The sequence below is a fragment of the Podarcis erhardii genome (genome assembly GCF_964252035.2).
Source record: "Podarcis erhardii genome assembly, chromosome: 4".
Taxonomy (NCBI): domain Eukaryota; kingdom Metazoa; phylum Chordata; class Lepidosauria; order Squamata; family Lacertidae; genus Podarcis; species Podarcis erhardii.
The window spans coordinates 59,059,142-59,195,917 of NC_138508.1; the positions used below are offsets into that span (position 1 = coordinate 59,059,142).

Consider the following 136,776-nt stretch of genomic DNA (forward strand, 5'->3'; position numbering starts at 1 on the left):
CAAACCAGACCTCAACAGTTCCCATGGTGACTTTCAGGGATGCAGCATTTAAAAGGAAATATCTCCACCACCACAAAAATGGTTCTGGGCACAGAGTTTTCTCTGGTGACCTCTCTCCATTGTGGTTACAGCAGGCTGCTCCTTTCCTTAAATCATCAGCAGTTCCACTCTTCATTGCAGGGACTCTGCCTTCTCCTTTCTTAAAAAGCACTTAGTTCAGTGTGAGTGAACCCACAAACTAAATAATAAATGGGGAATAAAGCAGATGCAAGGTGATGAGCAAAGATAAAATAAGTTTTCTTTTAAAATTTAACAGAAAGTGCAGCAGACTCAGAATAGAGCATGATTCACAAAGCATTACAAAATACATTATTAAAACAGAGGGGGAAATCACTCCAAACATGCTGGGAAAATAACTTATTAACCAAACACAATCAGAACTATTTCAGACCTGTAGCTTTTTAGACCACCCTGAATACACCATCTCCCTATCTGCTTTGATATTGTGCAGAACTAAATGTCTTGTTCTTTATTTGCACAGGAACCCTGAAGGTAGGTAATTTAGACTCCATTTTATCTTAACAATCCAACCTTTATTGAGTTTTGGATTTCTCCACAATTAACCCTAATGAGTCACAAGACCCAAAGAACTTGGGTTGAGAAATGTAATAGCAGTTCCTCCACAGTTAAACAGTGCTGAAAATGTATGTTCGTGTGTCAGCAATGGTACTTCATAGAATTATAAAAACAGAGAATGGTAGAGTTGGAAGTGACATACATCACAGATAGCCATACAACCTCTGCTTAGAAACATCCAAGGAATGAGAGTCCACCACCTTCAGAGAGAAGAAGAAGAAGAAGAAGAGTTTGGATTTGATATCCCAAAAGAGTCTCAAAGGGGCTCACATTCTCCTTTCCCTTCCTCCCCCACAACAAACACTCTGTGAGGTGAGTGGGGCTGAGAGACTTCAGAGAAGTGTGACTGGCCAAGGTCACTCAGCAGCTGCATGTGGAGGAGCGGAGACGCGAACCCAGTTCACCAGATTACGAGTCTACCGCTCTTAACCACTACACCACACTGGCTCTCAGCTCTTAGCTGTCAAACAGCTCTTAGCATCAGAAATTTCTTCCCGTTGTTTAGTCAGAATCTCCTTTCTTGTAATTTGAAGCCATTGGTTCAGGTCCTACCCTCTGGAACTGGAGAAAACAAGCTCGTTCCATCTTCCATGTGGCAGTTACCTTTGTACACTGCTACCTCTGTGCACCTCTGCAGGGAGTCACCTGCCGCCACCACGTTTCTTCCTTCTCTGGGAAGCGGCAGGATATGTTCTGTACACTGTACCTTCCATAGCCACCTTAGTGTGTTCTGAGATCTGCAACTGCCGTTCTCGCTCCACTGGCCGAGAATCAATGTCCAAAGTGAGGGCATGGAATCGAGACACAGCACGACTCCTGACAACCCCTGCTTTTTTGTGTCACATTCCTCCACAGGTTTGTCTCCCACACTGGGCGATCTTCCTTCTCCCTAGGGACACCCTGCCTGCATCTCTGTTCCACTCTGGTCTAGGCAGAATTTCTTCATCTTAGTCTGGTAGCTCCAAGTGTGGACAAATGAGCCCTAAGTTGCTGTACCTTCTCTTCCAGCAAGGCAACCAGCTTGCATTTGCTGCAGGTGTAGTTTTGCACTTTCTCAGGCAGGAAGACAAACATGGCACAGGTGTTGCAGGTCACTGCAGCAGCTCCTTATCTTACTTTAAGCTCTCCACTGGAGCCCAACCTGTAGAAAGTGAGGCCACTTCTCTGCAAGTCTTACCATTGCTAAGCTGGTAAAGCTTGTTTTCCTGGCAGTAGTTCACACCAATTAATTTATAGCCACCGGGCAATCTGCTCTGGCAGAGTGGGACAGAGTGTGGGTCTTGTTCCCAGAAAATCCCTTCAGTATCCCTTCAGTTAGGTAGCAAATTCCTGGGGAATGCAGTCTGGCACCTTAGATGTTACATTAATTTTTTTCATATTCATTCTTTCCTTGGTGAGCTGAAGAAAGGGCTCTCTTTCACAAGACCTCTCAAGACAAAAAGCCTTTTAAAACATTGCTTTCTCCATTGTTTTTCATCTAAATGCATTATTTTATTTAGATATATTCAGAGCCAGTGTGATGGTGTCAGTGAACAGGGATGGCCTAGTACTGCAAAGACCCAGATTTAATCCCATGCTCGGCCATAAAGCAACCTTAGTGACCTTGGGCCAGGGACTCTCTTGGTATAACCAGCACTGCCCAGAGTTCATTGCAAGAAGAGTGGCATACAGTTGCAAGAAGTAAATAAATATCAAGCCAAATTTAAAATAATGTTTAAAAAATCATTGAAGACGAGAGAAACAACAATAGATTCAATAAGGAGAGCTATGGGAACACAGGAAGATTTTTTGTGTTAAGTCCAACAGCTGATCCATTTAGGACAATACTGGGTATGCTGGATTGAAGTGGCTCTTTAGGGGTCTCACTCAGGCCTACCTGGAAATATGGGGGGGCTGAAACTGGGATTTTCTGTTCACAAAGCAAATGTTCTACTGCTGAATTGTGGCCTTTCTGCTATCTAGAGGGCTATTTAAATAACACAAAATCTTTAAACATGTAGGCAGGAAAACAATGTTGTTATAAGTATGCCCAAACAAATAAAGAAGAATTTAAGAAGAGAGAATCAATATTCGTAAAAAATCGCAAGCTATAAACAGTAATGTGTGTTTGAGGCAGGAAAAGTAAGCATAATTTGTAGACGAATAAAAAGAAAATAATTCAAATACTCTAATGCCAAAAGTTTACACAGCCACACTCTATCATGAATATCTAATTATCACACAACCTTTGTGGATTTATATTATTATAGAGCTCTTGTTGTTGGTCTCTGTTTGTCTTGAGAGACAATGGAGTGCGCCTCTGGGGGTGAAGTCAAACCGCTGCGTTGGCAACACCAAAGTGACCTTCCCAGGGCACAGGTCTGGGCAGTGTGTATGAAGGTCCTGGGCTGACCAGACAACAAGACCCCCCTCTCGGTCTCACTTATGTAGTCCAAAGGAAGGCAGAGCAATACATTTGACATCAGCTTGGCTACAGTTGCCAGAAAGAGATGTACAAGGTACTATCCAAGTGTTTTAGGGATTCCATTCCAGATTTGTGTAGGGTTTGCTCCTTAGCCTTTTCTCCTAAGATATCCTTAAGGGCAGTGGAGGTTTGGTATCAGACTTTTCCTTTTATATGGGCTACCTTCCCAGGTCACTGAGCCCCATCTGCCCCTCACTTCCCTCTACAGCATGTGCAAAAACCGCCTTCTTGACCTTTGGACCCACTATTGGTCTCATCCACTCAATCCACCAGAGCCTGTCTTCACGTGCAGGGGCGTCTCTAACTCACCAAGGTTTGAGCCCCATCAGCTACCTTCACCTGGTTTAGCTGGCCAGTCGAAGCCATTCCTAGGATGTGGCTGCTGTCACACACAGACTGTTTCTAGGAGCCACAGGGTGAGAGCTGAGAGCAGGGTTATGACCAAAGGTGGACAAACTACCCCGGAAGGAGCACAACGTGTTTCCCACCAGAGGTACTACCTCTCCCTGACACCCCATATACCCAGTGGCGAAGGAGCCCTCTCCAGCACCCGGGGGAGGGCAGCCCATACAGAGTGAACATGTGCAGCATCCCGTACAGACTGTGCATGTGCAGCATCCCATACGGAGTGCGCACGTGTGGTACCCTCTATGGATGCCCATATGGACGGCGTGTGCAAGAGGCAGCCCATACGGACAGCGCGCGAGAGTGGCAGCCTGTACGGATGCCACGTGAGCGGTGCCCATATGGACTGTACACGCCCTCGGCCGCTCTACAGCTGGGGGGAGGCGGGGCCATCTTTTCACCCCAAGTGGCACCCGGAGCGGCCCACCCCCCACTTCGTACACCCCTGCATACACCCCTCACTGGTGCTCTAGAAGCGCACATTTTGGACACATTAATTGGGGAGTGCCAACTAGATTCAAGGTTACCTGTGGATTGTTGCAGGTCTGTCATCTGCTCAGAACCCATGAAGGGTGCAGGAAATCTGCTTGGACAATCTATTTTTCCTTTGCACAGGCTCTTGTAATGACCCTCTGGATCAGTATGAACTGTGTTGCAGGTGGTTGCAGTGGGAGAGAGGAACCTCTCCAAATCAGGCAGCGGTAGAAGTGTTCCTCCAGCAGATTTTGAGTAATTTCCCTATACCACCACTACTGTTGTTCCAATGGTGATATAGTCATAGCTCAAACTGCTCAGGAGTCCACATCCTATCCTTCAGAGAGGCTTTCCAGTGGCAGAAGGATGGGTGTGTGACTGACCTTCAGCTCATGCAACCATTTAATAACTTTTAATGCTAATGTTAAAAGTTAGCTTGAAAAGCATGAGAGCTTTTCAAAATGAGATAAATGGCCTTGCAGAGAGAATTTGACATGTGTTTGCCTTTTGGTTCCAAAAGTTTGCATTTTCAACTAGTTTAAGAACCTTTCCTTTCCTTGTTCACTTGGCACGCATCCTGTTACTTTTCTGTTGCTCCCTTACCAAGGGTCATTGTGTGTTGACGATGGTTTCACCTGCAGCTGACCTAAATTCATCTCATTTGCTTATAATAAATAATGAATTCACCTTGCGCTTTGTGTAGCTGAAGTCAGAACCCGTGCGCTAAAGTGGCTCAAAGTGCACAGCCACAAGCTACTGCAGACTTCCATTATGCATTCCCCATGGCGGAAGTAGTTGAGTACCAAACACTGGTTTGCCTGGTATGGTATTGTGGCTATTTGTTGTTCAGCTGTAGAACAGAACAAGATACATTGGTTTTAATAAGGTTGTGGGGCATGTATGGTGGGAACGTATGGAAGCTCATGGGAGAAATGGACTTGAGTTTATCACAACCACCTTGGGCAAAGGACTGTAGAGGGTTGAGGACTGGGGTGTCTGAAGGCTGAGTGGTCTGATCCTGCTGTTGGCCCAGCTCCCTTTTATGCTCTTTAAAGGGCTGTTGCCCAATTCTGCCGTCCTTGGCTCCTAGTGTGTGGGGAAATAGGAAGGCACTGGGAATGTGTCAAGCCAGTTTCTCTCTTTTGCTCCCACACTCCTGCCACTGCTTAAACATCTAGCCTGATAAACAATTCTGAATATCAGGAAAGCTTGTTTGCTATTTTTTGTGACATTTTGGTTGGTCCAATGAAGGTATGAGCCTATCCTGGCATTTGGAAGCAATACTAAAAAGGGACAGTGTTTCTGTTCTTTATTGTACAATCTCTTGGCTCTTTTGTAGGGGAGTGACTCATGATTTACTAATGTTTGGATTGGCACAGAAAATGTTTTGGGAGCATTTGTATAGCATAGAACATGGTTCCAAGCAGAAGTAACTGCATCAATTTTCCCATGGGAATTGCTTTCTTAAGGTTTTATGTTGCATCTCACTGAAATGCCATCAGAGGAATATCCTATGTGAAAGGCAATGTATTGAACAACTTGCCACCGTTTCCCCTTTGCCCCAAAATTATATTACGTCGCACTGTGGGAAATTAAAAGGATCCAGCCACTCGATGCTTCTTGCAGTCATGGCTAGAAAAAAACATTTATGGTAGGCCAAAGATAGGCTTTGAGAGCTGGTTCAAGGCTTTCAGGTGCTGGTGCTGCCCCAACAATACCTAAGCTCAGCATTACTATTTCCCTTAGGAATTAAAACGGAGGACAGGCATGTTTAGATTTTTGGGGTGGTGAGGGCTATGGGGCAAGACCTTTGGTGAAAGTGGACTTGGGCTATGTGGCACTGTAATAAACAACATAACATGTTTACAACCATTGTTTCAAGTGATGTTAATTATCATCAAGCATCAGGCAGGAATATTATAAAATGAAGAACTTCATACAACCATGACTGTTTAATTATTTCTAAGTCAAAGTTAGCCACACTCGCATCCTTCCGACTGTAATTTTGAAGATCTCTGTTAATGAACTTCTCAAATGCTGTTCTCTCACTTTTGGTTGCTTCTTGTGCTTTTGATAGTTCTGGCCCTTTAGTTGATTTACTTATGCGTTCATTCACATGATCAACAAGAAGGCAATTCAATTCAGGGATGAGAAAGAATGCTGAATTGTAGTTGTAATCAGAAGAAGCCTGAGATTAATAATTCCTACTTCACTCCCAAGAAACACCAAAACCAGGCAGAAATCAACTCCTCCAAACAACCAGAAAACAACAACACTGCATCTGAAAAGTTGATTCTTGGTGTATGCGTTCAGAGAATCCAGTGTATGTGCATGTACAGGGAATTTCCTACCCAGCAGCTGTGAAGTAATATACTGTAATGGGCTCTAGTGATCATGTGCTCCTTGCCAAAAGCCCAATTCAATTCTGTTCCACCTTGCCTCCTACACCTTGCCTTGGCGAGACTCATCTAGTGCCTACTCTGGTGTCTTTTTATTGTCCAATCCTTTTAAACTCTATTTCATTGTCTGGTTTCATTACTTATTTATATACCGCCTTTTTCTTCCAAGGACCTCAAAATGGTATACCTAGTTCTCCTCCACCCCATTTCAGCCTCACAACAGTCCTGTGAGGAAGGTTAGACCAGTGCTTTTTCTGGGGGGGGGGGGATGCAGGAGTACGCATACCCCTAAACATTTTGTGATTCTAAGTTTGGCCTCATTGAAGGGCAGTATTTCAATATGAGTAGGAAACCGAGTACACCTAAACATTATTATTTTTTTAGAAAAAGAAGCACTGGGTTAGAAGGGATGGTTAGATTTAGAAGACTTGATCTTGCTGCTTCTAATTAGCTTTCACTTGTATTTTGCGGTTTCACGCAGTAAAGCAGTCTGTGGCAACACCGCGTTCTACAAACGTTTGGGATTCAGGAAGATCTGCGCTGCTCTGCGGCGCTTTGCGCGCTCCAGAAACAGGGGGCGGTTGCGCAGCGCTTCGCTTTCACGGCGCCCAAGGAACCCGGATGGTCCTCTTCCTCGGCACACTCTATCCTTTCGCTTGAGGGAGAAGTGAACTCAAAACCACAACTCCCATAATCCCGCGCGAGTAGCTTCTGCGGCGACGCGACTCCATGACAGCCGGGGGCCCCGAGGGGAGTCTTACAAAAACGCTTTTACTGGTTTTCTCCTCAGGTCGCGCATGCGCTGCTGCCACAGCCCTCGATTTTTTTTTTCCTGAGGGGGGGCGGGGGTAGAATGTTGTAGAGCGGCGAGTGGGCGGAGCAGTTGCGGCTGCCTCTCTCTCTCTCTCTCTCTCTCTCTCTCTCTCTCTCTCTCTCTCTCTCTCTCCCCGCCAGTTGCTAATATGGCGTCTCGGAGAGCTCGCTCCGCCTCAGGTCAGTTGAGAGCCCGGCTTCCTCCAGGGCCGCCTGGCGCAGTTTCCATGGCGCTCGAGCCTCCCAGAGCGGAGATGGCCTGCCTTGCGCAGAGAGACGGAGCCGGTTGATGGAGGAGTTGGTCAGTCGTCTCGACTTGGGAGCCTAACTCGCCCGCCTCTTCCCGGGCTTCTCTCTCTCAATCCTGCCCTGCCCTTTCGCCCACCCCCAATCCGTGGGGCTGGGGCGGCCTGGCTGGATGCGCGCGGCTCCAGAGTAGGCGGGGCTTGCGCAGACCCCTAGCCCAAGGGGGCGGAGGGTGGGGGGGGGTCACAAATGTAGAGGGCAGGCTGCCTAGTTAGAGGCGGAGAGGGTCAGGGCGCTCTTAGGGGCCTCCTCCAGCCAGGACAGTTTCTCGCAGTGCCAGCCTGATCAGGCTTACTCGGAAGTAAGACTCTCTGTGCTCAGTGGTTCTCACTTATTTAGCTGAGGATTGGCCATAATAAGAGGCCTACTGGGTCAGATTAAAAAATTGCACCTAGTTTAGGATCAGTGGCTACCCAGCTGCCCATAGGGAGCTCACGGTGGGTTGGACTGGATGACCCTTGGGGTCCCTTCCAGCTCAACAATTCTATGATTCTAACAAGCAGAGCCATCTCCTGCTGGTAGCTTCCCAGCTGCTAGCATTCAGACGCATGCTGCTGACCATGGAGCTCTGTGGCTTAGAGTAAAGAGTATTAGCTTTCGGTAGGTTCATCCAACACTAATTTACTAAAGTCAAAGCCTCATAACGCATTAAAAACACTAACTGGTGTATTTATTACAGCATAAACTTTCATGGTCTCAAGCCCACTTTGTTAGATGCATCCATGTGGGCTTGAGTCCGCAAAAACTTACGGTATAATAAATACATTAGTTAGTTTTCACGGTGTTGCGAGACTCTGATTGTTTTGACTCAGATTTTGACTCTGATTGAGATTTAACACAAAAAATTAACAATGGAAGGCTACCTTGTGATCCAAGATAGTGCAACAATGCAGTGTATTTGCTGGAGAAATTAAGAGGGAGAGGGTTTGGTTTCTCTGAGGAAGCAAAAATACAGTTGCTCTTTTGTCACCCTATCCACTCCGTCCCCTAGTCTAGTTTTCAGGTTACTGCGTTTAGGTGTACGACTATTCTTTCCCCTTATAAGTCCCCTAAAAATTTAAAGCGTGGCTGTGATAGACAGGCACCAAAAAGCATATATATCATGCAGGTGTGCCTGTCTGAGAGAAGAGATTGGCTGGCAAACGGGTTTGTTGCTCTACCATGAGTGAAATGACTCTTAGGGTAAGGCTGTGCAATGGCTAAGGTGTCACATACAGAGAGAAGATGGCTACATGTGGAACAGTTATCACTTGGCATATTTTATATAGGTACTAATTTGAAGTCAGAATAGTAAAGAATTTAAAAGGATAGATTCCTCTGCTCGCTCCATTTTTTCTTGTGGGTGAGGTGTGTGTTTTCTAATCTGTGTTAATGAATGGTTGTAGTTATTCCAGATTAAGTAATGTTGCATGCAAGCTGTTCTGGGTATGTGTTTAATGGCTGTCTTTTATTTTACGTTTCATCTCTTCCATCCTTGATGTAGCTGCCTGTGCTTCCAGCTCCATACAACATTTACCTGAATTTAGTCTTTTCCCTTTATGGCAGGGGAAGCCAGCTTGATGCCCTCCAGACATGGTTGGACTCTAGCTCCCTCCAGCCCCAGCCAGCATGATGAGAGGAACGATGAGAGCTGTAGTCCTAACAACACCTTGAAGGCACCATGTTGGCTACCCAGGCTGCATGAGTATTCCCATACTGATGGCAAGAAAGTTGATGCATTGTCTTTGCTGGTCTTGCCCACATGGGCAGGCAGGGAATCCACACCTGGTGTTTGTGTGTTAGTAGAGCAAATGTCCTCCATGGCTCAAAATGAGAAATGAGCTCTCAGCCACTTGCCATGTGTGATGCCACTCCACTCCCCTTTATTCAGAGGTTGAAAGTTGCTCCCTTTGGCTGCCTTGCAGCTCTTTGGCTTGTCATTGCTTTAATTTTGCATAACTGAGGTTAGTGTTATTTACATTTCAAATGCCTTAGGGAGAATTATTTTATTTATAATTTTAAATATTTTAGGTAGGTGTTGAGGAAATGTCAGCTGTGAATGACACTGGAAAGCATAGATAATTTAGGGCTCACACTAAACCCATGACATTAACAGTTATGGGGATTTTGAGCTCAGACATAATGGCATTGGTGTCCTTCACCTAATGACCCTAAAAACTTACATCCTTAGAGATCACGTTTGACAGATTTACTGCACATGAAATGAAGGCTAGTGTTCATTTTCATCCTAGCTCTTTTGATTTTCTTTGCTGTGAAATCTCTTTTGAGTATTCTCCCATTATGTTGAAGTAGAAAATACAGACTTAATGCTCCACCAATCCATGACATGATTGCCTGATCTTAAAAATTGTGAGTGTCTTGGCTTTCCTTTTTCAGTTTTTTAAAGGAACAACTACTGAAAGAACGTGAAAATCTGGCTGCAGTAGTGTGTGTGTGTGTGCGCGCGCACACACACACATATATATCTCATTCATATATTCTCTCATATATATATATATATATATATATATATATATATATATGCAGGTTTTGGTGTCCTCGGGTGTCTTCCCGTGTAAAAGTTGGGGTGTCTAGGCGACGTTTCGACAAGGTCTCACTCGTCATCTTCAGGCTGGTGCTTTCGGCTTCTTGTTACTGGAACAGAGCAGGATCTCAGTGTTTGAGTTCCTATAAATACTGTAGAGGGGGTGTGGTGTATAGCCTCCAATGTTCTGGGCAGAGAGGAAGTTCCCAGGCTAGTGTGCCTTTTCTTCTTTTGTTCCTTAATTACTTGAGAGATATCTTGAGTGATTTCTTGAGTGATATCCTGAGTACCACTTAGGTGGGTCATTAGGTGTGGATTAGTTGTTAAAGTCTTTGTGTCTTGACCTCTTGAACTTTGTGAAGAGTTTTCCTGAGAAGATGGCTGTACTGTACTTAGTTGTGCTCTGGCTTGGCTTCGTGTATAGGGGCGAGCTGTGGTTTTGTGGCTTGTGTCAGCCAGATCTGTGTAGGGATTGCAGGGGGGTGCAGCATCCGGAGGTGCCACCATGGATTGGCTACTGGATGGTGTCTGTAATTCATCTGTGGAGAGGGTCTGGGTTTGGGCCACCCTCCACAGCAACCCATGAAACAAACAGCACATAACATATCAGACAGGATCCTCACCACAACTGAAACCAAAGTACTCTCCAAAGGTTTCAACTTTGCAGTCGCCCCGAGACGCATCCCCACGGAAAACATCATATGCGGAGTCGAAGCTAGCCTAACCAAAATCAACCCAGATGAAGCCAATAAAATCAGACTTGAAGTCACCAACATCCTCTGCTCCAGCAAACCACCCAGAAGCAATTTACACAAAGAAGAACAGAAAGCACTCACCAACCTGAGGAAAGACAACAACATAATCATTCTCCCAGCAGACAAAGGTAATGCCACAGTGGTGATGAACACATCGGACTACCAAGCAAAACTATCAAATCTACTCCAAGATCCTGCCTACAAACCTATAAAAACAGATCCCACCACCTACCTGGAAAAAACCACCAAATCCAAAATAAAAGCCTCTCCTATCAGTGAAGAAATCCAGCTAAGAATCATCCCCAGAGAAAAATCATCCAGATGCCCCAAACTCTACGGCCTCCCCAAGATACACAAAGAAGGAACACCACTCAGACCAATAGTCAGCTCCATAGGCTCACCTCTACAAAATCTCGCTAAATTTCTCGCCAAGCAACTTCAGCCCTATGCAGAATCCATCTCTTCACACGTACCAAACTCCTTCCAGTTCATAGAAACAATAAAGAAGCAAAACCTACATCCTAATGACCTACTTGTGAGCTTCGATGTTGTATCTCTCTTCACACAAGTGCCCATTAATGAAGCCTTGACAGCTATTCAAAACAAATACAATCCCCCCGAATACATCTTGGACCTGACCAACCACTGCCTAACCAACACGTACTTCATCCACAATGGACAAAGATACAAACAGATAGAAGGAGCACCTATGGGATCACCCCTCTCACCGGTCATCGCAAACCTGTACATGGAACACTTTGAAACCAATGCTTTAGACAAGTCAGAACACAAACCCAAACTTTGGCTCAGATATGTTGACGACACCTTTGTAATTTGGCCACACGGGAAAGAAAAACTGGATAGCTTCCTCACACATCTCAACAACTTACACCCCAAAATACAATTCACTATGGAAATAGAAGCCAACAACCAACTTCCCTTCCTTGACGTCCTAATCTACAAAAAACCTGATGGCTCCCTAGGACACACTATCTACCGGAAAAAAACACACACCAACCGCTACTTACATGCACAATCACACCACCACCCTGCACAAATAAACTCCGTAGCCAAGACTCTCATCTCCAGAACCAAACGCCTGGCTGACAAAGACCACTTGACAACTGAGTTACAGAATCTCTCAAACGTGTTAATTGCCAATGGATACCAGCAAAACAGGATTACGAAGCTAATCCAAAAGGAAACACCCCCCAAAAACCAAGACACAGAAGAAAACAATGGCATGGCCCTCCTTCCTTATATCAAGGGCACTACAGATAAAATTAGCAAAATCCTCCATAAACACAATATCAAAACAGCCTTTTGCACCAACCAAAAAATAGCCAATATCCTCAGAAACCCCAAGGATAAAATCCAGTTGGAAAACCAAGGGATCTATGAAATACCCTGCAAAGTCTGCCCAGCCACGTACATTGGACAAACAAACAGACGAATAAATGCACGTATCGCAGAACACAAGAATGCCGTCAAAAAAGAAGAAAAAACTTCCTCTCTTTTCCAACACATGAAAGAAACAGGACACGAAATTAATTTTGCAGATTCCAAATTGCTCTTTAACACGGAACATCACCACAAGAGAATAATCATGGAAGCCATCGAGATAGAGAAACACCCTCACAACATGAACAAGCGTGACGACACATCCCGCTTGCCAGACATCTGGAAATTAGCCCTCCCCACAAAAACTGACACCAGATCCAGAGGCACACAGAACGCCAACACCAATCAACCACACCAGACCCAAACCCAGACCCTCTCCACAGATGAATTACAGACACCATCCAGTAGCCAATCCATGGTGGCACCTCCGGATGCTGCACCCCCCTGCAATCCCTACACAGATCTGGCTGACACAAGCCACAAAACCACAGCTCGCCCCTATACACGAAGCCAAGCCAGAGCACAACTAAGTACAGTACAGCCATCTTCTCAGGAAAACTCTTCACAAAGTTCAAGAGGTCAAGACACAAAGACTTTAACAACTAATCCACACCTAATGACCCACCTAAGTGGTACTCAGGATATCACTCAAGAAATCACTCAAGATATCTCTCAAGTAATTAAGGAACAAAAGAAGAAAAGGCACACTAGCCTGGGAACTTCCTCTCTGCCCAGAACATTGGAGGCTATACACCACACCCCCTCTACAGTATTTATAGGAACTCAAACACTGAGATCCTGCTCTGTTCCAGTAACAAGAAGCCGAAAGCACCAGCCTGAAGATGACGAGTGAGACCTCGTCGAAACGTCGCCTAGACACCCCAACTTTTACACGGGAAGACACCCGAGGACACCAAAACCTGCATTCCTGTACCCGTGAAAATCTACGAAAGCAAATATATATATATATATATATATATAATGCTTATGTGTCTGTGTGCCTTTGGTTTCCCTTTCTTTCTTGCACGGAACTTCTTCTGAGTATTTTGGTTGTTGTTGCCATCTCTGCATTTTGGTAACACTGCAGGGATGTGCCTATTTTTGTATGCATGTGTGTTTAATGTGTAAAGAGGAGAACTGGAGGTAAACCTGCAGGTCGGAATGGCCATGGAGACTAATGGTAGGATATGTTCAATGATTGTCACTGAAACACATATATCACACTGCAGAAAATGAAGGGTGCTATCTGAAATATTTACAGTATTGTGGCCTTAGTTGACTTGCTAGTATTCTGCTTTGTGGATTCCTGAGAGAGTGTTCTCAGATTAGTGCCACATAAGCAAACATTTTATATCCACAACATATATATGCATATGCCATATATTTCTTAAACTGAATGGGACCCATTATCTAATAAGCTTAGAAATCTAGAAGTTTTGTTGCCTTTCCATAGTACTCTCAAATTGTACATTAGAATGTATAGCCTTTTTATCTTTATCAATATTCATATAATTAGGAAAATGCAGTAGGTGAGATCCTGCATAGTGTGAGGAGGCATCTACTTGTGCCACAGGGCTTTTCCTTCCTCTCCTGCCCCCTGCAGCCCCATAGGCACCCCCTAAAACCTGCTGCAGAGGGTGGGGGACCCTCTAGAACAGATTTGGAGAGCTTGCAAGGGGCTGGAGGAGGAAGAAGGAAAAGAGAAACCAGAAGTCCTGTGGTGCAAGCGAGTGGACATCATTGGAACAGGGCTTTATTATGACTGCTCCTGTTCTGTGGGACAGCATGCAGCCACACTCTCCACTTTCCAGAAACAATTGAAAACATTTTTGTTTTTTCAAGCTTTCCCACCTATATGAATGGGTCCCTGCCATAGGTGTCCAATTCGTATTGTTTTTAAACTCACCTTCTCATATTTTTCGTTTTAAAAAGCTGCTGTTCTTATAATTTTTACACTGCCACGGGATTTATGTGGAAGGAGATTAATATAAATAATTAGAGTAATATCTCCCAGTTGTTTTTATATAGCTTGCTCTTCCTGAACAGCTGGATTATTAGTGTGTTCAGTTAAATCACTTTCATCAGGCATATGTTTGTGAATTAGCATTGCTGAGAGCTGCAACGCATTTACTCTTTTTTTAAAAGTGTAGAGGGAAACTAACCATCAATTTCTCTTTTAAAGAGCATGACAGTGATGAGGATTCATACGAAGTACTGGATTTAACAGAATATGCAAGGCGCCATCATTGGTGGAACCGAGTGTTTGGCAGGAATTCTGGACCTATTGTAGAAAAGTATTCCGTAGCTACTCAGATTGTAATGGGTGGCGTATCAGGCTGGTGAGAACCAATTGCTTTTAAATACTGTAGTGTGTTTTTAATAGATAGAACAATTTTCTTCTAAAAGTATTTTTAAAGTGATATAAGTTTTGCATTTCTGAGATCACACTTAACTAGCAAAAGAGGTTTCAAACATTCTTATAAACAGTTTTCAAAATATATTGGAGAAGAAATTGCTATCTTTTTTTTAAGATAGGGCAGGGATGGCACAATTGATTATGAGACTGGATTTGAATAGTTGGCGTTTTTAACTGTGACTAAAGATAATGGGTGATATTCAATGTCAGTTGAATTGGACTGGCACCAGTGAAATCAATGGACTGAAGTTACTTTAATCCAGGCTTCCTCAACCTCGGCCCTCCAGATGTTTTTGGCCTACAACTCCCATCATCCCTAGCTAGCAGGACCAGTCATCAGGGATGATGGGAATTGTAGTCTCAAAAACATCTGGAGGGCCGAGGTTGAGGAAGCCTGGTTTAGACCATTGATTTCAATGGACCTACTCTGAGTGTGACTTCATACTTTTACATTTACACCTTGCAACCTACAAATGCTTACAAATGAGGTATTATAGTTCAGTATTTATTTCATTAACTTAGGTTTCATTCAAAGATTTGGAAATAAAAGTGGGTTGGTAAAGTGAAACCACCCTCCTGTGGCACCATAATGTTGCTGTTCAGAATGCAAAATAAAATAGAGCTAGAAATTAAGGATTGTTCAAAGACTAGGTAGAAAAAATAATCTTCACAAGTTCCACAGCATTAAGGGACCTAACCTAAAAAAAAAGTATTCAGAATAGTGGTGTAAATTATATTATGACAATGCAGTTTATATCCATCAGCATCTTTATTACAGATTAGTTTGATCAACAGGATCCACCTATAGAAGTTAACAATCAAGTACAGTGGTACCTCACGTTAAGAATTTAATTCGTTCTGGAGGGCCGTTCTTAACCTGAAACTGTTCTTAACCTGAGACACCACTTTAGCTAATGGGGCCTCCCACTGCCGCCGTGCTGCCGCTACACGATTTCTGTTCTCATCCTGAAGCAAAGTTCTTAACCTGAGGTACTATTTCTGGGTTAGTGGAGTCTGTAACCTGAAGCGTCTGTAACCTGAAGCGTCTGTAACCCGAGGTACCACTGTAACTGATTGCATGCAGTAATGTCATGTAGGCTTATTTATTCAGGAAAGTAGATTCTAGCCTCATATTTTGCAAAGACCACTAAATCATATCTCTTGTGCTGTTAGTCTCATGTTGCTTTGTCTAGGTTGCCAATGAGAATAATGAGAGTTCCTGCATATTTCTTATCCCATGAGATTCTACACTTGCCAACAGTATTCAGTTAGGGAGTTTCAAAATGCACAATCTTGAGCACGAGAATGAGAATTCTGGAACACAGTAACCATTTATCAGATTATCCTCATTGCCTATTCTCCTGTGCACATTTACTTGAAAGTAAATATGTTGTGAGCCCAGTAAGTATGCACAGTTTGACAACTCAAGACTGTAATCCAATAACACTTTCCTAGGAATAAACCCTATTGAACTTGGAGGTTCTTAGTTCTGAGTAGACGTGTATAAGATTGCAGTCTTAATTTGTATTTTCCTTTTTTTCTCTCGTTCCTCCAAGGTGTGCAGGATTTTTATTCCAGAAGGTTGGAAAACTTGCAGCGACTGCAGTAGGCGGCGGCTTTCTCTTGCTACAAGTATGCAGACTTTAATTATTTAGAAAGTGCTATGATTTGAATATAGGCAAGTTAACTGCTCAGTAAACAGAAAGGGAAGTGGAGGCTGTAACAACAGCTGAATGGTTTTGCATAAAGTGATCCCTGGAAGGTATTCCCCAGATCTCCTCTTGCTGGTGCAGCTCTGCTAAAATCCATGTGAGAAGAACCACAAAGTGCCCATAATAAAACGTTAGAGTTTGGGTTGATGAAGTGTCGTTCGGTCTATCTTATCTCATTTACACACGCACACTTTAAAAATTAAAGTCTCTGTGAAAATCTAATTATGCTCATTTTGTAAATATGACTACACAACGTGAACATAGTTACCTTGTAATACCTAGCATTAAGAGTTTTCATGTCTCTTATTTAAGTATGAGACATTGAGGGGGTGTTTTGTAAAATATAACATATCAATCATAAGTGGATAGTGCTATTTGCTCTGGCCAAGGTGGAACATGAAAGGCATCTTTTTTGGTTGGGGGGGGGTGTTCCCCTCACTTATAGTTTTAAGCCCTACCCCCAGTGTTGGGCATGAGTTTCAGGCTGGCTCAGTTAAGGAAACTGACAAGGAAGAGAGAAGACTTTGGATTCAGCATTCCAGGGCAATATGATATGCCCCAGAATGCTGCTGACTGAGTCCCACTGCTGGTGGTACTTCTGTGCCAGTTGAGCTCTGTGTGGATGTACCAAGGGCCTCCAGTGTGGATGGACCATCCAACTAGTACAGCTTTTCCTTGCAAGTGGAACCACACTTCCACCCCATCCTAAATGCCCCCCCCCCACTGCAAGCTGGCCTTCAACAAAGATTAGGATTCCCGTATGTAAATGTACCATTAAAGACATTATGACTGTAAGCCAAAAATAAATTCTGTAAACAAACTGATAGGTTTTAAGTGGCATGCCCATAAATACTATTCTAGCCTTTAAATATTTATTGCAGTCTCTCTGCTGATTTATCTTAAAATTAAAAGTTTAAAGATATATACAGTCTAGGGGGATTATGTTGTTACAAAATGTGGAAGGTGACCTATTTTTAGCAGATAATAGTTTCCTAAATGAGTACATTTCCTTAAATGCATTGAGAATTTTTTTTTGCTCTAGCTGCTCAGATGTCTGTCTTTCACTTTTCCTAGATTGCTAGTCATAGTGGCTATGTACAGGTTGACTGGAAAAGGGTTGAAAAAGATGTAAATAAAGCGAAGAAGCAACTCAAAAAACGAGCAAACAAGGCAGCTCCTGAAATCAACACATTGATTGAGGAGGTAAAGCATGTCTTACTTGCCTTTGAATATTGATTTTGCTGCGGCCTTGATGTGATGTTGGGTTTCCAGGTGTTCCGTATCTTAACAACCTATGATATGTTAGATGACCCTTGTCTCTAGGAAAAGGGGTACTGAGTAAAGCTTTGGGCTGCACACTTCAAGTGCTGTGCCCCAGATGGCCTTTGTTTTACCCTGGACTTCAGCAAGAAGGGAGGGAATGCAGTCCCCATCCCCCATGGGAAGAGTCCTTCACTTGGGTATATTGCCTGACTTGAATGTTTGACTGTTTGGTGCCTGGAGGCCTTTTGACTGGTTCTATAGCATATTTTATTTATTCAATCTTCCATTGGCCCTTAAAGAGTCAGATGTCTGTATCTATGAAACAATTATATTTCCTTAGAAATAGGTTTTTATTTGAGAACAAATGACACCTTAAAAAACTAAAAAAATGTACTTTGGCATAAACTATCAGCTCGGACGAACGGAGCATCAAATGCACAAAACTGTATGCCACAATACATTTGTTAGCCATTTAAAGGTGCCTAAGGACTGCAGATTTTCTTTCAACAGACTACTCCTCTGGATTTTTTATTTAGGGGTTCATTATTTAAAGTATTTATGGTAAAACATTGTAAAGCATTTGAAATGTCACAGGGTGGTTGCAGATGCCTTCTACACAAGCATTATGGACTTATAATTCAAGACTAAGGTAGATAGTTCCTTTTTAAAACAATGAACAATCTTTCCACAACTCTAAGCTCTGCCTAGAGTTACAGTACTTTGTAACTCTGGTGGTTATCTGAGTGCAAAAAGTATTTGTTTATTTTATTTTATTTTTGCTGTAATGCCATTTCCACAGTCTATAGTGAACTCTCTTTCCTTTTCAGACAACAGAATTCCTTAAACAGAACATAGTTGTATCTGGCGGGTTTGTCGGCGGCTTCTTGTTGGGCCTTGCATCTTAAGGACATTTCTCTTCCTGCTGGCTTAACCATGATAATGAAGAAGGGTAGCAACGCACAGTTCTTAAGTGAGGCAGTCTGAGTCGCTCTCTAATCACTCCAGAGCAAGATGGATGGATTTGCCAGACAAATCTTGAGTATTTTGCATTTTAGGCTTTTGCCTCCTTAAGCTTGCTGAAACAGGTTTGCTGAAAAATCTACAGTGTGTTGCATAGCATTCCTGAAGGAACAAGAACTGGCTAACTTTTGTCATGATTTTTATTATTGTATCTCCATGCAGAATTCAGCATATTTAATAAGCTATCTTTTGGCTCTACATCATTTTTTCCCAATTTTAGGGATATATTTTTTATTATTGTTTAAGACAATCCCATGCTGTGTTTAATCATGCCTATGACTAAATGTGTATATTGTGCTTCAAGCGCAGAACTAGCCATCTTCTGTAGAAACCACTGCAATAAAAATAATGTATACATCAGTAATACCTTTTTGCAAAGATGAAGTAACAGGCAATTGTGAACCTATTAAAGAGTGAAGATCAATCAATGTCTGATCTTTGCTTTCGTGTGCTTTCATATGTTGTATCAGCTTGATGTGGTTCCATCATCAATCACACAAGCAGATTGTGGGCGATAGCAAATGTAAAAATCAGAGAAACAGAGGATCGTTTATAAGCAAATTGCAGGAATGACCCATTTCCAGGAAACATTTTAGTGGTAGCAGCTTTTAGGATTGCTCCAGGAACAGCTTCAAGATGCAAACAAGTGTCCAGTGGAGAAATATATATGAAAAGATCCCTATGTGCAACCAGGCTGTACAGTTTACTTTCTCGGGTGCAGTACAATGAGGGAGCATTCTTAGAAAGGTGGCTTGGTCAGGACAAGTGGTGTTGGAAACTGGGAAGACAAGGAGCAAGTGTTCAGAATACAAAAGGACATATGCATGTGTATAATGGATTTGCAAGCAAAGATGCAGTAAATGGACCAGTGACCAAGGATGCAGCTAAAACGGTTATTTGTGTATGTAAGAGTTGGCTTCTCCCCTGCATCTCTGTGGGCATTTAGCTTCAGCAGGGGGACCCAAGAGCTCCAAATCACACACTCCTTTTTAACTCTCAGGAGCTAAATAAGGATTAGCTGTTAACTCTGGGAAGCTGTAGTTCCAGTATCCAAGAGGACGTGAAATGGTTGAGAGTGCAAGCTTGCAACAAACCAAGAATCTTCTGCCAAAGGACTTGTAAAGAGCAAGCTACAGGCCAAATTATTATTTTTAAGTCTACTCTCCAGCTCACAGTGATATTAAAGGCTACTGCCCCATTCTCTATTCTAGTGCTGCCACCGAGTTACACAGTTCTTGTGAAGACGAAAAGAAAAAAGAAAAACAATTTGATGCCTTTGCTTAAAAGTTTTCATATGCCACTTTTGCTGGGCACTCTTCACTTATGGGTTCTTTGGAGTTTACTGGTCCTCTCTTGCATTCGCTTCTGTCTTGCAATACATTAGCAAATACTTTAGAATAATATAACGTTGTTTTCCCAGTTCTTGTCTCTCTTGCTGTCCCTCAGGACTCAGTTCTTGGCCACCTTTTCTCTCTCTGGTTTCTCTAGTCTACAGACTTGATTAATTTATTTTGGCCTGCAGTCTCATTGTGATGCTGATGAGAATTCAGCTCTTTTTCTCCTCTTCCTCTGCTCATTCCAACTGTCTTACAGTTATTTCTATTTGGATATTGAGTAATGATTTTTAAATACTCAAAGGAGAAAATTTGTGCCATCATCCTTCCCCCCCCCACCAAACCAATGGTTGGAACTCATGATAGGAACCTGGATAGCTCAATTGGTTAGAGCACGGTGCTGATAAGGCCAAGGTTGCAGGTTTCATCCCCATATGGGACAGCTGCATGTTCCTGCATTGCACGGGGTTGGACCAGTTCAGGCAACCCCAACCTTTGGCCCTCCAGATGTTTTGGACTACAATTCCCATCATCCCTGACCACTGATCCTGTTAGCTAGGGCTTATGGGAGTTGTAGGCAAAAACATCTGGAGGGCCGCATCTTTGGAATGCCTGGACTAGTTGGTCCTCAAGGTCCCTTGCAACTCTATGATTCTATATCCCTCCATCACAATTCTATGATTCTATATCCCTCCAGTTGCTGGACTCTTATTTACTATCAGCTGCAACCAACATTAGCAATGGATGATAGGTGTTGTAGTCCAAAAACATCTGAAAGGCAACAGACGTTCCCTTGCTCTAAACACTTAATTTGTTATCCTCCTTCTTCATAAGATAACATCCCTCTTCCTTTCTCAGCAAGTTAAGACTTTAGGGGTGGTAGCCCTTTCATTCTTGCATCACATTACTCCTCTGGTTAATATTGGCTTGCAGGTATCCCATAGGCATCTGGTTTGCCACTGTGAGGACAGAGTGCTAGAATAGATCAACCTTTGGCTTGATCCAGCAGGGCTCTTATTTCTTAAGAACTTGGAATGTTAGTTCAGCTCCCAAATTTTAAAAATTACAAAACATGTAAAGGTAATATTTTATGATGGACCTACACCACAAAAAGATAGTTGATTAATAAATGCTTGTTTTTGTTGGCTATTTGCAGTATGGTAGCGCTGCAGAGAGCTTGCTGGGGAGACCATGCATTAAAAAGAAAGGGACTCAAAAATAACTTAAACAAGGTTTTAATTACAAAAAAACAAAAACTCCTTATACACTAAATACATTAACAACAAACCAGACCCAACCACCAACCCAACCCCCAGGGTAATGGGAGAGCTAGGTGCTGCTCCTTATATACTACATGCAAATGCTGACACACCTTAATCAATGCAACTCAGCAGCACTTGCTATGTTTCACAGCTGTAAAGCTGGGTCTTGTTATCTTGCTCTGGCCCTTGCTCTGGCCCCTTAAAGACATACACGTTAGGTGGAACAATGATGAACCTTTACATTTAAAGAAACCATTCAACAGGGTTTTTTTTGGTTACTGAAAACCTATGGAAGTGTACACCATCACCCCTGGAATAAATACTTCTAAACTATCAATTGCATTCAAATGAAATATTTCAAAATACAAGTTATGAAATCCCAGGAGCCTGGCGTTGCAGGAACAGGAGACAGAACTTGAAGGATTTTGCTTCATAACTGCAATATCCCAAAAATTGGGATATGGTTTCTTGGAGAGGAAGTTGAATTTGGAAATCCTTATAAAGAGCAAATAGGCAGTTAGTACTACTGCTAGTTAATGAAGCACCAGGACTAGGTTGATCAGTATTCTCCAATGAGCTTCAAATGGAGAGAATTCTGTAATCTTTTAATTAACATTCATTTATTGCCCTGAGGAGCTCAGTTCAGCAGTGATGAGTCCATGGCTGCAGACCACCTGCTGAGCATTATTGTGCAGGGATTTGAACTTGTTTGAACCCAATACTTAGCTGCTCCACCATCCAGGCCGACTGATGGTGAAACACACGCACACATGCACACACACATCTGAATTCCACATTCTTTCATCTTCTGCATGTTGTAGCTGCCTTGACTTGTATGCATCAAAGCAGAGAAATGGATTCCTGATGGGCTACTCCACCTTCGCCATCTGTCCATACTGATGTTCCAACTGAAGGTATGAAAGGCTGCTGTACAATCCTGCATTTTAGCTGTAAATCTTTCAGTAGATGGCTGTTCTCTTGGTGGTTGTGACAACATCTGTTAAAGTGGAAGGATACATCTGTTGTGTCATGTTCCAAGATTTTTAGGGTTGGAAGGGAAAGAACTTCCATCTTCCTGTGATATTTTGCATCTTTTGGAAATCGGTCTTCATCTCTTAGAAATTACATGTTAACTGTGCCATTTTAAAAAGTTTCGATTTAGCAAGTAAGACATTTTCATTGCCTGACAAACTTGCCTGTATTTTTTCAGTGAGGAAAGGTGCTGACATTCTAAGGCGTTTCTTACATTGAGCAATGATTTTGAGAAAGAAGCATTCAAAGAAATAAGACAAAACCATCATGTTTCCGAATCGGTGAAGCAAATCTGGTTACCAGATATTGGCCTCTGAGCACAGCTGCTTTTTGTTTTTTCTAATTTTGAGTCATTCAGATTACCACATTTACCACTTGATTCACATGTGAAGGAAGTACTTGGATTTAAGTTGATTTAGCCCAGTTGAAGCCGATGGGATTAAACTGACAGAGTGCCAAGTACTAGTTTAATTGGGCTGTGGACTGTGTAGAAATCACTCATTCTGACTGCAGATAGAAAATCTATTGTATTAATAGGCACAGTTTACTTGAAGAACCCTTACAAGATGGGTATGCCCTTGCAAGTTCAACCAAGGATTCTTATTACGTCAAAATGTGTAGACCCTGAGTTCATTGGGTATGATTCATAGCTTATAAGTGACACTGATAAATGAAGTGCAAAATTAATGTCTGACACATGCGTTATTGGGAAACACAGTGTTGTTCTTCCAGAGTGAGATGAGGCTGGTAATGAAATAAATCTTTTACAGGACCAATTGTTGAGCTTCACTGTTTCCATTCATTTTGCGAGACTCGCTTATAACTCCTGCTGAAACTTCAGTGCAATTAATGGTGGCTTTACAGCGACAGTGCTCTCTGTACCCCCAACTTGTGCCTTTGCATAAAATAGCGAAATCAAGAACAGTGTAAAAAATGTCAGAGGTACAAAATTGCACTCTTCCTGGATAACATTAATGATTCCACCAGCATGATATTTACTAAAGGTATTTACAATTGAAATAATTTTCTCCCCAGATGCATAAGAAGAAAGGGCAACTCCTCCTGAATAAGACCAGGGGTACATCTAGGCCTGCATCTTAGTAGTCAATTAAATGAATCCAGCAAGTTCCCCAAACAGGGCTCAAATGTAACAGTCCTCCCCTGAGATAGGGCCACTTCCTCCAACTGTTGCTCCAACTATCTGAGAATTATATGGACTATCAAAGCCCGTGGGTCCTTGCCAGTGTCCAGTTTACACATTTTTGACAAGTGATGGGAAGGATTGCTAACTGCACATTGGGTGCAGATGTGTTGTGGAATGTGCGGTATATGGGCCCATTTGTATGGATTCCATGACTTGCTTCTATTTCACGACCGCAATGCTCTGATTAACTCTGATGTTAGTTAACGTTGCCCTCCATGTTGCTTTCATGCATAATCCAGCTTTCTAATTTCAGTGCCTGCCTAAACCCCCCCCCCCCAGTTCTTTTATTGAAGCAGGAGAGAAACAAATCTTTAATTAAAATTGCGATTGAAAGAGCTGCCGAGCTTGGCAGAGGCAAAAGCCCCTCAATTTCAGGTTGATGGTATCACATTAAAACAAAGCAGGTCATGCGTGCCACAGCTGAAGCCACAGCTAGTCTTCGGCACAAACTGCTGTGAGTCATGTTTGTACTGACAGTGAGCAGTGTAATGTATTAATTGAATCTCTCACCAATTTAATTTTCAATTGACAAGCTAGTCTGCTTGAATAAAATTATGTAATAGGAAGGGGAGGGCAAAAAACAGCTGACATTAACACTTCACTGATAATCTACCACATACACACACACACACACACACACACACACACACACACACTCTTCTTCTTTGGCGATCACTCGTAGCCAAATAAGATTGTCTTCCATAAACACGGTTTTAGCAATGGGTCCATAAGGGGACATTGGTTTCCAGGCGGGAGTTGATCACAATGTGGATTTGCCAAGTGTGCACATTTCTCCCTTGCGTCCTGAGTTCGAGTGTCTTCAAAGCCCATGACACCTTTGGTAAAGGCTGTTCTCCAATTGGAACGCTTGCAGGCCAGTGTTCCCCAGTTGTCAGTGTTTATACTACATTTTTTTAGATTTGCCTTGAGACAGTCTTTAAACCTCTTTTGTTGACTACCAGCATTACGCTTTCCATTTTTAAGTTCAGAGTAGAGTAGTTGCTTTGGAAGACGATTATCAGGCACCCACACAACATGAACAGTCCAACAAAGTTGATGTTGAAGAATCATTGCTTCAATACTGGGGATATTTGCTTCTTCCAGTACACTGATATTAGCTCGCTTGTCTTCCCAAGTGATGTGTAAAATTTTTCGGAGACACCGTTGATGGAATCTTTCGAGCAGTTGGAGATGGTGTTTAAAAGTGGTCCATGTTTCACAAGCATATAGTAAGGTTGGTAGTACAATAGCTTTGTAAACAAGCATTTTGTTTTCCCTGTGAATGTCCCGGTCCTCAAACACTCTGCACTTCAATCAGGAGAAAGCTGCACTCGCAGAGCTCAGGCGATGCTGGATTTCGGCAACAACGTTGGCCCTTGTGGAAAGATAACTTCCTAGGTAGGAGAAGAGATCAACATTTTCCAACGTTACACCATTGAGTTGGATTTGTGGCGCTGCAGAGGGGTTATTTTGTACTTGTTGGTGCAGCACTTTGGGTTTTTGGATGTTGAGTGATAGGCCAAGCTTTTCGTAAGCTTCTGCAAAGATATTGAGGATGGTTTGGAGGTCATCCTTGAGCATGCACACACTACAATGTCATCAGCATACTGAAGCTCTATGACGGAAGTTACGGTAACCTTACTCTTTGCTTTCAGCCTGCTCAGATTGAAGAGCTTTCCATCTGTTCGATATATGATTTCTACTCCGGTGGGGAGTTTCCCTTCGACAATGTGTAGGATCATGGCAATGAAAATAATGAATAGAGTTGGGGCAATAACACAACCCTGTTTAACTCGTGATCCCACTGTGACTGGTTCACTTTGAGAGCCATTGATATCTGCGATTGTTGCTGTCATATGGAGGAGCCGAATGATGTTTACAATTTTATCTGGGCAGCCAATTTTCAGAAGGACAGTCCACGGGGCATTACAATTTACAGTGTTGAAAGCCTTAGGAAGTCAATAAACGCCATATACAGGGGTTGGTTTTGCTCTCTGCATTTTTCTTGAAGCTGTCGAGCAGTGAAAATCATGTCCACTTTCCCCCTAGAAGGACAAAAACCATTTTGGGAATCAGGAAGGGTCACCTCAGATATTGTTATGAGACAGTTTGCTAAGATCATTGCAAGAATTTTGCTGGCTGCAGCTAATAGAGAGATGCCTCGTTAATTTCCACAATCAGTTCTGTCATCTTTTTTAAAGAGATTGATAATTTCAGCATCCCTAAAGTCTGCTGGGATTTCTTCTCTTTCCCAGATTTTTTTGATGAGCTTGTGAAGTTGTTGTGTAAGTTCAAGTCTGCCCACTTTGAAGATTTCGGCAGGTATCGCATCAGGTCCACTGGCTTTGTTGTTTTTCATTTGGTGTATTTCAAACATATCATATATTCTATGTTCCAAAGTTCTTTTACGACTGCTAGGTGGTGACCCCACTGGGCGCGGTAATCCAGTCAGGGGAAAAGGGAGGCAGACTATGTTTAGGGCACCTTTTCTAGCCCCTCCCCCTTTTCGGGCTGAGCAGAGTGGATCCTGCTCAGTCATAGATACAGCTGCCGAGCTGCTCAACTGCCTCGTTCCTTGAGTCACAACAACTGAATTTGTATCCACTGCCCATGTGCCGGTTCATGACTAGGGGCTTCCAGATTTCATGTTCCTGCCCCCTTTACCATTTGCCGATCGCAATGGGACTTTTTTTGGGGGGGGGGTTGGAAGACGCCTGTGCGTGAATTTGTTTTATGTGTGTTGATCAGTGCACACTGACCAATGCACAGTCTTTGCAGTAGGGCTCTGTTCCAATGGCATGAAGTAGTCATGACAATCCGGTAGATTCCTATCTGCTGCAGCCTTCATCCGCATTCACAGCCGTTGTAACATACCACTTGTTATCATCCACCTGTTCTGCCGTTGAGGACTTCTTGGATCATTCTTTGTCTAGCTCCTTCCCTTTTACCTTACCGCCTTGGGTGACCCTGCTGGGAGTACGAGATTCCCGACGGCTTCGCTCACAAGGGTCATAGGAACATGCAAGCCCACTCACCACGACAAGGTGATGACCCAGCGAGTGGGACACACACGCTACACATATGAGAAAAAATCTTGCCCATTTTGGCAAATAATTAACCTGCATCATGGCTGCTGACGGGAGTGAGATCCTGTCAGCTCAGAGATCTGCAGTGGCTGCTGATTTGTTATCAGGCCAAGTTCAAGATGTTACTGTTAGGATAGAAACATATCGGGCTGCAGTAATTTACACATGTGCCAGTGGACCACTGGGACGGTCGCCCCCTGCTTTTAATCCAGCCTTGTGTGCAACTGTCAGATGTCAGAAAATTGAAATTTGCAGAGAATGTGAGGTGGTATTGAATGCATAATTATATCAACAATCTGGAAATCTTAACAGAATTTCAACTCTGACACTAATACCAGTTGCATTCTTTTTAATTTTCCTTAAATTCTTACATCTTTAACACAGGAGCTGCAACTTGAGATGGGGTGGTGGTGGCACATTATATATTACACAATAAAATTATTCTATCCAAGTTGCAGCAAAGCAGCTGCATTCTAAATTAATTTAGGTTTGAGGATGTCACTGATCCTCGTTTTCTTAGTCACATAAAAATTATCCGGCTGTAAAAGACCCTTCAGCTTTTGACATTTACAGCATCTATCTGTATGTCCAGTATATGTCTTATAAATTTCCTTAGGTCATAATGACTTGCAGCCCAATTCTATGCTTGTCTGCTCAAAAGTAGCTCCTGTAATGTTCAGTAGTGTTTACTCCTGGGTATACGTGTATGTTGAGTGAATCCTTAGAACCCTTTAATGGCATCCAAGTGCAATCCATGGTTATCCCATAATTTTATATAGCACATGTTAAAGCTATTAATTCTCCCAGCGCAAATACCATGCCATTTAGCTCAAAGCGATGAGCCAAATATTTGTGCAACCATTTGTAAGTAATATATGCACAACACGTAACATATTGACTCTCTTTTATTTAACAAGGACAGTTTTAAAAGGAACAATGTCAATCCCGCTAAGATTTTAATGTACATTAACTTGTTTCATTTAACTGGAATTAGCCCTAAGGATTCTTTGCAGTTTATACGTATCAGAAGAGCTAGACCAAGTAACATAATTTGTTGGGTTTTTTTTTTTTGTCAACCTCCAGTCTTGTGACTGTGTACAGGAAATAGTCGAGTGTTTTCACACCCACAAGAAGTGTGACTTGGCTCTGCTGTAAAACGGAACTGTGAGAAGGAGTGAGGTGTGGCTTGTTGTGCTGAGAACTCCACCCCAGAAACCTCTGGGCAACATTTCAGTGACCTGAACAAGGGAGCCCAAATTAACAGCGGTATTATATCACCGGGACAAATTGCCATTGCCAAAACATACCCCGAAGGGCACAAGGAAGTCACGTCAAGGATGATAACTTTAAACTTAACCCTTTTGGCACAACACAAAGCAAGTTATACATGTACTGCCTTCTAGCTAGTGTCAAGCAAATCTGCAGAGTAAGCAGGTGTGTCTGTGGAAGAAAAGGTTGCTAGAGCTGATGGCCGGTCTCACCAGAGGTTCTGTGGCAGTTAAAGCAGTCCTTGGGTATTTCAGACAAAGAAAGGAAGAATGCAACACAAGTCTTCAAATATGGAGAGGGGGGAGTTGAACTTACCCATTAAGACATTGACGTGGCTTGATGTACCAGGTTCTTGCCCCTAGTCTTTAGTCTTCCTGTTCTCTTACATTGCTGTCCTATACTAAGTCTCATTGAGTTCATTTGGGCTTTCTCCCAGGTAGGTGGATATAGGATCATAACTTTATCCCCTCCATTTCTTGTATGTCTGCGACTGTCAGCAGGTTCTTTGCAACTCGCTGCGTTTCTCGTTTTCTTTATTCATTTAAACATTGGGAACAAATAATAAAGTCATTAATAAAGGTCTGGTTTAAGAAGATACCCCCAGCCACCTCCATGACGATGTTTAACTGGGACCAAAAGATCAATGCTAAACCCATACACATCCCTAAGCAACATGACAGAACGTCTGGCAGTGGTAAAATGTGCAACTCCAAAGCAGATTTAAATCAAGCAGTCTGAGTTGAAAGTTGAAACAGGAAAGCACAAAGCCCACTTTAGTAGTCCCCAGTCCCCCCGCCTCGCAATCAGCAAGGCCTGGAAAGGCCTTTGGAGTTTGTCTATTTGCCCATTTTTTAAAGTGCATGGCTACTTTTTACATTTCAGCCACCAGGTGGAGATGCTTTTCATTCATTCTCTGTGCCACCTGGCAGGCCCTTCAGATCAATAATGCACAGGAAGTTGTATTATTAAAAGCAGTTAAAGGCTGTGTTTTCATTTTAGCATTGCATTTTTTAATATTTTGCTTTTAAGTTGTATGCTGAGAGTTTTGTGCATGTATATTGTGATAAATGTCAGGACATTTACTTTTGAGTGAGATGTGGGATGGTATGAAAGTTCACTATCAGCCCTGCTGCAATGGTCTGAATGGAATAGTCTTGGGGATAAGGAAAGTAGCCAGTGGGGGAAACAGTTGGAGGCTGCAAGCATGGAAGTTGTATTGTTTTACTGGGTGCTCTCTCTGTGCCCATTTTTAAAAGTTCCACATCATGAGCTTCCTACGTGGAATGATTGAGGCTTCTTTTACTATGCAGCTCCAAATTGCCATAAGGAGAGATATATGGAGGAATTGTGAGAATCACTGAACCTGCACAGTGTAAGCTCTGTTAGCAATACAGTGGTACCTCGGGTTACGAACTTAATTGTTCCAGATGTCTGTTCTTAACTTGAAACTGTTCTTAACCTGAGGTACCACTTTAGCTAATGGGGCCTCCCGTTGCTGCTGTGCTGTCGCCGCACGATTTCTGTTCTCATCCTGAGGTAAAGTTCTCAACCTGAGGTACTATTTCTGGGTTAGCAGAGTCTGTAACCCGAAGTGTTTGTAACCCGAGGTACCACTGTAATGCTCACTACAGCCATCTAAAGTTGTCTTTTTAATATAATGTGGCAGCTATAATGTGTAAACCCAAACAAAGACTCTCCAAAGATGCCTAAATGGTTGCCTCAGAAGCTACATGAAGCATCTTGGAGCACCTGCATACCCTCCAACATTTCTCCAATGAAAATAGGGATGGATGTCCTATTCCTTAACAACAACGACAACAACAACAATTTTATTATTTATGCCCCACCAAGCTTGCTCCAGCCACTCTGGGTAGCTTCCAACGCATATGAAAACATAATAAAACATTAAAAAACTTCCCTATACAGGGCTGCCTTCAGATGTCTTCTAAAAGTTGTATAGTTACTTTTTTGGCTTGGGGATCACATAGCTCCATACCCTCCAACATTTCTCTGATGAAAATATGGATGTCCTAAGGAAAATTGGGATGTTCCAGGATCAAACCAGAAACTGGGACTGGTTCTGTAAATCTGGGACTGTCCCTGGAAAATAGGGACTCTTGGAGGGTCTGCCACTGATGGTCAGTAATCCCTTTAGCCCCTTGTATCTGAGGTAACCAAAAAATGGACACAGGAGACGCCGAACAATGTCACACCCACCCCAACCTCAGAACGGTGAGGGACTCCAGGGGTTTCAAATGCTTATACCGGGTTTTGGTTTCCTCAGAATGAAAATCAGTGGAGACCGCGATGTCTTTGGGATATATGGTTTTATTTACACATATATACAACCTGAGCATAGGACTGAGGAGCTCACACCATTAATACCCCAACAGACTTCCCCATTGCTTTCCAGGGATGCCCCAAGCCACAGCTTTCCAGTAGATAGCAAGACATGGCTCTCAGTCTCCAGCTCCCTGCCTTCAGCATCCAGCTCTCAGTCCACATGCACACACAACATTGGCTGTTGTTTGCCTACAGAGCAACCAGCTGAAGGGGTGGGGAAAGGCACAGCCATTTGCTCCACCTCTCGTGGGCCACAGATTCTTCACCCCTGCTTCCCTATGGCATGTAGGCAAATGTACTTTGCCCTTCAAATGAAGGTGTATTCACCTAATTGCTTGTTGTTATTATTAGAAAATGTGCTAAAAAAACCAAGTAAACATTCAGAAGGGAGGGGAAGAAACAAAAGAGAAATAAAATAATGAAGAATTAAGGATCAAAGCTTTTGTTTTTTATCTAGCCCCATTGAGTTCAGTGATAAAAGAGCCTTTTGACTCTTTCTCTCTCTCTCCTATCTCACTCCTACTTCAAAACACAATGTATATCCACTGTATGAATATCTTACATTGCATTAGTGCATTATGCTGAAAGTAGACTATCATATTCCAGGCATAAAAGACGATTTTTTAGAGCAGCTTTGATCAACAGATCCTCAAAGAGGCCTGCAAGGGCAGCTGAAATGTTTTTTATTAAGAAAAATAAGGCTGTTTCTCTCCTATTTTTCTTAATTGAAATAGATGCTGAATGTGGGACAGAACAGTATAGTGGCCCAATTAGAGAATACTAGCACATCTTTGAAGAACCCTTGATCAATATTAGATTTTAAGACAAATTAGCAAAAGAAGACTTAATTTTAAAATTTGACGGGATACTTCCCTTCTTCTCAGAAAGATTAGAAGAGGAGGAGAAAGGGAACAGATTTTTTTAGTCATTTCCAGGGAAAATTGGGGGTAATGCCTGAGGGATTTTCAAAGCAGAAAGGCAGGTTAAGAGCTCTTTTAAAGTGGAATCAGCAACTGAGCTTTCAGTACTATACAAATAAGTATTATGTGTCTGTCAAAGTAAGCAGAATATAATTCAGGACCAGATTCTAGGCAAGTTGATTGTCTGAGCAACATCTATTTTTTGTTATAACAAATGCTCCACACACATGATTGATGAGTGGTCACTTATGCATGGTCAAAAAAGGGGAAACGCAGCACCAAAAAAGAGAGGGGAGGAGGACACATATTTGCACATGCTAATCTATATGTAATAATAATTATTATTATTTATACCCCACCCATCTACAAGGCAGTAAATGCTATTATTTAAATATGAGAAATACAATAAATCTCATTGCACTGGGGAAGACTTTGACCAGTGTGCTGTCCTGGTGCTAATTCTCAAGGTCTCTGGTCCCCTAGCAGTTCAACTTCTTTATCTTTAAACTGAACTTGGAAGGGACAGCCCTTGAAAGAGAGGAGCTCAATAAAATAAAGTACAGCTCTTCAAATACAGAACCTTTGGCCCTCCAGATGTTGCTGAACTAAACTCCCATCATTGCTGGCTACTAGCTATGCTTCCTAAGGTGAAAGAGAGTTATAGTTCAGTAATATCTGTGGGCCAGAGGTTTCCCATACCTAAAGCATGATAATCCTCTGTAAGACAGTAGGACACAGGAGTACCCCACACACATCTGAACAGAAAATAAAGTCACTAAGTATCTGTCACTGCTTCGTAGTCAGGGATGTCAACTTGAACAAAATATTGGGGGGCCCACCATTTGAATGGCAATGCCCATCAACTGTGAGGGGGGACTCATATAATTTGTGGGAGCTGGATCCTATGACACCAGGGTTGATTCGGCTGATAAAGGAAGATTTTGTTCCTTATTTTACCAGCTGCCATTTGATGTGATGTTTTACCTTACTTGTTGAGCTTTACCAATACAAAATTAAATCAACTCTTGTGTAGGATACATTCTTTAGTATCTTTGCTAAGCCTGTACTGTTTACAAAGCAATCCATTTAATTTAACAATTGGGGGGGGGGGATATTCACATCTTTTTCAATAATAACATTTGTGAACTGGAATTTGCTTTCATTCTGTTATCACCTGTCTATAAAGACTCAGATCCAAGCCCCCAAGGAAACAGATCTACAGGCGGTGGTGTGAAAAGAGACTTATTTGAGTTGGATTGCGTCTGAAAGGAAATGATTACTGAACTCTGGTTTGGAAATGACGCTGATATCCGAGGGCGGTTTTTTCACCTAGACATTGTGCGAAGATGCTGAACAAGGAATAATGGCTTCACTGGCTGCAAAGGCTGGACATGAAATAAGTCTATTTGTGCTGAAAAGGTAATGAGTGAGGAGGGATTGTGAAATAATAAAGCTAGTAGCTCAATATGGACTAAAGATGTCACTGAACAGGAATCCGTATCCTTCTAGCTGCTTTTCACGAGGCTCAACTAGTTAAACAGTGTCTTTTTTCTGACGATGTAATACAGTCAGATTCTTAGACATTAATCTGCAATTGGTTTAGTCTGGTGAAATACCAGTGCAAGTAAGGGGGTCGTTACTGCAAAAAAACAACAAAAAACTAAATATTAAAAATCACTTCACACATGCACATGTGATTTCAAATCACAATTATTTCAAAATCAAGTCATGAAACAGGCTTCCCAGGATAGAGACACAAAGGGTCCATTTTTTGAATGTGTTGAGGGGGTGAATCTGATAATGCTTGATGTGCATTAGGCATGTATGCCAATCATCCGCTAGTCTTTTCAGTCTTTGCGTTCATTGTATAAAACTGTGGCCTGGATTTTGTCTATTAGTTCCTTTTCACTAGGGTGAGCAACAAATATATTTCTAATATTGAAGAACTGATAAAGAAAAAATGATTGTTCTGATATAGTTTATGATTCATGCTGACTAGAGCTGGGGACATCTTCTTCTTTGGCGATCACTAGTAGTCAAGTAAGATTGTCTTCCATGAACACGGTCATAACCGTGAGTCCATAAGTGACTGTGGAGGCCAATTCTGGATCCACATGTCCTTCCACAGTGGGGATGTAAGTTTCTGGGCGGGAGTTAATCAGGTGAGGGTTTGCGAAATGTGCCTTCCTTTTAGCACATTTCTTTCTTTCTTCCTGAGTTCGAGTGTCTTCAAAGTGCATGGCACCTTTGGTAAAGGCTGTTCTCCAATTAGAATGCTCGCAGGCCAGTGTTTCCCAATTGTTGGTGTTGGGGACATAAAAAAGTAGCAGAAGGCATGCCTTCCATTCCGGGCCATTTTATTGGCTTTTTTGCTATGAAGTTTTTTTTTTTTTTAATTCAACAAAAATGGCAGCCAATAAAAATGAGCACAAACTATGGTTAGCACTTGGCCAACTGGTTGTAAAGTTAGATCCTGTACAGCTGATCCATCCTAGGAACAAAACTACTGAGCAGTCCTGAATTACCGAATAGGCAGATTAAGCACGTTTACTAAAGAGAATTCTTTTTCTTTTTAAAAAAGATTTTCAACAAAAAGCACTGAAGGAGTCATAACAGCGAAAATCAGAATTTTGATACACTTCCTTACACTCCGCTCCAGCTCTTCTGCCATTATTCTTTTCTCTTTTTATTATTTCTCCCCACCTGAAGCAGAGGGCACCCTACTAATGTAGAATGAAATAATGTGAGAAAATCAGAGTCACGTCATTTGTTGCACACGACATACATGAACCTACATTTCAGCATACATGTAAGTCTTGTGTCATTTTGAAAAATAAAATTTTATTTTACAATTTAGCATTGTTTTTATTTTGAATCACATATATTTTCGGTGCTTAGGGCCTCAAAAGGTCTTGATCCAGCCCTGCTGCTGACTCATAATTCACATCGCAATGTCTTAGCATTATGTTCTGTCATGACCTACTTTTCTGGTAAAAAGCAAGCCTGAAGAGGCAGGGGGTTGGGAGTTGAGGAGGGAGAGAAGTCCTTTGCATAGCCTGAGATCCTTTGGGATTCTGCATTCTCTTTCTGTATATCAATACAGAGAGAAAAGAACCATATGGGCCCAAGCAAATAACATGTTTTTGCAGAATGTTAATTGTTGCAATGATGGCTTCTACAATCTCACTTGCAATTTACTTAATAAGATGCTGACAAAAGTATATGTTATTTCTGTTTCCTGACAGATGAAAGCACACATTTTTCAAGTTGTTAGGAGGAAACTGATTTTTTTAAAAGCAAAAGGGTTGTTGTTGTTTTTTAGCAATTTGACAATTTGCAATTATTAAATGATGGATGTTATTGCAAAAAAGAGAAGTGTGTATGCAAACTTCATCTATAGTCTAGGTTGCTTCAGAACTGTGGATATTTGAGAAAGTACTTTTTAAAAAATGTTCAAATTCTGACAGAATTACTGTTTAAACATTAAATTCACTCCTTTAGGCATGTTATAGTCTCTACAACACCAGCTTTGTAGTACAAACACGAAAGAGGCTTGTGGCATCTTCCAGGGTTCAGAAACCCGCGGCCTTCCAGATGTTGCTGGACTGCAACTTCCATCACCATTGTCTATGGTGGCTGAGGCTGATGTGAGTTCTAGCCCAACATCTGGAGGGCTTACAGGTACCTCACCCTTGTTATTCCCAAATAAATTTCATTAGGGTATAAGGTTTTGTGGATTAGAGTCCATTTCCTTCAGATGAGGTGCTGGTTGGGTTAAAGCTTACATGATGTAACGTTTACATGGTAAAAGCAGCACAGCCACCATTTACAGCAGCAGCATTAATAGCTGACAATGCAGATATGTTGGGATTCCTAAATTAAATAACACCTGTAGCGAGGTGTGTGTGCACGCATTTTGTTGTAGTTGTTTTAAGAAAACCCCAACCGCTGTTACCATGATTCACTTCAGAGGTGACAGAACTTGTGGCACAGGAGACAAATGTGTCTTGATCACAGTAATCAGCGAGTGAAGGCGAAACTTTGTGGGTTCTAAGGCCATGTGAAAACAGCTCAGGACATATCGCAGCTTGGATGATGACAGGAGACCAAGTGATGCATAAGAAGATAAGAGCCTGCTGGATCAGGCCTAAAGTCCATCTAGAGCAGCATCCTGTTCTTACAGTGGCCAACCAGATGCCTCTGGGGTAAGGTTACCAGACGTCCCTGTTTCCCGGGGACAGACCCCGGATTTACAAAACAGTCCCTGACAAAATCCATCTATTTAATTGGAAGTTGAAAAGTGTCCCCCGGATTCATTGAAAAAAATCTGGTAACCTTACTCTAGGAAGCCTGAAGGCAGGACAAGAGCACAGCAGCCCTCTCCTCCCTTGTGCTCCCCAGCCACTGGTATTCAGGGCTCTAACAATGGAGGAAAAGCATCGACATGGAGAGCCTTTTATTCTGCAAGTATGTCCAATTCTCTTCTGAAAACATCCAGTTGGGTGGCCATTACTGCATTTTCTGGAAGCAAGTCCCATAGTTTAATGACACATTCTGTGTCTTTATCCTGGCTTTCGACAATTGAGGTGTATTGGTGTGTGTGTTTTTTTTTTTAATATTTTGATGATTTTAAGTTGCTTTACCAGGAAGAGGGCCTTCTCAGTAGTGGTGCCTGCCCTGTGGAACGCCCTCCCATCAGATGTCAAGGAAATAAACAACTATCCGACTTTTAGAAGACATCTGAAGGCAGCCCTGTTTAGGGAAGTTTTTAATGTTTGATGTTTTATCCTGTTTTTAATATTCTGTAGGGAGTCGCCCAAAGTGGCTGGGGAAACCCAGTCAGATGGGTGGGGCAGAAATAAATTATTATTATTATTATTATTATTATTTGTTGTTGTTGTTGTTGTTGTTGTTGTTGTTGTTGTTGTTGTTGTTGTTGTTATACTGTGTTTCAATACTATAACCCACCCTGGGACCTTAAGAGTGAATAAATACATGACGAATAGCAACAATAACAACCTCATTTGTACAAAGGAAACCCTGGCCACTTGGCCTGAACTGTATTATGCTCTGAGACTGCCTGAGTCTCTGAGGTAGCTTTGGCAATACGTATTTAACGCGCGGTGAAAGGAAGGGAGAGACTTGTTTCGAAGTCGCGGGTGGGACCTAAGCTTCCAGACTGGAAGCGGCTGCTGCGAGGGGAGCAAAGCAGCTGCGAAGTGAGGGGAGCAAAGGCTTGCCGTGTTGACGAGCTTGCAGCAAGCGGCGTGCGACTGCAGGGGGCGGCAGAGAGCAAGGGCGGAGCGAGCGGCGGCCCCCTTCCCGGCAGCCCTCTGTGACGTCAAAGGGGGGTCGCCAGGCAACCGGACTCCAAACAGCGCGCCGGCGCTTGCTCCGGCCTTGGGCAGCGCGGAGGGCGACCGGCCGGGTTCGGGCAGCAACACCAGCCCGAGGCGGCGGGCGGGACCGGGGCAGCCATGGCGCTACCGCTCCTGCCCGGGAACTCCTTCAACAAGAATGTAAGTGGGGGGTCGGCTTGGTTCCCGCCGCCTCCTCCTCCTCCCCCGCCCGGGGGCTCCCCAAGTCCATGTCTCCGGCGCCGCCCCCCGAAACGCGCATTGCCTTCCTCCTCGCGGGAGCCGCGCCTCCACGTGCTCGCGCGGATCTCCTCCCGAAATCCGGCTCAGGAAGACCCGCCACGGATGAAACCCGAGACGTGATAACAACACCCCCCCCCCTCCCGCTGCACTGGGCTCCCACTGCCTGGCAGAACCACTTTCCTTGTATTCCCTTTATGAAGCTGGACAGGGAATGCCCCCCCCCCCAGCTCAGGTTTGGGGACTTGTCATTCAGCAGATAGGGTGGGGTGGGGCAGCACCAGAAGGTGAAAAGTGTTAAGAAGTGGGGTGGGGAGGAAGAGATATGATTCACTTATCCCTTTCTCCTTTCACCCTCCCTGTGTGATTTGTAACATCACTTTGACATAGACCTCTTCTTTTCTACGAGGAAATGCCTTATGTTGAGATAGATCTCCGTAGTTCATCTCCTGCTATCTCTATGTGCTGGCTGCCTGTGGCTGTGCAGAGGCAGAGAGGTCTTTCCTTAACCCTCTTACACTTTATAACAACTTCGGCTGCACATGCAACATGCATTTTCAGCACGTGGTTCACATCAAAGGAATGGTCACTTAAGGGCGCTGGAAATTGTGGCTTGGTGAGGGATGAACTGCAGCTCCTGATATTCTTTGGTGTGGAGACATCTGCTTTAAATGCATGGCGTGTATGGGGCCTTTTGCAAGCTCAGTCTTGAATATACCCCAAGCGTTACTGGCCACTCACACCTCCATATTCAACACAAAGGTACATGCATCAAACGAATACTTCAGCAGGGGAGGCAGGTCCATTAGGGTGAATGAGGCACTGCCCTACAAACCTCAGCCTGCCCCCCCCCCCCCGTCTTCCTTTTTACTTAAACACTCCAGGCTCTCATTTCCTCTTCCTTAGTATTGTTTCCTCTGTAAAACGAACCAGGGAAAATATTGGAGGCAAAGCTATAATTTGTTGGCTCTGTCTGTTATTGGCTCTGGCTCCACCCACTATTTGTCTCCCTGCCTTCTGCCCTGTCAGTCCCAATGGGTACCAGTTACTATTGGATTAATGTAAGGATTTTTGTGTCTTGAAAGCAGCATGATTTGCATGGGCATAGAATCACAGAATTGTAGAGTTGGAAGGGATCCAGAGGGTCACCTAGTCCAACCTCCTGCAATGCTGGAATCTCAACTAAAACATCAATGACATATGGCCATCCAACCTCTGCTTAAAAATCTCCAAGGAAGGAGAGTCCCATCACATTCCAAGGGCATCTGTTCCACTGTTAAACAGCTCTTACTATCAGAAAGTTCTTTCTGATGTTTAGTCAGAATCTCCTTTCTTGTAACTTTAAGCCATTGGTTTGGGTCTTACCGCCTGAAGCAGGAGAAAACAAGCTTGCTCCATCTTCCAAATGACAGCCCCTTAGATATTTGAAGATGGCTATCATATCTACCACATTCTACCAGCTTCTCCACAATCATGGGGGACTGTGTCAAAAGGTTTACTGAAATCAAGTTACAGTACATCTGCAGCATTCCCCTGATCCACCAAGCTTGTAACTATCAAAAAAGAAAAAGAAAAGAAAAAAAGAAATGAGATTCATCTGGCATGACTTGTTTTTTTGAAGCCCAAGCTGGGTCTAAAAATGACAACATCCTGTTGATTTCAGTGAGCGCTGAAGTCAAAGTCATAGATATATCTGTGTGTGTTCCAAGAAAATATTTATGAATGGATTTGTACTATTATTGGAAGAAGCATAAATCTGCAGCGACAATTTATCTGCAGGGATTATTTGTTAAATGACAGGTTCAGGAGTTATTTCTAGGGTTATCCAATACAGTAAGGGCTGGATTTAAACCAGGCTTCTGCTTTGTTCTTTATTGAGCTTTGTTCCTGAAGTTCTTTGGAAGAAGTTTTAAAGGAAATGTTGCTTTTCCAGACTTTTTGTGAATACTGTAGTTTGTCTTGGTTATTAAAAATAGTTGGTTTACTCAGCAAAATGCAGAATGCATTGTAAGGAACTGTTAAGTGTTTACTTGTGTTTCCACAGGCACCTTGGTGATGGATTGTTAGCTAGGCAGCCACTTAACATTATTCCCTGCTGAATAGAAACTTCTTATGTCTTCTGTTTAGGCCAGGTTTGGGGCACTTTCAGATCCTGTCCCTTTGTACAGTAGCAACAAACACCTCTGACTTATCGTATGCCAAAGCCAGGCAAAACAGGACTATTATCTTTGTGTTTTGTTTGTGAGTGCCCAGACTCAGAGACATCTGGCTAACTTCTTTCTGTTGGAAGCAAAAGAGGAGGCTAAGCCTTAAAATGACCCTGAAAAATGATTCTTTATCAAATAATAATGTTTCTTCCCCCTGAGGAAGGTTACCATTTACCAAAATGTGTCAGAGCATTTTATTGTTTCCCAAGGGGTATTATTATTTGATAGAGATTTATTTTGCAGGACCATTTTGAAGCTTTGCCTCTTCTTTTGTTGCCTCATGTCACTGCTCCTTTAGTATCTGTTAGAAACAGAATGGTCTTGGGTCAGATCCCACAAAGCAATTCTTACATTTTTATAATAAACCAAAATTACTAGCAGTCTGTTAGACCAAAAGCTGATTTTGGCCAGTTTCATTGAGCATGAGAGTTCTTATTCTTTTACAGTTCATTTTACAGCAGCCATTGACCTTGGTGGCAGCTTAGTGGCTGTTGGCCAGGCTGGCTGAGACTGAGGGGAGATGGAGTCCAACAATGTATGGAAGAAAGACATATCTCTCCCCAATGAGCAATAATGCTGTATGACAACTCCATAGGTTTCTAATGAGAAGAGCACTAGCTTCGTTTTCATAAGATACAACTCTACACCACTTCAGCAACAAAGTGGTGGTAGATCTCATTTTAAGATTGCTACTTTCCTCAGCGAGTGTATTGCTTTTGTGAGTACTGGGCACGCTGGTGTGATAGCATGATCAACTTGTGTCTCTGGATGTGCCGGTCTTTGTGCTGATTGTTGCTAATCCAAATGTAACAGCCAGGATCAGCACTATTTAAAAATTCTGCCCCATGACCTTGCAAGCATGATCTACACATTAAATCATTTTGTTATTGGATGCTGCAGCTTGGCGTATGATGGTCATGTGTAAATGAAACAGCTTGTGCACACCCACTATCTGGATGGGGGTGATATGATGGGGGTGAGATTCTCATCCTCCTCACCTGCTGTTACCAGTCACTACTACCCATCTGTTACTACTTTCAAAAACTGAAGGCATAAGCTGCCCTTTACTTCCTGATATCATCAGAGCCTTGCTTAGTTCTAGCCATTGGGGTAAGGTCAAGTGCCTGCTTAAGTCCCATTGTTTAAATGTGGCCCAGAGCTTTGTCAGGCTGGGCTGCCTGTATGCAGTACTAGCCTTCTTATGAAAAAGCATTGTGATGGATGTGATAGCTTTCAGAAATCATGAAGCATTATGCTGTCACAAACTTGAATCAAAAATTGGTAACTGAATCTGAGGAAAATTCCAGAAGGAGGTGCTTTGGCGTTGTGCCATCAAAACAAACATGCTGTATATTTTGAGTGTTGTCTGTGCTGGCACTACAAGCAAGACCAAGCCGAAAATAAAGCATGTTGGTTTTGATGGCACAATACACAAGCATCTCCTTATGGAGCATGGACACATGGCTCCTGCTCTTCTGCAATGCTCTTCTTTTCCTTTGTTTGTTATTCTGTCAGTATGTCTCCAAAAAGATAAGCACACAGCTCTTTTTGATTTAACCCAGGCATGGGCAAACTCGGCCCTCCAGATGTTTTGGGACTACAACTCCCATCAACCCTAGCTAACAGGACCAGTGGTCAGGGATGATGGGAGGTAAAGGTAAAGGTAAAGGTACCCCTGTAGTCCCAAAACAGCTGGAGGGCTGAATTTGCCTATACCTGATTTAACCCTTCTCTACCCTGAGCTGCCCAACAAGCCTAACCTGCATGTTCTGAAAAACATAGCATTGATCATACTTCTCTGTAGTATTTAAGGTAATGTGTAGTTTGACTTGTGATTTAGTTTTTGATGCCATGCAGTTGTGCCCTACCCATACACCCGATAATATGTAAGACTTTAAACTAATAATAGAGCTGAGTGCTTGTGTTTTGCCATCTTTGCTTTACTCAGAGCCATAGATTCCACGGCATTCCTGTTATTTCAGACCTACAAGCACAACAACACTCAGTGGTTCCATTTCCACAGTTTTTTCCTAAAGAGGGCAATCCCATTCATTTCATGGCTTTCCATCTCAGTGCCGCAGAAATCAGTGGAATTGTTCGGCAGATATGCCCAGAAAAACTACTTCCAAGATGGACTGATTCTGTGTATCACATCTGAGTCAAGAAAATGACCAAAAATTTGACATGGGCATTTAGATTGAAATTAAAATAGATTTAAAGCCCTTTAATTATTATTTTATCATGATTAACATTGCTTCATGGATTCTGAATTGTGTGATTCAGAATCCATAGGTTTCATTCTTGTAACTGCAACCAAAAATGCCCTTTTGTGTTTTCTGAAAACATTATTTATTTCCTCTTGGTTGCAGCTAGGGAAAGAAAAGTTCCATAAATCTCAACACTGGAGTTACTGCAATAAGGTTTCTATGTTGGTGGGAGAAGACAAACCTGGAATAGGAGGCGAACCTTTGCCTGGACAAAAGCTGAAACCAAAGTACAGTGTGTTTCCTAGAGGGGTTGGATGTGATGCGCCTTCGTGGGTAGCATTTGATAAACAGGTACAGTGAGACAGATTTGTTGGTTCACATTATTTGTATGTTTCCAGTGGCTTGTGTGTTCATCCCAGCATCCTTAGGTGAAACCTGAAATATGCGTAGCAGTTAGAAGGGTGTAAAGGGTGAGCAACACACAACTGGGTGATGTTCTATTCTATTGACATCTGACAGTTTCATGCTCTTGGACTGGATGCACAAGGGACATTTTAGGGAATAGGGGACCTTTATTTCAAATTATTTATTTGATAAGATTTATGTACTGCTTAATTGACTAAAACTTCTAAGCAATTTACACTCTTGAGCCAGTGATTCCAAAGAATCATAGAATCATAGAACTGTAGAGTTGGAAGAGACCCTGAGAGTCATCTGGTCCAACCTCCTGCAGTGCAGGAGTCATATGCCCTACGTGGGGCTTGAACCCACAACCCTGAGATTAAGAGTCTCATGCTCTACTGACTGAGCTATCCCAGCAAAGAGATGGGCTGCAGGTAAAGGGATCTGGATTGCAATTTAACTGCCAGATCTTGTGCTGCAGGCTTCTAGCATCTTTGGATCACCAGAATGTCATTCCTGAAATTCATTTTGTCTCTGATACTGTGGCTTATTTTCAGAATTCAGAGGTTGCTTTTCATCTCATAATTGTCACCTTCAGAGAGAAGCATCTGTCTACATAGGAAAACAATTCCAGAGAGTATTTGCCATGTTATTGGCTGCTGTTTTATGTCATTCCCTGGGCACTTGCCTAATTCCAAAGAGCCCTACACACCTCATCCTGCCTTGCAATATTTTACACAGTGATTTATTCCAAGGAAAACAGAAAAATGAATGAATTCCAATTTCCCCAAAAGTTCTTTTTGTCCCATTTAATTCACTTCAGCCCCGGATTTACCCTTCCAGTTTGTAAAGAAATCAGAGGTTGAAGAGAATTAAGCATTTGCTATTTCAGATAAACTGATTATGTAAACATCGTGGCATAAATTTGCTGTAACACTGACTCTGTGCTTTGTGAATGTGAAGTGCAGCAGCTGCTGGGCCACCCCATCCTGTGTACTAATATTAAGACACCTCTAGTCTTGGAAACAGAGCGTAAATGAATAACTGCACTGGGGTAGTGGAACAGTCAAGAGCCTCAACTATGAACTTCACTTAGTGTGAATGAATTTAGTGGATTTAGGCAAGCCACAGTCTCAGCCTCAGCCCATCATCTCCAGGATGAGGGCAATAATTGTGATAGCCATTCCTATAGCATTTTTGTGGGGATTACTTAACGGCAATTACTGCATCGAGGCATCATATTCATGGTTTGAAGGAGGATTGGGAATGAGCTCTGTGCTCATCTGCTCCCTGTGGTTTGTGCAAGAGCTCTACTCCAGGATTGCTAACCAGGATCCAACTGTAGTTTGCAATCCTGGCCTTGACGGCTCACTTAGTTAGACAACCATGATTTGCTGCTACATCCAAGCCAGGAAGGCTTCTGTTAAGCTATGCATACAAGGGGAGAAGGGAATGGGGAAAGGGAGATCACATGTGGAAAGTGCAAGACCTTGGGTGGAGTGCATGAATACTTATTTCTTATCCTCCAAATAATAGAGATGAGAGGCTTTGAACACTGGAAAAAGTGTAATATGAGTGATGAATGTATTATTATTATTAATTTATTGAATTTATATTCAAAACAAAACAAATTCCTTCCAGTAGCACCTTAAAGACCAACTAAGTCAGTTCTTGGTATGAGCTTTCGTGTGCATGCACACTTCTTCAGATACCAAAGGTAGGTATCTGAAGAAGTGTGCATGCACACGAAAGCTCATACCAAGAACTGACTTAGTTGGTCTTTAAGGTGCTACTGGAAGGAATTTGTTTTGTTTTGACTATGGCAGACCAACATGGCTACCTATCTGTAACTGAATTTATATTGTTACACTTATTAAAAAGTGTTATTAATAACATGTTTTTTAAAAAAATGTTAAGTACTATAAGCATTGTTCTGTTATTCTTATGCCATCTAAAGGTACTTTCACTTCTGGGCTTGGTATTTCAGCATTGTAAATTTGTGGTTTATGAAGTAGTTATGCATTAAAAGAATTGTATCTCTTTGTCCCTCTTTTGTAGACTTCCTGAAAATTTAAAATGAAGCTGAAGGAGAAGCGCGTGCTCATGTTTCATTTTAATAATACATAAAATGGTGTGTTTAGTTTTTCCATTGTGTAATGCTTGCTACAAGGCTATAATGCTTGCAGCGTGATCTACAAGCCAGTTCAGCCAACGTGCTTTGGATTTAAATCATATCCTATCCTGTGAAACCAGTGAGGCACAATCAGCATAAATCCAAATACAATTACTTAACTAGGCTTGGGATTAGGATGTTAAATAGTTAAGTTGCATATGGGACAATTCATGCTTGAAAATGTTCCTCGTAAAATTTGTTCATCAAATTATACTGTCCAAGCAAGCCAAACATAATGCATTTTCCAGAGTGCCCCACAGGACTTGGCTAATTTCCATTCTCTCTCCCCGCCACCCATCATCTCTACTTGATATACAACTTCTGTTAATTTTATTTAAAGAGAGAGAATAAACATTAACACAGAGACACTCCAAACACCAGGCAGCTGGTGATATTTTGTCACAAAAGTTATATGCGTACATGAAATAGGAATATTGCAGAAGTTCAGAGATCGGAATCGGAAGGTATAATCTGCAACATTCAGTTCTTTGCTAATTTGAAAATTCTTCTTGCCGAGGCTTATGGTTGTTCCCTTTTGATATTTGTAATGTTAGCCATATAATCAGTGTTTAATTATCTATGCACAGCCTATCTAATTAGGAGATTAAATCTGCTCATTAAGTGCAAATTCAGACGAGACTTTACTCTGCATTAATAGCTTCTCTCACCCCCACAGCTGCTGTCACTCTATCTTGCTAGCAAGGCATACTTTGGCATTTTTTTCCCCAGTAAGCCACACTACAGGATTTCATCTTTCCTGCAACATGGATATGTTTACTCAGAAGTAAATACCTCTGTGTTTAAAGGGATTTACTCCCCAATAGGTGTCCATGCTTGGGGTCCCCTGTCTTAGGACTATATTAATAGATTTTCCAATGCACATTTTCAAATCTGGAAAATAATCAGAGCTACACATCTCTGCAGCATCGGAGGAATCAGGCCTCACTGTGAAATTAACATCCCATAAACCTCCTGGGGAATTGCCAGAGTTCATGCAGCACTATATTTATGTATCTCTGGCTTTTAGAAAGTTACTTTCCTACATTTATTTTTCAAAGCACAAATAGGAAGATGTAATGTTGATCACCATCCTTAGAGAGAATCGTCCACTCTTCTGTATCCTGATGCTGTCCTTTCTGGTCTGGATTCAGGAGTATATAGTAGATGCCAGTGGGGACTTTGAGGAGGGCTGTTTCTTGTGTGATATGCATGGTCTTTCTTGACAAATAAAAAAAGAAAATTGCTGGAGGTTCTCTGCGTACAGCCCCCCTCACAACTCATAACAGTATTATTGCTTGAAATATTGGGGACGGACTAATAATTCAGTAAACTCAATCAGAAAACAAACATCACTGGCTCACTCTAGGTTACTGCTTTTCTTTTTGCTCACACCACTCCATTCTGGCTTTGTCCTTCTAACTGCCTTCTAACTAGCTGCAATTTGTGGGAGGGGCCTCATCCATTTGCTGTTTCACACAGAGCCCCTTTCCATTGTTCACCCTAATGGCCCATCACCCAGGTGATCACCTCATCAGGAAGCTAGTCTGGATTACTTTGTAACACTTGTTGGCTCCAGAAAAGATCTGATTTAGGAAGGACCATTAATCATTTAACTATAATAATAAATGCATTTTTCTTATAGCCTGCCCTTCCTCTCAAGAGAGCCCAGGGTGGCTTACAATAATAATAAAATGGCACACTAAAACAGTCTTAAAATCACAATTAAAACCACAGATCAGCAATATGTACAGTGGCAGATTGTATAGGAAACATTTCTTAAGTTACAAAGGCTTGCAAGAACAACTAAGAGTTTAGCTGATGCCCGAACAGAACTAATGTGTGTTTTTGTGTGTGTACGGAGTACGTGTGTCAAAATAACATTTTGTAATTTCTATTTTGTAGCATTTCTGCACAACTTTCACATACTTGCCAATCTTTTTCACAATATGTGTTAGCTTGCAGACTGTTGTAATCCCACACATGTCTACTCAGAAGTAAGCTCCATTGAGTTCACTGGGACTTATGCCAGGTAATGTAAGAACGTGGCATTGAGGCTAGGGATAGGAGAATCTGTGGCTCACCAGATGCTGTTGGATTCCCTGCTGCCTCAGCCAGCCTCTGAACAGTTGCAGGTTCCCCATCCCTCGTTTCGACTGTTTTCTCAAGTGATATTCTCATGTTGTTTGTGCCATGTGGGAATGTTGTCAACGAGAGAAGCTGGGAAACAGTACTCGATTGTACACTGTTACAGGGATGTTGCAGAAATCATCCACATTTGCATCCAAACACAAATATGGGGCTTCTGCCCTGCAACTACCCACCTCCCCAATCTCATATGCTCAATCATGGTGAATTAATGAGTGGTTTTTGGCTCCATGAAACATACACACACACAACATAATTGGTGTATGTTATGTTGATATTGTTGCTTCCAAACAACATCACTGTCTATGGCAACAAATTACCCATACTCAGCCAACTCTTTAATTATGCACAGTTAACAAAAGAACCCTATTCTTTTTGAGTGGTAAATATAAGGCCTGATTAAATGTGATTTCTTATGTAATGAAAGCGTGATGAAGATGAGTAAATGTAAGTATGATGAGCAGTACATGAACACAGCCTAATTCATTGCGGGGGGAGGGGATAAGTACCAGCAAAGCCCTGCTTTCACATGCAACGTGGGAAAATAGAAGGGAAAAAATGAGTCCATACATTGGCTGATGAGGTAGGGATTAGCACATCACTACACTCTAATCAATGCAAGTTTTACAAGAGTATTGGACTTCTCTAAGTAGAAAACAGTTCAAATCACATGTGCAACAGGATGACTCACACTGCAGTCCTACACGCAGAATTTAATTGGACTCACTTCTGAGTAGACATATATAGGATTGCACTATCAGAGAAAGCTCAATTGTTGAAATCCAAATCTCTGTGCTTACATTTGCTCAATGCACTGCTGTGTTTAATTTACAGCTTCACATTACTTGTTTACAACCAGTGCTTGTTGATTTTAATTTGTGTTTTTTGTATAGGTATTGTCTTTTGATGCTTATTTTGATGAAGAAGTTCCTGACAAAAATCAAGAGCTGTACAGAATAAGACATTGTAAAATATATTTTTATCTGGAAGATGACACAATTCAGGTGGTTGAGCCCCAAGTGAAGAACAGTGGAATTCCACAAGGTATTTTTTAGTTACAAATGCTCTCCTTGAAGCTTCCCTCTTCATAAACTGTAATCTTTGCCTGTCTGATACAGTTTGTTCTTTACATAGTATTATTATTGCTTACAAGCGGGAAACAGTTAAATGTTAAGAAGTTCAAGTTTAGGTTCAGTTACAACACAAGTTCCAGTGACTCAGGCTAAGGCCAGCTGTGAATCAGTAACCAGTTTGGTGTCTCCTAAACTTATTTGAATGAGATAGCATGGGCCACACATTTCATTCGCTTTTTTGGGGAATCTTACCCAATCAGAACTGAGACTCTTTTCTGAAACTTTGCCAAAACCAGTGAGAGAGATTTATCTTTGCGTGCCTTTCCCAGTGGAGATATAAGGCTGCAATGTAGTGCTTTGGTTCTGTCAGTGTAAGGATTTTCTATGAGTGATGGAACCTTCTCTTCCCTCCATGTACCCTCTACATTTGTTCCTGGGGTTTCCCCAACCCACCGCAAAAGATTTTGGGCATGATGCAGTGGGAGGAGGGGTGAATTTTTGTCACACTAATGGGAATCCTTGTTCTGGCTTCCACTAGTGTAGGGATTGAGATGAATATGGCCCCTTGTGGTATGATTTGGCATCAACTCTAGGTGAGAGAGATGTCACCTTCAGCCTCTCTCTGTTTTCGTAGGAAACATTTAGGCAAAAAATAAAACAAGCAAATGAAGTAAACTAGTTCAAACTGTAAAGTCAATGTGGGACAGAAATGTGTGTAACCTTGATCAGGACTAAACCACCGGGCAGAATGAAAGCTTCAAATACTAGTTCAAAACACCTGACGATGCAAGATTTTGGACTGAAGGTGAGAATGATCACCTTGAAAGATAAATTCAAATCTCTATTACCTTCCCAAAGACAGAATGCATAACATAGCGGTAATAAGAAAGCATCTGTGTTCAGGGATTTGACTGAATGGAGAAATTTTTGCATACATATACTGTTTATTCTTGTTAACTGAACACTGGCTGGCTAATGTTTTCTGATATGGAAGGGTTATATCTATCCCTTAGGGTTAACGTTAGTTTCTGGTGTAGTCCAGAGCCCACAATCCAGAGCAGAGCTCAGAAGGGGCTGGCCAAGTTCTCCAAGGTCAGCCAGTGGAACAGGAGAAAGACGCTGCCTGCTGGCGGGCTTCCCCAAGGCCAGCTGGACAGGAAAGGAAAGTGCAGTCAGGCACATAAGGCCTCGGTCCCATCCTCCAGCTTCAATGAATCACTGATTGTCTCAAGGCATCGGATGTTCCCAAATACTTTAGAAACTTGGCACTGTGTATACTCATGGTCTGGTTATCCTAGCTGGAAGAGGGCGATAGGGCATACAGGCTGTTGGGTGAACAGGAAACATGTTCTCAAAGAAATTGTTGTTCCACTCTTTAGGAACTACTCAGTGAATTTAGGTAGGGAATATAGCCTCCACTGACCTTGAGCTAGATGTTCTCTGCAGAATGTTCTGCAGTTTATTGTCAGGATGTATCTAAAACCACAGATTGAAAACTGTGTTTGTGGTGTAGTGGGTTAAGAGTTTAGTGTTGTAACTTTTTGCCTAATTTGGCACTGAGAGCACTGAAAATTGCTGGAGGAGATACAGATGTAATGAAATAATTACTGGAAGAATTGTGAAAAGATGCAGACTTGATGTGTATAACAAGCATTAAAAGTAAGGTTGTCCCTAATGCTCAGATTTTGCTTATGGATGAAATTGTTTATGGAGCCCAGAGTTTTGTTCATCTGCTGCATATTATACACCAGCATTTTCCCTGTTTGACCTGCTGTCAGTACTGTATAGTAATCAGTCACGTCTCTATTAACATCATGTTTCTGGGTCAAAACATTGCCCCTCTCCATCTTTGTCTATTAGCACCAGTATATTTCCTTGCAGATTCAAGTGTATGCAGTTTAACAGAGAAGAAATGCATGAGTATTTTTTTTTTTAATTATGTTTTAAGGGTTTATCCTTGTAAGAGCCACCATTAAGAATTGGTTCCATTAAGGCTGTGGTTTTATATTTTCCTATTTCATATTTTGTACCTTGTTTGTTGGACAGCCTACCATAATAAGTACTTCGTTTTGATTTACTAACTGGTTCATCCATCCGTGTATATATAGTGGCAGCTGTAGGTTGCTCTAGAACTGCAGTCCTTTATTCATTCAGTTATTGTGGAGAGTCCAGGCAGTGCCATTGCTATTACTTTCTGAATTCTTTTCTCATTCTTTTCTGATTTTTGTTGATTTTTCTGATGATGAGCATGATTGCTGCTTTAGCCCATCCTGTGCAAGAGCACTGTTGAGGTACCTTGTGGGAGGAGTGGCTTGTTGATTGCATGCTTGGTAATGCTCCAGCATTTCTCTTTGCAATACTGCTACCTGTTCTGTAACGGTCTTCCCGTTACCTTTTAATAAAGAGTTTTGCCACTTAATGTATTCCTGTGATCCTGTGCAGCCATGGTCTCTTTGGGCACTGCTGAATACAGTAGGACTTACTTGCGCATAGACATGCATAGGAATGGGCTGTAAAAACGGCTTGAAGGAGCATGAGTCAAACATACCAGGCAAGGAGAAATCCATCCAGTGCCAAGGGAGACATCCCCACATGTGTACTATTGCTTATTTGAGAACGGAGGTACAGTGGGATGGTAAGAAGACAGTATTGCTTACTAGACAGTTATTATATAATCCATGGGACTTAGTTCCAAGTAAACATAGGGAAAACTAGCCAGAACACCAGTGATTTTAATTGGTGTTTAGCTAAATTTGGAGGAAGAACATCTGCTTCAGAAATTTATAGGTTACACAAAGCACCACACTGCACTGTGTACCTTCTTAAAAATTTGTTCATCCAAAGGGAAAGTATTGATTTGCAGTCTTGCTGCAAGGACATCACAAAACAATTGGGTCTGAGTTGTGTTGAGTTCCCTGCTCTTCTCTCGAGCCAGAAGAGCCAGAATGATACCCTTTGCTTATCCTGGCTCCTTTGTTGCAAAGCAGTTCTTGGAAAAATGTGATGCAGAGTGTAGAAGTGTAGAACAGCATTCTGCTACTAAATGTTAAAAATAGTTTAAAAGAATACTCAGAAAGCGCTTCCTTCATCCATTCCTTTTTAGCAGAAGGCATTTTCTCCTTTCTTTGCTATGTGGCTGGCCACTTCAGGTTTTAATATCACTCGAATTCCCCTTCTAGATGATTGCAGACTTGCAACACCCCAGCAGTGTTAAATGGAGTAGTAGAGATGGAACCATAGTGTACCCAGTCATAAGACAAGAATTATGATATCATGAAATTGATAGTTGAAAGACCTCACAGTCTGCAATCAGATGTATGCATTTCTCTGAGAAACAGCAGACTGATTTTAATCATGTTGATTGAGACACAGTAGAAAGACAGCATTTTGTACTAGATTAAGTTTTCTTGTTTTTATATTTTACGATCTCACAATACTAAGTCTGTCAGTTGTAAAGATCTTGGGATACCTTTGAATTTCAGATGTGAATTCAGGTGTGAATTCTATTGATATGGTGATATTCAGAACATAATTCATAGTTTCATAGTTTCTGATTTACACAAGGTAAGATGTAAAATGTTAATTGGTTTTCCCCTGGTTCAGAGGGGGGAGTAAAGTTTGCAATAAATCTCACCGTCTCAGATGCAGAGCTCAGATACAGTCTGCAAGCTGTGAGTGGGAGAGGAGAGGTTTTTTTTTGCTGAAGTTTCTCCTGTTTTAATTGTGTATATAATGTGTACTGTTTAAATATATTTTGCTTATGTTCTCTCAAAATAGAGGACAAAACTTCAGGAGTTCATAACTGAAAAGTGGTGTCTGATATCGCTGAGTCGAGTTTGGCAGGGCTATCTATCTGTTTTTCTGCTTTGAAATGCAGAGTTGCCTCGAATAACTAGCTCAGGCTGAGTTTTATTTTGGTGTGCGATAGGCAGAAGCAGAAGAGGGGGGTTGATTTCCCCTCAGGCTCACAAGCTGGAAGTTTGCTTGTTTTAGTCTGTGTCTGCATCTAGGGAGGAGATGTGTAAGGCCTTCGACAGGGCATCAATCTCACTCTAATGAGGACTGGCTGGAATTGGGCCAGATTCAGCTACCAGACGTTTCGGGACTGGCTAGTTCCAGGTAACAGCTCAAATGGTTTCAGTTTCAGACCATGGTAAAGAGCTGGTGTCGTCATCCACACTCTACTCAGCAAGGAGCAGGTGCCACTCCAACTCCCAGAGGGGAGAGGTATTGCCCTGAGGGGTACTGCAGTTTGATTAGATGGTGATGTTGTCGGTGGTTGACAATGTTTGTTTAAAGGCTGTGCCAAGTACCCAACAGGTGGGGTAAGCTTGTACAAGCTGTGTTTTCTGGGCTTAAGCTGGATGCTTAGTGTTTCCCATTTCCTGAAGTGAATTCAGGAAGAACCGACTTGTGCTTTGCATAACTAGTTGGTCAGTGGTTTTGCCTACGTGGTGGTGTTTATAGTCTAGTGGCAGTGAGTTTCACAGATGCTGTGTAGATGGTAGCTGGTTTGCTCCAACAGCAGTCTAGTAATGCTGGTTAGCCTGAAGTCAGTTTCCTGCAGAGTTGAAAGCAGGAGTGTTTTGTATCCCTCTGGAGCAGTATGGGATGCAAGTGTGCAAGCTGTGCAGTCGAGTTTGAGTATAGTGCCCATAGCTGTTAAATCTCCAGGAACATAGGGAGTGATGTCTGTTATTTACAGAGGGGGTTCTTGCTCTGTGCCAGAGTGGACTCGGTATTCTGGGAGGAGAATTCCCAGAAGGGGAGCAATTTTCTCTGTGATCATTCTTCTTAGGCTAGTGAAGAAGCCAAGAGGTGTTCAGCTCTTTTCCCAAAAGGCAGAGTCTATTTTCTCCCAAACGTGAAGGGAGGAGGAAAGTCAGAGAGAAAGAGATGGAAAGATGGTGTTCTGTGTATCACAAGTTTCTATGTTTGCCTCAATAGGAAGTGGTGGTATGGCAGAGAAGCTAGCAATTCTAAAGTAACAGGAAAAGTAGCTCTGAAAAGGTTGCGCAAGTGTTTTCATTATTCTTTGACCATGGGCTGTGAACAGGTGTCTTTGGAGGTGTCTCTGAGGTTCTTTGGAGCCAGGTAGCTGTTCCAAGTTGTCAGTGTCAGGAAGTCTGACTGGCAACTGTGTGTACAGCCAGTGGTGTCAAGACTGAGGCGGATAGCTCAGAGCCATTGGATTTTGAGCTGTATCATTCTGGTACTGGAAGTTTGTTGTATATTTTTCAATAGAGTAGACCAGATTAATTTACTCTGTTAGGGTCCTGAGTAGGATTTGTAAGTACTTGCACTGTAGTAGTCTGGAGGGGGCTGGAACATGTTTTTGTTATTTGTAGTTACTGTCTTAAGTGGTCATCTTCAAGACCTGAGGAGCTGACGTGCTTTGTATAAAGTGACTAGTCCTGCCTGCCTGACTGGGAGTCAGTGTCGAGTATGGTGTTTCAGTTTGGCGATTCCTCGGTGTGGTGGACATCCAGGAAGCAAACTGATTGCTGCTGGTGTGTAACCAAATCTTAGTTTTTCAGAGACATGCTGAATTGGTTAAAATGTTGGGGTTTTGCAGTGTGTGATGTGTAAGTACTCCTTACATGGTCATGGTCCCTATTGTTTCTGTAAAAATGAGAGGGGGTGTTGATATTCTCTCTCTCTCTGTGAGAATCATTTGTTCCAGAAACAGAAGAAGTTTCAAGAAGCAGCAGAAGGCTGAGATTGTTTTGTCTGTGCAAGGACAGTTTCTGTGGGAACTGTTCTTTGGATAGGTGCAGTGTGATAGGAAATGCTGATAACAATGATTCTGTGTAACTTGTTGTGAGTCTCTTGCTTGCGCCTTGCGGTGAGAGAAACAGAAAGAGAGTCTTGGACTTTTGTTGGACTCTAAGCATGCCTTGACCACGGCAGTGGTGAATGCCTGTATATATTTGCTACCAATACACTTTTATGCCTGTGAAGTAAACCTTCTATACTTGACTGAATCTTTCTGGTGTCCATGAGTGTTTATTGCCTACTTCAACCCTGAAGACACTTCCAAGGAAGGAGCTGCATTGAGATGTAACTCTGCTGAGTATGGATACTGGCACACACAGGCAGCGAAAGTGATGCCGGATCCAGTCTTCTAAATCATCCATCAGAGCTTGATGAATTGATCCAACAATCACTAAGTCTAGCGTCCCAAAATCCTTTTTCCAAGCACATGTAAAAGAAACAAAGAAGTGTGGAATTCACCAATAAATGCTATCAAATATCTTGTATAGTGTCTGCCCCATGACGAACTGTTCTAAGGCACAGTCATGTAGTGTCTCTAGAATATTTACCACTCTGTCCTGACTGGAACACACACGTACCCAATCTATGTGAGGGTAATTGAAGTCACCTGTTACTGCAGCATTTCCTCTTTTGGATGCCTCCCTGATTTCATTCTCCATCTCAATATCACTCTGAGCATTTTGGTCAAGGGGTGATAGCACACTACCTGGACTAAACTAATCTTGGGGGGCTGCATCACCAACCACAGTGATTTTATGGAGGATTCTTCCCCTTTGGGGAGTTTTAGCTTGTTGGACTCTATATTGTCTTTTGATGTACAGAACAACACTTATTGCCTGTATGTCCTCTTCCTGTAGGGTTTGTAAGTTTGTATCCACAGACAAGATGTCCCACCATTCTCTTCGTTCCACCACTCTATAAAAACTGTATTCTAAGACCAAGCATTCCAGTTCATCCGTCTTGGCTTGGAGGCTTCTAGCATTAGCATATATACACTTACATATAGTATATCTCTCCAAATGTCTTCTGTGCTTGTGTTTTAGGCTATTGAGCTTTGGCCTCTCTGAATTGCTAACACATGCCCTGTAATCTGAATGCCTAGTTCTATCCCTCCGCCATTTAAACTATCGTAAAGTTTTCCATCTTCTTTCTAAACCACACCCTCCTCAGCTCCTGTTGGCTTTTCCCCTGCAAGCAGTTTAAAAGTTGCTCTGCCACCTTTGTGATTATTCATTGTGTTCTGCATATTTTCTCATTATTCCAAAACCTTTGTCTCCTTGGCAAAGACCATGAAAGCTTTGTTTTGATATTATTATCAATTTTAAGTGTTGGAGGTTTATAGAAAAACTTAATGGATAGTTCTCCCTGACAAGCGAGAGGGCCTTTTCAGTTAAGCTCCTCATCTGTAGAATGCTCTTCCCAGCAAAGTCCACCCAGCACCTTGGCTGACATATTTTTGGTGCCAAATTAAAAAAAAAAATCACATTTTCCCCTGTGGTTTTTGATGGACTGTGATAATGATGTTGCAGTCAGTATGCTGCGAAAGCTTCCAGCGGCTTTTACAGAGTGGGATTGCCTTGTATATTTTTTCTGAATTGGCATGTGTTTTTGTAGGAATGTGTCAGTAGTACTGTAATGTATTTATGTTTGTGGTTTTTAAATATGCTGTCTGTTGTTGGAGGCCAAATAAATAAATAAATGCTCCTAAATACTCTTTAAAAATTATAACTTTCATAATCGTTACGATGACTTATTCCCCATGTTGACTCTCTTCTCTGCCACTGTCCTGAATCTCCTCCCCACTCACTGCAATGCTAATATTTCAGACATAGGGCCACTTTTTCAGGGCTTGCAGTTATTCAAATATCAAGCTGTAAAACCACTTCTAGTTGGATGTGGGTGGTTGCATATTATCTATGTGTGTATTCAGTTATTGGATTTATAACATGCCTTTCTACTCTTTAAAGGCAGCTCACAATACTATATGAAAAATTCAGTTTAAATGCAGTTTAAAATCAAACTATACCTTTACAAGCTAAACTAAAAGCATAGCACAGCACCACTGTACATCAGGCAGATTAAGCACTCTGGCAGAAGGCAAACCAAATGGTTGCCTAAATGAAAACTTATTAACTTGGCGATAGAATGCCATAGGAGGTGGGGCCAGATGAGTCTCTTGAGGCAGGGAGTTTCACTGACCAGGAGCAGCTACAGAGAATGTAAAAGAAACACGCCGCACAAAGAAAAACAGCATGTTAATAATGAACCTAGGCTAAATCCTCTGATATGTTAATTTTGTATGTTTTTTCTTTTTTTAAGATGGAGAAGTATTCAAATATGTGATACTGTTTGAATTTTCTGATGAAGCCTAAAAGAGATTCAGCAATTGATTCTGTCAAATGTATAAACTGGTCCGGTGATTTTGGGAGTTAGAATTAATTTCTTTTATTTGGCTGTGACTACTGTTAGCTTTTGGTTCACAGTTCAATTTTTAGGAATGCAGACTGATAGATTTCAGTAAAAGTACATATTTATAATATGTTGGAATACAAGTATTAAGAGAATATAATTTTTTCTTATCTCTTTAATGTGCTATAACTTTATGATTTTTAAAAAACTGTTTTGTTTTCTGCTTTTAGAATTATTATTATGATTCTTTTGGGGGGTCTCAATTTTTCATATCAGTAACAGTATTTTCCATATCAAGTAACTTTAGTGTAATGTTAGAGGTTGGAATATATGATATTAACTGCATTTCCTCTTCAATACAGGAACAATTCTTCGGCGTCATCGGGTTCCACTTCCGCCTCCTAATGAAGATCAGTTCTATACTGTAGATAATTTCAACATCGATACAGAGCTAATCTTTTATGGTCGAAGATATAGGATTATAGACTGTGATCAATTCACCAAAAACTTTTTGAGGAAAATGGGAGTCAGATTGAACTGTCCAGTAAAGTGTCCAGATGATCCCTATACCAAAGAACGTCAGAAGGTTAGCTCTAGCAGTGCTGGTTAAGTACATGCTTGGTTGCATTGCCCAAATAATCGGAATGTTTTTTTATAGCATGCTTATGATAAAACCCCTTCTCGTACAGGTGACAGGATGCTGTCAGTGGCTCCCGGCTGGTTGCCCAGGAAAGTATAAAGACAAGGAAAAGTTTCTTACCTTACCATACTTTTTTATTTCAATCTTTACAGAGAGAGGCTATAGAACCCAGTCTCTTGGATAATATTGTTGTCCTGAGTGAATCTCTACCCAGTCTCTCCTACTTCCTCATTCATCATTCTCATCATCTCCTCTACGGGTGCTGCTACATGCCCTCTGTCTTTGAGCTCTTTGCTTTCCTACTTTTAAGGCTTGCCAAGTTCTGGGAGATGGGGAGTCTGGAATGCTTTCTAATGACAGCATGTCAGCTGGGTATTTTTCTGGCTCTCCCATGATTTCCCAGCTTTCCCCCTCATCTGCCTCTGAGCTGCTACAGTGGTACCTCTAGTTACGGACTTAATTCTTTCTGGAGATCCGTTCTTAACCTGAAACTATTCTTAACTAGAGGCATGCTTTCACTAATGGGGGCTCTTGCTGCCGTTCTCATCCTGGGGCAAAGTTCTCAACTCGAGGTAACTCTTCCAGGTTAGCGGAGTTTGTAACCTGAAGCGTTTGTAACCTGAGGTGTTTGTAACTCGAGGTACCACTGTACTTCCCTCAAACCCCTGTTGTAAATCTATATTCTCTCCCTCCTCCTTGGGAGGGTCAGGATGGGGAGGTGGTCTCCATCATTCCTCCTCTGCCCAGTCCCTGACACCAGGGGATTTCAAATGCAGAGTTGTTAACATTGTGAATTTATTTTATTTTAAGAAAAAAAAACAAATCCAGAATGTGCCGGTTAAGGTAAAAAGTTTATCTGAACAGGCCACATAATGTAATAACTGCACAATCCCATGCATATTTATTCAGATGTTAGATCCATTGTATTCAATGGAGCTTATGCCTCCCAGGAAGCAGGAAGTACTATGGTGGGGCAGAGCTGCAGAGCCATCCTCCTGACACCATCGCCACTGCTACTGTTTGGTACTGGGATGGGGTAGGATGGCAGTGGAGTTGAGTGAGCCACTGAATGGAGTCTACCAGTGCATCTATGCAGCCCTGGCCTCAGCATCATCTAGGCAAGCTGTAGCGATGCTTGTGCTGAGAAGGCTCTGCCCCATCACACAGGCCACTGCTGATCCCAGATAACTGTGCATAAGATTTCAGCCTAAAACTGTTGAGCCTATTTCTTGACTTGAATTCTGTTCTCTTCATAATGGAGAGCAGATGATGGATGCAAAATAGCACACAATTTGTGTTTGCATAGTGTTATATTTACCATTGATGTAAAATCCAGTGTTTTCAATCCATCCGGTGATGAATAAGACTGTTAAAATCTGGTTTCCTTCTTTCATTTTGCTTTGTGCATAGCATACTACTGTAATCGGTAGACATTAGTGGCTATTGTTAAATCCGGTGCATTTATATAGCATACTGCTGTCATATGTAAATAAATATTGAACAGCAGATTAGTGAAAACTGTAAAAGTAGAAAAGAAAATGCTTATAATTATTTTTTAACACCAGCTCTGTGTACGTACCTGGGAATAAACTCCATTGAACACAATGAGGCTTCCTTCTGAGTTGAGCTTCACAATCTTGTACAGTACATGTTATGTGAAATTGTTTTTCTTTGAATTTATTTATTTAAAATGTATATACCATATTCCCTGCTATGAATTTGACATCCAAAATGGTGTTTAATGAACTGTAAACCCAAAGCTCCCTGAAAAAGCAATGTGATTTGTTACTTTAATCAATTTATTGCTCTGGTCAAAGGCACACACACACAGACCCTATTCCCCATCTTTTTGAGACCTTTCAACCGATGATCAAAAAGGTTTTTGCAGTTTATTATTTAAGCTCCCCAGAGCCTTTGCAGAACTGGTTATGTATACAGATCAGTGCTATTTGAGCTGAAAATCTTGATTAATTCAGTAATAAATGTGACTAGTTGACATATAGGTACCCTATCTCATGTTCGCATAAATACCATTTGCAGAAAAGAAGGAGAGCAGACACAGGGATGTGCTCTCTTTCAAGTAGAGATGAATTCTAAAAATAAAAAAAAATCTTGAATGTTTACTGATGTCTAATGCCTGCTTGTCTATAATACCATTATATGGCAAGGGTAGCCTTGTCAGATAAACAGTCATTAGATGATAGTAACCCATATGGTTGAACTGATGGAGATTTAATGTGGGCTCATAAGATCTGGATTCATTGGCCTTAAGTGCTGGAGAAATGATGGGCTGTTGGCAGGATGGTGGGGCTAAGAGACTGGAGCTCTGGGTAGGCAATGAGGCTAAGGAGGGGACATTGAATAAGGAGGAGACACAGGAGGTAGGGAACTGAAAGGCGGTCCAGTGGCAGAGTGGGTAAAGGGATGAGGACCTAGTAGGCGACCCCTGGCCTTAGAAGCAGAAACCTAAGGGAAAGACGGATGGAAGCAAAAGGGGGTTGCAGTAATGGGGACTCCAAGGAAATGAGGTTGCTGAAAGATCCCATCCAGTTCCCAGGGATAGGAATTGTTGTATTCTGTTCACATGGAATAGAGTAGGGATTGATGAATAAGAAATCTAGGGAGGTGAGTGAGAATAAAGGTGCAAGTCAAGTAGCTGAAGGAAGAATGGGCTGATAAGCACAATACGAAAAAAGGAGAGATGAGGAAAGGTCCCATGTTATGGCTGAAAACCACTCATTTCACAAAAGTGCTAGTTTATCTTGCAGGATACCAGTAAAGCAACCAGAGGGCCTGCGAAACTGAGGGAAAGGATACCTAAGTTTCTTGTACCTGAGGGAAAACTAGGGAAAGACGTTGGAAAATAAAGCGGTGGATTGGAGTATGGGACTAAAGATGGAGCCTGAAGGGGAAATAAAAAGGAATTTAGCAAGCAAAGGAAGAACAATGATGATGAAAAGGGTGAAGAGGGACATAGGAAATGGGTCTCAAGGGAAGAGTAGTAAGAGATAATGGAGTGGAGGAAAGAGGAGATTGGAAGAGGAGAAAGTTCAGACTACAGAGCTGAAGTAATGGGAAGTGAGATATTGTTGAGAGGAAGAGGGAAAGAGATTCTTTGGTAACAGCTAGATAACACATGGTTGGGAAAATTGAACAATTTATGAAGAGGTACATATAGAAGCAGAGAGCTAAGGAAATAATTGTGGGGAAATGGGTTGTAGAGACGCGGGCAAGAAGCAGCTAGAATTTTTCCTACTGTTTCTGCAACTCTCTTGTCACCAAAGGTTGAGTAGCTGTGATGTCAGAGAATATTCTCATATATTCTTATTCCTGAGTAGACAGATTAAGTCATGGAATGTTGAAAATCAGGGTAGCATCCGCCAGGAAAAGCAGATAGTCATTGAGTGTTGCGGGAAAAGCATACCTAGGTTCTAGGGTGCAAAAACCAGAAAGGCAGTGTAAAGTTGTTATGAAGATGTGAGCTAGATTTTACTTACTGATGCAATTGATGCTGAGTGTAGGCCTTCAGGTTTCTAAAATAAATAAAAAATGCAAAAAAGCCCCCAGTATATGAAACTTTTGCTTTGTCCATCTATATATCCCTTGTAGTACAATTCCAATTCAATTGTTTTCCTGCTGATCCCACTGAATGTTTTGGTAGACATTTTGTTTTGCTGAATGAGGGTGTAATGTATTCATAGCAAGTTTGTTTTAAAGCCTGGGAGAGAAACATAGTGATAAATAAATACTCCAGAGAGAGATTAAGTAGAATAAATCTCCTGATCTGTCATATCTTGGCCAAGCTTAACCTGCCTTCTACATTTTACTGATGACCTTCAGTGTCGTTTGTCAGAAACCTAGCTGTAGTCTAAAATATGAGCATGAACATGCAGAATTATTATAGTTCCAATTTGTAATATATTTTGGGATGACAACAATCTAACTTTTGAATGGCAACCTTCTGAATGGCAAATTTTATTGTGATACTAGTTTAAGCATATTGATACTAGTAACGTTTAGATGCATTCAAAGTCACTTTCTGTGGTATTGTTTGTCCTGTCTTATGCCAGCATTACAGTTCTTTTGCAGGATGACATGAGGCAAAAGGAATCAAAAACTGTAGGAAGAGGGTGGTGATTCTTTGTCCTTTGCGAACTGCAAATTTTGATAAATAAATAAAAATATTTTGCACTGCAAATTGATGACAATAAGCCACAGAGCATAGCTTTATATTGCCTTAATTGGATTACAGTGCAATCTCCTGTATGTCTGTTTACTTCTGAGTAAGACATGTAGGTAGTTATTAGTAGACATGTATGGAATTGCATTGTTAATCTTCCTCCCTTATCCATTCCTCTGTCTCTAAAAGGAATTGTGATGGAACTGTTTTTAGTTGAACTGCATATAACAACTGCTGGGGAAGCTATATTTCTATTTATATTGCCATTGTTATTTATTTACCATACTTGGTGTTTTAGCTGGCATGTAAAATAACTGACTGGGAATGTATATCTTAAGCCCAGCTAAATCGGGCAAATCTAACTGTGATCTATTCTCCAGGAGGACTGCTGCGTCAGTCCATGGCAGATTTAGAGAATTGTTCATCTCTCTGTTGTTATAATAATGCACTGTAGAATATAACTCCTTCAACAGTATATTTCACTGATAAGTGAGTGGCGTCTGTAGTATCTTTTAGCTCTGTGTGTTGGCATTTACACTCTACTTTTCTTGAAAACTAAACTTAAAGCTGTTATCAATAAAACAGGCAAGTTACAAAGAACAATCGCCCCTCGAAAGACAACATAAAAATTAGACACAGAAGAAAGACATGAAAAGCATAGTAGTAGTCAATAACACTGATGTGGTGTGGTGTTTAGAGTGTTAGTCTAGGAACTTGGAGGCTCAGATTCAAATCCCCATTTCACCATGATGCTCACTGGGTGAACTTGTCCCAGTGATCATCTCTCAGCCTAAACTACCTCACAGAGTTGTTGGGAGGATGAAATGGGGTGGGGGTGAAAACCATGCATGCCATCTTGAAGGGAAAAGTGGAGATGTACATGTAGCAATGAGCAATGAAATAAACACAAGCAATCCATAAACCCCATATAATGGGAAACTTGCTCTGTGTGTCCCCACCAAATGAAGTGAGGGAAAGGGCCTTCTCAATGGTGGCACCCTAGATTCACCTTCTTTATGGGTTGTTCCCCCCCTCCACCAAGTGAACACCTACCATATTGTTACTTTTTATGTCTTCATCTCTTTGTATCTTGTGAAATATCTGTTTAACAACAGCAATATTGGTTTGTTATGGTCATCTTTAATACAAGGTATAATGATTTATTGTCTGTCTGTGAAATTCAAAGTCCCTGCACTCTGTATACTCATTCCCTTTAGCAGCAGCATGTACTTTCAGGTCCCCAGGCCCTGTGAGAAACTTTCCTCAGAGTACTGACATCTTCTAGGTTATTACTTGCATCATGCTTTTATTCCATCTTTCCTTCAAGGAGCATAGGCTGGTTTACCTGGAATTTGTCCCACTTTCGCTTCACGACAACTTTGTGCAATGGACAGAGAGATAGTGACTTGTCCAAGGCCACCCACTAAGTTTCATGGCTGAGCAAAAAGATTTCAGTTCAGCTCCTCCTGGCCAAAGTCCAGAGCTCTTATTTACTACACTGCTTTGGCTATTAGCCTGCTATATCCACAGCTCTCCTACCACTTACGTCCTTCCCAACTAAACTAAATTCTCTCTTTCCTCACAGCTGTTGCATTAGTTTTTAATGTTTTATGATGATTACTTTTCGAGTTTTCAACATCAAGGCAGATTAACCAGTGGCTGGGACCCGTGTGCTGATAGGGAGGCAAAAAGATCTCCTTTCCCATCCCTTCTTATCTTGGATCCCTGCTTCCTCCTCGACTCCTTTCCCAGTCTCCCTCTTGCCCCTTCTGCATTTTGCTTCTGTGATGTCACAATATCAGCAGTAAGTGTTCTGAAGAAATTAGAAGGTTCTCTTTGCTTTGTGCTTCCTTCATTCTTCCTTTCCTCTGCCCCCAATTCACCCAGGTTTATTTCAGTGTAATTTGAAGGTAAAAGTTCAGCCGTCTGAAAGTACACAAGCTTATTCTGATGCTACTCGTACAATGCCTAGGGCAGGGGTAGGCAATGTGGTAACCTTCAGGTGTTTTGGATTACAATTCTCATCCCTGGTGTTGACCATGCTGGCTGAGGCTGATGGGAGTTGTAGTCCACAGCTTCTGGAGGGCACCACATGGACTTCCCATAGGCTGTTTTGTCTCATCACTAGGATGTTCCAGCTCTGGACATGAACAGTTTCTTCTTCACATGGTTTTTTCCCCAACCCATCCACCCACCACTCCTGACTCTCCTTTGTCCTTCTCTCTGCCATCTCCATTTCATGCCCTCCCTGGTCTAACAAGTTAAGTTAATAATTTTAAGGAATACTGACAGGTCCCCTTTGAGAACAGAAACAACCCTCAGTTGATTAATAAGGACTGCACATTTTAGTTTATTGTTTAGTATTGCTTTATATGGGGAGGAAAAACTTCAGGAAGAAAAAAAGCCATACCTTTTACCCCTTCCACAGGTAATTACATAGCTAAAAAAAAATGTCGCCTGATGGTAAGGTAGTCATAGAAGTATTGCTATTTACTGAGGGTTTTCAGTTTTATAAGTTAGTGTTAAAAGTGGATTTCAAGCACCTCACTTTACGGAAACTATTTTAATGGTGAAAGTGCTATTCAGATGCTTGTTTACATTGAGCGTATATTCCACCTGCTCTAACCCAATTGACATATACCCCAGCATTGTGAAAATCCTGAATGACTTTTCACAAGGGGCAAGAGAGAGTGGGCATTCCTGACTCTAACCCTTGTGGCTCCTGTAAGGAATACATTTTTAAAAGCTGCTGAAATGTGTAGAAATAATGCTTATCATGAAAACTAGATGTTTCTGTACACAAGAAAAGCTTTTACCTCTTCTCTCCTGACCTGCAGTTGATAGACAGTATGAAACCTTTACGTCCATATGAGCGCTTTGATACACTTCAACAATTTCTGGAGCATGACGGACACGTTTTACGTTTTTATGGTGTGTGGGATGACACAGAAAGCATGTTTGGGGATGTCCGAGAAGTGGTGCTACATTATTTTTTGGCCGATGACACCATTGAAATAAAAGAAGTGATACCACTGAATTCAGGTCGGGATGCCGTACCTTTATTCCTCAATAGGAAGAAGCTACCCAAGGTAAATTTATGTATATATATGAAAACTATGGGTGGTAGTCATTATTCATTTGATTCCTAAGATGACTGGGGTGTATTAGGTGCCAACTACCCACCTGTGGTCCATGTTCTATTTATTTCCATGGGAGAAGAACATGAGAAGAGCGGTGCTGAATCAGGCCAAAGGTCCAAAGGCCCATTGAGTCCAGCACCCTGCTATCCATAGTGACTAATAAGTTGCCCTGGGTAAAAGTCAAGACCACTTTTCAGGGAAGCTAAGAGTTTCCCCCCATGTTGGAAAGTTCTACTTTAGGAAGGGCCATAGTTCAGTGGTAGAGCATCTACTTTACATGCAGAAAGTCCTAGGTTCAATCCCCAGCATCTCTGGGTAGGCCTGGTAGGGACCCCGTCTGAAATCCTGGGGAGCAACTGCTAGTCACTGTTTATAGTACTGAGGTGGGTGGACCAATGATTTGACTCCGTATAAGGTAGTTTCTAATCTGTTCCCAGAGGTGGACTTAGGGGAGCGAGACTGGTTTGGTTGCACTGGGTGCAGAGCCGTGGGGGCACAGCAGGAGGAGCCTCTTCTTCGATGTAGAATGGGATGCAAGCGGTGACACTGAATTTTGCCTTTGTGCAAAACTCTTAGTGGCTTAATTCATAATTCAATGGCCTGTTAGTTCTGTTGCCTGCATAGCAACAGCCGCAGATCTCACCCATCTCTTCCTTTATCATGCTTGGCCTCTGATGTCAGTGGTAACACCATAGTGGATTCAGAAGTTCACGTATATCATTTTATTCAGCATGGCCAGGGCGTGGTCTGAAGGCACTTGAGGCTCCCACCTTGGTTATTTTAAGCAGGTTTACCTCTATTCAGTACCTGGATGGGTAAGGTAAAGGTAAAGGACCCCTGGACTCTGGGTTGCAGCGCTCATTTCGCTTTTCAGGCCAAGGGAGCCGGCATTTGTCTGCGACAGTTTTTCCGGGTCATGTGGCCAGGCCAGCATGACTAAGCTGCTTCTGGCGCAACAGAACACTGTGACGGAAACAAGAGCGCACGGAAACGCCATTTACCTTCCCACTGCAGCAGTGCCTATTTATCTACCTGTACTGGCGTGCTTTTGAACTGCTAGGTTGGCAGGAGCTGGGACAGAGCAATGGGAACTCACCCCGTTGCGGGGATTTGAACCGCCGCCCTTCTGATTGGCAAGCCCATGAGGCTCAGTGGTTTAGAAAGGGAAACCACATTATGCCACCTTAGGTTGTAAGAGAAAGCAGAAGATAATATAAATATAAGAAAATATAGAAATGTATAATATAAATATATAAAAATATATAGAAATAAAAGAAATATATAGAAATATAAGGAAATAAGTAAGATAATAGTGATATGGAATAAGAGTGCAGATTGTAGCTCAGTGGTATATGTGTTGCAGGCAGAAGGTTTCAAGTTCACTTTCTTGCATCTCCAGCTGAAAGTATCAGTGGCAGGTGATGCAAAAGACCTCTGCTTGAGTTGGCAATGCTGTGCCAGGTGGACAGGTAGCCTGACCTGGCATTAGGTGGCCTCTTTGTATTTTGTAGAACCTCAGGTACCAGATAATGCAGGATATTCTCTTATGTTGCCCTGACAGTTACAGATATTAACAGCCTACTCCTCTCCCTTCCCCGCCCCCAGTATGGTCCAATTGGACTGTACCAGCCTGGTACAATCACAGATCGGACAGTCCTGAATGTGTTTGGAGGATTAGTAGGAAATAAAGGCCGTTACATTCTGGACAATCGTAAGGTAAGCTAGTTTCTGTAATTATACTTTACAGAATGCAACTTCATTTGTTTCTGATCTCCATGTATGTGCTATGTGAACCAAGCAAGATTCCTTTTTTAAAAAAAAAAAATGCACACCACAAAATCCAATGTTTCTGTTTCTGTATTATAGCATTTGTTGGAATGAAGGTGATGGTGGTGGTGGTGGTGAAATAAAACATTTTATTACACTCACCTCTTTTATGTTATGCCAAGTTTCCACTTCCGAAAAAAGCTTTCATTTCAATGTGAGATTCATACAGACTTTTGTATTTTTCCTTCCCATTGCTAGACAGGAGCAGTGCACCAGGAATTTTATAAAGACTGTGACCTGAGCATAGGGTCAGTAATCAATGTTTGGGGAAGAAAGATAGTTCTCTGCGATTGTGATGAATTTACCAAAGAATATTATAGGACGAAGTATGGAGTCAGTAAGTAACAGTACTGATACTTTTATGTACTAATTTTGAACTGTGGATTTACATGGAGTGGCTATTTTTTTGGGGGGGTGTCTTTTTGGGGGGGTAGAAATATTTTTGAGTAGTTTTGTATTCCTAGGACAGGTTTAGGTTTGAAATCTATGTAAACAATATATTTAGTAAGAAACAAAAATGTAGATTATGCCCAGTGAAGGAATAATGGAATTCCTGCAGTTTTGGCTGCCTTAGTTGCTTCAGCAAATGAAACAGCTCCACTTGTACAATGCAGATATGGGTCCACCATTTAAACGGATGGAGAAGACCTTACTAGTCTTACCACTGATGATACCAACTGCTAGATTAGATCAGAAGGATGCTATCCAGAACCATTAAAAGCAGTGAGTGGTATTCAACAACATTTTACTCAGAGTAGACATATGGAAATGAATGGACCTAACTTGGTCATGTCCATTAATTTCAGCGGGTCTACTTTGTGTAAAACTTAGTTGAATTCCACTCAGTGGTATTACATTTCTTTCATTGGAATCTGGACCAGGTCCTTGTATTGAGGCACTGTATTGAGTAATAACATACACAGAGAGAATTTGGACCAACAAAGCGTTTTAAAATATGCTAGGGGAAAAAATATTAATTATGTTGAACTGACTGTGTGTTTTAGGGATCATAGCCACTTCATACATTATTTCCTGTGGTGACCAAGTTTTTAATGGCTCACATGTGGGCTCTGTTTGTGTGAGCCAGAGTAACAGGAGGAAAGAAGAGAGCTTGAAAGATGGACTTTCTTGGTCTCAGAAGCGCCAGCCAGAGTTTCTTGCTCTGCGGATCAGTTGTACATATATGACCTCTTTTTCATTTACCACCCCCCTTGGCAATTCTCTAACCTGATTGCTACTCTCAACCATCTCTTTACGCCAGGCATTTGTGACTGATCTGAGTAAGCTTACATATTTATGACTTCTGTTCTGAACGAAGCCTTTTGTGGGCAGACAGCAGTTCTTGTGCACGGGCAGGACAATCTGTGCCCTTCACACTTGCTGTCAGCGGCACCAAATACATAGGGCCTGCCCCAATCGATAGCTTTGAAACAACATAAAACTTAGCTTTAATGCTATGTGTACGTTCCTGCCCTGGGGGACCATTTGGCGAAGGATGGATCATAAATATATGCAATATATAACTCATTGGGGACATGAGGAAGAGCAGAATCTGCACTGTGCTCACCTCTGGACAGATTATGTCAGGGTACAAAAGATACTATGTAAATAGTCAATTATATTATCAGCCCACCATGGGGTTATGGGAAGGGGCCATGGTTCAGTTTTAGAGCACCTGGTTTGCATGCGGAAGGTTCCAGATTTAACCTCTGTCATCTCTAGTTAAAAGGTCAGTTAGAAGGCGATGGGAAAGTCCTCTGCCAGTCAAAGAAGACAATAGTGGGCTAGATTACAAATAGCGCAAGGCAGCTTCCTATGCACCCTCATGATTAGAGGATTCTAGTGAATTCCAGGTGACAGGGGAAACCTCTGGAACACAACTGAACTCTAGGCAGATGTTATTACATTTCCCCACAAAACCTGGGGCTGCGTGGATTCCCCTCAAGGCATAATTTCCCAACAACTCTATTTTTAATGCACTATAAATTGGAGTAATCTTTTAAAGCCAGTGTTTATATATTTGCATGTGATGGATATATTGGAAGTTTTGCTTTTTTTTTTTTGGCAAAGTGCCATGCATTTATCTCTCTGACAAGAAATTACTTGAGTTCAAAAACGAAAATTTCTCCACTCACCAAAAGACGACAGATGTGTTCAGCACAGAGATATATATTAAGTAATCTTTTTAAAGCTGTTCTCTGTCACATTCTTTTAAAAACATCACTGCTTAGAGAAAATAACAAGTTGATTGTACTATTGTGAAATCCTAATTATCACAGATTGCACTAAATCTACTGGCATTTCTGTTGTCATTTGCTGTTATATTTTCATTACTTTAGAAAATGTCAGGATAACTTTACAGTTTGAGGGGAAAAAATATTTCTCTGCTGACTTCACCCCTAATCAGTTTCTGAATATATTGCTGATTGGAACTACAGTTCTAAACATAATTCCTTGAATGTAAGTCTCATTGAAATCAATGAAACTTACTTCTGAGTAAATATACTTAAATCTGCATATAATGCAGTTTTTCTTATGCAGTATAAATTACTTTTACCTAGATTGCTCCTATCTATGTGTGGTAAATTATTTATATAAGTTAACCCAGCAATTATTTCAGGATTAGATTGACATAAGTTTCAACATTGATTACTTAGGCGAGGAAGTAGATGGCATACTGGACCACATCAGCGAGGCCAAAAGGGGGGAATTGTCGTCTGGGCAGCCCAGGACCTCCATACACTCTGCCCAGGCTTGTGCCCCAGAGAGATAACTTCAGTGCTGCCAAAGCAGCAAAAACAATGTGGGAGGCAGCAGTTATGAGTTACTGGTCTCTGCAGCCACAATGGGTGCTGTGATACTCCAGTGGTTTGACTTTGCCCCTGGAAGTGCACTGCATTGTCTTTTGAGACAGATGGATGCCAACAAGTGTAAATAAGTACCTCCTGATGTCTGCTCTGAATCTTCCAACACTAAGTTTCACTGTCCACGAGTTCTAATATTACAAGTGAGGGAGAAAATCTGTCTCTGTAACCACACCATGCATGATTTTATGCATCTCTGTATTAGGAGGAATGTGCACTAAAATGCATATGAAGTTTGGGGAGCACTTTAATAATAATAAAAAGCATAAACTGATGTGGAAGTGTGGGCATACTGCACTTAAGACTGAAAAATGAAAACAGCAGATTCATCCAGTTAAACTTCAACCCTTTTAATTATCATTGAATGCAGTTGGAGATTTAAGCATCACCCTAAATAATTCAGATAGGTGGTATTAAAAGGTTGTTAACTTTTCCTAGGATTTATACCTCCTTGTCTCTAACATTGCCTCGGTGTTTCTACCTGGCATCCTTCAGCTAAAGGCAATCTGCGGCTGCTTTGGGGGAAGGCTTTTGTCACTACCCACCTCCCAAGCAAGCAAAGTGGCAAAAATGTTCCTAGGGGAGGAAAGCAGCTTCTCTTAATTCAGGGCCCATTGAACAATATATCCCTGTTGATCTCATACTGAAGCCAGTGTAGTCTGTGAACTGCCTGGTAGGAGGAAAGTAAGCTGTTCCCCAGCCCATCCACTTTTTGGCCTCCTTTGGGACGCCATTTCAACATGCAAGTTCTTTTTAGTGCATCTGCTAGCGTTGCACTAGATGGCACTGTTGGTATGCAAGAGAGATTGTAATCAGAGTCGTATTTGTTATGCAAGCCCTGAAACCCAGATGCACCAGGCTACCCATACACTGGAAAACGCTACATTTCTTTCTTCTCAAAGGACACATGCCCACCATTACTTTCTAATTCTGCACACGCATCCTTCTCAGATCTGGTTGTTTGTTTTTTTTCAACCGCCATGTGTGGATGTCTGTCCATGATTATTATTTTTAAACAGCAAAAATGTACTGATATAAACCAAGTGAACTCAATGGAAATGAATTGGCTTAACCCCCAAATAGTTTTATTTAACCCGGCAGTCACTATGTAAAAGGTTGGGTGCTCCCATGCAAGTTACACATTGTTGACTATGGTAATGATGTCAACGAGTAAATTATGTTTATGAGATGAGTGCACATCAATTCACTGGGATTAAGGCAGCATTTAAGAAAAGAACACAGAGTGGAAAAGACAGGTTTGAAAAGGCTGAGCCCATTGCAAAGATAAGAAGGACTTTTGTTTGTTGGCAGTCTCCCAAGGCTCACGGAAACATTTCGGTTTTTCCCATCCATAGAGAGAAGTTGACAGAAAGCAGAGAAAAATATCAATCACAGTATGCTCCCAGAGGAAACAACTTGAAAAATATTTTCAAAATTGGGCTTTCCTGTTTAGGGGAAACATTTGCTTTTCTAAAATGCACACGTTATTCTTCAGTAATATATCTGCCAAAAGGGGAGAACAATTATGTTTCCTTAGATTGAGAACTCATATCTTGAAATGCAGTGCCATTCTTAACATATTCAGGAACTGAACAGTAAAATGTCAGTTGCCAATTCTGTGTTACAGAGGACTTTACTCCAATTCCGTACAAAGCGCCACCTCCTCCGAAAGTAGAAAGAAAGTTCCCACCGTATCATGGATTTGGCTCTGAAGAGGACTCCCTTTGCTCCTGCACGGGCTTGCTTCCCAAACCACCCCAAAAAGACTTCAAGAAATTCATGGAAAAAGACAGGTACCTGAGCAAAGGCAATATTTGGAACCTACCCCTCCCCTCGATTCCTGAAATGGAATGTGAGAGGGGGAGGGAAATTACCATTAAACGTTTTTATGTCAACCGATTTTACAAAAGGGCTTTGTAATATTCATAATTCTTATGAATCAAACAGATAATAGATTTTCAGAATTTAGAGCCTGTGTTCCTACCATACATGCCTGTTTTCATTAATCTCAAAGGCTTAGCTCTAAAAGAGATAACAAGAACCACAATAGTGACACACTAGTGTCCAGTATGTAACGGGGGAGGGATGCTGTTCTCTCCTTCCTTTGTTTTCCCATTTACTCTTCCTGTTTCCACTGTCTAATCACATGCTGTGCTGCCTAGTGATGCTTTATCAGTTTTGTAAGGGATTCTGGGTTTTGTTAAACTTTTTTTGGAATCAGTGCTTCTGTGTTACTATGGTTTGCTTGGGAGTTTTTATTAGCAGAATGATGGAGGGAGAGCCCAGACATGTCCGCTTACCCACTTTTTGGTGGTGCGGCAGCTTTGTGGGACAGCCAGTGCCTCCCCTCTTGCTGACGATGCAGGGCTGGGTGTCGGGGTCTGATCCCTGCCGGAGCACAAACTTCAGCTCCCACTGCTGGCTTGAAATCCTACTCTGCGTCAGCCTGCCAAATTGGCCAGTGGTGTGGAGGGCTGGGCTCTCAGGGGGCAGGCTCTCGGGAACAATCAGGCTTCCCTCAGGCCCACTCCTGAGGGATTTAATATAGCTCACACCAGCCCCTGATGCCCAGCTCTTCTTTGTGGGATCACAATTGCCGGGCTTAGTTGGCTCAAGCTCAGCGTAAGACCCGGGGGATTTTTAGCCTTGGTTGGGGGGGGTTGTACCTTCGCCTTCCCCACCAGAAATAGGGTATCCCGTTAAAGGGATCCGTGATGGAGTTGCTTCTGATCATTTGCTCAGACAGGGGGCTTGGGCCTCAGCACTCTTAGAGGCGGGGATCCCCCTATTTGATGTAAGTCATAGGAATCCCTGCTGCTGGGTTGGCCCTGATGTCATTTCCGGTAGGCAGCCCGGAAATAAATGCTTACCCAATGCCTGTGCCAAACCATTTCATCTGTAGGCAATAAAGTTGTGGCTTGATTTGATCCCATTCAACTGTATGGTCTCCTTTATTGGTAGCTCACCTGAGCAGGGGCGGGGGATAGTGTGTGGTCGTGTCCTGCCAAGTAACTCCAGATCCATAAAATCATGTGTTTCTTGTCTGGTGTGGTATAGAGTACATTGTTATTGGAGTGCCATTTACAATTTATTGTTTTAGTTTGTAAAATTGTATGCTGCTTTTTTAATCAGCCACCTCACAGAGTGAACACTTTTTAGAATGGTAAACAGCTTCTGATATTTTGCTACTGCTTAAGCTTAGGTTGGTTATTCCGCCCCACCCCCCCAAACAAAAATGTGTTTGGAAACACAAAAACAAACTCATTAAAGGCAAAACCTGGGCATGGGTAATGGCAATCTTCTCAGTGGTTCAAACTGATGTGAAAGTTGACCAAAGACTGTTAACTTTTTATTCGTTTTACTAAACAAATGGCAGGACTTCTCCATGTAAAGGGAAAGGAGACAAATCTTGACTTTGTACCTCTTCTGCTATTACAGGCAAGGCCTCGAAAGTAATTTACTGCGATTTCTTGCACAGTTTATTACTACTGATCCCATTGACAAAGACCGGAAGTTCATTGTTTCTTATTATCTGAGTGATGACACCATTCAAGTGTTTGAGCCTCCCCAACGAAATACAGGTGAGAGGCAGATTCAGTTCTAGGTAATTCTAGTGAAAAGGGCAGAGGGCCTTATTTATTTATTTATTTATTTTAAAGGATCACAACCTTTGTCAGTTGGGCGGAAATAAATGCAAGAAATAAGTCGTGCAAGGACACACAAGGCACACACATTCATTTGAAGGCAGACAGACCTGTTGCGTTAGAAATGGTAGCACCATCCCAGGATTACCTACCCCTAGCAGAGCTGGATTGGAACGAACTAGTGCCATCATAACAATGGATCATGCAGAGATGCAGTGGCCAAACTCCTTTGAGAGTGAAGACTTGAATGTGCAGGAAGCTTTAAACATTTGCTTATTTCTAAAAACCCAAATTGTGGTAGCATGTTTGTATGCCCCGGACACATAGGTTACTACTCAGTCTTGTCTACAAGCCTACAAAAGTCCCTGCCCTGCAGAATAATGTTTTGCTAGTCTGTTGGGGGCTAGCAGAGGAAGAAAGGAGGGCGTTTCTATGATGAGGAGATATCCTATGGCTAGCAGGCAAATCCTTAAATACAAGGCTGTGTAAAATCACAACCTCAGAGGCTGCCTGGGTGGTTTGTAATTGTGGTAGCCACCTCCTCCAATTAGATCACACACACCCCAATTTGTTCTTATTCAGGTGTTAATCACCAATAAAAGCTCCTGCTGTCTGTGGCCATAAACTGCGTAACTGGATAGAGATATCTAAACTGAAACCCACCATTTTCCACGGTAGCAAAAGAGTACTTGATTTTGTATGGGCATTTAATATGCAGCATGCTGTATGGGGGGCGGGGGAAAGCAAATTTAGGTGCACTTTTCTGATGCTTCAGTAATGTATTGGTGGTCTGAGAATTTAATGCAGTTTAGCTTTTAAGGAGATTACGCAATGCAACTGCAGTTCCCAGGCCTAAATGGATTGCAGGTGGTAGAGTCTGTTGGATTTGGATGAAGGTTCATTGTTGGTGGGTGGGGCCAGGGTGATGGAAAGGGATTATACCCTTTTCTCTCCCTGTGTTTATGATAATTATCTGGTGCACTTTGTGGCTCCTGGTGCCTCAGAGGCAGTTGTGCATATCTTTCGAGATGGGGGTACTGCCAACGTGTTGGGAGACTTGACAATAAGTTGGGTAGTTTGCTGGTGTGTGAAGAATAGGGTGAAGGCTCCATTGGCAATGAAAATGGCAATCCTGTGAGCTGGCTTCTGGCTCTTTTTTTAGACTCTTGTGCTTGGCTGACCAAATCCTTTTGGGAAGCCTGAAAGTGGGACCTGAACACAACACTCCTCTCCCCAACTTGTGATTCCCAGCAATTGGTGTTCAGAGACATTTACTGCCATCGGATAGCCCAGGGATTAGGAGCCAGTGCCCCTCCAGCTGTTATTGGACTCCAACTCCCATCAGCCCCAGGCAGCATGGCCATTGGTTGGGGATGACGGGAGTTCAGACTAAGACCAACATATGGAAGGCCACAAATTCCCCATCTGTGATAACAGCTGATAAGACTAGTAGCCATTCTTTCTTCAGCTAGTGGTGGTAGGAATGGGGACAGACTTGTTTATCATCCCCATCAAAATTCATACAAGAAGGTTGGGTCTGGTATACTCCATCATTCTGGGGAATTGCAACAAGAGGAAGTGATAGAAACTCTTTCCTAGGTGCTGTTTGTGCTCAGGTAAACAAGATGGTATACTTTGTGTTGTGCTGTATTTCTGAAAACAAAATACCGCACCTTCTCCAACCTCCCAGATCCTTACACTAGTGGGAGAGAAAGAGAGAGAGAGAGAGGGAGAGAGAGAGAGAGAGAAGTTTGGGCTGTGCTGTCTTTGTCAGTACCTTCTGAATAATTGGTTTTATTTTTCCATATATTTTTTCATTGCAAAAATTATTTTATAGTTGCTAGAAAGTAAATGTCTCTAAGTGAAGAAACCCAGAACCAATAATGGCATTAAAAGCTTTTGTTGACTAGATAATGCAGCTGTCTGCTCAAACTAATGGTCTTATATGCATCAGTAACTAGATGGGAGGAAGCTGTTGTGACCTGGCTTCTATTCTTGACTCTTAAATTTTCATGCTTTTACAGGCTTAAGTCAGATCCTGAATTTTACTTTAATGGATTTTTCACCTTTCAGTTTTATTGTGAAAGGAAGATTTCTGAACCAAACTCAGGTTGAATAAAGCATTGCAGGTTCTGCATTTACTTATAATTTGGACTCTAAATGGAATTTCATTGCATTGCCCATCCCTTTTTATGACACTTATATCACCAAATAATACATATGAAACATTTTATGATGCCTAATGCATGCTTTGGGGCTTTTGGTTGGGAGTGCAGATATGAGCAGGAAATGAACCACAGGCATACCAGAGTTCATGTACTGCTTGTTCAGCCCAAAGTATTATATGTCCAACGGAATGATCTGAGGGCACATGCTACAGCAGCCACTTAGTTGAAGCTAAGAGGGTCTCTGGTTGGGTCGGTGACACGATAGTGGACTCCCTGAGAGCATAAAGACTTCCATTCCACAATGGAAAATGGCAGAAAATAAAAGTACTTAGTAAATCTGGGGTTGAACAGGTGGTATCTCCACATGTTATTCAACTGAGCTTTCATCGGCCCAGGTTGCATGGCCCAAAGGTCAGGGATAACTAACTTTCCCCATTGATTTCAATGACTTGGATTCTAGGATAAACTAATTTAGGAAAGTTTCCCATCTCCTTTCAGTCACAGGAGCCCCTTGAAAAACCTCTCCTTAGGGCTGGAGACACTCCTAAATAATGTGTGACGGGGTGTGGGAGACTGATGGGAATCACCCTAGGCTTGGGTGATAAGATAACTTAAAGAAATTGATGGAAGGAAAGTTTCCCATTCCCCTACTTCCAGGAATTCCTTAAGTTAACATAATGTGGAATCCAACCCATTGAAATCAGTGGGTCACGTTCATATTCCTCCCTGGCAGGCTCCTGTACCGCATCCCACACCATTCCCAACCCACAGGAGAAACTTTATGAAGGATGCACTTAGCTGTTGTGGGTGAACTCCTTTGTCAGACACTGAAATGGCCATATCAAGGAATCTGCATTTAAAGGTGGAAATAAATATTGTGGTATGGCCAGCTGGCTGATAGGAAATTTGAGGGTGCAGTTTCTTTGGTTTCTTTCTGAAATATACAACTTGTTATTTATTGTTCTCTTGTTACAGGGATAATTGGTGGGAAATTCCTGGAAAGAGGTCGTGTTAAGAAGCCTGGGCAAGAGCTATATAAGGCTGAACTGTCTGAGTACTACACAGCAAAGGATCTGTATGTCGGAGCTAAAGTGTGTTTCCATGGACACGTCTTTCTTTTGGTGGATGCTGATGAGTATGCTTTCAACTACATGGAGAAACATGCAAATGAGGCAAGCTGTGCTTTCCAATCCTTATTTGGCCTTTAAAGCATATGGAGTTTTATTATCTTGCTTAAATAATGGTGGCTCTGAAAACCACTGTTTATTCACCCCCAAGATCAACACAGAGCCACCGTTGTCTCATTTGAAAATGACCCGGTGAGAAAAACGGGTCCATGTTCTCAACCTGTTCTCTGCGAGATACATACCAAATAATGTCTTTGGTAAATGTCATGGAGTGCACTTTGTGCCCGATGATTCAGGCTTGCAGATTGACTTTCATAATGTCCTAATCCTGCCTTTGTTCCTGGAAGAATAAATCAGCAAAAGCAAAAAAGAGAACTGCTGATACAGTCTGCACTGTACCAGTTAATTTTCCCGTGCAAAAGATAAAGGAGTCGAAGCTAACCAAACAAAATCCATAAGAACATCTGATAGTTGTTATGGTTCCTTTTCCACAAAGGAGTTGTGCAAGAGCCCTTGGGAGAAGGAACAACCAAATAGGGATAAAATTAGGATCCCGAAAAAGGATAGTACAGCATAGGGGCACTGTTTTTAAAAAGTTGTATGTTATGGGTAACTACGTACAGTGGTGCCCCGCAAGACGAACGCCTCGCAAGACGAAAAACCCGCTAGACGAAAGGGTTTTCCGTTTTGGAGGCGCTTCGCAAAACGAATTTCCCTATGGGCTTCCTTCGCAAGACGAAAGCCCATAGGGAAATCTCCGGGACAGCGGGGAAGCGCAGCGCGTCTTCCTCACTGTCCTCGGACCTCCTCCGAAGGCTGGCGGTGGGGCGGAGAGACCTTCTCCCCGCGCCAGCTTTGGGATGGCTGCTCCGAAGGCTGGCGGTGGGGCGGAGAGACCTCCTCCCGCCACCAGCCTTGGGATGGCTGCTCCGAAGGCTGGCAGTGGGGCGGAGAGACCTTCGCCCCGCGCCAGCTTTGGGATGGCTGCTCTGAAGGCTGGCGGTGGGGCGGAGAGACCTTCGCCCCGCGCCAGCTTTGGGATGGCTGCTCCGAAGGCTGGCGGTGGGGCGGAGAGACCTCCTCCCGCCACCAGCCTTGGGATGGCTGCTCCGAAGGCTGGCAGTGGGGCGGAGAGACCTTCGCCCCGCGCCAGCTTTGGGATGGCTGCTCCGAAGGCTGGCGGTGGGGCGGAGAGACCTTCTCCCTGCGCCAGCCTTCGGATGGCTGTCCTGAAGACTTGCGGTGGGAGGAGGGTTTTCCTTCCCACCGCCAACTTTCAGAATGCTGTTCTGAATGTTGGCGGTGGGGAGGAAAAACCCTCCTCCCACCGCAAAACCCGGGAACAGAGGAGAAGCGCTGTGCGCCTTCCCCTCTGTTCCCGTACCTGTCCCGAAGGCTTGCGGTGGGGAGAAAAGCCCTTCTCCGCACCGCCAGCCTGGCAAGCGGTCTCCATAGGAACGCATTAATTGATTTTCAATGCATTCCTATGGGAAACCGTGCTTCGCAAGACGAAAAACTCGCTAGACGAAAAAACTCGCGGAACGAATTAATTTCGTCTTGCGAGGCACCACTGTAACATATTCTAATGAAATAGCCATGTTCCAATAAAGTTGCATTAGGGTCACTTCCAGATAACCTGTTACTGAATGTTCATCCTGATGTGTTTGAGCAAAGTTTGCAGGGAGATTAGATGCCAACCACTATTTATTGAACATTCATTCTGATTTGTTGTGCAAGGTCCCCAAATGGTGAATGCTGTTCTATTTCCGGTGCTGAAGTAAGATTCTGCAACAAGTCCAATTGGCTTCTGTATGTGGAGGGGGTGCCACATCTTATGCAGCACAATGTCTTTGACTGGCACTGATTTTCTCAGGTTGAACTTGGCATCACTTTGAAAACTTTTTATAAAAGCTACTTAGGGATTCATTGCTGGTGTTTTAAAAATAATGCAAATATAATGCAACTAATGCATGTCTTTGTCATAAAGGATATGAATAACTAGCTACTGTAGTTTTCAAGCTGCTGTGCATTAGTACTTTGTATGTATTAAATATATGTTCTGTTAGTCTCACCTGGACCCTTTCTTTACAGTTTCCTATGGCCAATATCTGCGTAATTTTGGACAAACTGAAGGCGATAGGAGAACCTCGATCAAGAGAGATTAAGCAGATTTTTGCAGCTGCTGATCCTCAACACACCACCACTATTGATTATGATGAATTTAGGTAAGTCTCTGAATGCCTAGACAAAAGGCAGTTTAAGTTTAGGGTATCTTCTGTGAGGTTCCTATCATCAATAACAGAGAGAGAAACTCTACGAGAATGTTGGATATTGGCTTTCTCTATTACATAGAGCACAAACAGGTTAACTAACACAAGGTCCTTAGCAGTGGTACCTGTGGAGCACCTATGGAGTCTTGTTCTGACCTTGAATTTGTATCTTTGGGTAGGATGGACATACTGTGTGGAGTTTTGGCAGTCTCATTGCTATAAATGATAGGTGCAGTGAATACACACAGGCTGCATACACACCCTACTCTTAAAGCACATTTTCACTCCACCCCTCACATTTCATAAACTACAGTTCCCAGTACAGAGGTACCTCTGGTTATGAACTTAATTCATTCCGGAGGTCCATTCTTAACCTGAAACTGTTTTTAACCTGAGGTACCACTTTAGCTAATGGGACCTCCTGCTGCTGCCGTGCCGCTGGCGCACAATTTCTGTTCTCATCCTGAGGTAAAGTTCTTAACCCTAGGTACTACTTCCAGGTTAGCAGAGTCTGCAACCTGAAGTGTTTGTAACCCAAAGCGTTTGTAACCTGAGGTACCACTGTAGTCTATGGGGAGGGCCGGTGTGCTTTAAATCTACGGTGTGTATACTGCCTCAGATGTGTGAAGCTGCCATACACAGAGTCACACTTTTGGACCATCCAGTTAATCAGCGTTTCCCACTCTGATTAGAAGCTGCTCTCTAAAGATTCAGATAGAGGGTTTTCCAGCTGCCTGAGATCCATTTTTTAAAAAGAGGTGTGAGGTATCAAGCCTAGGTCCACACACCTGACTCTGGTTGCTGGCATGTTCTGATGATGCACACCTCACCCTGTCCCTAAGGCTCTTGTTGGAAGTTACACAAAAGCCTCACTGACGAGTGCAAAATTGAAGCAGATGACAAACCCACTTTATTGTTCCTATATTCTATTCCTGATTTCCAGTCCTGTTCTTTCATTATACAACAATTTCTGTCATTTGAAATCCTTAAGGCTGCAGCCTATGCACACTTACATAAATCCCATTGAACATATTTAATTGTCACTAAACATGCATACGTGTTTGCCTTTTTCTTGATACATGCAATAATTACAGATCTGTGCAGGAACATTGTCAAAGTAAACACGAAACCTCCCTGTGGAAACGCAAACTTTTTTCACTTTCTCCTTGTCTTTTAATTAAGGGTATTTTCCTGCAAATCTGTGTTTTGCAGGACACTGGCCTGAAACAGTAAAAATGTTTAAACTAGGATCTTCAAACTCCACTTCCAAGTCATTTTCATCTGGGCAGAAAATATGCAAAAATTATACTCTGCTCTGAAGCTTCCAGTTACTGTGCTCTCCCCCCTGCCCTTTATCTTCTTTTCCATCTAGCCTGGAAACGGATGATTTGTTTGTTTTTTCCTTGAAAGCTAAAGTGCGACCCCAAATTTTGTTCTCGTAACGCCAGTTGATGATTTGGCATTATGTTTTAATGGCCTGGTTTGATCCATTTTCTACAAACATATTTTACAACTGGGCACTGTTTTGTAAGCACAGATGGATCTTTATCATATCCAGGGACTCAATTTGGATGTTTAAAGTAATGTGCATGATTGTTGTGTCTTTGTATTGAAATGAAAATCAAATGGCAAAGTACCATGCACATATTGCAGTTTTATATTTCTGAGAATTTCTTATATCAGGAAAAGTCATACTGATTTTGAGCAAGCATCCATACATCTTTTTGAAATATTTGGCTTTTGTTATGACTTAAACCCATCCTGTGCAATGTGCTTTTTAACATGTGTAATAACTTGAAGAGAACTTTGCAAACTAACACTTTCAAATCATAGTACAATCAGTTTAACAACACGATAGCTTTAAGAAAATCTCACTGCCTTGACACAGATTGAGTTTACTTTTTGTTCTTAATGCAAAGCCACTTCAGAACACACTGGAAAGCAAAAAAAATAACAAAAAAATATTTTTACCAAATCAGTAGATTGTGCATCACCTAAATATAACAACTTTTGAAGGTTTTTTTTGGGGGGGGGTTGGGGGAAAATTAATATATTTGTTTCCATGTTATATGAATTAGTCATTATTTCTACATGCAGCTATTCAAAAAAGTGTTTATGCTGGATGAGTAGATAAAACAGCTTCAAAAAGCACAATTATGAGCAGTTACGACATTTTGGAGTTGGGGTATTGTTTAGGGAATTATTTTTTTTTGCTAGGGGGGTTGTTGCTGTTATTGATATTAATTTTTTGTATCTTTATTTTTAGATCTTATGATTTATGTGAAAATTGTTCGATTTGGTTTTGTACTTTTTGCTGTGATTCATTCATTGTTTATGACTACCTTTGATATTTTTGTAATTATGTTCTTTTTCATGTCGTAAGCCACCTTGAGCATGGTTTTAACTATGAAAAGGCTGCCTACAAATAAAATGATGTATGCCTGTATGTATTTTTCCATTTCATTTTTTAATTTCCATTCCATTTCATTGTGTTGAAGCTCAACGAAAATAAGATTTAATGTAGATGCTAGTTAAAAAATAGCGGTATGTTTTGTGCCAACGCAGTTTTGTACTAATGCAAGGCCACTTCAGAAAATGCTGTATACATTTGTTGCTCTTTTCAGGTACACTTCATGCAAGCAATTATACATTTTTTTTTCTTCCTCAGAAATTTGCTGTTGAATATCTCAGATAGAAATTTATCAGAACATGAAATTATGACCCTTGGGCGATACTATAGCTTGAGAGATAAGAATGAAATGGATACCACCTATCTTCTAGCAGTGGCCCAGGAACAACTTAAGAAAAATAGCTTTGAGAATTTTGGTCAACTCTTGGCAGTGCTTGTGTACAACGACCGGAGCAAGTAAGGAATGACTGTGTACATTTCTTTGTCGGGCAGGGCTTGTCCTTTTTGCTGCTCTGAGAATCCAGTGTCACTGTTATGGTCTGAATCTAATTACTACAGGGAAACAATTTTTAAATCCTATTGACTTAATTGTTTTGGTCTGCAATCTGTTAATTCAAAGCTCCAGGTTTGGAAGAGAATATATCAATCTGTCTCCCACTGGCCTTCAGCACATTTTAGCATCCTGGAGGCAAAGTGCTTGAGCAAGCGGGATTTCTGGGGCGTGGCGTGAGTGTCATTTGGGTGGGCAGACGAGCCTGGTGCCTAGTGGTGGTTTCTTCTTTTACTTTTCTCTCCTTTGCCAGAAGAGCCAGAGAGCTGCAGTCCTTCTCTGAGGGTGCATGAGGGGGAGGCCCTGGCAGAAGCACTGAGATGGACAGGTTGACTGGCGGCTTAGGAAAAAGGAACAGGAAGTCAGACCAATGGCCCATCTAGCTTTTGAGTTTAAGCAGGATCTGGAGGCGCTGGGGAGTGACCTGGAGCCTTCTGCAGCTAAAGCAGATGTCCTACCTCTGAGCTGCAGCCCTTGACCCTAATAAGTAGGCATGAGTATTAGTCTTCCCTGGTACTCAAAGCTCCACACAATGGAGCAGCTTGAAGGCAAGGAACCGTCACTGGACTGCATTTTAAGAAGCTTTCCTTTCCAAAAGCTTTCCCACCATCTTTTCCAGGTTACTATTTTTAAAATGCAGATATTGACACCTCTTAAACCAAGCATTTTACATTTTACATTTTTCTATTTTCATTTAAAAAATGAATTCCATGAGAAACATTTCTGTTTGTGCAGATGCGGACTGCTGGCCAGCGACAAGTGCAGGACCATATGCAAGTCCTTCAGGCTACCAGTAGCAGATGATCTTTTGCGAGCGATATTGGCTGCGTAAGTGTCAATCTAAGATTATATGAATTTATGTAAATGGTGTGTTGAGTCAGGAATGCTGGAAACCAGGAACAGTTTTTAAGCAAGTTGAGGAAGGTTTGAAGGAGACATAGCCTCCTGGGGCATACACCTACGTTTCTTTTGTCTCACTGCTGCGGCTGGATTTGCTGATATCCGGAAGTAGAACAAGGGTTGCCTCAACAATCATCTACTACTACTACTACTACTACTACTACTACTAATTTATTATTTGTATCCCACCCATCTGGCTGGGTTTCCCCAGGCACTCTGGGCGGCTTCCACAAAGACCAAAAATACACTAAGATGTCTCACACATTAAAAACTTCCCTGAACAGGGCTGCCTTAAGATTTTAATCCTGTACAGGGTTCCCTAAAGCAGTTTTTGTTGGGGTCAACAAGTGAAATGTGATAGGCCATGACCCACAGTAGAAGCTAACAATCTTGCCACGGTGAGAGAAGTGCTGTTCCCTCTTAAAATTCCAGCTATACTGCAAAAGGGAGTCTGCTGCACTCTCCTTCAAGCATGAGTCAGTCCAGATCTTTACCTTTTCTCCCTCTCCCCTGAAGTCCAGCTTTGACAGGTGGCCAGGGCTACCCACCAGCCAATCACCTGACATCATGATGACATCAGGTGACAGCTAGCTGGGTGGCCCTGCCCATCTGTCTAGAGTTGACATGTGAAGTCAGCTTCACCAGCCTGTTTTCTGCAGTGGACAAACACTCTGGTGAAGCAGTACCCAACAGGATTGAACTCTCTGCTCACCAGCTGATGAATAGTGACTTCAGTCTTGCTCTCTGCTAGGCTCTGAGCAGGATTCAACCCACTACCCATGTATCTGAGTGGGAGTAGGGTGCAATTCTGTGTTGGCTGTGCTTGCCAGTTCTCTCATCAGCTGCTGAATTGATGGGGTGTTAAATCCTGATGGTTTGGCTGCATGCACCAGTTATATATTATTGAACCCCACTCCCCCATCAGAGTGATGTCAGCTGATTAACAGATGGTGTGGTTTGGGGGAAATGGCCTTGTGGGCCAAATTGGCCCTGCTGGTGGGGCAAGAGGTTCCTCACCCCTACGTCAAAGGGTTGCATGAGACAGCTGAGGAGGAGGCATGCCTGGTGCAACTTCAAAGCATTCCTGCATGACTAGGGATTGAGGAGCAGCTCACTCAGGCTGAAGCAAACAGCTTTCCCTCTCCATCTGAGGCTGTTGGGGAATACAGAGGGAACTGCCTCCTGTTGCAAACTTTTGAAACAGTTGGGAAAACCTGGGAAACCTGTTTATCTGAGGTGAAAATGAGATGAGTGTACCCACAATAAACAGCTACCTTCAAATTGTCGCCAGAATCTTTAGCCTGACTTGAATAAAATGGCAAGCTGTCAGCAGTTTGCCAAGTTGTGCTTTTCCCCATTGATCGCTTCACATATTCATGAGAGTTTCATTTTTGTCTTCATTGCAAACAGTCTTTCTGTGGATCCCTTCTTAACTTTTTATTAACGAGATGGATCACATGAGCTCTGTGTGTGTACATTACACTCTGATTCAATGTCTTAGAGATGCTGAAACAGCCTGGATTATTGTTTAGGAACTGTGCTGTTCAGACAGCTGTTTCAATAGTGACGGTTTAAATATATATATAATACACAGATTGCAAATGCGGTCTGAATCTGACAACGTTCAGTGAAAAGAGGGGCCTTTGTTATTGAGGTGTGGGGCTACTCAGATTGAAAACGACATGGCACAGATGTCAGAGTTCCACTGGGCATCTATTGTACTGAGCAACCTGCTTGCAAAATGAGAGTGTAGGGTTATTGCTTTAACTTGTGTGACTTCAGGAATATTACAAGGTTTATAGCTCCCATATTTGCATTGAGGTGGGGGAGAATGAACCTGCAGTTTTACTGTGTTTTGGCATGGGCTTCTCAAGATGTGCTGTGAAACTCACGAGGGAAGCCTCTGTGTAAGGAAGGGTCAAAGCAGTACACTGGAGGAGAAGCATGCCGTCTCTTGGCCCAAGGCCACCCAAGTTGTCATCCCTTGCTGATGCCCAGATTTTCCTCCTCCTAACTTACCCATCTTGGGCTCTCAGGAGCTATGAGCCTTCTTGCTCAGGTCACTTCCTCCTTACCAAACAGCCCCCTCTCCCCCCGATCTCCTGTTTTGCTGAGGGCTTTGATATTGAATTAAAAGACTATATAATGCCAGACTTGCCTTGTATTGCCTTGTTAAAAGTGAAACCTCTCAGAACGTGAAATGGTTCCTCACCTTTTAAAGCCCTTTGTGGCCTGTCATAGGACAGCAGTAGGTAACCTTTTGTCTTTTCCCTCTTTTCTGAAATGCCTAATAAAAATAAGGCACAGTTATTAAAAAATCTGGTGCCTCCATAAAACAAGAACTTTTCAGGGAGTTCCCTGCGGTAGGCAGATGGATGACTTTTGCAATTTGCTGCACATTCATCATTTCTGACACCTGCTCATGAGCATTAGTCAAAGGGAGTAAAATAATTCATTTTTAGAACTCCCACTAACCTGAACTGCCAAAAGTTGTTCTGGGACAGCTAGAATCCAGGAGTGAAATGAAGAATTCTCTCCTACTTCTGGAAAGCAGTAATTAAATAGATGCAACCAGAAAAGAGAGTTATGTTCTATCACTTATGATAAATGTAATAAGTATTAAACATGGGGGCCTTGTTATCTATAAACCATCGAGCAATAATATGAAACTGTATTTGTGATGTGTACCCTGATCCTAAATGTATTTCATAAAGTGAACTGTATTGCACCAGTTATCTGAAAGAGAAGCCCACCCTTGCTTTCTCTGAACAGTGTGTTTAAAATCAGCGTATTAATCTGAAAATAAACTACAGGGCTTCATATCGTGAAATATGAAATGGGGCAAAGGAATGCATTACTTATCTAAAATACAGACATTAATTGAATTTGCTGTGGTTATTTGATAGCAATGAAGGCTAAGGGCTTGAATAGTTTCCCATGTTACTGTGCCACACTTGTTAGAATATTCTTTGAAAACTTGATCCAACAAATTTGAAAACTGGAGCATGTCCCCAGCTATTTCTTGAGTTATACAGTACTAGTTTTACAGGGGTAGAAAAAGCATGCACTGCTTTTTCCACAAGCACATTAACACACAAATCAGGCTTTGATAGGAACAGTGAAAAAGGAGGTAGAAGCCCCATCTTCAAGGGGCTGCATTACCTGTTAAAGATTAGGAACATAGTCAGGAGGTGCAGTTTGAGGTAGTTTTGACACTACTGGTCCCTGTGGCCCTCGCCTGCTTTTGATCTCCCCTCCCCATTTCACTTATTTCAAAGATTTTTACGCCGTCTCTTAGGGCACAATCTCATTCTGCACAGAGCGAGCCTGGCCACAGTTACCTGTGCTCCGATAACCTTCAGTCTAGACTATTTTGGTGTGTTTTGGGGAGTTTCCTTTGAAGAGTGCTCAGAAACTTAAGTTCAGAACCCAGCAGCTAGATTGCTACTTTTCTGGGAGCAAATCCCATTGAACAGACTTCTGAGTAAACATTCATAGATTGTACTGCAAATCAGTTACCAGGAAAGGAAGTGTGGATGGAGAAGAAGAAACTTGATGGGCGTGCAAAAGCACCTGAAGTTAACAGAAGGGGTAATCTGAGGTTCTGTTTGGAAAGGCATGCATGGAGCAACAATTCAATGTACGGTAGTTAAGAGAAGCACAGGGTCAAAAATACTGCTTTCTGTTTTTGTTTTAAAAAATAAACTGCATACCCTCCAGTGGAAAATAATAAACAATTGGGTTTATATGTATTCAAAAATTGCCTTCTATTCAAAAACCTACGACACAAATTAAGCAAATCTGCATATGGCTGCTTTGCATAATAGATTCTGATTCCGAGATCTAGGTAGCCAGGTTAACTTGGACTGACTGATTCATTTTGGGGTGATGATTTGGAAATGGAAGGTGAGAAGGGTCTGGAAAATGGAGACAGGTGGGCTGTGGGACAGAGGCTGGAGAATGGTAGCTATTTGAGGAGAAGAACAAGGCTTTTTCAGGGCATTGGACCATTACCTCTGCTTAACCACCAGAAGTCCCTTTCTGAGTTCTGAAGTTTTTCATCAGACGCTGTACATGCATTGCAGGCGTTTCTTCCTTAGAACCTTGTATCTCTTCCATTTTTCTCTGGTCTTTTCCAAGCCAGCCAAAAGAAGCATACTGTGAGCAGAGAATGGCAAAAACTTATTAATAAAATTGCAGGAGGTTAGCATAGTGTAGCCATCTAGTGTTTTCCCAAAAGATACTTTTGTGATGAAAGCTTGTAGTAGTAGATGTAAAAAAAAAAAAGGACACAAAATATATTACAAGGGCCATAGAGCTTACTGAAAGAATACACTTTATTCTTAGACTGAAGTGTAAATCAGGTTTAATGCCTGTTGACTTTTATTGGGTGTGTTTGCTATTTAAACATAAGGGATTAGGAATAATTATTATCCAGGATTTTGGACATAATCTCTAAAATTCTGGCTATTTATTGGTTCAATATTTTTATGTGATAAGTGATTACTTGTCCCAAACCAGAAGAAAAAATTATAATGTAAAACATATTTGTGGCAATTTTCCAGATTCCCCATCAGCAAGCAAACACAGGAACATAATGAACATCCCTAAACCAGTTGCATACTGCTGATAAACAAAGGTTTTTAAAATTTTCACATAGGATGGTCGGACCTCATGGAATTCAGCTTCTAAATTCAGAAATGAGTCCCATAGGAATCAGCCTATAAGAAATATTCCCTTATGATAGATAAAGCATGGGAGCTACAGGGACCACGACATCCCTGTCATTAAATTGTGCTAGTAGCATCAAGGCATGAATTGCCCGGGGAAGAGAAAGCAAACATAAGCAGGCCAGCACAATATTCAGAAAATACACCTGCCACATCCCTCCTCACTGCGTACCCTCCCAGACAGAGGAGAAGGGAACATGAACACCAGTTCAAACCAGGTGTTCATCCTTTTTTCATAAGAGAATTCCAGATATAATTCAGTGTCTACTTCAAGCATATGAAATCAAAATAAATGAAGAGTTTAATTTTCCTTTATTCTACATCATTTGTTAATTCTTATAATAGCAGGTTGCTCAAACTAGACTCACCTAAACAGTTTCATTTGGTACTCCCACTTCATTTGGGATTTTCATTTGGTACTAGCACAGGGGTAAGGTTCCATATGAACCTACCCCGACCCTGAGATCATCTTCTGAGGCCCTTCTTCGTGTGCCTCTTCCTCGAGAGGCCTGGAGGGCGGCAACACGAGAACAGGCTTTCTCTGCAGTGGCTCCCCATCTATGGAATGCTCTCCCAAGGGAAGTTTTCCTGGCATCTTTATTATACACCTTTAAGCAACAGGCAACAGGACGCGGGTGGCGCTGTGGGTAAATCCTCAGCGCCTAGGGCTTGCCGATCGCATGGTAGGCGGGTCGAATCCCCGCGGCGGGGTGAGCTCCCGTCTGCGGTCCTAGCTCCTGCCCACCTAGCAGTTCGAAAGCACCCCTAAGTGCAAGTAGATAAATAGGTACCGCGTTCCAGCGGGAAGGTAAACGGCGTTTCCGTGTGCTGCGCTGGTGCCGGCTCGCCAGAGCAGCTTTGTCACGCTAGCCACGTGACCCAGAAGTGTCTCCGGACAGCGCTGGCCCCCGGCCTCTTAAGTGAGATGGGCGCGCAACCCTAGAGTCGGACACGACTGGCCCGTACGGGCAGGGGTACCTTAGACAACAGGCAAAAACGCTCCTTTTTTAGCCAGGCCTTTGGTTGACCTGATCAACATTCCATATCCTTTTAAAATGTGGCTCTTTTGGGGGGATATTATTGAGTTATTGCTTTTATTTTAATTTTATATACTGTGGTCCTTTTATGTGAACTGCCTTGAGACCTCCGGGCATAGGGCGGTATATAAATTCAATAAATAGTCATAATAATCATAACAGTAATAATAGTAATAGTAATAATAATAATAATAATAATAATAATAATAAACATTCCATCCATTGCATTTGAGGTAAAAAGCAGAAATAGTTAACTATTTTAATAAATCATCATAAAATTATTTTTTACAAGGTTTTATTTAAAGATAATATATATTGAAGGGAATATAAGCCTATATGCAGATTGTGATATTGTAATCTGTAGCACTGCCTCCATGCTTTGTAAAGTGGGTATATTCCCTGGGCCTATCTCCCTCTATCATACCATTTAATATTAGCAAGTCCATCCGCCTTACAATTTCGGCTACTGTAAATATGATCTTTAGACAAATGGGAGGTACCTCTGGCTAAGTAGATATCTGGTTCCAGAATCTGATTATAGTGGGTGTATAAATTAACATTGTTGGCTCCCATACGTGTGTTAAAATCCTCTGCAATGATAAACACTGCAGTAGGATATAGGGATTCCAGGGATTCTATATAATTCTCTAGTTCTGTCCAGATAGTATTCACAGTAGATTTTGTTTTGTAGACGTTAATCAGCATGAAAAATAGTTTCAAAACTATAACCAAGACAGCTTGGTTGCAAAGGGGTTCCATGGAATCATGACTTGTAGCTGCATTCAACTTTGTGGAGATGAAACATGCTAGACCCCCCCACTGGCCCCACCACCTTTCGTTGAGGGATTGGCTGTCAGTGAGTGACAAAGGGTATGTTTTCCCCCTCTGTGCGCGCGCGCGCGCACACACACACACACACACATCATGAATTCATGTCCATTTGGTTCTTATGGGTTCAGAAAGATAGTTTCTAGGTAAAGGATGAAAAATCATTGCTGTGTTAAGCAAAGTAATAGCCAGTCACTTCCTGAATATGTGCATTCCCAATCTGATTTTAGGTGTGAAGATTGCAAAGAGCAAGTAAATTATAAGAAACTAGTCGATGGGCTAAATTGGAGAGATCATCCAATTCCAGTTTTCCAAACCATCTTGATGCCTTTACAGGTAAGCCAAAAGTATTTCTGACTAATGGACCTGCACAAACAAGAACCTCCTACTGTAGCTTTCAAAGGAAGTCCAAAAAATTATTGCAGTCAAATAATAAAAAATGTACTTAGCAATGAATGAGAACAAAACATCCAAAACATTTTGTGGAAACTGAAACTTCACTACGCTTATATTCATATTCCGAGGGCCACTTCTTACTTGACTGTTGAGGTTGCACGTTCTTCTGATGAGGTATAAGCCACATGTTGGGTGTCTCAGTACATCAAATTTCCAACCTGTTTCCTACTGCTGCATGACATCTGGATTGAAAGTAAAAATCTATGCTCAGTTTGCCTCAAAGTATTTTTGGTGTATTTCCCCCCCCCTTGTTTTAATTGTTTAAATCGCTGAAGATAATTTTGATGAGTACATTTTAGTGAAAAGGGGGTCCTGAGGGAAACTAAAGGAAGGAATGGAATTTGAATCCCCCTGTTGGATTTTTGAACTTTATCCATTATATCTTCATCTCACTTGTGATTTAGGATTGAGTATTTCTGGAGTGCTTGATGATTATATCTGACACACAGAAACCTCAGGCTGCGCTCTCATTGACTAACTGAATCCAGAGAGTTTTATTTAATCTGTCTACCAGTTTCTAAGCTAACAGGTCCCAGGAAATAAATCTTCTCCTCACTGGTCCCATGGCTTCATAGATGCAGTTTACTGCCCTGATATCTTCTCCAAGAATGCTGTACTGAAGATCACTATTCCCCAGCTAGCTTAATCTCTAGCAAAAACTAAAAAATTTATGTCCCAAAATTCCATAGCCTGGTTTAAAGATGAGGTCTTCTCCCATCCCTGACAGCCATCAAACTGTCAACTGGGTCATATTATATTGTTAGTGGAGTATATTGAATGTATTCTGTTTTTATAGCACTGATTCTCAAATCGAAAGAGAGATAGTTCAGGGAGCTTCTGGAGCAACAGAGACCTCATCCTTAAGATGGGCCTGGGCATGCCTTTGGAGCATTATACGCTGCCTGGGAAAGGGGAGTTTTCTGTGAGGCACTGGGAAATTATGCACATCCAGGTCTGGTTTAAAGAGGAGGCTTCTGCCACTGCTGAGCTCAGCTGTTTTTCGCACGAACACCCTTTTATCATGGTACGTTTTAGGAAAGCATGGAGGGAGGAAGCACTGTGGAGAGCTTCTTTGGGTTTGATCTTTCTGAGTTTTCTTGGAAAGCTCATGGAAAACTCAAGCTTTTTCTGCAGGTTCTCTAAGAAAGTATGGAAACCCAAGTTGATTACAAGGTGGGCTGAGGAGAGCAAGCTCCTCACTAGTTGCACGTAACCAGTGGATTCTTGTGGTGGTGGTGTATTTTTAGGTTGGGCATGGGAATCAATATTCAATCCTGCCTTCAGAGTAGCCTCTAAGATTTTGCTAGTCTCCCGTTACTGATTCTCTTCAAATTAAGTTACAGATAGGTAGCCGTGTTGGTCTGCCATGGTCAAAACAAAATAAAAAAATTCCTTCCAGTAGCACCTTAAAGACCAACTGAGTTAGTTCTAGGTATGAGCTTTCGTGTGCATGCACACTTCTTCAGATACACTGAAACAGAAGTCACCGGACCTTTCTATATAGTGAGAAGGTGGGGAGGGGTATTACTCAGAAGGGTGGTGGGAATGGGTGATTCTCTCTGATACCCAGAGAGAACTTGCTGCAAGACAGACCCAAAAAAGAAAATAACAGAACACCTCTAGTCATCACATACAGCTCCCAAGTTAAAACAGTACAACGCATCATCAGAGATCTACAACCTCTCCTGGACAATGACAGTTCTCTTTCTCAAGCTCTGGGAGGAAGACCTTTCATTGCCTACAGACAGCCACCCAGTCTTAAACAACTCCTAACCCACAATAATACTACAACCAGACCTAACACGGACACTGGCACCAGAGCCTGCAATAAACCCAGATGCCAACTTTGCTGCCACATACACCCGGACAACACCATTACTGGCCCCAACAACATCACACATACCATCTCGGGACTATTTAATTGCTCATCGTCTAACATTGTGTATGCCATAAAATGCCAACAGTGTCCTTCAGCTCTCTATATTGGACAAACAGGCCAGACCTTACGCCAAAGAATAAACGGACATAAATCCGACATCAGGAACCACAAGACAGAAAAACCAGTAGGAGAACACTTCAATCTCCCAGGACATTCTATACAAGATCTCAAAGTAGCTGTTCTATTACAAAGGAATTTCAGAAATAGACTGGAAAGAGAAGCTGCTGAATTGCAACTTATCACCAAACTTAAAACTATAGAGAGACCTGGTTTGAACAAAGACATTGGATTCTTATCTCATTATACATGACAAAGCCATTTTTCACCTTCTCACCCCTTGCTTTTTCCTGTTAGACCTATTGCAGTCGTTAAGAGTCGTCAACAGGCTCATCGCAGCTATCTGCCAATCACCCATTCCCACCACCCTTCTGAGTAATACCCCTCCCCACCTTCTCACTATATAGAAAGGTCCGGTGACTTCTGTTTCAGTGTATCTGAAGAAGTGTGCATGCACACGAAAGCTCATACCTAGAACTAACTCAGTTGGTCTTTAAGGTGCTACTGGAAGGAATTTTTTTATTTTCTTCAAATTAAGGCTGATTAGAATGATTTTGCATTCCCCAGGTGAGTGTTAATGCTGCTGAGGTTTTTCCTTGTCTCTTTCTCTGTTTTAAGGCCATTTGTTCTAGAAACTTACACCTGATTTCTTAAGCTTAAACATATTCTTGTTAATGTTGCTCTATAATACCATAGTTCTGTTTGTATAACGATTTATAGACGGAAATGAGGACAGCACGGCTTCATTGTGTTTTGTGCCATTTCTGGCTGCTTTCCATTTCAGCCCTAAATGTGTTTTGACCACTTATTCTATTATTTTTAGTATGAAGATGAATGGAGAGGGGAGCCACCGACCCTTCCAGTGAAGAAGGTTCAATACTTACCTCTCATGGTGGATCTCTTTGGTAATGAAGATTCTTAGCACCTCTTGCAGATAAATGTTGCAACTTCCTTTCTCTGGAGACTTACTGTACATGCTTTTTTAAATAAAAGAATCACAGTTATAGATTTTTGGGGAAATGTAAGTTTTTGGTTTTTTTACTTTATTGTAGAAATATAATTTAGATACTTTTGTAATTCTTTCAAACTTCAATAGACTGTACTGTACATGCACTTTCACAATTAAAATCATTTAAATTTACCTTTACTCTCGGTTGTTATATGTGCAGTGAGCACTGGGTAATTCAGGAGTTTCCAAATGTTTTTGTGAAGTTTCTAGCTAAGGACCGTACCCCTTACCACCACAACCACCACATGCACACAGCCAGACTCTGCTGCCCTTCTGTTTTCTTACAAGTTGTTTGGGGATAGTGGCCATGCTGATCCAGACCCTGACACAACTCCTGACCCTTTAAAAGCTGCATAGAAGAAACAGTTTGACCACCCTCCCATCACTGCATATCTTCACTCGGAAAAGATGTGCCTGGCAAAACTCTTGCCTTTTATGCAACTTGGAAAAGATACGGACACTTTTGCAGTAGGATGGCTTTCATAATAAAAACATGATACGTTACTTTGAGCTTGGACACAGGCCTAGTCCTCTCTCAGATGGCAATCTTGTGCCTTGCAGTATCATTCCAGATCTGCAAGTAGCGGCTTACAGATCTGAGTGTTCTGAGTGATCTGACTTTGTGGTTGCAAGGGCTGCAAATTGCCCCATTATGATCTAGTTTTAGCAAATGCCAGATGAAGTGAAAGCACACTTTCTGGTTCTGCAGCTTCAGATTCTGGTAAGGGCTTGTGTGCTTGAGTGCTTCCCTGTGAAAGAAGAAAAAAGGTTCTTGCAAACAGACTTCTATCATAGCTGGGAATACATTTTAATTATGCAGTCCCACGACAAATATAACAGTGGATCTACCATAGTTTTCTCTCAGTATTAATATCTATATGGTAATAGAAGAAAAAAATCTAAAACATAATTTCAGTGGCATTTGAAACTCTAACTTGGAGATGTGGTAAGACTGTGGCAGATAAGATACGCATTTATGGTATTATCCAAAAACAAAGAAACATCAAGGCAGGCAAATGATAGAAAGTAGAAAGGATATTGCAAATTATAAGTTTTCTTTTGACCTATTGGCCAACTTCTTGTCTGGTTTATTGGGGGTGGGGGTGGAAAATTGCAATTTGGTCATTTTTCATATATAGTTTGTGCAGCCAGGAAAGGGTCATGATAGCTCCTAACTGGAAAAGCACTTCTGTTCCAAGCATTTATGAATATACAACTGGAATTTGGAATGTGGGCAGATTTTTGAAGACCACTAAATACAAGCGAATTAAAGAAAGGTTTCCATTATTCAAGAAATTTAGAGAATTTTGGCTTTTTATTCATTATTGGAAACATAAAATTGACAATGTACCTTTATGCTTTGCTTTCTTTATATTAAGAATCATCTGGTGCTGTTTGTGTTTCTTTTTGTCTTGCTTTGTATCCCTTGCCTTTGAGTTCTTGTATCTGCTCTCTTCAAAGTTTTATTGATTGCGACTGTTTTGCCGACATGGAATTTTGCTTGGAAATAAAGTTACAAGTCCAGGAAACTAAAAGGAAGAGCACAAATAACAATAAACCAAAATCACAAAAATTCACTGGTTACAGTCCTTGGTTTATCATCTGCAAACTTGTGGAACAATTAGAGTAAAACAGCCTAAGGAGAAGCTCACAAATGTTTGTAATCATTTGGTCGAGCAGGTTACTCAGCTAAATCAAATTCAGAAACACTGTATGCATCTCTAGTTGATTGGACTGTGATCAGAAGCTTGAAGGGCTTCAAACTAGGGCATAAACAACAAACCATTATACCATTGTTTTGTAGGGATGGGACTTTCTTTCTTTTTTTCTTTTCATTGTAGATGTATTGTTCTTCAGTATGACATTAGCCACCTTGAGTGCATTGTATTCAGAGTGGAAAGGTGATAAAATAACATCACAACAAATAAGCCAGTGACATAGGTTAAGGAGAGAATTTGGCTGACCCAGGGTGAGCTTTATGGTACTAGCCAATGTGATGCTTTCCATATGTTGTTGAACTACAACTACCATCATCCCTGATGGTTGGCAGTGCTTGCTAGGGCTGATGGGAGTTGGGACTCCAACCACATCTGGAGACACTACATCAGTCCTGCTGCAGTTGCTACATCACACTGACTCTCACACTAGATTGCCCTCATGAACTGTCATCACATCTTGTGTATGAGACGTTCCAAACTTGGGCATTGACCAGTTTCAAAGCTCAATTTAAATGACACCAATTTCTCCAGAGGGCTTTGAATTTGGGCCAGACTATTCTGTCTGCTGCTGTTACAGAAAACATTCACTCCTGCTTTCTGCAATTCACTGAAGTACTGGCTTAAATGCCATGTAAGCCTCTGTTTATAAAGATAAGAGTTTGCATAGGGTCCAGGTTGATTTTTGTGACTGTACTATAGAAGTATAATATAAAGTGGAGGGAGGTAGTTGTGTAAGGAAGTGTATATGTGCACGCTCAACATATTGTACATTACTGCTCTAGTTTATTCACAGCATAAACAAGCAATTTGCAATTAAAGTCCCCTTATGGGATTTATGCCGGTAAATAGTGATAAACTATAACTATGCCACTATAAATAACCTGAACAGTAGAGGAAGCATATAATTTACAGATAATATCCCCATTAGTAAATTTTATGGACCAATAAACAGCTCCCACAAGTTAATAAATGCCAAAGCCATAAACACCACCGCTATTAACGCGGCAAGATTTCAGTCCCTCCTCCTTTTGTTGGTGGTCCCAATATACCAGGAGAAATGTTATCTCGGGAAAAACATTTATGCTGGCTGTATAAATAACAACGAATTCTTCAGACCCATCTGGAGCTCCTCCATCTTCTCCATGACCCAGGTGGTCTGGTTGTTGTGGTGCGTGCATTCTGCTTTACATTGCAGGCGCCCCACCCCCACTGCATATATCTGATAGATATATTGGCAGAGAGAAAGCACACCCCAAATTCCTCTGCCCCTGTCAATACACAGTTTGAATTGCATAGCAGCCTTTAAACAACAAAAATTCAGATGAATTTATGGGTCCCCTTTAACTGCGTATCACCATCCTTTCCCCACTTTCACAGAATAGTGAATGGTGTGGCTGAAGTATGGCTGTGAATGACAACCTGAGAGCTAATAAGACATCTCCTTTATAGGAAGAATGAATTTCCTTTTTGTTCAGAACAGAGAGGATGGTTAACAAGACCATCTGAAAAGAAAACCAAACCTCCTCTGATATTTAAAAACAATGATTGAAATAGTGAAGCATCTTCCATAACATGTCACAGCTTCATTCCGTCAAGCAGTCAGTCAGCTAGGAATGTAATTGTGCCATCAAACTCTTTGCAAAAATACATTCATAATGTTGCTTGACGTGCTGATGACCCAAAATAACTGAGAGCTTTACAAATCAACTTAACTTCATTTGCCGCCCCCCCCCCCCAGTTTGATCTGCGCCATTTCTTTCAATCTGATTCTCCTACAAACAATGCACAATGCTTAACACCACTGTTTCTGTTAGGCTTTGCCATTTTGGCTGAGCTTGTTTCCATGAAATAAGCCTTCTTTTAAGCTGCTTTTGAGATTCATGTTTTTGACCTCTGGGGCCTTCATGGCCTTTAGAGTATTCTTATCTTTACCATGGGGATTGCTCTTTTAGCAGCCAAAGGATTAACTACCTCAGAAGCAAGCCACCCAGAAATAGCCTCTTTTCATTCTCCCTGCCCCTGGCATGATTTAATGTACACGTTTTTTAAAAAAATTAATTCAACTTCTCTTCAAACTCCTTGGGTTTTATGTTCTGAGAAGAACAGCTACATCATCCAAATAACTTGTTCCCAGGGCATCATACAAATGCATGCGAACACTTCACATTCAGTAACACTGGCTGATGTTCTCAGGCCTGCTCAGCAAGGTCAGGTACAAACCACTTGAAAGGTCTCAAAGGTCCCAGTCGGCATGCATTGAGATGAATTCATTGACTTTGCAGGGGGGTAGCCAGTTAGCAGCTCACACAAACCACATACAGACACAAAGGGATTTTATCTGGTTCCAGATTTCAGTGCCGATATGGTGAAAGGCCAATTAGGTTTTCCAATCAAAAGTGAACCCTACAACCTACTATTAAACAGGACAGATTGGATCTATTTGTGGGGTGGAGGGTGGGGTGGCTCTCAGCAAAAGGGTTTTGGCACACCTATGCCCTCATCCTCCAAGTTCTAACCCACCTTTACCTCCTTCACGTCCCTTGAGTGAGCAACTGAATGACCATGGCAAGAAGCAGACTCTCCATCTGGGTAATATGGCAGTGTGGCACAGAAGATGGGTTTACTCATTCAAGGAGGGCCATGACAGCTTGGAGAGGCATTTTTCATTGCCAGTGTTGGCTGTTGCTGCTTCTCAGCCTGCTGTTGGTTGGTGCTGGTTCTGCTGGGTCTTCCACTCTTGACACCAGGCCTGCTATTAAGATTCTGGGCAATGAGAGATTTCTGAAGAAGCATCCACCCAGCAGTGACTGTGAAGAAGAAGAAGAGTTTGGATTTGATATCCCACTTTATCACTACCCTAAGGAGTCTCAAAGCGACTAACAATCTCCTTTCCCTTCCTCCCCCACAACAAACACTCTGTGAGGTGAGTGAGGCTGAGAGACTTCAGAGAAGTCTGACTAGCCCAAGGTCACTCGGCAGCTGCAGGTGGAGGAGCGGAGACGCGAACCTGGTTCACCAGATTACGAGTCCACCGCTCTTAACCACTACACCACACTGGCTTTTTTTTCCTAATCTGATTATCTGAAGGATAATGGGAGGAAAGTACATGCTAGGGATGGCAGAGAAATACAATTTATTTCACGTGTAAATCTGGCTCTATCATACTTGCACTTTTCGAAACAGTATGAGACCAGAAGCACAGCTGGCCTTCAGAATTCTCACCTCTCTGAATTTTGCAATGCAGTTTGCCAGCCAAATGATGTTTTCAAAGATGCATAGATTAGGGGAAAGTGTACACAGCATGAATATATTAGTGAAAATAACATATGATAATGCTTTACATTTGGAGAAATTGTAAAAGTGTGTACATTAATCAAAACTACAAACAAATATATTTATTAGGAGATATTTCATTAGAATAATTTTCGTGAGGATTTTTGAAAACAAAATTCTCAAATTGCGGCAGAAATGTGGAGAACAGAATTTAAGACTGGGAAAAAATGAGAAATGGATAGACCCAAAATTGACATCCTGGACAATGAGAAAAACATGCATACATGGAATGCATTAAATCCACTCTAAACTGTAGTGTGGACACATCCATTAACACACCAACCCTGCTGCTCTCAGGAGGTATTGCCCATGACTTTTGATTCCTCTGAAAATTTCAGGACAAGACTCAGGGATGCTTTGTAAAACTGTGAGTTAATATTTGGATACTGCTAATAGGTTCTGAACAGCTTGGCAGGCCTCAGCAAGGGGCGCGTGCAATGTTCCCATTTTATGAAGGTCAGACGTATCTCCAATCCTACACCTGCCAAAGGATGTAAATTATTTTGGAAGGGCTGTGGGGTTATAACAGAAATCCTGAGCTATGACAAATTGTCTAAGAGTGCTAGAAGAACACGAGGAAGGAAACGCTTGCAGCAAGTCCAAAGCAAATTAATATAGCTAGAATCAGCACCGCAATATTTATGACCTGAAAACAGATAAGCAGCAGGATCTGACTTTATGCATGCCAACTTACCTCAACGTCCATGACACAGAACAGTGGCAGCAGCAGGCGTGTTCCTGTTATGCATCAACACTGTGGTCTGTACCATCCGGCAAACAGGTCAAAATATAGTTAGTGTCTCTGGAGGGTTAGAGACCAAACATAAGTCTGGAATCACAGTGGGAGAGCTGGACTCTGCCGGTAAACTCCAAATTAGATTTTATTACATGTGGATGGTGATGATGTAATGTTGATCTGAATAGTATATTAGTATAAAGACAGCCTTTTATCTGGCTGCCCAGAACTTGTCAACATCAACATCAGGGAAAAGTGGGATAGAGTGCTCTTACCTTTTTGCAAACTTTGTTTTGAAGCTGAACTCATTGGCACTGCCTTATTAAAAAAACATAGTGTCGGTATGGCCATGCTCGGAAGGAGGTTGGTGTGGGAGTTTGCCTCATGCAAACGGAATCTCTGCTGCTTGAGAAAATGTTGGCATTGGCTGAAACTACCTCCAGTGAATTCATTGGGCACTGGAAGATGTTTCTCCAGGTGATAGAGGAGGAGCTTGAAGAGAATTCCAATGAAAACAAGAGGAATATATAGCCCATATTTCAGTTTATGTTCCCAGCAGTGCAAATGGCTAGCTCTGCTTCACACAGCGCCTTCTCTGCATCAGAAGGGTCGGCAGCCCAATGAATTAATATTCTGGTGACCTTTACAGCTGAGCAGTTTGCTCTTTTGCTAACAAGTTTGGGTTGGGGGGTGGGGCTGGAGACATTAACACATTGTTCATCCTCAACCCCAAAGAAAATGTGCCTGAAAAGAGTGCTATGGCTGCCTAGCCTTTTACTACTGACCTTGAAGAGGGCATCTCATTCATCCTTTTATTTACCAGAATTAATGACTGAGCTACACACTCAAAACTGGTGGGGGACAAGGGAAACAAAATTCAGAGAAATATACACATACTTTCCCCACAACTCCACAAAAACTTAGGAATGGCAACAGAATTTGCAAATAATTGCTTGGCTGACACATGGCTTTTGAAAAGCCCCTAGAAGCCAATAAGATTCACTGCTCATTTCAAAGATATTGGAAACCCACACTGAACTGTTCTCCGAAATTCCATAATTCCTTATACTGCATTCTAGTATTTGGCTTACCAGAGGGGAAGCAACCCTTTACTTTTTGTGATTGCTCCCATAACAACTGAATTTTGAGGGATATTAGGAGTGCATGACCATGATTTGGCTGAAAATGGGAGGTGATGGGATGGGACATATGTGGATTTCTTTAAGGACCCCCTCCTTTGCCTTATTTCCACATACCCTATTCTCTTCTTATCCTTGTAGAACAGCACCCAGTCAGAGTCTGTTATGTAAACACACCTGAGGGCAGGCATCTTTTATCTGCGAAATTTCTATTTAAGCTTTGGTGTACAAAACACTTTATGGCTCTCTTTTTCTTTAACCACAAGGGTATGGTTCATATTCTCACAGTCATTCATCTGGTAGCTGCTGGCTAGAGTGGGGGAAATAAGGCAATCTGGCTGATTTCTAGCCCAAGCAGCCCTTTGATTAGGTGGCAATGAGAATCTAGCAGCATGTGTAGAATTTACTGCAAATTAAACGCTGGGCACAATGCTGGAATTAAAGATGTGTGCAGTGCCCTGCAAAAGCTAAATTGTGTACTTGGTAGAAAACCAATGTTACAGCGTTGTCACTGGCTGTTTGGCATGTTTGGGTGTCAGTCCTCATGGCCTCCAGGGTCTGGAAAATACAGGTACTTCTGAAGATATAGTGATTTTCCAAGGCCATTATGTGAATTTAATGGCCAGGGAGGGATTTGGTCTTAAGTTATACTAATCCATCACTGTCACCATCACCACCATTAATATGGTTGCTCCTCTCTTTTTTAAAGGCAAAGGTAGTGGTTTCAAAAGAGCTGAAACACTTATAAAAAAAAACCTCCTATCAAATTATATGACGTTACCTTGTTCAGTTACAGATAGGTAGCCGTGTTGGTCTGCCATAGTCAAAACAAAATAAAAAAATTCCTTACAGTAGCACCTTAAAGACCAACTAAGTTAGTTCTTGGTATGAGCTTTCGTGTGCATGCACACTTCTTCAGATACACACTTCTTCAGATACCTTGTTCAGTGATGGTTTGCCACAGTTTCCCCAACTTGCTGTGCTGCTTGTGCCACCATTTTGTAGCGAGTGACATAGGCATTCCCAGATAATTAGGGATCGTGTAGTAAATGGGAAGACAGTCAATCTGAGTTGGCTGCAGGCTAAAGTTGCTTTTTTTTTGCATGATCCCCCCCCCCAATTACCCAAGAAGGGTAATCGTCTCTCCCATGAAAGAAGGAAACTTCCCTTTGTTACAGCCCAAATTTTTAATCCTTTTTGTAGCATTTAAACCACTTTAGCGTTTTTATTTCTTCCTCACAGTAGATTCAATTCAGCCAATTCTAAAAGCATAAGTTTCAACAGCAATTTAAAATGCTTTCATTGCTTCATTGTTTCTTAAATCACTTTCCCACCCTGCCCTTCCTTCAACATGGAACACAGTTTGTGTCTTTTTCCTGTGTCCTGCCCCCTAAGTGATGTATGAACTTTTTGGGGACAATGTGCAAGCGACCACCTGTGTGCCAACTGGAGTGTGGGCAACCAGGTCTACTGGGGAGGACATGGAAGTTGTGGACTGGACAGAGTTGTCAACTTTTTAGCCCCTTTTCCCTCAAATACCTTTAGAAACAATTTAATCTGCTGATAATTAGCAGGCATCTCCATTCTGTGAAAAGTTTTACCCTGGCTGATGTTTGAGTGCAGGCAGCCCTTAAAGGCACCAGCGGAGGCACCGGAGGGGTTGCTATTTTTTCTGGCCAGCTGGCAACCCTATGAGGATCGCACAATATATAGGTCCCACATAGCTGGTTAACTGACAGCCTAATTTCTCTCATGCTGAACCTTAAACTGTTTACAAAGAATGTTTGATAATGATTTTGATTTTCCTAAGGATCAGCTTGATTGTTAAAATGCTGCACTCAGGGAAGTCCTAGTAAACGGAAAGGGGTTTGTGTTGGCAAAGTCTTTTGGGGGCTGGCATCGAAGCAGCTCGTTCTGAGACGTTCTTTTCAGGTTTACAAAGTTTCCACTGGAGCCAAACTTCCTTCACAGCCTGGAGGGGAAATATTTCAGGGGGACGGGGTGGGAGAAACCTCACAGCACCAGTGTGTAAAACATAATTCTAAATAAAACTCTCCATAGCATGTACTTTCTCAAGTTTTTTGTTTTTTTAAAAAATCATGTTTATATTGGGAAATATGCACTTTTCCCTTCTGGGCAAATTAAAACCAGCTGAAATTGCTTTATTCAAACTCCCCCCGCCCCAAATACGTTTTTCTTTAGTCAGAGATAAAAGATTGAGCTCCCACTGAGAACTTTCCTCAAAGAAAGTAGTGCATGACAGAAAGGTAGTTATAATGCAGATCATGTTTTCTTGCGCCCTTAAGTTGAATTCTTGCAATTTATGGCATTTCTCAGCTATTTGCTTGCCTTTCAGGAGAGAATGGTCTTGCTCTGCTGGAATCTGGGTTCTATTAGAAGAACAAACAAACCTCCTCAATGGCCAAGAGGGATTGCCTAATATCCATGCAGCCCCTGTCTAAGCATGTTTACTCAGAGGTAAGTCCCACAGATTTCAGTGAGACTTACTCTTAGGGAAGTGTGCATCAAACTGCAGCCAACACCTCATAAAAAACCCCTTTCAACAGCCTCAACTGTGAGAGAAGGCTGAGCTCTTTGTAGGGTTGCTTGTGCAAGTGGGGTTTTACGGCACTGTGCACCTTGCAGAAAGCTCCCCATTCCTTGTGGCATATGTACATTACAAGGCTACCCAGGAGGGTGGCCAGATGCAAAGAGGGCAGGGCTCCTGCACATTTAATAGGCCACAGAAGAGAGAATTTCAGCAGGTGAATCTTACAGGATAGGTTACACTTGCAGCAATTCCCTCTACAGTGGTACCTCAGGTTACATACGCTTCAGGTTACATATGCTTCAGGTTACAGACTCCGCTAACCCAGAAATAATGCTTCAGGTTAAGAATTTTGCTTCAGGATGAGAACAGAAATCGTGCTCCGGCGGCGTGGCGGTAGCAGGAGGCCCCATTAGCTAAAGTGGTGCTTCAGGTTAAGAACAGTTTCAGGTTAAGAACGGACCTCCGGAATGAATTAAGTACTTAACCCGAGGTACCACTGTACTACATAGTTATTAAAAGTTCAGGAGCCCTGTCCTCTTTTGCACCTAGCCACCTTAAACTTCAGAGTCAGGAATGAGAGTGAAATTCAACAAGGAAAACCGAGAACAGCAGGTATGGCTAAAGTAACTTACACTTTTCATTATGGAGTGTTGCATGCCACCCTAATCTCTGAGCGGTGCGAGATTCCTGGGGTTCCAGGCGTTTACTTGGGGTCTGTGGAAATGAGGCACAGCGGAGTCTGTGGTGTCATTATGACATTTGGTTTATTTACACGTATATACAACCTGAGCCCATGGTAAAGGGGTTCACAGCATTAACACCTCCAAAATGGTGGCTGGACTGCCATCTTTCAGACCACTCGTGATCATATTTCAGGAGCACTGTTACCTCTGGCCCCTACAAGGATCAGTCCAGATATGTGCTGCTGCCATTTTCCACTCCCTTTGATGGGGGCTCTTGCCAGCTCACTTGTGGGCCCACTTGGACCAATGATCACATGATAGGCATTTTGTCTGAACCAAAACTACTGGGCAGGAAACACCACAATCCAGGGACAGAGATGAGATTTTGTATTTTTATTTTTTTGGCACAGGAATGCCCACTGCTGCATAAACACAGGACTTGGCAGCCTCTTTAAGAGCAAACAACCAAATACTAAGTCAGCACAGGTTCCGTGAACCAAAACTGGGCAAATTTCAGCTGGACAAAGCAGTTGTGCAAATGAATTCTCTATGTTGGCAGGCTAGCTGCTTTTCATTTGTTAGACTTTCAAAATCATACAGTGTGTAACTTTAGCTTAATATGAAAGCAAAACTTGGGTTTCTGGGTCCTGTGACATCACAACTCAAGTGTTTTGTTTTGTTTTCAAGCCCCCAAAACCACCAACCTATATACCTGCTATTTTTTTCCTGGAAATCTTGCTTCTCATTTTAATTGTGGCTGCAACTGTACACACACTTCCCTTGGAATAAGCACCATGGAATGCAGTGTGACTTATGTCTGAGTAAGCAACAGAACTTAAGAAAAAACCTTCTGCACCAGGCCAATGTTCCCATCTAGTCCAGCATCCTGTTTTCACAGTGGCCACCAGATGCCTATGAGAAGCCTGCTGCAGTTTCCAGCAACTGGTATTCAGAAGCGTACTGCCTCCAGCCCTGAAAGTAGAACATAGCCATCATTGTGGAAATGAAATTATCTGCTTTGTGAAGAAGTACTTCCTTTTATCTGTCTTGAATCTTCCAAGATTTAGATTCATTCAATGTTCCCAAATTCTAGTGTTATGAAAGAGGAAGGAAATATTTTCTGTATCTACTTTTTCCATACAGTACATAACATTGCCTCTTACTCACATTTTCTGTTAACTAGGAAGTCCCAAATGTTGTAGGAGAGTTGCTTCAACCCCTTGATCACCCTGGTGGCCCCTGTCTGAACCCTTGTCTAGAATATCCTTTTAAAGGTGAGTAAACAGTAAGTGTGGTCTCACCATAGATTTGTATAATGGCATTATGACATCAGCCGTTTTATTTTCAATCGTTTTCCTTACGATCCCCAGCATGGAATTTGCCTTTTCCACAGCTGCTTCACACTGCATTGACATCTTCCTTGAGCTATCCACTGTGACCCCAAAGTCTTCTTCCTGGCCAGTCAATGCCAGTACAGACCCCATGAAAGTACATGTGAAATTACGAATTTTCTGCCCTGACTTTACACTTGCTTACAATAATTGCATTTGTCATTTTACTGCCCATTCACTCTCTCGGGAGAGGTCCTTTCGGAGCTCTTCGCTATCCCTTTTTGTTTTAACAATTCCGTATTGTCAGGATGCATGGGATAGCAATGTAAGAGACAAACACTGTATCCCCCATTGCTTTGGATTTCCTAGGCATGTCTGCTTTTACTTTGCCCCTTAGCCACTTATTCTAATGTTTATTTATGAAATTTCATTCTCACAGCTTCATTTGTGCTGAACCCCCTCCCCCAAATTCCCAACACACTTTAATAAATTAACACAAACTATGTGATGCATCTGGTGTCCCCCATGCAGATTTATTTCTACAGCAACACACACACACACACACACACACACACACACACACACACACACACTGCCCTGTTAATAAATGGTTCAAGGTAGATGGCTCCTTAGAGAGAAGATCCATGATGAATAGTTCACAGTTGGTACCCCACACAGCCCTGCATCCCCTTCAACTCCCTGAGGAGGCTGAAGCGAGAAAGAAGAGAGAAAGTCTTTGAAGGAAGCAGCTGTCTGGTCTGGACTATCTTCCATGGAGTGAGAGATGACTTTGATTTTTAGAGCCTTATTACAGTAATGAGAAATGGAGGAGCAATCAGCTTGTGATGAATAGGAAGCACTAAAAATGAACCAACTTAATCTACATATTCATGTGGGGTGGCAAGTAGGAAAAAGCAGTGGAGGGGGCAGGCGGAATGATTTAGCCAAATTGATTTTTTTTCTTTATAAATGCTGGTGACTTCTAAGTCTTCCAAGTGTAGTCTCTCTCACATTTCATATGTTCATAGGTAGAATTACAGTGCAATAGTCTGCTGCATTGCTACTCTGGGGTGATGTAGCGGTTAGAGTGTCAGACAAAGACCTGGAAGACTAGGGTTCAAATCTCCTCAGCCATGAAGTAGACAGGGTGACCTTGAGCACGTCATCTACTCTCAGCTTAACCTACACCACAGGGTTGTTATGTGTTTCTATCCAAGGATGGCTTCAAGATCATTGGAAACCTTTAGTGGCAGGTGAAGACATTATCAGTCTTACCTTGGCTACCAATCACTCACAGGGGTAGTTCTGAATCTGTGGAACTGTTACTTCTGCTATTGAGATACCAAGTGTGGTGATGGCAGGAAAACAGTTTTGGAATGACCTTTAAGGTCACCTAGTAAATAAAAGAATCAAGGAGTGGTCTTCCAACTGTGACCCATTTGCCTAAGTTAAGGATGCCATCTTTTTTATTGCCCTCCCCTTGTGCTTTTATTAGCAACCTGATATACAAAAATAAGCAGAGGAAGCTTTCCTCATTTCTCAATCTCCATTACAGGAGAAGTTTCACTCGCAAATTGTTTTCTTCTTCTTCAGAACCACTTACAATGGCTGCCTGACATGGAAAGATCTAGCAAGAGGGATCTCACTGCTAGCATGGAGCAAAGTTTCTGCATGCTAAACTGTAGAGCTGAGGATGCTTTTTGATCAAAGCACAGTAGGTTTTCAGAAGCTGCCAAATGGCTAAAAGTCAAATACGTCTATTTAGAAGGCAGCATTTACACAGGTAGCACAATCTACAAGGCAAGGCATGTTTTCCTAACTGCTCTTTACAAGCAGGATGCAGGATAACATGACTCATCCTTATTCTCCTTCCCAACAGTGTTTGTGATCTCACTAGAACAGGTGCGAAGGCTGCCTCCTTTCCAGGAACCAAATATATTGCTGTTTGATTTTGATAAACCTCCAAAGAAGTTCAGGAAAGACAAATGTCCCTTCCCACAGACTCTATTATCCAGGTTAGATGGATCATAGTATAAAGACAGACAATAAAGGGTAATACAGTGTTTACTTTTGCACTCACCTAATGCTCTTAGCCACCAGCACTTCTGCAATACATCATTTTGATAAGTGTTGCTAGGCGCCAAGGGCTCTAGCTGAATTCTAAACAGCAAATATATCCCTTTGGCTAGAGTAATAACAGAAAGGGAAACTGCCTCTCCTTAGAAAACATTGACTCAGCAGTTGTTCCTCCTTGAGAGGCATCACAGTCCTAAAAGTCCATTCTCTAGATTTTTCCTGAGGCAGGTGATGGGTCAGTAGGAGGGCCAGTAGGAGATCTGAAGGGCGCTTGGAGGAAGCAATAAGGACTGTATCCTCCACTGCCTCAGAGTTTTTGAAGAGACAGGCATAATCTTTGTGGTGACAGCTGGAAACCCAACTCAAATAGGTATGAATGCCAATGCGGAGCCCTCAAGATGTTTGTGGACTCCAGCTCTCATCAACCGTAGCCAATGTGGTCAAAGGTCAGGGATGATGGGAGCTGTAGGCCAACAATTTCCAGAGGGCACCACATTGGCTAGCCTTGTACTAATGCATGGGGAAAAGCTGGTTTAGGCAAAGCCTAGTGGAGCTTCCAGATTGTCCCTATGTTTGGGTGTGATTCAATAACATACCAGCAGATTCAGGTTCTGCAATGAAAGCTGATTTAGAGTTCATGAACAACAAACCCATTTCCACAAAAGATTAGATTTTTCTTGTGGTAAGTAAAGTGAGTGGGAAATGCTTAGGAAAGTGTGGGGTGACACTTGCTGTGATGCAAGGTTGTGTGGCCTTCCTGGGGGAAAAAATCAGAGCGAATACTCAATAAGCAGGCCATCTGGACACATCCTAAGCTCCAATGAAGGCAATGGGAACAAGAGCCTGGTCTAAAATACAAAGTTCCATTGCTGTAGTTCCATTGCTGTGGATCAGTTCTATTTGATGAAGTGTGTTCAAAATCTAGTGGCTGAATTATAGGTATACTGGCTTAAATCATTTGTGGTCTGAATGGGTGATGAGGTGGCAAAGATCATGCAGAGAAAGATACAGTACTGAGACTATGGATCAACAGAATCACCATTCTTCTAAAATGAGATATATTTTTTCTGTGGTGTGTAGGCGAGGGCAAATGGAAATACTGGGGCATTTTTATGGTTACAATCCAATGTACAACAAAATGGGACACACAGGATCAAGCCATACAAAGGCTGAAGTGTTATAAAAACCCATGCCACTTAAAAATCACAATTTATTTTCCAGCTGTGCAACCCACTCCTGGGCATGTTTTTACCCAGACGTAGGCCCCATTAATTTTAGTGGGGCTTACTCCCAGAACAGAAGGGAAGCCCCAGTCACACAGTGGCTTATTACCATTCTCACTCATGGTTTACTCTAAATCCTAAATTTCATTAGTTTAATCTGCTCTTCAAGGTTAGTGTCATGTATCAAAATCAACCCATCTTACATCTGCTTCACAGATCATCAGTGGCATACCTCTCAGATTGTTATATGTTATAATTATTTGGTTTCTCCCCACCCATCTCCCAAACAATGTCAAGATTTATTCCCTGTGAAAAGTCCAACAGTGACCTTGGCTCTCACTTGCTAACTCTGATGCTCATGGGCCCATAAATCATGGTGCTTGGTGCAATTTATAGATGCGAACATCTGCTTATCATACAATATTTAGGTTGCAGGTGTATTCTGCTAGTAAAATAAACACACCAATTCACAATTGCCCGGGCTGTAGAACTTTAGACAGATGCTAAGGAGAGCTCATATGTAAGAAAAACACTTCATATGTAAAAATGAATGGACACCACCCATATTGCTTATGCAAAATGGGAATGATAAAAGGGGATAACTGAGTTATGTCTTGGATTTTGTAACTTTAAAGAAGCATCAAGTCTGAAAACAGGAGTTATCAATGCGAGGAGGAGTATCTCCCCTTTACCACCACCCTGTCAGAGATAAAACAAAAACTGTTTTTCGCTCTGCAGAGGGTGGGGGAAGAACTGCTCCTTGCTTGCCCCACCTACAGGCTGCAGGTGATGACTAGCCACCAATCACTAACTGTCAGTTATATTTGTATCCAGTCTGTCCTTCACAGACCTTTCCTGAACTTGGGAATTTCTGCATGCCAGGTACATGCTTTAGGCCTCTCCTGAATGCTGAATGCACCATCTTCACCCAGGGGCATTTTCTGGAAGAAAGTACAGTGGTACCTCGGGTTACATACGCTTCAGGTTTCAGACGCTTCAGGTTACAGACTCCGCTAACCCAGAAATAGTGCTTCAGGTTAAGAACTTTGCTTCAGGGTGAGAACAGAAATCGTGCTCCGGTGGCGTGGCAGCAGCAGGAGGTCCCATTAGCTAAAGTGGTGCTTCAGGTTAAGAACAGTTTCAGGTTAAGAACGGACCTCCAGAACGAATTAAGTACTTAACCTGAGGTACCACTGTATGGACAAACAGACAGTCTTTGTTTAGCTGGCATGCCCCTGTTTATTTTGCAACCCTGACTACTACTAAAATTCTCCAAGTACAAAAGGGCATATCTGTCCATTTCAGTTTCTCAATTTCCCAGTCTTAAGTTCACTTCTTCATATTTCCACATCAGTTTGCAATTTGTTTTTTTAAAAAAATCCTCATGAAAATTCATGAGCATTTTAGTGAGGACTTCTCCTTGTTTACATATTATTCTACACATTTTTGGCCTAATATACACATTTTCTGCAAAGCAATTTCCCCTTAATGTGATGCCTTTTTGTATGTTGTTTTCACCGATATGTGCATCTTTAGGCACACTTAGCAATTTTGTAGACATTGTTTGACTTGAAGTGCATTGCAATGCAGAGAAGAGCACATTTTGAATGGTAGCTCCGTTTCAGTTTGCGTACTGTTTTGGATAATGTGAGTTACGCAGCTTCCCCTTTAAATGTGAACTGAATTCTCCCACAACCATGTCTGTGAGAAGCTGCCCACAACCTGAATTCATTATAGGAGTGGGTTTCTAAGAGCAGCCACCCTGTTGGCTTATTTTCTAAAGTTATTAACTCGTCAAAAAGAAAGAGAAAAAGGAGAGAGCGAGAGAGCGAGAGCGCGCGCGCTTGCAAATGAAGCTTTTCAAAGCATTATCACCTGTAAATTTCTATTAGATTTTTTTTACAGAAAAGTTAAAAACCAGATTAAATGTAAAAACAGAAGCATGGGCTGACATATTATGATGATGTCGCGTGGACACCACACAAAATTTGGGAGCAGCAACAATTCCCTAATAAACACCTGTCTGGAAGCACCCCAGGGTCACAGAGCGACTGAAAACAACTATCGTGCAAGCAAAGGGAACAGTGAAAAGCAAAGAAAACACAGAAACTTAATATTATCCTGATGTTTAACATGAATTATTTTGATGTGTCAAGACTGTTTACTGAGAAAAAAGCCAGCAATCGAAAGTGTGTATGTGTGTGTACACACACATACATATTTTTGAATGTTTTTCCCTGTTTGGCTCATAAAACATTTAGGTTTTGTGAGGGAAACTGTGTAACTAGATATTGAGGCAATCCATTACTGGGGTCGCTTATTGGAGTTATATGCTTTTGTGCTGACAAGAAATAATTTGGTGGTAGCTATGGCCTGAATCGGAGCTGTGGTTCAGTGTCTTCTGTTAGAGGACACAATGGGAAGGGAGGAAACTAGGCAATGGGGAAAGGGGGGGGGGAATGAAAAGAAGCATCTTGTGTGGGAGAGATTCCTGGCTGACCGTCAAATAGAGCCAGAGCAAACTTTCTGCATGGCTTGGTGATAGTGTGGAAATAAGGACAGATTGATGGGCTGTGGGCTGCTTTTGAGGGCTATATATTTTCTGCTTGGGAAGCATCGAGAAAGGCCTGAGCAATAACAAGTAATAATACAGATTATTATTCCAGATGGGGATGGGATAATATGAAAGCACAGGTGATAGTCTTCCAAGATCAGCATGATGCTGCAGTGTTTGACTTCAATGTACAGTGCTCAGAAAATAGTTCATGGGGCTAGCTGGAGATATTCCAAGAAAGCACTTTTGTGAAGATTCAGAGAAGAGAGAGAATCACTCAAAGAGAAAGTGAAGCAAGGATACCATCATTTTAACTACTGCTGGACCGGGCTGATCTATCATCACCATATATGTGATTGTGGCTATGTAACTGTTGGGAAGAAGGTGAGGCTGGTGAATACATTGCCACTATGCCTGCTGCTGAAGAAAGTGTGATTACATGTGCCACAATGATCTGAGCGTGAGAAGCCCAGGGGTACAGCATATGCACAGGATTGATTTCATGCCTAGGACAGATCTGGCCAAGTTACAGACTCACAAAGTTGTGGGTTGAGAAGGTCCTTGAGAAGTTATTCAGACCAACCCGCCATCTTATTACAGAGTTACGGAGCCTCTTCCTTTTTCAGAAACATGACTGGGCATAACATTAATTAATTTAAATTAGGTTCCTCCCCATTTGTCCAGCAGAAGGCTTCAGAAGGTGGTGGACTCTTCTGCAAACTGAGGCAGGACAGCCACTTACCAGAGGTGATTGTAGTAGTAGGTTTCCTGCATCAATAAGGGTGTTGACTAGATGACTTTTTGAGATCTCTTCAAACTGCATATATATTTGGTAACTTATTGTTTCATTGGGTTTTTTAAAAAATAGCCAATAACACAAAAAACATGAAATGAAATTCCCATCCTTCCCTGCGTATAAACAAATCACACATTTTAGAGTCTTCTCTGTAGCAATAATGGTGGCAAATGAATATGTTGTCCCCCTATGCTACTGCATTTGTGAAGCTATTCTAAGTGGAACAAATCCTGCTCTAAGTAGTCCCTTCCTAAGTGATTAGAAGAAACTACTAGCTGGCCACTGTGTCATCTACAAAGCATTATGGATAAAATCACTTGCATTGATTCCATACTGGATACCACTTGAGATACAGGCGGTGATCGTTTCATGCACATCTGAAAGACACGTGATTGTGCATGCATGCAGAGCGTCGAACCAGGAAGTTACCAAAAACATTTTTTAAAAAGGGTAGAACAGGGTGGAATGGGGGCAGGCATTCTTATACGGGCTCCACTGACAAGCATGGGGGCTGCAAAGGAAACCCCCGAGCAAAGTGGTCCTTGACCATACAGTACGAATTCTGAGTGTTATCAGTCAGTCAGATTTAATGGCCATTACAATAGAAATCACAAACAACAAGAAGACAACCCGAGAGTAAGTTAAAGATGGGCACTATCTTGCTGTTTTTCTATGGATGAATTTCAGTTGCTGCAGCCTGAGGCATCAATGTATGGAATTTACTGTCACAAGAGACACTGATGGCCACTGGATTATATGGATTTAAAAATGGATAGACAAATTGATGGAGATCTATAAGCAACTGTTAGCCATTATGCTTAAGCCATTGCTAGAGGTATATGCCATTGAACGCCAGTTGCCAGGGGGTACAGAGGCATCCTGGCCTTCATGGCCTGATTATTATGAGCTTCCCAGAAGCATCTTGATAGCCTCTGTAACAGGTTGCCTGACTATATGGACTTTTGATTTGATCCAGTAGGGCTTTTCTTATATGCTTAAGTGTGCAATCCTCTATACATACCTGGGAGTAAGCCTCATTGTAGTCAGTGGGTCTTATTTCTGAGGAGACATGCCTAGGCTTGCACTGTATGTTCTTAGCAAGCAGAAGGCCACCCTCATTTAGATAGGTGAGGAAGGGAAAGAGGAGTTTAGCCTAACATCTATTAAATACACATAAAGAGCTTCAGCAAACAGATCTCTCCATCTTCCAGACTAGTCTGCCCTCAGCTGTGATTTAGCACGAGACATAAGCATCCTCCTCTATTTTAACCATAAAGATGTAAACTTAGAATCTGTCCAGATTGCCAGGAATTGGGAATTTGATGAATGGACATTTGGCGGAACACAGTAAATTCCCAGCTAATTGAAAGCAGAGAACAAAAGTTCTGTACCCACCTTAGAAAAATATTGCTTTCTTAATAAATAATTGAAAATGGCAAACTCTTGACATATGAACTAAAAAAACCTCTTGTATAAATTTAGAAGTAATTCCTGTCATACACATTACCATGTGGTAAGCAGTTGTGCTACGGGAAGGCTAGAAGTCATAAATCATTGTGGATCACATTTGTAGACACCACAAAATCCAGAAAGAGTACAAGGGACCATGATATTATGTTGGTGCCTTGCTACTTTTTTCCTTTCTATTTGATGTGCCTTTGAAATGAGATCACCAAAGGAAAAGGGAATTGGTAATTCTCATCTGGTGCTCATAGCAGATAGCAATTACAAATGGATACCAAGAGAAACCCTTTGGTTTTACCTGGGGCAATTATACCACAACTGTAATGTTCTCATGAAAGCCTGACTTGTGGAAAACATTCAGCCTAATAATGGTGGCCATGACTCAGAAACTCTCAGTGGCAGAGACAGAGATAGGTCAATGGAAAGAAAATACACTTTGAACTTGGTACATCTTTGTCATTTCACCAGATGCAGGTGATGTATAAAGACCATAGTGCATGGTCCAATAGTCAGTGCTAACCATAACTCAGAGTGCAATCTTATTAATTTTTTGTAATACAGTTTTTCCTGATATACACTTTTTTGCAGGTAATATGTTATTTTCAGCAATAAATGCATTTGAATGCCACTTCCCTCTAATATACACATTTCTGTACACTTTTGGGGTTGGAGAACTACACAATAGGAGTTCAAAGAAATGTGATTTCCAAAGGCTAGCTATTGTCTCAGTTTGAATATTGTTTTAGAAAGTGGAAATGAGTTACATTAAGATTAAAATTTGAACCAAACCAAATTTCTTGCCCATCCCTACTTATGAATAACCATGTATAGTATTTTATTGTATGTTTCCATGAAGATTCAAGAGCGCCTGTACAGTAGAATGAAGTATATATACTGAACACCTGAAATGTTATTTTCTTCTAAAATTAAACCAATCACTAAGTGCTTGTTTCTTCACTTGATCACTGCATTCTAGCCATTCTTGGCTGACAACCTGTGCACAGCCTGCCTTCTCTTAAACTGGACTGTTGGATGAAGCATGAGGTGGGCCTCCAGTAAACCAGATTGTCCAATAAAAGCAGGTTCAAAGTGGCTTGTAAATCTTGAAGATAACTCTGCAATTTATAGAGAATCTAAGGATATCAATTATTGCATATTTGTCATTCCAAAGCCTTTTCTCCCCGCCCCCCAAATCTGCATCTAGAGAGATCATTCTCTGGGCCGAGCTGGGAAGTGAGAGATTTAAATAGGGAGGAACATCAGAAACACTTTCTCATTTCAATCCTTTAGCCCTCTAACACAAGCACCATCAATCAAACAAACAAGAGCCTTGTTTTGATTTTGTTTCATTTTTTGGCTTAGATCCTAAGTATGCTTTTAAAGAAGTAAGTCCCATGGAAACGTATTATATAAACCACTGAGCCTCTTGGGCTTGCCGATCAGAAGGTCGGCGGTTCGAATCCCCGTGATGGTGTGAGCTCCCATTGCTCGGTCCCAGCTCCTGCCAACCTAGCAGTTTGAAAGCATGAAGTGCGAGTAGATAAATACCGGTAGGTACCGCTCCGGTGGGAAGGTAAACGGTGTTTCCGTGCGCTGCTCTGGTTTCGGTGTTCCATTGAGCCAGAAGCGGCTTAGTCATGCTGGCCACATGACCCGGAAAAACTGTCTGCAGACAAATGGCAGCTCCCTCGGCCTGTAAAGCGAGATGAGTGCCGCAACCCCAGAGTCGTCTGCGACTGGACTTAACTGTCAGGGGTCCTTTACCTTTACCTTTTTAAAAGGTATTTAGTCTTGAACTTCCAGATGGAGGAAGGTATCAAACTGCACAGCAGGAAGGACCTGTCACTTTTGAGCTCAATATGCAATCCTATGCATATCTACTCGGAAATAAGTCACATCAAGTTCAATGAGACTACTTCCAGGTAGGTATTACGTACTGGAATGCAACTTTAAGCATCCTTTCTTGGCAATATATATAAATCACTGAACAACCATCGCTACTGTTAACTGGACTGTATTAGACATCTAATTTCTGTTTCGAATTTCTCTGGATCTAGAACCCTTCAGGATTCTATCTTTTCATTAAAAGGTTTTTTTTTATTATAAAAAAAATTCTTATAAATGAATGAATCACATTTAATCCTCAATGCCATGCTCGATCCAGTAAGTTTACAACTGTGGTCAGAGCAATAAGGCTATAACCCCATGCTAGCCCCCTCCCCCCACTTTTCAGTACCTGAGGCGAAAAGCCTCTTACTGCCCCCCGCAACTGAGTGGGCAGGAGGCTCTGCAAGGACTGGGACCTTAAGGAGAAGCCCTTTGCCTTCCCACCTGGTGGTGAGGCTGAGTGATAGAACACTATGCTGCTGTGGCAGGGTTAAAACCTCCCTTACTAGGATTGCTTCTGTGGCAGTGAGGCAGGGCAGTGCCACCCGCTGCAACTTGAGGCAGCTCCTCACCCTGCATAATGGGTAGGCCAGCTCTGCCCCATCCTCACACATACCTAGGAGTAAGTCTCATTGAACTCACTTGTGAGCAGACCTTGCACTGAGTTCATTCATTTCATTCATTTGGCCTTTATCTCACATCATTAACACATTGATCCCATAGATCATTTAACCTTGCTGACGATTGGTAATGGACTTGGGAACCTTCTTCATGAAAGCACTGAACGATGCCAGCTCATTTATTCTCTCCCTCCCTGTGGATGGAGGACACCCTAAATTAATCACAGAGATTTGGAGGGTAAAGGTAGCAAACTTCTAAGTTGGTTTGGCCTAAGCTGTTTAGCTATAATTGAATGCACTGGATGCATTTCAGGAACAGAAGGAATACAATCCTTCGAAAATTAAAAACATGTCAGTCAAGAGACCAATTTTGCACCCACACAGTCTTGATTGCACTGGTAGCGTCTTTAAAGTGTGTATAGGATGTGGTGCTCCAGTTACTTTTAGGAATGTGTCTGCATCCTGCATGTAGCAAACAAAAAGGCTATCTTTGTTTATATCTGGGTTTTCTGTGCTTGCATATGCATGCCTTCTTTTAATCCTCTCCATATGCCAATGCTACAACAGCCAGCTTCTTCCACTTGTTGGGTTTTGATGACCTCTGCTTCTCAAAAGGCCACAGTGCCTTGCTCGGCCTGTCTATCTCCCCATCTTTCTCTAGGAACACACACTCTATTGCATTTCTGAGGATGTGTTCACACATGTATGCTCACCACTCCATGATTGGAATGTCAGCTGATGACTTCTCTTTGTGAATAAGCCAATGCCCATCAAATATATTAGATGGAGATTTCATATCAAACACAATTGCTTTCAATGGATGCTGTTAATAAACCCATCTGCAGATAACAGAATGGCGAATCACTGAGGAATGTAAGTTTGGGTGTCATATATGTATGTCTTCTTGTGTCAGCTCATTGCCTCACCTTTTTTCCTTTCACATTTCCTTATTTTTACTTCCCCTTTCATCAGTTTCCCTTTCATCTACCTTTTCCTTCAGGTTCTAAGCCCATTGCTTATACCACACTCTTCCACCAGCTATCTTGCCCCTCTTTTCTCCTTTGCTTCCTTACTCCCTGTTATCTTTATGGAGGCCTAAACCTGCCCTGAAAAATTGTAATGTCCCTCAAACTTGTGTGATGCTTTGATCCAAGCCAAACTGATAGCAGTTAGCAAATATTATCCCTGGCAAAAATCAGACACGTAGTATGAAGTGTTGCTACCAGTGTGCACAGGATTACACTGTGAATTACCACTGTGAAATACCCCCACCCCCCATTTCAATTACACTTTTCTTTGTTTAAATGCCATAATACACGCCTCAAATGAATGTGGGAAAATACGTTTACCTCAATTGCCTACCTCAGATGCTGAGCTGTAGAACTTGGTAAATAAGCCTGGGTACAATCCCATAACATAGTTGTTGTTGTTGTTTAGTCGTTTAGTCATGTCCGACTCTTCATGACTCCATGGATCAGAGCACGCCAGGCACTCCTGTCTTCCACTGTCTCCTGCAGTTTGGTCAGACTCATGTTTGTAGCTTCGAGAACACTATCCAACCATCTCGTCCTCTGTCGTCCCCTTCTCCTTGTGCCCTCCATCTTTCCCAACATCAGGGTCTTTTCCAGGGAGTCTTCTCTTCTTATGAGGTGGCCAAAGTATTGGAGCCTCAGGTTCACGATCTGTCCTTCCAGTGAGCACTCAGGGCTGATTTCCTTCAGAATGGATAGGTTTGATCTTCTTGCAGTCCATGGGACTCTCAAGAGTCTCCTCCAGCACCATAATTCAAAAGCATCAATTCTTCGGTGATCAGCCTTCTTTAACATAGTACATGCATGTAACTCTGCCTTTACATATTATTTACCCACTTAGATCCCAGCAGAGCGGAGCAATTGCACTCCCCCCCCCCCGTGTAATACAAGACAAGCATTCCTGTCAATGCTGCTTCTACAGTACAGTACCTACCTATGAGTACCTTCCTTCCTTCCTTCCTTCCTTCCTTCCTTCCTTCCTTCCTTCCTTCTTAATATTGAACAATTATTATGCTTTACAAGGTTGGTGCATACACACAGGTCCTTTAAATCAATCAGATAATCAGAGCCTTTAAAAAAAGCGATGAGTGACTGGCAACACAGAGGAAGAGAGAAGGATACAGACCACTTTTCCCTCTATGGCAGGGGTGCCCAAACTTTTTTCAAAGAGGGCCAGATTTGATGAAGTGGACATGCATGAGGGCCAACCAAGGTTGTTGAGCTTTTTTTAGGATTTAAGTTGATGAGCTTTTTAAAACATTTTACCCCAGGAAATAAACTGGCACAGGGGCTGAATTAAACTGAACGGCGGGCCAGATTAGGACTTTGGACAGGCCTGCTCTATGGGCTCTTCCCGGCATCCTTTTTATTATATATTTATGATGTGTGCTTATGATGGTATCAGGGCAATTATATGTTTCAGGGTTACATATGTTTTGTTTCCAGTCAGTGTGTCTCCTGTAACTTCCTGCTGAAATCCTGTAACTTTTAATATAACAAATGTTTTAGTTTATTTTGTGTGTGTACCACTTTTGTTTCCCTGTTGTGTAAGGCTGCTCCTCCAGATGACATTAGTGCAAGAACACTGAGGAAGCATCACAGAAGAACTAACAAGGCAGAATGGTGTGTGGATGGCCCAGTATAAACCCACCACTTTTGCGCTACCATTGCATGAGTGAAATGTTGCAGAATATACCAGCAAAAACAAAATGCCAGTAGGGAAGTCCCTGTGAGTATAGAAGAAAACAAGATGTCCATTTGCCTTTATTACAAATATATGTATGTACAGTGGTACCTTGGATTAAGTACTTAATTCGTTCCGGAGGTCCGTACTTAACTTGAAACTGTTCTTAACCTGAAACACCACTTTAGCTAATGGGGCCTCCTGCTGCTGCCGCGCCGCCGGAGCATGATTTCTGTTCTTATCCTGAAGCAAAGTTCTTAACCTGAAGCACTATTTCTGGGTTAGCGGAGTCTGTAACCTGAAGCATATGTAACCTGAAGCATATGCAACCTGAAGCGTATGTAACCTGAGGTACCACTGTATTTTCTTTAGAGGCTCTGTGTCTGGGATAGCCTTAGAGAGATAGTACTTTTTGATTGTTGGTTTGTTAATTTTTATAACCATGACACTCGCTAATAGTGAGATCAAATCAACACCACCACGCGAGGTGAAGAGGTTAACATGTCAAAAAGCCATTCCCAAATGTTGACTACTTTGTGGTAAAATGGGGGAGGGGGAATACAAAAATGTGCTTCTGTTCACAGAGATGATACAATAATGTCAGGAAGGCTGACAAGCAATTGTAAATGGGACTTCCTGCGTGGTCATAAATCAATGTAAAAATCTGATATCAGAGCATTTAAAACTGATTTTTTTTTGGCGGGGGTGTCTTTCGTGTAATGATACCAAGAGCAGGAGAGAGGTTCAAAAGCCCTTTAAGTGATATGTGAGTGAAACTGATCTATACTCCTAATACACTGTGCCCTTTCCCAGGGGAAAAAAGTTGGGCAGCAGCAAGAGAAGGTGCTCACATGAGTTTCTGCTTGCATAGTGACAGACTGAAATGGTGCAGAGCTTGCTCTGTTTGTTGGAGTGGTTTCAAACTGTGCTCTGTGGAGCCCTGGGTTTCTTGGTAGCTTACCAGGGGTCTCTCAAAGGAGTCCGATGATGGTAGACAAACCTCCCTCAAAGACAGTTTGACCTTTGCTAGGGATATCTTCCTCTAGAATGTTCAGTCCTGGAGATTGTGATCTGAGCCTGCACCCTTAAGGGACAATACAAAAGATGGCAGCCAGCTCAATGGAGATATTTGAACAGAACCTGCACTTTGATCCTCTCATAACATGCAGGTTTGTGGCAAACACCAGGGAGCTTTTAATATGGAAAGGGTCCCCTGAAGATAGATAGCTTTTGAAAAACAGCCCTCTGGTTATAAAGCAATTCCATGTGTTTTTACAAGTCCCTTGTCACCAAGAAATATCATCCACACATAGCAGATCCATACAACCAAAGTGCCATAGTCATAAAGCAGGAAATAAACAGAGCAGTTACCTCAAGAAAGTGAACCAAGCCATGCATGATATGTTTTACATGAACAAGTAATTAAACATGTTGAAGGCCTTCCAGAAGACCTTTTTTGTTTTGTTTTGTTTTTAGATTGGGAACACCCAGTGGGCTCATGCAACAAAAATCTACAAGCACAATCCCCTTCTCTCTTCCTGCATAGCTGGGGACAAATGGCAGGGAATTACTGTTGCCCTCATGTCCCGCCTGTAACTTTTGCGGAGTTATTTGGTTGTCAGTGGCTGATCTTGGAAACAAAATGCAGAACTAGAGTGAGGCAAGTGATTTGCCCAAGGCCACAAGCTCTGCTAAATGCCATGCCAGCGCTTTGATTAGACATTCTTCAATACAAAACACCCAGAGAGGAAAAACCAGCAAGATTATGAGACAAGTACACTTACCCAAGAAAGTGAATACAGCCAGAGGGGGAACTGAACCCCACAAACATTACTCCTTTGATGGGCACACATTTCTTTCTGCCCACTGGTGGGCGGACTAACCTATCAGGAAAATAGCCTAGGCTGCGGATTAAACAGTTGTTCCACAGCACTGTTGCCATGATGCAAATACCCTCTAGCTTTTAAGTTTCAAAAAAAGAAGTCAGGAGATATAGTGATTAAAAATCCCCTGCCTAGAGGTAAATTTATTCTCTAGAGCAGCCTTCTCCAACCTGTTGCCCTCTATATGTTTTAGACTACGTATGCCCCAAAGAGTGTTTCCAATTGTAAGGGATGATGGGGACATGAGAAGAGCCAGCTGGCTCAGATAGCGGAGGCAGAGCAAAACGCCTCTCCAGCACTAGGGTGGGGAAAGCTGCCTTCCCCTTCCCACCCCATGCAGCTAGGAAGCTCACCTTTCGCCCTCCCAACCCCATTTCCCAAACCACTTGTCTCTTCTATTCTGCAGCCCCCACTTGGCACCTGTTGTCGCCTCCACCTCCTTGCCCACACCTCCCACCTTCTTTTGTGCAACCTGCCCTGCACACTGCTCCTGCGTCTTCCTCTGCTTACACATTGCTACTAAGCACCTTTTCACCTTCTGCCCATTATGAAGAAGAAGAAGAAGAAGAAGAAGAAAAGGAAGAAGAGGAGGAAGAGTTTGGATTTGATATCCTGCTTTATCACTACTCGAAGGAGTCTCAAAGCAGCTAACATTCTCCTTTCCCTTCCTCCCCCACAACAAACACTCTGTGAGGTGAGTGAGGCTGAGAGACTTCAGAGAAGTGTGACTGGCCCAAGGTCACCCAGCAGCTGCATGTGGAGGAGCGGAGACGCGAACCTGGTTCCCCAGATTACGAGACTACCGCTCTTAACCACTACACCACACTGGCTCTCCATCCCCTTATTCTGCAAACCCTTTCATGCCCCTGCTTTCCTCTCCACTCACATTCCCATGCTTCCAACTCCCTCCTTTTTTTTGCAACTCCTTTTGCACATTTTCACCTTCGCCTCCTTCTCCCCTGCTTCCTCCTTTTCTTAACTCTCTCTTGCACACATATCACCCATTTTCATGCCTGCTCTTCTCTTCTGTTCTGTAGCCCCCTTTGCACACATACCATATGCTGAAATATGCTATTGTATCTTTATGATGAATAGCATCTGAAGAGCAAATCTTTCAGTAAGCTTGTTCAGTTAGAAAAGGTTCAGTCTGCTTGTTGGGTGTTGTACCAAATGGGTGTTGCTTGTTGATAAAATACCTGTTATAATTTTATTATTATTATTATTTTAGATTTTCAATGCTTTATTGTACTTACTTACATCCAGACAACATAAAGTTACATGCACTGTTATCAATAAACCGAGTCACTAAAAATCACAAAAATACAAACATTTTAACAATAATTTTTTCTTCCAAAGCATCTGACCTCCTGTCCTTTCCATATTTCATTCATTTTAAATTTATTGCCTAAATTGATCTGCTTGTTAGAAATAAAAGAAAATGAAAAAAATCTATGTTTTTCCCTTTTTACATAAATTATTTACAGAGGTTGTTCAAAGGCTGCTACCGAGTTTAAATCACAGCAACTGTTCTTTTTTTAAAATAATATTTTTATTCATTTTCCACAAAAGAAAAGAAAAAAAGCCATTTTTTATACAATCAATTCACATTTTATCACACATTCATCTCTTTTTTTGACTTCCCTCAGCTCCTCTGCCGATCTTTCGTTTGCATCAATATTATTAACACATTTCTTAACTTAGTATTGCCTTTAGATATCTCCTTCCCTCCTCTTATTTTCTTTTTAACAATATTCCTCTGTTTTTCACAGAGTCTCTTGAAAAACAACAAACGTTATCTGTTCATCACATATGCCTTTCAGATAATCTGTAAATCTTCCCCATTCCTCGATGAACTTTTGGTCTCGTTGATACCGAATCTTCCCTGTTAGTTTGTCCAGTTCTGCATAATCAGTCAATTTCAGTCTCCATTCTTCCACCGTCGGTAACTCTTCCTGTTTCCATTTTTGGGCCAGAAGTATTCTCGCTGCTGTAACTGCATATTGAAAAAGTTTACAGTCTTTCTTACTTATCTCATTTCCTACCAATCCCAATAAGAAGGCCTCCGGTTTCTTAATAAACGTATATTTCAACATCTTTTTCAATTCATTATATATCATTTCCCAGAAGCCTCTCACCTTTTTACACTCCCACCACATATGATAGAATGTCCCTTCTTTTTCTTTACATTTCCAATACTTATTACATGTTTTGTACATTTTAGCTAGTTTTACTGGCATTATATACCATCTATATACAATTTTCATCACAATTTCCTTTAACGCAGTACATGCCGTAAATTTTAGTCTTTCATTCCATAATTTTGACCATTCATCATATTGTATATTATAACCAAAATCTCTGGCCCAATGTATCTAAATCACAACAACTGTTCTTAAGGTAGTTCTTGAAAATTTCCCAATTTGAAATAAACTCCTGCTTAGATTTATCTTTGATCTTTTCAGAAAGGTTATCTAGCTCGGCATAGTCTACACGCTTCAATATCCATTCTGATTTAGAGGGGATTCTATCACTTTTCCAATACGTAGCAATGAGAACCCTCGCAGCTACTGTGGCGTATTAAAAAAACCTTTTCTTACATTCCAAGGGATATCAGGTCCTGTAATGCCAAGTAAAAATGATTCAGGTTTTTAAAGAAGAGGTACTTTTGTGTGTTCAGACCCAGAAACCTCCCCCCTAAATAAATTCGCACTTGACTCAAATTTTGGTTTTGGTTTTTGGCATAATTTAGGCCACAATTTTATTGGTTACAGAAAGTGGCTCGTTGCATAGGCTCTGGTTTGACTAGCTCCCTGCCATGCAGGTAGCGCTGACTCAGGGCACCAGCATAGGTCAGCCAAGGGTGAACACCTGAATAAGCGGAAAGCCGGGAACGGGCTAACTCTGCCACCCAAGTGTCCCCCTAGACTCAGGCATGGGCACAACCCCCTCTCAGGGGTTGACCAAACCATTGAGTCTCTGGATTCCTTTAACGGAATACCCTTCACATAGGGATGGTGAGAGCATTCTCCCATCCCTATCACCTGAACCAGAGCCATTCCGCAACCTTACAAGTTGTGATGAATTGCTACGCGGCAGGCGAAACCCAAATGGCAAAAGCCAATCAGCCAAGTGGGGAAAATTCCTTCCATGTCCCGTCCCAAGGGCAGATGACACACGACGGCATAGCAAGGTCAAGCACAAGCCCTAAAAGTAGGGAGAGGTGGGCGGGTGTTCTGAATGCACGCACCAAAAGAGGAAGCTCTGGTCACGTGCATGGGCATAAATAGGTGCCTCGAACCATTTGGACTGCGTCCCATTGGCCAGATTGCACCCAGCTTTGAGGGACCTACCAATTGGGTGTTGTGGCTGACCAATTGTACCCACCCACAACACAGAGTGTCAGTTTTCCGGGTCTCATCACAATGCCTCTTTAAGGGAGGACCCAATTTAACATTTTTTAAAGTTCTAAATAAATCTCATTCCAGAAGGCTTTGATCTTCTTACACACCCACCACATACCTGTTATAAATTAATATGTTGACTCTGAAACTTCATGTTGAAGACAACACAGGGTACCAGGAATGAAATACATTGTGGGAAGCTACTATGGAATATTTGAGAGCACCATATTATTATTTTTCTCTTACATGAAACAGCTGAGGAATGGAAAGGGGGAAGGAATGGAAAGAAAGAAGGGAGACACAATGAAAGCAAAAAAGTTACTATTTAAACAACAGCAGAGGTTTGACTAAAGCAGGGATGGAAAGACACTGAGGGATTGTTCTTAAAAAAAGTTTCAACAAGAAATAGAGATGAGTACAACAAAGAGGCTAACACAAAACATTAACACAACTGAACCTTTACAAACTCCCGGGTTGCACTCAAGTCTTAAACTGCCACTCCTCTCCCAGTGCTCCCTTGTTTGCTCTACTCAAACTTCTACCATTTTAAAAAATTGCTACTTGGCTCTCCATCCTGGCTTTACTAAAACTTCAGCCATTGTTTAAAATTGCCATTTTCCTCTCTGTATTTTTCCACCTTTGCTTTAGTCAAACTTCTGCTATTGTAGTAAATCACCACTCACTGTTTCTGCCTTCTCACTCCCATGTCATGTCTACTGCTATTGTGCAACCTTAGCCCACCCTGACTTCATGCAAATCCAGGTTTGTGTTGTGCCACTACAAATCCCCTAATGGAGGCTCCATGATGACATTCTTACATTTTTATTACATAGAGAGACATAGTCTCCTCAAAAGATAAAGGGGCAGATTTTGACATTAGCAGACAAATAGCAAACCCTATATATTCCTACCCAGAAATAAGCATCCTTGAGTTCAATGATCTCATTTACAGGTAAGTGGGTATATTTGCAGCCCAAGTAATTCCCCCCCCCCCAACTAGATGGTGTACAATGTTAAGTGTTGTGAGTGATTCTGAGAATGGATTTCTACAATAGGCTATGCACACTTCTTGGATATCTTAGGCTCCTCCAGGGCATTTCAGTAATAATAACACCTATTAAGTTTTCACTGATATGTGTAGATTGATATCTTTTGCCTTTTAGCACCAAAACCATCCCTGTTTCCTCTTAAGCTTTTCTGTATTTATTTCTGAGATCCCTTGTTGTTTTAAAAATACACTGGATTTGTATCAAAAGCTTTTATTTTTGCCTGACTTATTTTTAATATTTTTATTTTTAGCGTGCAATGTCCTGTCCTGTGCAGAGGCCGCTGTTAGCAACAGGGTGGAATGCACAGAGTATTTTCCAATTGTCTATGTTTACATGCTTCCTCTTGTCCTAATCAGTTTGCCACTTTAGCACTTTGATGACAATCTCAAAAATTATATTGAATTTCAAGATGAGCTTTGTACTCACATTCCACTTCAACAGTTTACACATCAATAATACTCAAATCATTGCTTGCTATTTGTGTTTTCAGCAAGTCGCTAAACTGTTTGTTCAGTATCAGTTCCCCTGGTTTTCTGTATTTGTTTCATTAACTCGCCTACCTCCTGCCAAAGAAACATATGCTTCAAATTATAGCACGCAATAACCATGGGGAATCTTGGCTGTATAACCATTGGCTGTATTATATCACCTGTAGGTAAATTATGTATGGAACTAATATTCCTAGTAATGATATTACCTGCTACTCTAAGTCACTAGGGCCCAACTCATAGATTACTAAAAAGGTATAGAAGGACCTGTCTTCCTATTGCCTGATTCCATACCACCCCACTAACATTTGTGGGGGGAAATCACATGGGTTGATGTGGAGAAATTGTGTTGGTGTGTGACAGTGAGATAGTGGTGGCATTTCTCTTTTGAGAATGCAGATGTTTTGGTACAAAAGGGAATATTACAAGAATGAAAAATAGCACAAGAGAACAGACAAATTGGCATGAAAAACAGAACACAATGAGAATATAATATTTTATGTGAATACATAACAGTGATGTGTGAGTCATAAATTTGTTTTCTGAACTCCTGGCAGATTTTTGGAAGGGCTGCCGGGTATCAAAATTCTGTGGTGATGGGGTCGAAAATACATTTGAACTGAATTTTTCATTTTCATTTTGGAAATCCAGAGATGAAATCTGTGCCAGTCCAATGGCGGCACACAAAGAAATTACATCCAAATGTGCTGAAGAAATAGCTTTTCTTTTAAAAGGCCAATTCCTTTTGAATCAAAAAGTTATTCCTTGGGAATCTTTCAAAGAAGAGCAGATTTGCTTTCTTTCATCTTACTGCTGTCTCTCAAATAAATGTGTTTAAAATGTGTCAGTCATTGTAAGGATAACATTCTTTTCAATGTCATTTCTTTGGGTACTGCCAGCGGGTCCATTTGGCAGGCCTGTTGTACAGGCTTATTGGGCCAGATGCAAGAGATGTTTGCACAGTTCTCCAACGGCATGGGGTGGTGCATTAAAACACCCAAGCCTAAAACTTGGGGAAAGTGAGTCTCAATCAGTCCTTGATTCTGTGATCTGGCAGACAAATCTGGTTTTTTATTATTCAATTGGATCAAAGGCCTGAAGTAGAATTGTGGCAATGACTCTCATTCTACAAAGGGCATAAAGTTAGGCAGCAGTAAGGCAGGGTGGGGGCCAGATCCTTAGATCCCCCAGCCCTCGTGGGCCACTTTGACAGGCAGGTGGGGCCACACACCTGTCAGTCTCCTGACATTGCCATAACATCAAGAGACCCATTTTTCCTTTGCCGCACAAGTTGGACTCAAGACATGCTGCCAAGGAAGATTCCAACTGAATCAACGAAGGCTTGGGGGTCACTGCCAATCAGCGGATCAGAGCTGACTTCAAGCCCCACTTTTGTCAGGAATTGGCTCCATTTGGAAGCTTCAACCTGAGGCTCAAGAGAGGAACCAGTTCCAGTGGGGCTTGAATTTGGCACCAAATTTAAAAGGCACCGGATATAAGCCCAGCTTGCCAAGGAACAATCAAGAGCATAGTTTAGGACTCCTGGTTCCTTTGCAACTGTGCCTTTATCTGTCCCACACCTGATGTAATATATGATGTCAGATGTGGGAGGTGGGAGGTGGGTGGGCCAAATTAGGACCCCTGCCGCCCCTAATTAGGCTTGTGGGCCAGAGATTCCTCACCACTTCAGGAAGGCAATTTGAGTAATTCAGCTGTTTCCTGAAGAATCTCAGAGTGTTATTTTTTTGTTTTTAAAATGAGTTGAATCAAAAAATACTGAACAATAGACTTAGGCAAAGCATTACAGAAATGATCTCTAGGTACTTCGCTTGCCTTTTGGCTCTTGGTCCCACTTAGGAAAGATTTATACTTGAATAGTCCAAGATCTGGCATGAGTCCCAAGGGTGTAAGCCAGTCTATCCAATCCACAAATCTCCATTGGACACAGGTGTTGTGGATGTATCTTCTCCAGCCAGCAGGAGGACACCACAAGCAAGAAGGAAGCAGAGAATTAGTAGCACACAAATCCTGGAGCTGAGAAGTATGTGAGTAGCTGCTTGGCATTGCCTGCCACTACAAGGGTAGTTATCTTAGTCATCCCTAAGTGACAGTTTTCCCACCAACTTTTTTTGGCATATGTGATGCTGACAGGGACTTGGAGCTAAAGTCATGTCTCAATGCCTCCTGGGAGGTGCTGAGCAGTTTTAGCTTTTATTGATGCAACTGAGCTGGAACCACAAAAAGACAAAAAAGTGGGATCAAAGAGAAAATATTATCTTTTAAAAAGTAGCAATATGGCATTCTTTTAAAGAGGAACGGAGTGGGTTGTGTGTGTGTGTGTGTGTGTTGTTGTTTTTTAAGTTCAAACATGCTCCAATTTATAATGTCTTAGAGATTTATTCTGTTCTTTCCAGAAATCCTCTATCTGATTTATGTTTAAGGGATGCGTTGTACTTTGTAAAAAAAACTTCCTTTTTTTTTCTTTGAAGAGCCTTGTAAAAATTGCACAAGAGACTGAAACAAACCACGCTCACTTGAGCCAGAACAACTCTTCCTTAATTCATTGTTTTAGGTTTCTGCTATGTCACACAGTAATTAAAGTCTCGAGTTTACAATGACAGCATAAATTGGAAGACAGAAGAAACAGCATCTCCTCAATATTAGGAAATAGAAGGCATGAGTTTGGTTTGCTCTAGAGCAATTAATGGAACACAGGAGGACACAACGCATGCCTGGTAAAAAGAAGCAGAAGCAGAAGCAGAAAGAGGAGAATGTCTGAAAAAAGCAGACTCTTTTAAATACTCCCTCATCTCCTTCTCCTCTGACCAACAGTTATTGGAACCATAAGCAGTTATTTCACACCAATAGGACTATCTGGAGTGCTGACAGCTCTGGAGGGTAAGGAACAGTCAGAACTACAAATCAAGGATTGCCACGAAGGACAGACTGGGGTCACAGCCAAGCCGGGGTACCTGGATAGGAGCAGGAATTTAGCAGGCTCCCAAACAAAAGCAAAACAGGAGCCAGACAGTTGGGGGAACTCTCACAAAAGTTCAAAAGCAGGAGCAAGGATGGGTCAAGGTGAGAGCAGAAACCAGCCAGGCATCTGAGTAGCAAACAAACATAGCAGCTGTCATGTTGCTTAAATATTTTTTTCTTTTGCTTTCTATGTGCTGTTTTATATAGCCCCCGGGCAACCAATGGGGAACCACAGAGGGCTGATCAGTCATGGAGTGAGGGTGTTGCATGCAGTTGCTAAGGCTGTTCGGCATTAGGAGAACAAAACAGGCAGTGGAGAAGATCTGGGGGACGACATGACATGGTTGCAAAGTCTGATTAAGCTTGGCTTTGTTTCATATTAAAACACTCATGGACACAAAACACAACAGAAGGTAACACCCTCCATGCTGGTTCATGCTTTGCTCTAGTGTTGCTTAACAGCTGGGATAGCCCACTTTGTAGTAAATGAGACTCTTAATCTCAGCATTGTGGGTTCAAGCCCCATGTTGGGTGAAAGATTATTGCTTTGCAGAAGTCCAATTCTGTGATTTTACTATTCTACCCTGACTTTTTATTTATTTATCTGTTCATTCATTTATTAATTATTCTATTGAATTTTAACAGGTAAAATGCTATACTTCCATTTACAGAGTATATAGAACGTACACAGTTTGCTTGACAACAACTGCTGTGACTTATAGCGCAATCCTATATATATCTACCCCAAAACTAGCTCTACTGACTTCAGTGGGTTTTACTCACAGGTAATTGTGTAAAGTTACCTTCCCACATGGTTGCATCTCCTTCAACTGCACCATTGCAAGGTCCTGGGTACAGATGTGAAGGCCTGGGGTGAAGGAATCAGTTTTTTATTGTTTCTTTCTTTTTTTTTGCAGGGCAGGAACCCAGAAAAAATGGTCCATCCTACCTACTTCCCAGGTGTTTTCGAAAAAGGCCAAAAAAGAAGATACAATTTTAATGTTTTATTTATACATTTAATTATATGTCCTGAGCCTCAGAAGGACTCAGAATAGACAATGACCTATAAATAACAATAATATTGTGTATAGTTCAAGAGTCTCTCTCTGTGTGTTTGTGTGTTTGTGTTTGGATGGGAGGGATTAAAAAGGATGGGTACCTCCTGATAATGTACTGAAATGGATTCCACTTGTTGCTGTTTTTAATGAGACCTCCTCACTTACACTGGCAAAATTGCCCTTGCAGTCATTTGTGAGGGCTGGGCAGCAGCCAGCAAGCGGGAGCCAGAGCTGAGGACCAGGATCCAGGAGTTGTGCCAGTGATCTGAGCCAAGAGGGTCAAGTCAGAAGTAAGAACCAGGGAACAAGCCAAGAGCCCAAACAAGTCCAGAGCCAGGAAAGGCTATCATTGCTCAGGCAAAGTTCCAACCTGAATAGGAAGGCTTTATAGCCACTCCTATTGTGCAGAACCAGCCTGGATGCCAGAACATGGAAACTCTTCTCTGCTCCTTTCTCTAGTGTTGGGGGCTGGCCACATAGGGCAGCTATGCACTGAGTCATAGACTCCCTCTTTTAGCCCCAGCAACTTCTGAAACAGTTCTGGGCACAGAGAAGGGACTGCAGATTGTCCGGCGAAGGAGTTTAGCCATCTCATACCATTTTTCTGCTGCAGCTATCTGCAAAATTATATTTGCTCCCACAAATGTTGAATGACAGACTTATTCCAGGTAGACTTCCTTCACCCTGTAGGGCAGGCATAGGCAAACTCAGCCCTCCAGCTGTCTTGGGACTACAACTCCCATCATCCCTAGCTAACAGGACCCGTGGTCAGGGATGAAGGGAGTTGTAGTCCCAAAACATCTGGAGGGCCAAGTTTGCTTCTGCCTGCTGTAGGGTAAGGATCCTTGCAGCTGTATTCAGAAACATGTTATTGACACAATAATAGTGTGTTTGTCGTGGCTTTGTTCTGCTTCATTGGTAGTTCTGTAGTGCTTCCACAATGCTACCACATTATTGCAGTCCAGAGAGGGCTGTAGTGCAACAAAAGGGAGACAAAAACACTAGTATAAAAGTTAAGGGATTTCAGCAGGGAGTTACAGAATGTGCACGGATTGGAAATGGAGCAGTTTAACCACCCCAAAAATTTTCCACGCACAAATATTATTGGAAGCAGGATTGTGTAGAGCTGTCCCTTAGCACCACGAGCAGAAAGCATCATATATGCAGGAAAAAGAACATTTGCAGCAGTCCTTTATCTAAGGAGATTCTGACTGCATTCAGAGGAGCTATTGACAAATAAGTGGCTTAAAATGGGTGTGACTTTTTTGTAATCTGCAAGAATCGTATTTGCTTAGACAAGCCTACCCAGATATGTAGAAAGCTGATAACTGTTTCTAACTTATTGTTGATTTTAATAATTTTTGAATGTTTTAAATTGTTGTTTTATTCTTTTGGTAAACTGCTTTGCATTTTTGGTTTTTGGTATTACAACCCAGCAGAATATAAATTTTATGAAATAAAAATAAAACCATGTCTTCTCAGAGGTATGTCCAGTGGTATTCGGTGGAGCTCACTTCCCAGTAATGAGGGTTGTGACAACAGACCATGCTTCTTACCTTATTTATATCCATTGCAGTTCTCCAGAGCACACTTTGGATCAAATAAAAATGGTTCTAGACAGAGATTCTGGATGGCTCCCCCCCCCTTTGCCACCTCGCCATCCCTCTTGTCAACGCCAGAGTTGGAAGGCAGAACCCCAAATTGGTCACAAAGAGATCAGTGAAAAGCTGCAGAGAAAGAACAAACTGAACGTTTCACGAGGGGCTGGGTGGGAGAGATTTAAGCCCCTCTAAAACCAAAGTGGCCCACTTGCTTTCCATCCAGCCAAATCTGACTGTACAGATCAAGCCAAAGAATGTTTCCTTTGTTGTGTTCATGATGCTTACTCATCTACCAGCCATTCCCCTTTTAGAGGAGTCTATTTTTACAGCATAATTTCCATCTGTCTTTTGATCTTTTACCACATAAGAGGCTCAGATATTAACAACACCCAGCCTGCCCAAACCTAAAGAGACTGTGACAGCATGGACTCAGGGGGATGTCTGCCTTTTTGCAGGTCCAGCCTCCTGATCAGATAGGCACTTGTGCTCTGCGCTCTTCAGCCCTGGGTCCAAGCCTTTCTTTTTAACCAGCTCGGCGGCTCTGTTACCATTTGTGCGCACTGACATTAATCCTCCAAACACTACAGAAATATATGGCGGAACTGATAAGGTCTGTGGCGCTAGAGCAAATTGTATAACTTCCATCCCCCGTAACCCCAGTGGGAGGTGATTTTACAGTTCCCACATAATTTCATAAGTATAAAAGGAAGTGAGCTTAGTATCGGTTGTATGGTACTTTTTTCCGCTGTTTAGTTCCATTTTGCTCATGATTAGAAGCGGACTGTTAACATTATGCTCCTGGCACATAAAGCTGAAGCAAAAAAAAGGTTTTGAAGATTGGACACAGAGGGCGGAGAGGTGATGAGTTCACTCTGTCTTTCTGATCATTAATATGTGAGTCCCGGAGAGAGCTTGCGTAAAGCAGACTTCCAAGAAGGCAAGGAGAAAGATGCAAATGTATGCATGTTCATTCAGTTTAATGACAAGGCAATACAATACGCCCTGTCTGATCAACTGCAATAAGTCAGTACCTCTTTCTCTCTCACACACAGGATTCAAGTCATAAATCTAGCATCAATAACTTACTCTTCAGACAAAACCTCATCAAGGTGACTATGGAAGAAGTTACACTTGGTAGATGTTTTCCTGAAAAGTATTTCTCCCCCCCCCGCCCCCGCCCCTAATTTGAAATGGCAAACAATTAGCAGAGGTGCAAAGGAGCTTGTCTCTGACCAAGTGATCTGGCAAATTTAGGCGGGACAGAATGAAATTTGGACCTGAACCTCCATAGCCTTGTATGCCAACATCCTGAAATTTCAGTGTATTTGCATCCAGTTTTCCAGTTCTCCAATGAGAGAAGTCTGTGCAGAAGAAGGAAGCTTGACTGGTGGTGTTTAGTGATTTCTCAGATAACAAGAGCTTCACATTTCTGTGGAATTCCCATTTGCTTGTGAGCTGCCGCTGCCGCTCGCCTGATTGATATATGACTGCAATGGCACTTTTCCATTTGACATTCTCTCTCTCTCTCTCTCTCTCTCTCTCTCTCTCTCTCTCTCTCTCTCTCTCTCTCCTGCTTAAACAACAGCCCTAACTTTTGTGTGTTGCAAATATAAAAGGCAAGCCATGTGACGGGGGGACAGAAGAACAAAAGCATTTGGAAGTAACAAGACCTCTTTCTCGCTCTGAGTTGCCAGAGTCCAAAGGAAGGTGAAAGCGGCGCGTTTTGCAAAGGTAAGCAGGCAGGGATCGGAGAGATTGGATCAGAACGCTAAATATCACCTTGTGCTTAATGAGAATGATTTGTCTTTTGACAGCCCCGCGTTCTTTAAATATCCTGCTTTATTGTCCACGAACTCAGATTTCATTAGCGATTGCCTAAAGATTCGCTGCCTACTAGATCTTTTTTATTTATTTATTGCCAGCGTGCCTTTAATTATGTGTCTCCTGAGGATGCCAGGGGGCAGTCAGTCAGTCTCATCTCCGCGCAGGGGCTTCTCGGTTTGCACTGACCCTCGTTTGTACGAGGCTGAACTGGAAGGGGGACAGGCAGCTGAGTTGTGCGAGTCCAAAAAGGGGGCTGAGGGGTATCTCCAGCGCTGCCTTTGTCCCATTACAATGGGACTCCATGAACGCAGGCGAAGCTCCTGCTTTAAAACGGAGATGTGTTTACTTTTATGACAACTAATGTATGCTGATCCTCTGCCAGTCATCTGCTGGAGGGCTTGGAATAATTCGAAACAATAGGCAATATTTATTTCTAGGGTTGGGTGTCATCCTTTGCGAGATTTTAGGTTTTGTTTAGGATCTTCCCCCCTTCCCCCCCCTTCCCCCCTTTTGTATTTATCCAAACTTCTGGGAAGTTTTGCCACGGGGTGCACAGCACTGGTTATGGATTAGGATGGATTTAATATGCGCATTTGATTCGTTAGGAACGGCGAGGGAATCCACAGTGTTTGTCTTGGCTGCAGAACAGAGGAGATATATGGAGCAGTCGGCTTACGCCGTCAGCACAACCAATAATGCAGGGGGATGTCTGTTCGGCAGATCAAACCAAGGATGCTCAGGCAGGGCAAAGCTCTCAGAAATAATTTGCCAGCCTCCCCATACCTCCTGTTGAAAGAAGTTTCTGACGCTGCCCTGGAATCACTGGGTAATAGCTCACTAAACCATATTGCAAGCAGATTTATTGAAACCAATGAGTTTACTCTGAGTAAGACTAATGTGACCCCTTTTTTGGAGGGGAAGGTTTCAAATGTTCTATTTTAGAGCAGCATAATTTTGAGAGATAATAATATAATGGGTTTTTTTAAAAAACCAAAGATGTAATGGCAATTTTTATTTTCATTATTATTATAATACAAATGTATAGGTGGCTTCACATCATAAAGCCACAGAAGCAGTGCACACAGTAATAATAATAATAATAATAATAATAATAATAATAATAATAATAATACAGCTGTAAAAACAATAAGAGCAATTCAGCCAACTCCAGAATAACAAAACTATCCATACAAGCTCTAAAAACAATAAAAACATTTCACCAGGTGTAAAATTGATCTTCCATAAATGACTGGGCTACACCTCAAAGAAAGCCTTCCTAAACAATAAGGTCTTCAGTAGGTGCCTAAGCACCATCATGCTAGGTGCTTGTCTGTTCTTTGGCTAGTTGTTGTAATTCCAGAGAGCTGGAGCTGCAACACTAGGAGCCTGGTGTATCTTGCACAGGCAAAGTGTGCTTCTGAATATGTTACTCTCAGCAGTGTCCCATCTGAGGAGTGCTGTTGCTGGGCAGCAAGGAAACAAGGCAGTCCTTTAGATATCTTAGCCCTAAATTGTTTAGGGTTTCAAAAGCTAAAAGCATGTTAAATGTAACAGCAACATCTACATTGAGGAAATTTAGTGGACAAATTCCTGAAGAAAACAGCATCACAAGACCGTGAGTTGAATGAATTTAAAGCAGCATGCATGATTGTAGCATAAATTTCATGTGGGCATGAAAGTGTTTTCTAAAGGCTGCATTGGAGGGGAGTGCTGCCAGCTAGTCTAAGATTCAGAAAGGAAAAAAAGTGAACGAACCTCTCTGGTTCACCCCTCACTCTCTCTGAAGAAACAGGAAGAATAATAGTAGAATAAGTTTACTACAAGTGATACAAGAATATTTTAAAGATAACATTTCCCCTATCTGAAGTGTGATGTTCGCAATGGAAATGTGTGAACCACAGCAAGGCAAACAGACATAACAGAGAAAGTGTATGCAAAAATAACTTAGAAAATATCTTTGAAATTTGTGGCTAAGGACCATCTTCATTAGCCCTGGCTCCTTAATGGAAGCAACCAACCCAATTGCATAGAAATATTGTGTCATGCAATTATAAAAGACTGCCGTGCAGTTGGATAATTTCCTTTTTTTACTGGCTCTCCCCCTTTGTTTGTTGGTTTTGTCCCAGAAAGCTAGTGAGTACCACCCATTGATCCAGAAGGGTGATGTGATCAAGATGGGTGAACATAGCAGAAGCATTTGGATTTAAGTGAAAGCATGTTCTACAGTTAAAACTCGTGCAGCCTGAACCTCCCCTTTTACATGGACGCTGAACGGCAGAAGCTTGCTGTCATCACTGCTATGATTATACTCTGGAAGGAGGCAAATGGCATCAGATTTGTGGATTCCAAAACAGTGTAATGTCATTCAAGAGGCCGGAGAGCTGAAAGACAAAGTCCTAATGCAGTAGAGAGATCCCCTGCCTTAGGAAGTTGCCTTACATCGAACCATCTGGCTCAGCATTGTCTACCATGGCTGAGAGCAGCTCTCCAGGATTTCACACAGGGATCTCTCCCAGCCCTGCGTGGGGAAGTTAGGGACTATTTGCATGTAAAGCTTGTTCTGTGCCACTGAGCTATAGCCCTTGCACTGAAGAGTCTATTTCATTTATTGATTAAATTTGTATCCTGCCTTTCTTCCCAAATGGCTCCAGGATGGTTATTATATTTTCATCTTAGTTCTGTTTGGGTAGCTGAGGAATAATCCTGCAATAATTTCCCTCAGTTATGCTTACTGTCTGAAATGGCCTCTTCCACCATTTAAACATTGACAGTACCATAGATGCCTCGTGGTGGCTATGAAATTAACGACTTATGCTACATAAGCTATGTGAAATTTTAAGAGGATTATTTTAGATGGGAAGGCTAGGGCAGAAACTCCTGTTACACTTCTCCTGTTAAGAGCCATTCACAGTGAATCGCTTCTAAAGAAGCACACCTGTAAATCTATCACATGCAACGCTGAGGATATATTTGTGGTTCAACAGACTTAAAAGCAGGCCGGTGTGGATTCTGTGTGATCCTTGCAGGCAGGCATAGGATTTAGTGTTATGGGTGTGCAGAACTGAGCCCTCAGAGGATCTCTGTTTTCTAAAACTGGCTTTTGGTTCCTGTTGCTTTTATTATTGCAACGATAAACCTGCAAGCATGTGGGCAACACAAAGTGAAATTTTAGAAACCAGAGTTGAGCTGAACAGGTTTCCAATGTTTCAGGGTGGCATGTTCAGTTCTTCCAAAGGGTTTTGCATAGCAGTAGCAGAACAAAGTCTATGAAATAAGCACACTTTTTTTTTTTAGTTAACACAGTTTGTTTAGGTTCCAGAATTCATGTGCCATAACCACCACATTGGAGTGCTAATGCAAAAGCTATCCAAGTTGACTGTCACTAATAGAATGCAATTTGCACATTGTCAGGGTGGGGAGACAGCTGCCTCTATGGCGTTAGAAACGCAAGCACTGATGTGCTCAAGTCAGATCTGGCTTGCTGTTGGCTGTCTGTTCTGCTTCTACCATTATCAGCAAAGACACTGTTACATCAGTGGAAGGAAAGAACTGTCTCTTCTCAGAACTCCTCATGCAGCTGTTTGCTGGGTTGAGATTCCTCAGAACTTATTGAGATTCAGGAAAGAGATTTCTTCTTTATTGTGCATGCATGATTATTTGTGTCCATGATGGTATCAGGACAATTATTCGTGATCAAGGCTGTTTGTAAAACAAATTTGAGTAGTTGTGTTTTGTTTCCAATAGGCACATGCTTTATAGCAGGACTGGATCAAACGTTGTTGTACTTTAAGTAGAACTGTGCTACCACTGCAGTGGATCACCTGTGGAGAGGGACAGCACACTCTTAGCTTATGGAATCCAGCGCAGAGAGATGTGGTTGCTACCTTAGATGGCTTTTTCAAAGGTTTAGACAAGCTCATGGGGCATTTAGTAGCCATGATGGCTAAATGGGCAGTATAGCTCTGAAGATCAATTGCTGGGCACAAATGTGGGGAGGGCTGCTGCCTATCTGGCCTGCCTCAGAGTTTGTTTCCCAACAGCATCTGGGGGGCCGCTATTGGGAACATGATGCTGGTTTAGGAAGTCTCTAAGTCTAATTCTGCAGGGATGCTGTTCTTCATCCTTCTAAGATGTATTTATTTCCACCCCACCTTTTCTCCAAGGAGCTCAAGGTGGGCTCCACCAGTTTTATCCAGACAACAATTGACATAGGGTAGGCTCAGAGAAAATGGCTGGTCCCAGATCAGCCAGTGAGTTTCATGGCTGGGCTGGGATTTGAACCCTGGTCTCCCATGTCCTAGTCCAACACTGCAGCCAACCCACCACAGTAGGAGTTCCCTGCCACCTTTCAGTGTGAAAGCCTCGCAAGGCAGCTTATGGACACAGTTAAAATATAAAGTATACATAAAATCAATTCAGTAAGGCTGCAGTCCCATGCTCACATTCTTTTGAACTCCGTAGGACTTACTTCTGAGTAGACATGTACAGGATGCACTAAGACGAGAAATTAAAGCAGCCATCTAAGTTCCCCTCCAGGTGTGCATTTGGGATGATTTGTGCTCTTAAAGGTATCAGAGTGGTCACATGTGCTCCTGAATTTTTATATATATATATATATATATATATATATATATATATATGCTTTCGTAGATTTTCACGGGTACAGGAATGCAGGTTTTGGTGTCCTCGGGTGTCTTCCCGTGTAAAAGTTGGGGTGTCTAGGCGACGTTTCGACGAGGTCTCACTCGTCATCTTCAGGCTGGTGCTTTCGGCTTCTTGTTACTGGAACAGAGCAGGATCTCAGTGTTTGAGTTCCTATAAACACAAACCCAAACTTTGGCTCAGATATGTTGACGACACCTTTGTAATTTGGCCACACGGGAAAGAAAAACTGGATAGCTTCCTCACACATCTCAACAACTTACACCCCAAAACAGTATTTATAGGAACTCAAACACTGAGATCCTGCTCTGTTCCAGTAACAAGAAGCCGAAAGCACCAGCCTGAAGATGACGAGTGAGACCTCGTCGAAACGTCGCCTAGACACCCCAACTTTTACACGGGAAGACACCCGAGGACACCAAAACCTGCATATATATATATATATATATATATATCAATCATACAAAATTATATAACATACCACACAATTTATCACACATACATTCTTATTGGACTTCCATCAGCACCTCTGACAATCCTCCTTCTTAAACACTTCTTATGCATTTCCTAACTTAATATTGCCTTTACATCTCTTAACATATCATCTCTCCTTCTCCATTTTTACAATATTTCTAATATTATTCCTCACAGAACTTCTTGCAAACCTACAAACATCATCTGATCATCACATATACTTTTCAAATAATCCGTAAATTTACTCCAGTCTCCGGTGAATTTCTGGTCCCTCTGGTTTCGGATCCTTCCCGTTAATTTATCAAGTTCCACATAGTCCATTAATTTCACACATGTGGTCCTGAATTTAAGCTGGTTTGCATCCTCAAAGTCTTTGAGATGGGTACATGGTCCGTAGCTTCCAGGAAATACCTCCCAACTTTTCATACCAGAAATGTTCCTTGCCTCATGTGCCATGCTGCCATGGCAATGTGCCACACTGAAGCCGCTTCTTTCTGACGTAAGCCTGTCCCACATGCTTCCAGCTGATACCGTTTTTGTCGTGCTGAGGGGATGTTAAGCAAGCAATCACAACCTGAATATCAAAAACTGTAAAAGTGAAAGCATAGTGCTGTCTTGGTGAATAACTCCTGCTTAAATAATGCGGGGGAATGAAGTGGGCGACCCTCGTGTTGCGAGGGCTGGGGGAAGCTTTGCAGCTGGTGAGCCTCTTAATTTTCTTTTGGGTATTTGCATGAAAGCAGAGGGAGCCCAAATGGAGGATCCATGTGCTCAGGCAGTGAGGGGAGGGCTGTGGGGGGGGGAGGCAGAGAAAGAGAAACAATGGTGTAGGTGTGGCTGTGTTGGTAGTGGTCTCTCTCGCCTTATCCTCTTCCTTTCCCTGCAGGGGCTGAGTCAGCCCAGCTGCAGGGCACAAGGAAGGAGGGAAGGAGAAGGGACTGGGTTTCTTGCTGCAAAGGAAGGAGAGAGAAGAACTGTGGCAATGCTGCTGCCAGTGCTGCTGCCACAGCTGCAAGAGCCAGAAGAAAGGTCAGGGTGCCATGTCGGCATGGCATCACAGGGCAGCTTCCACTGTTGGGGGGAAAAGAGAGGGAGAGGGCAAATGGCAGGATTGGAGTAGTCAAAAGAGGCAGTGCAAAATCAAGAATACAGAAGCCTCAAAGAGCTTTTCTGTCCTGGACGGGAGGGGAGCAGACTTATATAATAATAGTAATAACAATTTTATTATTTATACCCCACCCATCTTGCTGGGTTTCCCCAGCCACTTTGGGCGGCTCCTAACAGAATATTAAAAACACAACAAAACATCAAACGTTAAAAACTTCCCTAAAGAGGGTTGCCTTCAGATGTCTTCTAAAAGTCAGGTAGTTGTTTATTTCCTTGACATCTGAAAGGAGGGTGTTCCACAGGGAGGGCGCCACTACCGAGAAGGCCCTCCCAGTACAAATCTACAACATCTGCATGCAAAGTGCAATATCCACCTGCAGTACATACAGTCCCCATCTGAAGGTGCCCTAGAGCAGACTACAGTCTAGCACAGGAAGCGTAGTAAAATAATTTCAGAACCAAGACATCAGTGATGCAAACAAGAAAACATTAAGAACTGAAGGAGCACATTTAACTCGAAAGCAGTGTGAAATCAAAGGGGTTACAAGGCCCATTTAAAAGCTGAAAAGGAGAATGTGGGGGTCAAATGTGCATCCTCGATGAAGGAGCCACCACTAGAAAG

The 136,776-nt window shown here is 42.1% G+C and overlaps 3 protein-coding genes across 6 annotated transcripts in view; all 3 read left to right on the forward strand.

Moving 5' to 3' along the window:
• Positions 1–7,325: 7,325 nt before the first annotated feature.
• FUNDC1 (FUN14 domain containing 1) lies at positions 7,326–19,012 on the forward strand. Its single transcript, XM_081858638.1, has 5 exons — positions 7,326–7,371; positions 14,360–14,516; positions 16,150–16,225; positions 17,380–17,508; positions 18,396–19,012. Exons 1-5 carry the CDS (start codon positions 7,341–7,343, stop codon positions 18,471–18,473), a joined length of 471 nt encoding a protein of 156 aa, XP_081714764.1. The 5' UTR covers positions 7,326–7,340; the 3' UTR covers positions 18,474–19,012.
• A 17,392-nt stretch (positions 19,013–36,404) lies between these two features.
• EFHC2 (EF-hand domain containing 2) lies at positions 36,405–90,801 on the forward strand. Its single transcript, XM_081858587.1, has 15 exons — positions 36,405–36,557; positions 41,212–41,400; positions 46,663–46,813; positions 55,389–55,612; positions 62,684–62,935; positions 64,592–64,702; positions 65,012–65,150; positions 69,305–69,470; positions 71,116–71,258; positions 74,465–74,661; positions 76,708–76,841; positions 79,555–79,752; positions 80,582–80,674; positions 87,572–87,677; positions 90,617–90,801. Exons 1-15 carry the CDS (start codon positions 36,516–36,518, stop codon positions 90,713–90,715), a joined length of 2,244 nt encoding a protein of 747 aa, XP_081714713.1. The 5' UTR covers positions 36,405–36,515; the 3' UTR covers positions 90,716–90,801.
• A 38,192-nt stretch (positions 90,802–128,993) lies between these two features.
• The window catches only part of NDP (norrin cystine knot growth factor NDP), a 28,284-nt gene continuing 20,501 nt past the window's right edge, over positions 128,994–136,776 (forward strand). For 2 of the 4 annotated variants that reach the window (XM_081858639.1, XM_081858641.1), the window contains exon 1: positions 129,003–129,818. The gene's annotated coding sequence lies outside the window, so the exon portion shown is untranslated. Of the gene's footprint in view, positions 129,819–136,776 lie in introns of all 4 variants that reach the window. The other 2 variants (XM_081858642.1, XM_081858640.1) reach the window with 2 other exon arrangements.

Bases quoted from the DNA above. Each gene is read 5' to 3' on its own strand.
- EFHC2 (XM_081858587.1), top strand. From the start codon at position 36,516: ATGGCGCTACCGCTCCTGCCCGGGAACTCCTTCAACAAGAAT. The intron at 71,259-74,464 runs GTGAGAGGCAGA...CTCTTGTTACAG, and splicing joins GCCTCCCCAACGAAATACAG to GGATAATTGGTGGGAAATTC. The intron at 80,675-87,571 runs GTAAGTGTCAAT...ATCTGATTTTAG, and splicing joins TTGCGAGCGATATTGGCTGC to GTGTGAAGATTGCAAAGAGC.
- FUNDC1 (XM_081858638.1), top strand. From the start codon at position 7,341: ATGGCGTCTCGGAGAGCTCGCTCCGCCTCAG. The intron at 7,372-14,359 runs GTCAGTTGAGAG...TCTCTTTTAAAG, and splicing joins GAGAGCTCGCTCCGCCTCAG to AGCATGACAGTGATGAGGAT. The intron at 14,517-16,149 runs GTGAGAACCAAT...CGTTCCTCCAAG, and splicing joins ATGGGTGGCGTATCAGGCTG to GTGTGCAGGATTTTTATTCC.